At 43.5% G+C, this 142318-nt stretch overlaps 8 protein-coding genes across 15 annotated transcripts; 2 read left to right on the forward strand and 6 right to left on the reverse strand.

Annotated features, from left to right (window-relative positions):
- Nucleotides 1–17417: 17417 nt before the first annotated feature.
- LOC115199900 (desumoylating isopeptidase 1) lies at nt 17418–23492 on the reverse strand. The gene is made up of 6 exons (XM_029762438.1): nt 23151–23492; nt 19615–19636; nt 19392–19461; nt 19060–19169; nt 18792–18914; nt 17418–18688 (listed from the first exon to the last, which is right to left on the reverse strand). The coding sequence occupies exons 1-6, from the start codon at nt 23242–23244 to the stop codon at nt 18601–18603; spliced, it is 507 nt and encodes a 168-aa protein (XP_029618298.1). The 5' UTR covers nt 23245–23492; the 3' UTR covers nt 17418–18600.
- Nucleotides 23493–32411: 8919 nt separating this feature from the next.
- Nucleotides 32412–48918, forward strand: LOC115199908 (chromobox protein homolog 8-like). 5 transcript variants are annotated; one of them, XM_029762450.1, is made up of 6 exons: nt 32412–32781; nt 33851–33894; nt 36796–36861; nt 36952–37018; nt 46559–46877; nt 47002–48918. In XM_029762450.1, exons 1-6 carry the CDS (start codon nt 32713–32715, stop codon nt 47637–47639), a joined length of 1203 nt encoding a protein of 400 aa, XP_029618310.1. In that variant the 5' UTR covers nt 32412–32712; the 3' UTR covers nt 47640–48918. The 5 variants fall into 5 exon arrangements, with proteins under 5 accessions (XP_029618310.1, XP_029618318.1, XP_029618326.1 ...); XM_029762458.1 differs by having other exon boundaries at nt 46559–46859; XM_029762466.1 differs by having other exon boundaries at nt 46577–46877.
- A 159-nt stretch (nt 48919–49077) lies between these two features.
- On the reverse strand, nt 49078–79732 carry LOC115199931 (histone acetyltransferase p300). Its single transcript, XM_029762493.1, has 29 exons — nt 76190–79732; nt 72320–72909; nt 70779–70955; nt 69942–70227; nt 69529–69642; nt 69134–69358; nt 68832–68934; nt 68225–68359; nt 67891–68008; nt 67553–67736; nt 65126–65203; nt 64908–64993; nt 64586–64738; nt 63983–64477; nt 63474–63704; nt 63119–63311; nt 62710–62828; nt 59999–60238; nt 59739–59827; nt 58074–58154; nt 57475–57531; nt 57088–57165; nt 56738–56805; nt 55082–55232; nt 54579–54839; nt 54227–54392; nt 53927–54094; nt 53514–53678; nt 49078–53425 (listed from the first exon to the last, which is right to left on the reverse strand). Exons 1-29 carry the CDS (start codon nt 76281–76283, stop codon nt 50219–50221), a joined length of 8112 nt encoding a protein of 2703 aa, XP_029618353.1. The 5' UTR covers nt 76284–79732; the 3' UTR covers nt 49078–50218.
- A 308-nt stretch (nt 79733–80040) lies between these two features.
- LOC115199940 (xaa-Pro aminopeptidase 3-like) lies at nt 80041–87278 on the reverse strand. 2 transcript variants are annotated; one of them, XM_029762515.1, is made up of 10 exons: nt 86946–87278; nt 86346–86430; nt 85691–86098; nt 85280–85464; nt 85142–85204; nt 84906–85019; nt 84634–84719; nt 84341–84524; nt 81068–81188; nt 80041–80661 (listed from the first exon to the last, which is right to left on the reverse strand). In XM_029762515.1, exons 2-10 carry the CDS (start codon nt 86404–86406, stop codon nt 80495–80497), a joined length of 1389 nt encoding a protein of 462 aa, XP_029618375.1. In that variant the 5' UTR covers nt 86407–86430; nt 86946–87278; the 3' UTR covers nt 80041–80494. The 2 variants fall into 2 exon arrangements, with proteins under 2 accessions (XP_029618375.1, XP_029618366.1); XM_029762506.1 differs by having other exon boundaries at nt 86308–86430; nt 86946–87275.
- A 140-nt stretch (nt 87279–87418) lies between these two features.
- Nucleotides 87419–94075, forward strand: LOC115199950 (hsc70-interacting protein). Its single transcript, XM_029762525.1, has 13 exons — nt 87419–87556; nt 87868–88002; nt 88442–88490; nt 88582–88666; nt 90658–90731; nt 90965–91031; nt 91149–91233; nt 91333–91443; nt 92214–92316; nt 92424–92540; nt 92624–92675; nt 92898–93100; nt 93205–94075. Exons 2-13 carry the CDS (start codon nt 87893–87895, stop codon nt 93334–93336), a joined length of 1188 nt encoding a protein of 395 aa, XP_029618385.1. The 5' UTR covers nt 87419–87556; nt 87868–87892; the 3' UTR covers nt 93337–94075.
- A 17351-nt stretch (nt 94076–111426) lies between these two features.
- LOC115199956 (RING-box protein 1) lies at nt 111427–115329 on the reverse strand. Of its 2 annotated transcripts, none has more exons than XM_029762539.1 (5): nt 115197–115329; nt 114436–114514; nt 114289–114359; nt 111881–111966; nt 111427–111652 (listed from the first exon to the last, which is right to left on the reverse strand). In XM_029762539.1, exons 1-5 carry the CDS (start codon nt 115272–115274, stop codon nt 111640–111642), a joined length of 327 nt encoding a protein of 108 aa, XP_029618399.1. In that variant the 5' UTR covers nt 115275–115329; the 3' UTR covers nt 111427–111639. The 2 variants fall into 2 exon arrangements, with proteins under 2 accessions (XP_029618399.1, XP_029618409.1); XM_029762549.1 differs by having other exon boundaries at nt 115223–115323.
- Nucleotides 115330–122911: 7582 nt separating this feature from the next.
- LOC115203966 (chondroadherin-like protein) lies at nt 122912–129564 on the reverse strand. Its single transcript, XM_029769136.1, has 8 exons — nt 129508–129564; nt 128856–129032; nt 128466–128660; nt 127897–128198; nt 127264–127768; nt 126350–127036; nt 126022–126188; nt 122912–123976 (listed from the first exon to the last, which is right to left on the reverse strand). Exons 1-8 carry the CDS (start codon nt 129535–129537, stop codon nt 123670–123672), a joined length of 2370 nt encoding a protein of 789 aa, XP_029624996.1. The 5' UTR covers nt 129538–129564; the 3' UTR covers nt 122912–123669.
- A 2953-nt stretch (nt 129565–132517) lies between these two features.
- On the reverse strand, nt 132518–137821 carry LOC115199966 (ran GTPase-activating protein 1). 2 transcript variants are annotated; one of them, XM_029762561.1, is made up of 15 exons: nt 137694–137821; nt 136875–136994; nt 136340–136467; nt 135987–136046; nt 135716–135895; nt 135306–135440; nt 134898–135056; nt 134663–134776; nt 134424–134523; nt 134205–134289; nt 133854–134076; nt 133612–133717; nt 133391–133479; nt 133168–133289; nt 132518–132939 (listed from the first exon to the last, which is right to left on the reverse strand). In XM_029762561.1, exons 2-15 carry the CDS (start codon nt 136984–136986, stop codon nt 132858–132860), a joined length of 1695 nt encoding a protein of 564 aa, XP_029618421.1. In that variant the 5' UTR covers nt 136987–136994; nt 137694–137821; the 3' UTR covers nt 132518–132857. The 2 variants fall into 2 exon arrangements, with proteins under 2 accessions (XP_029618421.1, XP_029618429.1); XM_029762569.1 differs by having other exon boundaries at nt 133131–133289.
- Between the last annotated feature and the right edge of the window lie 4497 nt (nt 137822–142318).

The raw sequence follows: 142318 nt of genomic DNA on the forward strand, positions 1-142318 counted from the left end.
CACCCTGGCCACAGTGCTGATTTTCTAGTCTTTAGTGGCGCAAGCTTGGGCATAGCGAGTGAAGTGATCTGTCACTACGAGGATGTTACTGATGTTCTTCATGTCATTCTCCAGAGAGAGGAAGTCTATACACACCAACTCTAGGCGGACCATAGTGGTGATGTTCACTAAACCGGCTAATCTAGTGGGCAGTGTCTTCCACTGCACACGCCATGCACATTACTTGCAGTGAAACTCAATGTCTCTGGACCTGAAGGGCCAGTAGAACCAAGCATGGGCTAGATCAAGAGTCCTCTAATGTCCCATATCATTATGGACAGACTTCCTGACCACAGCTCTGAATTCTTTGGGGAGATCCAGCTGCTTTCTCTTGACCTGATTGGGGCCTCTAGGGCAGCGGTTCCCAAACTAGGGGTCGCGACCCAATGTGGAGTCACCTGATATGAAAATTGGGTCGTGGAGAATTTCCAAAAATCTTGAAAAATATATACAGTGCATTCAGAAAGTATTCATATCTACACACAATACCCCATTATGACAAAGTGAAAACAGTTAACATTTTTGCAAATGTATTAAAATCAAAAAACAGAAATACCATATTTACATAAGTATTCAGACCCTTTGCTATGAGACTCGAAATTGAGCTCAGGGTCATCCTGTTTCCATTGAGCATCCTTGAGATGTTTCTACAACACCTGTGGTAAATTCAATTGATTGGACATGATTTGGAAAGGCATACACCTGTCTATATAAGGTCCTACAGTTGACAGTGCATGTCAGAGCAAAAACCAAGCCATGAGGTAGAAGGAACTGACCACAGCGCTCCGAGACAGAATTGTGTCGAGGCACAGATCTGGAGAATGGTACCAAAACATTTCTGCAGCATTGAAGGTCCCCAAGAACACAGTGACATCCATCATTCTTAAATGGAAGAAGTTTGGAACCACCAAGACTATTTCTAGAGCTGGCTCCCTGGCCAAACTGAGCAACCGGGGGAGAAGGGCCTTGGTCAGGGAGGTGACCAACAACCCGATAGTCACTCTGACAGAGCTCTATAGTTCCTCTGTGGAGATGGGAGAACCTTCCAGAAGGACAACCATCTCTGCAGCACTCCACCAATCAGGCCTTTATGGTAGAGTGGCCAGACGGAAGCCACTCCTCAGTAAAAGGCATATGACAGCCCACTTGGAGTTTGCCAAAAGGCACCTAAAGCCTGAATGTCAAGCGTCATGTCTGGAGGAAACCTGGCACCATCCCTACGGTGAAGCATGGTGTTGGCAGCATCATGCTGTGGGGATGTTTTTCAGCGGCAGGGACTGGGAGACTAGTCAGGATCGAGGAAAAGATTAACGGAGAAAAGTACAGAGAGATCCTTGATGAAAACCTGCTCCAGAGTGCTCAGGACCTCAGACTGAGGCAAAGGTTCACCTTCCAACAGGACAACGACCCTAAGCACACAGCTAAGACAACGCAGGAGTGGCTTCGGGACAAGTCTCCGAATGTCCTTGAGTGGCCCAGCCAGAGCCCGGATTTGAACCTGATCGAGCATCTCTGGAGAGACGTGAACATTTCTGTGCAGCAATACTCCCCATCCAACCTGACAGAGCTTGAGAGGATCTGCAGTGAAGAGTGTGAGAAACTCCCCAAATACAGGTGTGCCAAGCTTGTAGCATCATACCCAAAAAGGCTTGAGGCTGTAATCACTGCCAAAGGTACTTCAACAAAGTACTGAGTAAAGGGTCTGAATACTTCTGTAAATGTGATATCAGTTTAATTTGTAATAAATTAGCAACAAAATTATGATGAGGGGGAAAAACAATTTAATCAATTTTAGAATAAGCCTGTAACGTAACAAAATGTGGAAACAGTCAAGGTGTCTGAATACTTTCCAAAGGCACTGTATATATCCACTGAACAAAAATATAAACGCAACATGCAACAGTTTCAAAGATTTTACAGAGTTACAGTTCATAAAAGGAAATCATCCAACTGAAATACAGTAAATGAATTATGCTCTAATGGATTGAGCAAGACTGAGAATACAGATATGCATCTGTTGGTCACAGATACTGTACCTTAAAAAAGGAAGGGCTTGGGCGTGGGTAAAAAAAACAGTCAGTATCTGGTGTGAGGAAGCTGAGGAGTGGGACAACATTCCACCAGCCGGATGAACTCCATGCAAAGGAGATGTGTCACGCTGCATGAGCTTCCTCATGCAGCACAACATCTCCTTCTAAATAGAGTTGATCCGGCTATTGTTATATGCACCTAATAAGTAGAAAATAAGCAACAAATAATGTCAGTTTATATAATGTTTTACAATTGGGCTATCAAATGTATCAAAGTAATGAAATGGGTTACCTTCTGTATTTGTAGAAATGATTATCCTGTGAACGCTGCTGCCGCTGACAGGGGAAGGTTGCTGGCTGGATACTCGCCAACATGTGGCCGATCGTTACATTCATAGGAATGCTCACAGCGAGGGCATGTCTGCATGATGCTGATGAGGGCCCCATTTGCTGGTCTTTTCTATGCTGCATGTTCGGCTGCAAGACAGAAAATCTCTCGAACAACTGCAGCAGGCAATCGTATGAGGTGATGTTGACTAGGAGGGCCTGTGACAGGGTGATATAATAAAGCCTTTCTCAAACCATGGTCTGTAGACTGGTGCTGGTCTGTGGCGGTATGCTTGCCGGTCCGCAGCATATTTGTCTTGAATATGATTGGGGAGTTTTTTGGTCCACGTCATAAATAAAGTATTTACATCGAATAAATACTTGCTGTAGGCCTACTTGCGCAATGCACTGAACTATGCATGCTGCAGTTAACAAATTGTGTTGCCATGACTAAGTATAGCTACACCAAACACACACACAAGCTAGCCCTGCTGAGCAGGCTGCACGCTCTCAGTCTCCCTGGATTTGTTTCAAATGACAGCTGCCTGCCAAAACTGCTCTGTGTGATATGTCAGACTTGCCTCAGCAATGATGCTATGAAGCCATTGAAAATACACAAAAATGTATAAACAAACCATCCACATCTCAAGGATAAACCAGATGGTTTTTCTTTACAAAAAAGAGATGACATACCAAACAAAAATGCTGCACAATAATTTCACAGACTATGAGAATTTACTGAAGGCTTCATACTCTCTCATATCATTTTCCAAGTGCCAGGCTCCTTTCACCATAGTTGAAAAACTGGTCATAGCCTCAGTCGTGGATACTTGCTGAGATGTTTGCAGCTACAACTACAAAGATCAGCATCATCACAATTTCTAATGACACGTAGAATGACACGTAGGATCCAGGATATGGCAGATGATATGAAATCACAGGTTTTAAAAAGAACTCGCACATCAAATTGATTTGCAATCCTATTAGATGAGACGACTGACCTTATAAATGCCCGCTTCTTGTATATATTCGATACATACAGTATATGAAGAATTTATTTGTTGCAAAGTGTTGCCTCAGAATACAACCGCAGGTGAAATCTTCTGTCTTCTGAACGAGTACATAACGGAGCATGGAACACGGTGGGACTATTGTATCTGGATCTGTACGGATGAGACTGCTGCTCAGCCTATCCATGCAGGGCTGCACACGTGTCATTTTCCAAACTCAGCTCAAACGATAAAATAGTAGATTTCATTGACAAAACAAAAACATTATTTAGCCATTATACACAATCACATTTCCTGTGCCATCAATAAAAACAATGTAACAACTGAATCTTTATAATTATTTCTATATACGTTGTTAAAAACATTAAATAGTACAAGATGTTTGACTCACCCAAGTGCGGCAGCGGTCTAAGGCACTGCATCTCAGTGCTAGAGGCGTCACTACAGACCCTGGTTTGATCCCAGGCTGTTGAATCGGGATTCCCATAGGGCGGTGCACAATTGGCCCAGTGTCGTCCGGGTTAGGGGATGGTTTGGTCGGGGTAGGACATTATTGTAAATAAGAGTTTGTTCTTAACTGGTGTGCCTGTCTCTTGGACACCAACACGTCAGAGGGATGGAGGAGAGGGACACTCAAGGTGTTTTCAGGTCATGTGATCGTGTACAATGACTAAATACAGCCCCTGAAGACAGCCCATCAAATAGACAGGCAAACAGAAAGCCCCTGAAGACAGCCCATCAAACATCCCCTGAAGACAGCCCATCAAATACACAGGCAAACAGATATCCCCTGAAGATAGCCCATCAAATAGACAGGCAATCAGACATCCACTGAAGACAGCCCATCAAATAGACAGGCAAACAGAAAGCCCCTGAAGACAGCCCATCAAACATCCCCTGAAGACAGCCCATCAAATACACAGGCAAACAGACATCCCCTGAAGATAGCCCATCAAATAGACAGGCAATCAGACATCCACTGAAGACAGCCCATCAAATAGACAGGCAAACAGACATCCACTGAAGACAGCCCATCAAATAGACAGGCAAACAGACATCCGCTGAAGACAGCCCATCAAATAGACAGGCAAACAGACATCCCCTAAAGACAGCCCATCAAATAGACAGGCAAACAGACATCCGCTGAAGACAGACCATCAAATAGACAGGCAAACAGACAGCCCCTGAAGACAGCCCATCAAATAGACAGGCAAACAGACAGTCCATCAAATAGACAGGCAAACAGACAGCCCATGAAGACAGCCCATCAAATAGACAGGCAAACAGACATCCACTGAAGACAGCCCATCAAATAGACAGGCAAACAGACATCCCATCAAATAGACAGGCAAACAGACAGGCAAACAGACATCCCATCAAATAGACAGGCGAACAGACATCCCCTGAAGACAGCCAATCAAATAGACAGGCAAACAGACAACCCATCAAATAGACTGGCAAACAGATATCCCCTGAAGACAGCCCATGAAGAAAGCATAGAGAGACACTGCCCATGAAGATGGCACATACAAACCATGAAGGCAGCCAAGAAAATACATCATTCATACATTTTGTGTAAAGAAAGAAATTAATGAAATCAGTCTTTTTTATAAAGAAAAAGCGATTGCCAACATTCTTTTACCAAAGCAGTCCCCAGAACAAGAAGGCCATGTCTTGCTGGTCCCTGACACAAAAAGTTAAAGAAAGGCTGATATAATAAATAGCCAAGTGGTAAATTGCATTTTGTTCTAAAGAAAGGACAACGCTTTTGGCTAATGCACAAATGACTCTGATTGGCTGAGAAATTAACCTAATATATTATCAAGCTGGGTATTTTTAATCCAACTTTTTACATAACACACTGTTATTGTTGATTGTTGTTGTTGATGAAGCTGTCTGTGTCATCAGGGCAGTAACTGAGGTCACTATCAGAAGCGTCATGATGGCGTGTCCTTTTCATGGGAGTCAAGGGAGACACTGGCAACAATTTAGGAGGTGTCACAAGGGTACTTGTGTCGCATGACACGGTTTTATTCTGAGGTCTTGCCTGACAAGCTGAGAAAGTAACAAGTGAACAGTGAATACAATTATTTTTTGAGGTCGGTAAACCATTGCAACCATATTGCTAGACATGTTATGACACCCACCTTTGCTCCTTCTGGTAGGTTCCGGCATCCGTTCATGACCAGGTGACCAGTTTGGCACCCAGCTGTGCACTTTCATCATCCCTCAATTATAAACATAGCTTGAGAAATAACATCACCTTGTTTGGAAGCTAATGCTATGCTTTACATATGTAGACTGACTGGCTCCAGATTGGATTAGATTCAGGCCGGTGACACCGTTACACTATGCAACCAACTTGTTTTGCTATGACACTGGGTTGGTTTGAGTTTGTTGCTGCTAGTTAATACACTGTTGTAGTCAGACGTGAGTTAGCTAGTACCACCATGCAAACTTGGATGTAACATAGGGGTAGACGTAACAGTTTCTCCCATTCTTCTCTGCATATCCTCTCAAGCTCTGTCAGGTTCGATGGGGAGCGTCGCTACACAGCTATTTTCAGGTCTCACCAGAGGTCTCTCTTCGATCAGGTTCAAGTCTTGGCTCTGGCTGGGCCACTCAAGGACGTTCAGAGACTTGTCCCGAAGCCACTCCTGCGTTGTCTTGGCTGTGTGCTTAGGGTCGTTATCCTGTTGGAAGGTGAACCTTCGCCCCAGTCTGAGGTCCTGACCACTCTGGAGCAGGTTTTCATCAAGGATCTCTGTACTTTGCTCTGTTCATCTTTCCCTCAATCCTGACTAGTCTCCCAGTCCCTGCCGTTGAAAAACATCCCCACAGCATGATGCTGCCACCACCATGCTTCACCGTAGGGATGGTGCCAGGTTTCCTCCAGACATGATGCTTGGCATTCAGGCCAAAGAGTTCAATCTTGGTTTCATCAGATCAGAGAATCTTGTTTCTCATGCTCTGAGAGTCCTTTGGGTGCCTTTTGGCAAGCTCCAAGCAGGCTGTCATTTGCCTTTCACTGAGGAGTAGCTTCCATCTGACCACTCTACCATAAAGGCCTGATTGGTGGAGTGTTGCAGAGATGGTTGTCCTTCTGGAAGGTTCTCCCATCTCCACAGAGGAACTCTGGAGCTCTGTCAGAGTGCCCTTCAGGTTCTTGGTCACCTTCCTGACCGAGGCCCTTCTCCCCCAATTGCTCAGTTTATGCCGGGCGGCCAGTTCTAGGAAAAGTCTTGGTGGTTCCAAACTTCTTCCATTTAAGAACGATGGATGCCACTATGTTCTTGGGGACCTTCAATGCTGCAGAAATGTTTTGGTACCCTTCCCCAGAACTGTGCCTCGACACAATCCTGTCTCTGAACTCTATGGACAATTCCTTCTACCTCATGGCTTGGTTTTTGCTCTGACATGCACTGTCAACTGTGGGACCTTATGTAGACAGGTGTGTGCCTTTCCAAATCATGTCCAATCAATTGAATTTACCACAGGTGGACTCCAATCAAGTTGTAGAAGCATCTCAAGGATGATCAATGGAAACAGGATGCAGCTGAGCTGAGCAAATTTCGAGTCTCAAAGCAAAATGTCTGAATACTTATGTAAATATGGTATTTCTGTTTTGTATTTTTTATAAATTAGCAAAAGAAAATCACTTTGTCATTATGGGCTATTGTGTGTAGATTGATGAGGGAAAACATTAATTAATCAACTTTAGAATAAGGCTGTAACGTAACAAGGGAAGGGATCTGAACACTTTCCGAATGCTCTGTACAAAACCATCAGTGTATGGTCTAGCTACCGGTATACTTACCACCGGGGACCATTGAACTCCAATCACCTAATTTGCATGACAGCATCCTTCGCCAGGGCATGCAAACCATAGCTGATGGCTGTGCATCCTGCTGGAGGTATGCATTGTATGGTCAAGGGCTTTTCAGTCTCAAACGTTTTTTATCCTTTGAAAGCATTGGTTGGGCTCCCGAGTGGCGCAGTGGCCTAAGGCACTGTGTCTCAGTGCAAGAGGTGTCACTATAGTACCTGGTTCAAATCCAGGCTGTATCACATCCAGCCATGATTGGGAGTTCCATAGGGCGGCGCACAATTGGCCCAGCGCTGTCAGGGTTTGGCCGGAGTAGGCCATCCTTGTAAATAATAATTTGTTCTTAACTGACTTGCCTAGTTAAATATATTATTTTTAAATGAAACAACGGAGCCCCATTCAATGAAGGGAAGCAAAGTGGGCAGAATGGCGATTAGCAGTAGGAGTCAATGTTCAGTCAGGAATCTTTAGACTGTGGCTTCACATTTCATCCAAAGGTGTTCAAGAAGACAACTGTACCATGTCAGATATAGAGTTAAAATGTATTCAATTTTGAGTTTGCATCCCAATATTTCACTTTACATACATCACGGAAGACTGAAATATAACGAAACCTTTTGGCATAGAAACAAAGGATTTTAGTCGTAAATTTTTTTATCTTAATGAATGATGAAATTTTGAAAAATATTAATAACATTCCACTCATGAGGTCAAAGAGGGCTCTTTTGGTCATTAACTGTAGGAAAAGGCTACAGTACTAGAAGTGGCTTTAGTGTAGATAAGTGTGTCTAATTAGGGAATAAGATCCAGTATAATGTGAATGTATGTCAGGGCTGAGATGTGAAATGGTATTTTAATAGAGATGAGCTGAGATGTTTGGTGGTTGGGAGTGGAGAAGGAAGGGTTGATGTTGTGGTGAGGCTGATGAGTGCGAGGCCATGCATTGCGATCTGTCTCTGGGACACTCTTCGCTCGGGGGCCCTCCCGTTCACTCAGAGCGCCCACAGAGCTCTGGGCACAGAGCAACAAAACCAGCCCATCGCCATCCATCCCTCCATATATCCATCCATTCCAGCACTGCTGCCGGGGCCCTGGAGAGCTAACGAGGGCCACACACAGCGGCTCAGGCTCCTATGAAAAGTGGAACAACTAACTCTGACTGACTGTCTCTTTTTTCTTCATCTCACCCTCTCTCTTTCTCCTGGTTTCGATTTCTCATTTATTCTCTCTCTCTCTCTCTCTCTCTCTCTTTCTCTCTCTCTCTCTCTCCCTCCCTCCCTGCCAACATGTTAGTGTTGACAACAGTAGTATCTTCAGTGGTAGTGACGTCCTGAAGTCAGAGCCATAGGCCCATTACTTATTCCTCGTCTCCTCTCTATCTATCGCTCTCTCTCTCTCTCTCTCTCTCTCTCTCACTCTCTTTTGCTCTCTGTTGTCACGTTTTGGCTCAAGGCTACTCATTTGGAGTAATCAAAATAGTTAAACATGTTGTATCATGGCAATACCCCTGCCTTGCTTTTCTAGTTCAGTTATTGACTGAAACGATATGTCATTCTCTCCCCCGGCCTTCTCATTCCTCTGTTTTGTTTCAGCACATACAAGCTATGATTATGAGCTAAATAATGGTGGAGATTAAATGTCTTGCTAATATCTTTTTTTAATTCACAGTTTATTTAAAATCCTGGATTCATTCAGATCTATGTCCTCTGCCAAAAGCCTTTCATCGAGTATAGAGAAACTCAACACCAGTAAAGCATCTCTAGTGCCTCAGAAACTTTTAACAATGTTTGACTATGGACAGCCTGCAGGTGTCCACTGACACACAGATAGTTAATAAATGTTTTGGTTGACTTTTTGCGCAGAGACTATGGGATTGCTTCCCCTCAATTTTAAGCTCCATGAAAATGCCCATTAAGCATTTCTGTCTCTCCCACTCAATCTGTTTTCTTCTCGTCTAGTTCCTCTTCCTTACCCCCATTCTCTCAGGTCACCTCAGTTAATGTCCTATTTACAGCGGGCATCTGTCAGCCTCCCTTTATGGGTCATGCCCCTCTCCCAAACTGAGATGCACCGCGCTGCTCCGCTACCCATCAGCCCATACAAATTCTGACCCGATGACCCTGCTGAGGACACACTCTGACCTGGCCACAGCTGGATCCGCCAGAAGTTGCCTTCTTCATCAGAAAGAACTACTCTGCAGATAAGTCCTTCAGGTCATAGAGAACTGCAGTCAACGAGTTCATCAACAATTCTTACAGATTTTCGGCGTGGTTAAACCCTGTAGCGCTGCACAGAGAAAGCAGGAATGGTATTGATACCACTATGGAGTGACTGTGTCGGATTCATATGTTTTTTAAAGTTGAGAGTGAGGGTGTTGAATTAATTAAATCATTTTCAGCTGTGGTGTTTCTTGTGTCTGAAAGCACAATGCTGTTGATTCAGAGGTCAGCAGCTGCCCTTGGGTTCCTGTGTCGCCGTCATGCAGGGAGAGAAAGACATGTCAGGAACCAGTTCTGCAACACAGTGTTGATACTCTTCACATTCAATGCAGGGGGAAACGTTTGAGCGACATTGAGGGAACTCTCATCATAAATCTGCCCAAAAACAGAACAAAGGGAAGGTTATTACAGATGCTCCCATTCGCTAAGTTGAGGACATGAATTGATGTCGGATCCACGATGTACTGTGTGCATCACTATATTCTGTGAACTGTGTGTCTCTCACAATCCATTAAACAAGGGTGAATGTAATCACTTCATAAAGTATGTCACTTCTCCCTCCATTCAAATTAAAGTAAGAGAGATGGGTCTCTCATTGCAATGGAAAGCGTGAACTTTAGTAACACTATAGCAATCATAAAGAGTGTTATGTGATTCTGGACTCCTTGTATCAAACTCAGATCCAATAGTCTTGAGATCGCTCCATTAAAGAGCCTCATCAGTGGCTCCCCCATTACAACTGCTCTCAGCTAGCGCCACCCAGTGGCAGCCAAGCATACTCATCGTATTATCTAAATGGCGTGTCATAGTGGAATTTTAAACAGCCATATTTAAACTAGCTGGTTCTCTAATAGAGTGGAGATCGGCGGTGTCCTTGAGTGCATGTCACAGAGTCACTTGTAAGGCAGCTCAGGAGGGACAGGAAAGCTGGTGTTTCACTAATGCTTGATGAAATGTGAATAAATAATTAAACACTGGGAAAAATCCAGAGTGCTGATGATGGAGCTCTTGGTTTCCCTCTTTCTGACCCAGGGCCCCATGGGTAATTAGAGCTGCCCTCTAAGCGGTGCCTCCAGTCCAGAGGCAAGTGGGACTTTGGGGACCAGAGCAGCTCCCTATAGGCGGACACATGGCATCTCTGTATGCACTATGCAGACCTCTCTTAATGGGTGGAATTAATGGGCCTTCGTTGCATTTCCTTCACTTAACTTGAAGGGGAAGCGGTGTGAGGGGGGGACTTTGAGAATGGAGGGGTTTTAGTAGTCTTGAAAACTCAAACCTAGGCAACACAGTGACTAGGGTCTGGTTTCAATGATGGACTCTTTTTGGATAGAGGAACTACGTCACTGCCTAAGCCGATATAGGGAAGAAATGTCCCGGGGACTCTCCCAACAAATCAAGAGGCAGACATGCCAATGTCCCAGGGACTCTCCCAACAAATCAAGAGGCAGACGTGCCAAAGTTTCCAAGCAAAACCTTTTTTGCTTTGCAGTGGTTTTAGTTAAGAATGTAGATGGGAAATAAATAGACTCATTAAAAATAACCTCCATGATCTCCATCTTCCTAGCTACTATTTTGTATTTTATTGACAGGAAAGAGTCCATCATTGAAACCAGACCCTAGTCACTGTATTGCCTAGGGTCGGGTTTTCAAGACTAGGGTTTTAGCCATGGCAACAAAGGGGAAATTCCACACACTAAGTTGTTCACATACACAAACAAACACAGGCTGGTGTGTCAATCCCATCACCATTAAGCATATCAAAACCTTCTGAATGTTAGTTCTGAGAGAGAGAGAGAGAGAGAGAGAGAGAGAGAGAGAGAGAGAGAGAGAGAGAGAGAGAGAGAGAGAGAGAGAGAGAGAGAGAGAGAGAGAGAGAGAGAGAGAGAGAGAGAGAGAGAGAGAGTGAGTGTTAGTCTGTGTTAGCTTTGTAATGTGTCTTGTGCAGGGGTTCCCAAACGTTTTCACCCAGGCCCCCTCCAGTATTGGGGAACGTTACTACAAAATCTATGGGCTAAAAAACGTTAGCTGACATGGGTTAGTTGATCTGGACATTTCTGACAAGTTATAAATACAGTGCCTTTGGAATGTATTTTCAGACCCCTTGACTTTTACAGTCTTATTCTAAAATGGATGACAATTTTTTTTCCTCAGCAATCTACACACAATAGTCCATAATGACAAAGGGAAAACAGGTTTTAGCAAAATACCATATTTACATAAGTATTCAGACCCTTTGCTATGAGACTCGAAATTGAGCTCAGGTGCATCCTGTTTCCATTGATCATCCTTGAGATGTTCCTACAACTTGATTGGAGTCCACCTGTGGTAAATTCAATTAATTGGACATGATTTGGAAAGGCACACACCTGTCTATATAAGGTCCCACAGTTGACAGGGCATGTTAGAGCAAAAACCAAGACATGAGGTAGAAGGAATTGTCCATAGAGCTCAGACAGGATTGTGTCGAGGCACAGATCTGGGGAAGGCTGCCAAAACATTTCTGCAGCATTGAAGGTCCCCAAGAACACAGTGGCATCCATCATTCTTAAATGGAAGAAGTTTGGAACCACCAAGACTCTTCCTAGAGCAGGCTGCCTGGCCAAACTGAGCAATCGGGGGAGAAGGGCCTTGGTCAGGGAGGTGACCAAGAACCCGATGGTCACTCTGACAGAGCTCTAGAGTTCCTCTGTAGAGATGGGAGAACCTTCCAGAAGGACAACCATCTCTGCAGCACTCCACCAATCAGGCCTTTATGGTAGAGTGGCCAGACAGAAGCCACTCCTCAGTAAAAGGCACATGACAGCCTTCTTGGAGTTTGCCAAAAGGCACCTAAAGGGCTCTCAGACCATGAGAAACAAGATTCTCTGGTCTGATGAAACCAAGATTGAACACTTTGGCCTGAATGCCAAGCGTCACATCTGAAGGAAATCTGGCACCATCCCTACGGTGAAGCATGGTTGTGGCAGCATTATGCTGTGGGGATGTTTTTCAGTGGCAGGACTAGGAGACTAGTCAGGATCGAGGGACAGATGAACAGAGCAAAGTACAGAGAGATACTTGATGAAAATCTGCTCCAGAATGCTCAGGACTTCAGACTGGGGCGAAGGTTCACCTTCCAACAGGACAATGACCCTAAGCACACAGCCAAAACAACGTAGGAATGGCTTCGGGACAAGTCTCTGAATGTCCTTGAGTGGCCCAGCCAGAGCCAAGACTTGAACCTGATCGAACATCTCTGGAGAGACGTGAAAATATCTGTGCGGCAGTGCTTCCCATCCAACCTGACAAAGCTGGAGAGGATCTGCAGAGAAGAATGGGAGAAACTCCCCAAATACAGGTGTGTTAAGCTTGTAGCGTCATACCCAAGAAGACTCGAGGCTGTAATCCCTGCCAAAGTTGCTTCAACAAAGTTCTGATTAAAGGGTCTGAATACTTATGTAAATGGGATGTTTCAATTTTTGCTTTGTCATTATGGGGTATTGTGGGTAGACTGATGAGGGGGGGGAAATGATTTTATCAATTTTAGAATAAGGCTGTAACGTAACAAAATGTGGAAAAGGTCAAGGGGTCTGAATACTTTCCAAATGCACTGTAGCTCTCTAAGGTATGCAATGACTGACATGACAAGAGGAAAACTGATGATACTCTACCCAATTTAGAAATTGCGCCTTGTGCAGTTGAAAGCCGGACTGAGTACCTTAAAAAATGTTATGGAACCATTGCCTTTCAGCTCTTTGGGACATGAACAGAGGCATCGACAGAGCTTTCCATGTGAAGTACCATGAGCCTTCCATTTTGTCGATATTGTATATAACCTCTCTGGACTCGGCATGTCATACAGAATAAAGCTCTGTGTTATTACGATAGCGGCCAAAGCGGATAGCTGTAGATCGATTTGCCCACTGGTGTTGGGTCGTTCCACGAAATGAGTATCTTTTTGTGTACCTTTTATTTTTTAAGTAGAAATTGTGCTCAAACATTTTAAAAGCCTTTTAATATAGACCACATGGAAACTTCAATAAATCTGATAGATTTTTTTATTTGAATAAAGACTAAAGTGCTAAAGTGCCAAAAGTCAGAATTTGAACATGTCCCTCTGTGTATCCTCTGACTTTTGGTAAGATTTTAACCCACATAACCCCAAGATTTCTCCATCATTGTAAAGACCTAGTTATTTTGTTGCTTTGACAAAGTCATTTCTGAAGAGTATTATTTATTTCTTATATTTATGTTTCCAATTTTTTGTAAAAAAAAGATATAATAATTTCCCTCATTTTAAGGTCAACCCTGTTGTTTAAATATGGTGAAACTATTCAAAGTCAACCCTCTTGCAGCGTAGCCTAGTGGTTAGAGTGTTGGATTAGTAACTGAAAAGTTGCAAGATCAAATCCCCGAGCTGACTAGGTACAAATCTGTCGTTCTGCCCCTGAACAAGGCAGTTAACCCACTGTTCCTAGGCCGTCATTGTAAATAAGAATGTGTTCTTAACTGACTTGCCTAGTTAAATAAAGGTTAAAAAAAAATACATGGTGAAACTATTTCTTTTTAAATCATTGTTTCTAAAGAAACATTGAACATCTAATAGTCAAGCAATAGTGTAAAAACAGGTTTTTGGGGAATTATTTTGTGTTTTGTGGTGGAAAACGAGCATAACACGACAACCCAGTTACCCATAGATAGACAGGCTAGAAATGTTTTCACAATGATTATTTTGTCAACTGCCCCTCCATGTTACACACAACAAGCTTCCATTACTCCTGTCACAAGAGGAATTATGTCTGATTTAAGATGAAATCACACACACAACACTGTTACGGTCAACCCTGTAACTTTATTTCACACTTAATAGGCACTTACTGTAGTATTTTATTTTAAACCTCTTGTGATGGTAAAAACAATGTTTTATTAAGTTGAGCATGTGCTCTTTATGACAAAAGGCACCTAATTGGTGGAACGACCCTGTGTACTGTAAGTGCAGATGGGGGAAAAAACAAGGCAATTTCCTGAATCCAGCTCATTTTGATGCAATGCTTTCCAATCGTGTCCTCAGAGCAGGATGTTGTCCAAGAAAAAAAGAGTAACAGCACAAATCTCAAAGTGCTAGTACATTTGTAGTGTGTGTGCTTGATCGCCTGTGTGCATACATTCGTGCATGGGTATATGTGCGAAATGTGCAGCGATCCATTAGCGTATTTATACTGGCAGGTAGTTGCCAGAGGGTAAAACGTTTATGATCTGATGAACAAAACTATTAAAGGCATTAGCAAGGTTGCACAGAGCTCCCAATATAGAGCATTCATTCACTCTCATATACACGCACACACACACACACACACACACACACACACGCACACACACACACACACACACACACACACACACACACACACAGACACACACACACACACACACACACACACAAACACACACACACATTCTCCAGATGGGACAACCCAAGGGCATTTCAGGAAATGGCTCAGTGATGGACCCACCAGAAGGAGGAGAGGACAAAGATGCTTATATTTATGTATGTATGCAGGTGCATGGGAGTTTAGAGTATCTGCCGTGACTCAGACTCTGAGGTCAGGCAGGTCTGTTTCTCATGGGATCTCCCATATGGTGACCCTGACAGCTGGGCGCTTCCTGAGGTGGAAAGTTAGAGAGAGGAAGTGGATAGTCAAGGTTCTTCCTATTTAAACAATTAGCATTTGTTATGTCATGATAAAAGCTACATTTCTTTGAGACTAAATTTAACTCTCACACATTGAGACAAACAAAGTGTAAATTGAATGTTGGATTTGAGAGGACACAAATGGTTAATAATAATAATGTATATGTATTTTATATAGTATGTTTCATTACATAAGGAATCTCAGTGTCGCTGAGGGGGAGGGGGGAACGGAAATCCCTGGATGTTGGAGAGAGGACGGAGTGATTGGCAGTCATGCAAACTGACACCTAAGATAGATGAAGAGATGTTTAAACAAGCTTGATTGGACAGTATAAACATTACATCAAACTAAATGTGATTGCTACATGGTGGAGCATTTGCGTGATGGGGTGCTTGAACTTGGCCAATTACAATTTGTATAAATTCAAAGTATTACAGGAAAGAGTGTCATGTACTCTGTACTATACTATAGTATTGTGCAACAGTGTAATTTTATCCGTTTTTGTTATCCTTCAATGTGAAATTCATAGCTGCAGGAACAAGCAGTATTTTAGTAGTGTGTGTGTGTGTGTGTGTGTGTGTGTGTGTGTGTGTGTGTGTGTGTGTGTGTGTGTGTGTGTGTGTGTGTGTGTGTGTGTGTGTGTGTGTGTGTGTGTGTGTGTGTGTGTTCGTGTGTGTGTGTGTGTGTGCATTCAATTAAAATCCTAACCTCTGGTTTGAGTTAATTAAACCTAAATGTATTAGGGCAATCTGCAAACTCAAATTACTTGACCTGAGGTTTTAATTATGAATCCTTATTTTGTATTAACTATTACCACACAGTGTCACACCTGCTCCCGCTCCCCCTCTCAGGTGCTCGAGGGCGCCAGGCTGCCCATCATTACGCACATCTGTCACCATCGTTACGCGCATCAGCCCTTCATTGAACTCACCTGTACTCCATCCATCACTATTCCTCAGTTTGATCCCCGTGTCAGCATTAATGTCGTTATGTTTCCCTTGTCCAGACGCTGTCCGTGTTTTGTTTCATGTCTATCATTTATTAAATATTCACTCCCTGTACTTGCTTCTTGTATCCCAGTGTCTGTCCTCACACGCAGAATATTAACTAGCAACACCTACATGTACTTATGCAAACGTAGCAGTCCAAGTCAAGTTCCTATTACAGTGGCTCCTCCTATAGGATAGAGTCATGACCAGAACTCCAACTCCAACCACTGTAGGTGGTGTTTACCTAGAGTTGCCTCTTTGTCACCACCTTCCATCCCTTTGGATACTCGTCCAAGACCCCTTTGAGTCACATTAAAGGAAATAAATAAAAAATGTCTGTCATATAACGGTTTGTCACTGGGGAGGGTGAGTGTGACTCAGAGTCTCTCTCACGGAGGTAGTGCCATGTTAACAACTTTGCCCTCCCCAACCTCTCCGACACCAGTCTAAGAAGTTGGTGTAGAGAGCAGAGATGGGGGGGATTGAGGTGAAGATAAATAGCCATAGCACCTCAAGGTAGCCTTCCCCAGAACAGCACCAAGCGTCATACCTGCTTTTGTGTTCCCAAAATGCAAACATGGTGTTATTTGTCTTGACAGGTCTGTCACCAAAGCACAGCCCAAGTGCTCTCTCTTCACATGCGCTTCAATTATTCATGGGTGTGTTGTGCGTCTTCAGCTCTTACAAGGATGGAGCAATGAGGTAATAAAACAAGGACTATTATATCATGACTTGTAGTTTCCCCAACAACATTTTCTACATATCATCCATATTCTGCATGAAAATAAAATCCATTAATGCTTTGTTATTCCACTGAACTGTGGATTTCTAGGTTCAGATAAATGCAGTCTTGTTGACAGCTGTACTTTTATATAAAGTTTTACTAACACTTAGAGACAGGTCCATGACAACTATTATGTTATGACACAAACATAACAAGCAAAAAGTATGACTGAAGACTTTGTCCTCTAACACACTGTGACAGTAGCTTCAGCAAATGATGCTTCAGTCAAGGTCACTGTAAGTACACTGAAGTTTGTTTGGACAATTTATCCTTCACTAGTGATATGGTTGGTCCTGCTGACAACAGCCATGTGAACTGCAACATCTAATCAACATCAAAACAGGAAGAAGTCAGTCTAAAATTGTGCTTCAGATAGAATATGGAGACCATTTATCTAATGAACTGTAGGTCCTTTGATGGATCAAAAACATGTTTCAAATCCAGCTTGAGGGACCAATACTTTGCATGCCTAACACTAGAAGAGTAACACAGACACTTTCACAGAACTGCGCACATAGTAACATTTGCAGTGAATGGCTTTATTTATAGATACAATTACAAAACAAGCAAACAATGTGCAAAAACAATAAATAACCATACATAACTAATATAGTATTCATAAATATCAACTGAAATGTATCATTACATTTAGCAGCCAGCAACTGATCCTGAAATAAATAAAACTACAAATAGGGATGAGGTGTACAATACATTTCATTGGTCAGGTTGATTGTTGAAGGTGGTTATGTGAGCAACATACCAAGGTGAAGGGCCTTGTCTCCTTCTCTAAAACATACAAGCATTGGTGGAGTCATTCTTTTTATGAAGAGATCGTGTCACCACGGCATTTGAGACATGCTATGCTGTAATTGCCTGTCTGATGCGATACCAGAACATATAGTTTACTGTACTGTTCTACTGAATGATGCTATAGTTAACCAGCGCTAGGAGTTGCAGTGAATACATGCATTTAATAAGAGGACTTTACACATGTTTCATGCCTAGTCTATTAAGTATAGATATGTGAAGAGTTACTGCTCCCACTGATGGCCCAATGAAAATTATACAATAATATGTATGATTTGACCCCAAACTTGACCCCAAAATTGTACAAACTTTTTCATAATAAATTACATTTCTGAGATTATTTCAAAAACATACAAGATACGCATGGTCTGTTTCTTCATCCAGAGAACTAATGTAGATTTTGTGCACTTCAGCATTTATATCACACTATCAGCAACATTAACACTAAGGTGAGAGAGGTGAAGGCATAGAGGTGTATATAGCACACACCATCTGGTGGAAGGTGGAGTAGTCCATTGGAAGTCAAGCTGAAACCCTGACTTGAGATACACGCCAACCTTCTTATAAATCATATTGATGATATTGGAGGATTTGAGAGAAAGTTAATGTTGTGCGACTTTCCCTCAGATCAGGATTATACCATTAGAAGCAATAAGGAAGGTCCGTAAACAAAAACCGAATCGACATTTTTTTAAATATACTAAAAAGGCGAGAGCATTGCTGGTGGGGAGTTACAAAACAATCATACTAAAAGCAAGCATACGCAGTACAAAAGCAGTGTGACTGACTAGACTCACTGAGATTCACCCTCTATGGTTTCGTCAATAACCCACCTCCGTTTTGAAAATGTAAATTAGAACATATCTAAATATTACTGTGTGCAGTTCAGGCAGTTTAGCTGTGGCGACCGTTGATGATGTTCCCCCCAGGAGGAGCGATGTGGATGGAGTCCAGTATAGGCCGAAGTATCTGACCAAAGGATCTAAATGGTTAGACAGAGGAACAGGCCAGAGGGTCAGAGAGGTACACAAGTCAGTAATGCATTACTAGTATCTGTCGCTCAGCTACTAAGTATGTAGACTCACGTGGAGAGCACTTCAGAGGGCAGGTCTATGATGTAAGAAGGGATCTTCCGGCCTGTTAAGAACTGGGCCACCTCATTAGTGAAGGTGTTACAGTTGTGCTCAAACAACCTATACTTGTCGCCTCTATGGCAGAATAAGAACAGAAAGAAATCTCAGGTCTGAATCAGCTATCACTGCTATGTTGTGTTCATGGCTGATGTGTCCACCAAGGTGGTGGTGTAGAGGTGAGTTACCCAAAAACAACACTTTTTTTGTGACACATACACACCTGTATGTGTTCTCTCCTAGCAAGGACAGGTAGTCCATGAAGATCTCCTCTGTCACCTCTGTTTCTCCCAATTGCACCACAGTGTCTGGGGAACCAAGCATTGTTCCACCCTTAAAACACATAAAGTCCATATTATCCAACAAAACACCAACCCCCAAAACTTCTCTGTATATCCAATGCGTTTAACTTCCCTCCTCTTTGAAGGTCATACCAATGTAGGCCGAGTCTTACTGTCAGCTAGTGCAAACCTATGATAAAGAGTAGAGGGCACACTGAAGTAGGTCTTAGAAAATATTAGGAGGATATTAGCCAATACATAATTTTAGGCTTACCGGTGAGCAACTGGAAATACCCACTCCTCCAAAGTAGAACTCGTCTCCATAAACCACAATGGCTGAGTGCCTGTGAGAATTGAAACACAAGACTGAGTGTACAGTAATGGACGGTTACAATATGGACATGAAAATAATCATTCAAAGAATTGCAGTGACAGTAAAGACAACATTGTGTGGATTAATTGTATTGTCACAAAATGATAGGTGGGAGAATTCTTACCAAATGCCATCAAGTTGTTTTCCTGTAACACATTAAAATATATATACAGTTGAAGTCAGAAGTTTACATACACCTTAACCAAACACATTTAAACTCAGTTTCACAATTCCTGACATTTAATCCTTGTAAAAATTCCCTGTCTTAGGTCAGTTAGGATCACCACTATTTTAAGAATGTGAAATGTCAGAATAATAGCAGAGAGATAGATTTATTTCAGATTTTATTTAATTCATCACATTCCCAGTGGGTCAGAAGTTTACATACACTCAATTAGTATTTGGTAGCATTGCCTTTAAATTGTTTGTAAATTTTGGCCCATTCCTCCTGACAAAGCTGGTGTAACTGAGTCAGGTTTGTAGGCCTCCTTGCGTGCACACGCTTTTTCAGTTCTGCCCAGAAATGTTCTATAGGATTGAGGTCAGGGCTTTGTGATGGACACTCCAACACCTTGACTTCGTTGTCCTTAAGCCATTTTGCCACAACTTTGGAAGTATGCTTGGGGTCATTGTCCATTTGGAAGACCCATTTGCAACCAAGCTTTAACTTCCTGACTGATGTCTTGAGATATTGCTTCAATATATCCACAATTTTCCTGCCTCATGATGCCATCTATTTTGTGAAGTGCACCAGTCCCTCCTGCAGCAAAGCACCCCCACAACATGATGCTGCCACCCCCGTGCTTCACGGTTGGGATGGTGTTCTTCAGCTTGCAACCCTCCCCCTTTTTCCTCCAAACTTAACGTTGGTCATTATGGCCAAACAGTTCTATTTTTGTTCCAGCAGACCAGAGGACATTTCTCCAAAAAGTACAATCTTTGTCCCCATGTGCAGTTGCAAACCGTAGTCTGGCTTTTTTAATGGAGGTTTTGGAGCAGTGGCTTCTTCCTTGCTGAGCGGCCTTTCAGGTTATGTCGATATACAGTGGGGGGAAAAAGTATTTGATCCCCTGCTGATTTTGTACATTTTCCCACTTACAAAGAAATGATCAGTCTATAATTTTAATGGTAGGTTTATTTGAACAGTGAGAGACAGAATAACAACAAAAAAATCCTGAAAAACATGTCAAAAATGTTAGAAAATGATTTGCATTTTAATGAGGGAAATAAGTATTTGACCCCTCTGCAAAACATGATTTAGTACTTGGTGGCAAAACCCTTGTTGGCAATCACAGAGGTCAGACGTTTCTTGTAGTTGGCCACCAGGTTTGCACACATCTCAGGAGGGATTTTGTCCCACTCCTCTTTGCAGATCTTCTCCAAGTCATTAAGGTTTCGAGGCTGACATTTGGCAACTCGAACCTTCAGCTCCCTCCACAGATTTTCTATGGGATTAAGGTCTGGAGACTGGCTAGGCCACTCCAGGACCTTAATGTGCTTCTTCTTGAGCCACTCCTTTGTTGCCTTGGCCGTGTGTTGAATACCCATCCACGACCCATTTTCAATGCCTTGGCTGAGGGAAGGAGGTTCTCACCCAAGATTTGACAGTACATGGCCCCGTCAAATGATGCAGTGAAGTTGTCCTGTCCCCTTAGCAGAAAAACACCCCCAAAGCATAATGTTTCCACCTCCATGTTTGACAGTGGAGATGGTGTTCTTGGGGTCATAGGCAGCATTCCTCCTCCTATAAACACGGTAAGTTGAGTTGATGCCAAAGAGCTCCATTTTGGTCTCATCTGACCACAACCCTTTCACCAGTTGTCCTCTGAATCATTCAGATGTTCATTGGAAAACTTTAGACAGGCATGTATATGTATTCTTGAGCAGTGGGACCTTGCGGGCGCTGCAGGATTTCAGTCCTTCACGGCATAGTGTGTTACCAATTGTTTTCTTGGTGACTATGGTCCCAGCTGCCTTGAGATCATTGACAAGATCCTCCCGTGTAGTTCTGGGCTGATTCCTCACCGTTCTCATGATCATTGCAACCCCACAAGGTGAGATCTTGCATGGAGCCCCAGGCCGAGGGATATTGACAGTTCTTTTGTGTTTCTTCCATTTGCGAATAATCGCACCAAATGTTGTCACCTTCTCACCAAGCTGCTTGGCGATGGTCTTGTAGCCCATTCCAGCCTTGTGTAGGTCTACAATCTTGTCCCTGACATCCTTGGAGAGCTCTTTGGTCTTGGCCATGGTGGAGAGTTTGGAATCTGATTAATTGATTGCTTCTGTGGACAGGTGTCTTTTTTACAGGTAACAAGCTGCGGTTAGGAGCACTCCCTTTAAGAGTGTGCTCCTAATCTCAGCTCGTTACCTGTATAAAAGACACCTGGGAGCCAGAAATCTTTCTGATTGAGAGGGGGTCAAATACTTATTTCCCTCATTAAAATGCAAATCAATTTATAACATTTTTGACATGCGTTTTTCTGGATATTTTTGTTGTTATTCTGTCTCTCACTGTTCAAATAAACCTACCATTAAAATTATAGACTGATCCTTTATCAGTGGGCAAACGTACAAAATCAGCAGGGGATCAAATACTTTTTTCCACCACTGTAGGACTCATTTTACTGTGGATATAGATACTTTTGTACCTGTCTCCTCCAGCATCTTCACAAGGTCCTTTGCTGTTGTTCTGGGATTGATTTGCACATTTTGCACCAAAGTACATTCATCTCTAGGAGACAGAACGTGTCTCCTTCCTGAGCGGTATGATGGCTGCGTGGTCCAATGGTGTTTATACTTGCGTACTATTGTTTGTACAGATGAACGTGGTACCGTCAGGCGTTTGGAAATTGCTCCCAAGGATCTTTATTGGAATTTCCCATGATGTCAAGCAAAGAGGCACTGAATTTAAAGGTAGGCCTTGAAATACATCCACAGGTACACCTCCAATTGACTCAAATGATGTCAGTTAGCCTATCAGAAACTTCTAAAGCCATGACATCATTTTCTGGAATTTTCCAAGCTGTTTATTAAAGGCACAGTCAACTTAGTGTATGTAAACTTCTGACCCACTGGAATTGTGATACAGTGAATTATATGTGAAATAATTGTTGGAAAAATGACTTGTGTCATGCACAAAGTAGATGTCCTAACCGACTTGCCAAAACTATAGTTTGTTAACAAGAAATGTGTGGAGTGGTTGAAAAACGAGTTTTAATGACTCCAACCTAAGTGTATGTAAACTTCCGACTTCAATTGTATGTGTGTGACCGAGGCTTGACGCTGCAGATTAGCTCGCACACACCTGTTTCACTCGTCTTGTGTGTAGCTAGCTAGCTAGCTAGCATTTTAGCTAACGTAAACGTTGCAATATTGTTGAGCTGAAATTCTGAAGAATAAGCCTTTGAATAGCTAGGCTATACTGTATAAACCAAGCTCAAACGTACTTCAATTGGCAGGTTGTAGCGAACTAGCTAGCAAGTTAATAACAAACAAAAAATGATGCATTGCAAGAGTAATGTTGGCCTACCCAGCTAGCTAGCCAACAACTGGATCAAAGGTTTGCCGACGTGCTCAATCAATCTCAACCGGCAGCTAGCTACTATAGCTACACGGCTTCACTATCTGGGGAAGTTGTCGAGACTGAGCTTCACTTACCTAACATGATGGGGCTGAGATTGCGAGCCATTCCTCTTGACAGGTCGTATATATACAGTTGTACACTGTATGTTGTTGTGTCATTTTTATCCATTACGTTAAACCCCAAATATATGTTTGTTAGCTAGCTACGCTAACAGTAACGTTAGCTATCTTGCCTTTCTACTGACTGCTGATTAGCTGGTTTTACAAGGTTGCTTGTCTACTGAAAAATGTCACGAGATTATATTATCAGCTAAATTACCTGAACGTGGTACCTATGACGTGAGATATTTGGATGTCTGATTACAATCTACAAGTACCCTGGCTGCCAGAGTCAGTGGTCCCCCATAAAATTGCAGATTGGCATCTCATGGGCATGGTAGTGCATCAGCGCCTCCATGCGTCCACATAACACTGTAGAGGTTCTGTGGTAGAATGTCTCTGTTATAAAAAAGCATTGCCATCTATAAAATCCTCAACTACAGCTCCTCGCATCTGAACATTATCAATAGTCTTTCTAGCCTATTAAATGGGATTCACCCAGTGTGGACTGGGGAGTAACCATTGCGCGAGACAGTCGCTCTCCACTGTCCAGGTGCTGAATTTCTGATTTCCTATTCCCGCCGCTGTCCATGGTGCTGATACTTATCTTGCTGCTTTTAGCCTGTTTGTTTACTTGAACAACATCGTACCTTTCTACACTCATGACAAAGTTCACGAAGTCTTAGCCCTATCTTCAAACACCATCAACATGTAAGACTTACCCCAACCAAAATCAAGGCAGCCTTTAGTAATGGGCTAGCTATTATGAGGTGAAAGTGCATCAGCATCTTCATGTGTCCACATAGTGCAAAGGTTAGTTGGGGGTGATGTGATTGTCCTCCACCAAGTCTAAAGCAAGTAAATATAATACACCCATATTTCTGTGTGTATTATTGTTGCACTTGAGTCTTCAAGCTTCAGATCCAAGGGCATAGTGATTGTAGTTTTGTGGCCATCAATCATGGAATTGGACAGCAAAACCAACATTGATTGCATTTAGAGACTTCACAAGGTTTGACAGGTGAGTTAAGGGTTCTAACAAGTGTCTCATATAAAACTATCTTTACATTTGTATACTTTTGGTTGGCATAACAAAACCCTCTACATATTCAGTTATGGATCCATCAGGAGCTTGTAGTTCACTCCCACTTTGTTCACCCACAGGTTTACTCACTAACTAAGTGTCTGAAGGTTGTTGTCACATACAGTGCCTATCATAAGTATTCACCCCCTTGAATTTCTTCACATTTTATTGTGTTACAAATTGGAATTAAAATGGATTTAATTGTAATTTGTTTGTCAACGATCTACACAAATACTCTAATGTCAAAGTGGAGAAAAATGCATTTATTTTATATTAATGAAAAATAAAACACTAATATACTGTATCTTGATTAGATAAGTATTCACCCCCTGAGTCAATACATGATAGAAACACCTCTGGCAGCGATCACAGCTGTGAGTTTTATTAGGTAAGTCTCTAAGTGCTTTGCACACCTTAATTGTGCAATATTTGCCCATTATTTTCTAAATTGTTCAAGCTCTGTCAAGGTGTTGGGGGTCATGGCTAGACAACAATTGTCAAGTGTTGCCATAGATTTTCAAACAGATTTAAGTCAAAACTGTAACTTGGCCACTGTCTTCTTGGTAAGCAACTCTAGTGTAGATTTGGCCTTGTGTTTTAGGTTATTGTCCTGTTGAAAGGTACATTACTCTCCCAGTGTCTGGTCTAAAGCAGACTAAAGCAACTCCCCAGTCTTTGCCAATGTCAAGCATACCCATACCATGATGCAGCCACTACCATGCTTGGAAATAAGGAGGCAGTTACTCAGTGATGTGCTGGATTTGCCACAAACATAAGGCTTTGCATTTAGGCCAAAATTGTATTCCTTTGCCCTACTTTAGCAATGCTTACAGGATGGATGTTTTGGAACATTTGTATTCTGTATATTTCTATTCTTTTCACTCTGTCATTTAGGTCATTATTGTGAAGTTACTACAATGTTGTTGATCCATCTTCAGTTTTCTCCCATCACAGCCATTGAACTCGGTAGCTGTTTTAAAATCCCCAATGGCCTCATGGTGACGTCCCTGATCAGTTTCCTTACTGTCCTGCAGCTCAGTTCAGAAGGACGACTGTATCTGGGTGGTTTAATATACACTGCTCAAAAAAATAAAGGGAACACTTAAACAACACAATGTAACTCCAAGTCAATCACACTTCTGTGAAATCAAACTGTCCACTTAGGAAGCAACACCGATTGACAATAAATTTCACATGCTGTTGTGCAAATGGAATAGACAACAGGTGGAAATTATAGGCAATTAGCAAGACACCCCCAATAAAGGAGTGGTTCTGCAGGTGGGGACCACAGACCACTTCTCAGTTCTTATGCTTCCTGGCTGATATTTTGGTCACTTTTGAATGCTGGCGGTGCTTTCACTCTAGTGGTAGCATGAGACGGAGTCTACAACCCACACAAGTGGCTCAGGTAGTGCAGCTCATCCAGGATGACACATCAGTGCGAGCTGTGGCAAGAAGGTTTGCTGTGTCTGTCAGCGTAGTGTCCAGAGCATGGAGGCGCTACCAGGAGACAGGCCAGTACATCAGCAGACGTGGAGGAGGCCGTAGGAGGGCAACAACCCAGCAGCAGGACCGCTACCTCCACGTTTGTGCAAGGAGGAGCAGGAGGAGCACTGCCAGAGCCCTGCAAAATGACCTCCAGCAGGCTACAAATGTGCATGTGTCTGCTCAAACGGTCAGAAACAGACTCCATGAGGGTGGTATGAGGGCCCGACGTCCACAGGTGGGGGTTGTGCTTACAGCCCAACACCGTGCAGGACGTTTGGCATTTGCCAGAGAACACCAAGATTGGCAAATTCGCCACTGGTGCCCTGTGCTCTTCACAGATGAAAGCAGGTTCACACTGAGCACATGTGACAGACGTGACAGAGTCTGGAGACGCTGTGGAGAACGTTCTGCTGCCTGCAACATCCTCCAGCATGACCGGTTTGGCGGTGGGTCAGTCATGGTGTGGGGTGGCATTTCTTTGGGGGGCCGCACAGCCCTCCATGTGCTCGCCAGAGGTAGCCTGACTGCCATTAGGTACCGAGATGAGATCCTCAGACCCCTTGTGAGACCATATGCTGGTGCAGTTGGCCCTGGGTTCCTTCTAATGCAAGACAACGCTAGACCTCATGTGGCTGGAGTGTGTCAGCTGTTCCTGCAAGAGGAAGGCATTGATGCTATGGACTGGCCCGCCCGTTCCCCAGACCTGAATCCAATTGAGCACATCTGGGACATCATGTCTCGCTCCATCTACCAACACCACGTTGCACCACAGACTGTCCAGGAGTTGGTGGATGCTTTAGTCCAGGTCTGGGAGGAGATCCCTCAGGAGACCATCCGCCACCTCATCAGGAGCATGCCCAGGCGTTGTAGGGAGGTCATACAGGCACGTGGAGGCCACACACACTACTGAGCCTCATTTTGACTTGTTTTAAGGACATTACATCAAAGTTGGATCAGCCTGTAGTGTGGTTTTCCACTTTAATTTTGAGTGTGACTCCAAATCCAGACCTCCATGGGTTGATAAATTGGATTTCCATTGATTATTTTTGTGTGATTTTGTTGCAGCACATTAAACTATGTAAAGAAAAAAGTATTTAATAAGATTATTTCTTTCATTCAGATCTAGGATGTGTTGTTTAAGTGTTCCCTTTATTTTTTGAGCAGTATATAATCCACAGCATGCTTAAAGAGATATTCAATGTCTGAAACCAGAAACCCAGCCTAAAACCCCAAACAGCAAGCAATGCAGATGTAGAAGCACAGTGACTAGGAAAAACTCCCTAGAAAGGCAGGAACCTAGGAAGAAACCTAGAGGAACCAGGCTCTGAGGAGTGGCCAGTCCTCTTCTAGCTGTGCGGGGTGGAGATTATAACAGTATATGGCCAAGATGTTCAAACGTTCATAGATGACCAGCAGGGTCAAATAATAATAATAATCACCGTGGTTGTAGAGGGTGCAACAGGTCAGCACCTCAGAGTTAGAGACAGCAGGTGCGGTAGAGATAGAGAGTTGAAAACAGCAGGTCTGGGACAAGTTAGCACGTCCGGTGAACAGGTCAGGGTTCCATAGCCACAGGCAGAACAGTTGAAACTGGAGCAGCAGCACGACCAGGTGGACTGGGGACAGTCTCTTAAGTGAATACTTATGATACCCACTGTAAAGGGCTCTACACAGTCTACGCAAACGGATCCGACCAAGGTCCGTTTGCATCGCGTTCCAAAAATGCAGACACATAAATGTACATAGACTACGTAGAGAGTGATGCAAACAGACTCCGTCAGCTCTGTTTGCCTGAACTGTTTAGACCACTTAAGGATTTGTAATGTAAATTTACTCACTCTTGAAAAGAGACTGTCCACAGCCAGCCCATAAGTCATATTGGAACCTGTGATTGAACATTGCTGTATATCAGTGTTATACTATATCACAAAAGTAATATTTATAGATTTTAATAGGGGTGCCAATATAGCTCTGTGTTTGTGTGTGCGCACACATTCGCTTGTGCTTGCATGAGTCATGCGTATGTATGTCCTGCCTGTTTTCATTTACATGTTCAGTCCCAGTAGAGCAATCAGTGCAACAATCAATGTATCATGTATTATCAATTTTGAAACGATAAAAACAGTAGTTTTGTTATACTCTAGCAAAGGTAAAAGGTTAAAGTAGAGGGGTTGATCTACCAACACCTCCTTTTGCTTTTCATTGGTCACCTTGGAAACAGTTACCATGACATCTGGAGATTGTCGATTATGCAAGAGACCCAGGTGCAGAGAGGAGGCTGTGGGAGGGGTATGTAGGCTTTTCAACAATGGGGCAAAGCCTGGGACAAAAGTGGATACAGCTTGGGGCTTCCCCAATAGAGATTCAAATCAAATCTAAAATCTAATTGTATTTGTCACCTGCTTCATAAACAGGTTTAGACTAACAGTGAAATGCTTACTTATTGGTCCTTTTCCAACAATGCAGAGTTAAAGATGAAAAATAAAATAACAAATAGAAATAGTGACACGAGGAATAAATATGCAGTGAATAATAAATAACAATATCGAGTAAATAATAACATGGCTATATACAGGGAGTACCGCTACCGAGTTGATGTGCAGGGGAACAAGGTAATTGAGGTAGCTATGTATTGTAGATATAGGTAGGGGTAAAGTGACTAGGCAACAGTATAGATAATACAGTTGTGTGTGTGTGTGTGTGTGTGTGTGTGTGTGTGTGTGTGTGTGTGTGTGTGTGTGTGTGTGTGTGTGTGTGTGTGTGTGTGTGGAGTCAGTATGCGTGTGTGGGCGTATGTAGTGTGTGTATGCTGGGGTGTCAGTGTATATGTGACTGTGTGGTCCAGTGTGTGTGCATAGTCAGTGCAAGAGAGTTGGTGTAAAAAATGGTCAATGCAGTACTCTGGTTATCCATTTGATTAGCTATTTATCAGTCTTGTTTAGCATTCTTATGGCTTGGGGTAGAAGCTGTTTAGGATCCTGCTGGTTCCAGACTTGGTGCACTGGTACCGCTTGCCATGCGGTAGCAGAGAGACCAGTCTATGGCTTGGGAATTTTTTTTTTTTAATTGGGCCTTCCTCTGACACCGCCTAGTATAGAGGTCCTAGATTGCAGGGAGCTTGGCCCCAGTGATGTACTGGGCCGTACTTACCACCTTCTGTAGCGCCTTGCGGTCGGCTGCCTTGCAGTTGCCGTAACAAGCGGTGATGCAGCCAGTCAAGATGCTTTCAAAGGTGCAGCTTGTTGAACTGCCTAGAAGGCCAGCATCCTGGAGTCGCCTCTTCACTGTTGACGTTGAGACTGGTGTTTTGCGGGTACTATTTAATGAAGCTACCAGTTGAGGACATGTGAGGCATCTGTTTCTCAAACTAGACACTCTAATGTACTTGTCCTCTTGCTCCGTTGTGCACCGGGGCCTCCCATTCCTCTTTCTATTCTGGTTAGGGCCAGTTTGCGCTGTTCTGTGAAGGGAGTATTACACAGCGTTGTACGAGATCTTCAGTTTCTTGGCAATTTCTTGCATGGAATAGCCTTCATTTCTCAGAACAAGAATAGACTGATGAGTTTCAGAAGAAAGTTCTTTGTTTCTGGCCATTTTGAGCAAATGTGCTTTTCTTTCAAAAACAAGGACATTTCTAAGTGACCCCAAACTTTTGAATGGTAGTGTTGCTGATATGGCTGACTTGCTTAAATAAATGTGGTTTCTACTGATAATTGAGATGTACAAACTATGGCATAAGGGAATGACGAGCGGATAAGAGGCAATCCGTAATTTCGATTAGGACAGTAATGAGCGAGTTAGGATGGACATAGTCAATATTATTATTTATTCAGCACTTTTGAAATGTACAGCGACAGAATTCAGAACATGGGCCGTTCTTACGGTATTACAAGTCAGGGAGCATATAAGCATATAAAAGGGGTATATACGCAGACAATGAAAGCTCTTACAATATTTGATGATGACAATTCTCTAAAACAGGCTATAGGCTACATGTGCACCACCAGGTCAGAACAGTAGGCTAAATTATGAGAGGAAAGGTGACCAAATTATTAGGATGAGATAACATCGTCTACTAACAGCTTACTACACAACATACACTTAGTATTACTTTCTTAGCTACAGTATACATATCCCTGGCATATTACATCATTTATGCAGGAGCATACAATAAAAAAATGTCTCACCTTGTTGTGCTGTGCTCACTTGAACAGGAAGGTGGCGCAGAAGTCCTTCGTGGGCAAATTTTGTCATCAAAGTCTGGCATTCTCTGGACTTATGGTGCTTTCAAGACAACTGGGAACTCGGAAAAAAAGCAAGGTCTAATCATGACGTTAGTGATCTTCAGGGTGGAGCTCTAGAAAGAGGCCCGAGTTCCCGACTTGGAATTCCGAGTTGGATGACGGTTCATAATGTATTTTCCCAGTCGGAGCTCGTTTTTTTCTGAGTTCCCTGTTGTCTTAAACTCACTGAAGTCTGAGATTTCCCAGTTCCGAGTTTCCAGTTGTTTTGAAAGCGGCAGAAGTCATGCTGGATTGACAGCATGGCCAATGTTGAATGTTTATCCATTTAAGCTTGGAAAAGAGACCCTTAAACCCAGACTTGGACCACACATCCACTCCACTAAATAGCATGCAATGCTTGCAGTTAGCCACTTCCAAACCACTCATTGTTGAATTTGCGATTTCCAACTTGTTGTGTAATGTTTATGTCCAATGGCCGATGAGCACCAATACGTTTTATCTATCATTTCTCTTCGTAATTTCTCTTCATATGACAAGGATTGAAAAGATTTGCCAGTAGATTGTCGACTTGATTCATGATGATGACTGCTAGCTTGCAAGCTAAGATTTTGAAATATGATGTACACATTATCAGTCTAATCTTAGCTACTGTAGATATAACGTGATTTGACGTAATTTTATCTGTGGCCAATGACCTTGAGACTTCTTGGAAGGGTACTTCTAATGTAACTCTATGGCAGCACCCAAGGGGCTTGAATTTTCGAGCTCTCCCTGTAGATTTTGCAGTGACGTAGTGGCCCATGAGTGACACAACACTAAGCCAATCACGGTACAACTAGAGAACATTACCAACCCCTACGCTCCGTATTTTCTGCTGGCTGCCCCACCACCACAGAAAGCACTGAGCTAGGCTGAAACACCTGCATTTTGGAGCTGCCTTATTCAAAAAAGCAAAAAAGAGACCATGTTTGTATGTGGCTTTATTAACTCAATTATAATATATATATATTTTTTTACATTGTTTGCAAACTGATATGTGACACATATTAATGCCAAAATAACATGCAAAACAGGCACACAAAAACAACTGGTGGGCCCGCCCGATATGGCGGGTCACCACTGTGTGTTGTACATGGAGAAATGAAATAAAAATTATATCAAATTACCCTACGATAAGAGTGTGGTTGGGGCAAGTCTGTGTAAGCAAATGATTTGTGTTATCAATGAAATTATTATTTAATGAGGCTCTACATATTTTGGTTGAAAAACATCATCCTATTTCCTTTAGAAACCATTGTCATTTTTCCAATCTTGTACTTATCTTGTTTGGTTTTTGGTTACATGTACTGTAGAAGAAATATGTCTTCTTTTAGCTATTTTAGAAGCCCCTTGCTGTGTAATTAATGGCCGGAGTGCCATATTTGGAACCATTTTTGCACACAGCTGGAGGTGTAGACATTCCCCAACCAAACTGCAGAAGGCTTTCATTTCCAATTATTTCCTGTCCATTCAACTGTTGCATAAAACTACACTGTCCCAGTCCCAGATTCTTGCAATATACTATAATTTCCTACCCATCACAGACACCTTCTGGATATCAGATCCCCAATTTTTTTAAAGAGATTTAAAGCACGTTCTCTGTTGGTTCAATGTTGAGATGAGCCTATGTTTCATGCCATCTGTTGTGTAGATCAAGTTACAGTTTATGCATCAATTTTATATGAATAGGGAAATAAAATAGGTACTAAAATTATGAAATGAGATGGTGCCTATCTTTCCTATTAATTCGGGATAGAGTACGTAGCTTGATAACAGATAGCCTAGCATCACATTGGACCTGGAATTATGTTGACATTAGATAATTCTCCTGGATATTTTAACAATATGGAAAACAGTCATGTGCCAAAAATAGGACAGATATTCCTCAATAGTATTTAAAAAAAAATTTAAAAAAAAAACATAAAATGCATTTAAGAGTTTATAATAATACACATATTCTTGAAATACTGTTTAGTAATAGTGAAAGACCCGGGCATGCCAAAGATGATCTATTATATTAACAAGATAGTCGAGTAGCCATTCTAACAATGGAAATGCATGTCCTCAAAGATGGAAGGCAGCGGGAGAAGGCGCGATCAGGTGGGACCATTCTAGCCAATGAGAGGGCAGATACGCGTGTGAACAAGAGGAGCAACTCCAATATAAAGTCGTTTTTTTTTCATTTGACGAAATAGCACGTGTGTCCACTTATATCAGTGCATTCGCAACAACCTAACCATTACGAAAGTTATATTATATCTAATAATCCTAAAGTAGCAAATTAGCAAAAACTACTCAATTCGTGGTCCTATTTTCGTGCTACAGATTTTGGGGGAAGTAAACCCTCTCGCTTAGCCTCTTCCTCTCTGTACATTATTGGGAGCTCGGTGCATCGTACCAGAGTCAGAGGGAGCGCGCTTGACTAAAGCACGCGCCAGGCAGTGATGTGTCGCAGATTTTTAAAACTCAGAAAGAGAACCTAAAATACTGCTCAACTATCTAATACGTGCATGTGAGAAAGTGATAAAGACTCCGAGAATAGAAAAGGCTTGTAGAGTAGGCAAAAAGCTTGTTTTAGCCGCTGCAGAGAGTTTGGGGGATTTGGGGGGGGGATTTTTCTTGGAAAGAACGAGAAACATTTCGCGTTCCCTGTTTTGAGCGTGCGACCAGCAGCCGAGGAGCGATGGAACTGTCATCTATAGGCGAACAAGTGTTTGCAGTTGAATCAATAATCAAGAAGAGAGTCAGAAAGGTAAGTAATGTAGCCGTGCTTCCGAATATAAATGTAGTCTACCTATCATTGGTGTCTTATGGTTTTAACAGCCAATGTACTACCTGTACTCTTATAGAGTCTATATCAGCCATTACACAAAAGTATTGCTACGCACTTTCCGTAGTTTACACAATACATTAATATTGTCATTCTGCTGTGTGAAAGCTGCTAATTCTAACACGCAAAAAGTTTAAAATATATATTTTTCTGCACAGAATGTTGCCTATAGGCTACATCATTTTCAATAAAGAGATCGTGGAATCTTTTCGTTTTCCTTGGTTTGTGTATGTTGTATGTTCTGGATATAGACTACTACCTCAAGTAGTAAAATATAAAAGGGGTGTGTTTACCAAAATTGGGTCTCCATCGTGGGGTGTCACTGGTGGGATTGTCCGCGCGGCCAACGTGTGTGAGCTACGCAGTTTATTTGTACGTTACGCCAACAGGAGGAGAACAGAGGACGGGATGATGGATTGGGGTATCTGGGTGAAAAAAAACTGCTGCGTAATGTTACACCTCGCATGATCCATTCAATATAGTCCTATTATGTTGTTGTAGTATGCTAATCACAATGACCCTATGTTTTTCTTTTGTATGGTATTATTCTTACTAGGCATTTACTTATGCTTTCATTTGGTAAAGTTGGTTTGAAAATGGAAGATTATAATACAGTAATGTTTCATTCTATGTATTGAGTATTCTATACACGCACACCATACAATTATATTTTCTCAATGGGGAGACCTTCGCTGTGCAGCACGTTGCGCAATACGAGTTGTTTACATGTGAAGTCCTACCTATTTCCATCGCATTTTGACGATTAAGACAATTATTTTACATAAAACCCATCCATGTGCGATCACATCATCACAATTGTAGAGTTCGAGGCCTTTACATTGATGTCATCTCGTACAATCGCCATTTGAAAATAAAATTACCCCAATGATCTCGACAGTCATCTTTTTGTGCTCCTTGAACTACCTTACAAAGAGTACTAATTGTGTTATTTGCTCTCTTGCTAAATGTGCCTTTCTCTTTTGCTTCTTAGGGTAATGTGGAATACTTATTGAAGTGGCAGGGATGGCCACCAAAGTAAGTACTCTTCTTATTAATTAGTGAATGCAATACAAATGTGTATGAGTCATGTATGTATGACGTGGGTACATATAGTGCCTTCAGAAATGATTTACACCCATTGACTTTTTCCATATTTTGTTGTGTTACAGCCTGAATTTAAAATTGATTAAATCTAGATTTGTTTGGTCACTGGCCTACACACAATACCCCATAATGTCAAAGTAGAATTATATTTTTTGAAATGTTTACAAATTAATTACAAATGAAAAGCAGAAATGTCTTGTCAATAAGTATTCAAACCTTTTGTTATGGTAAGCCTAAATAAGTTAAGGAGTAAACATTTGCTTAACAAGTCACATAATAAGTTGCTTGGACTCACTCTGTGTGCAATATTAGTGTTGAACATGATTTTTTTATGACTACCTCAGCTTTGTACCCCACACATACAATTATCTGTAAGGTCCCTCAGTTGAGCAGTGAATGTCAAACACACATTAAACCATAAAGACCAGGGAGGTTTTCCAATGCCTCGCCAAGAGGCCTATTGGTAGATGGGTAAAAAAAGTAGGTGTCCTTCCTAACTCAGTTGCTGGAGAGTAAGGAAACTGCTTGGGGATTTCACCATGATGCCAATGGTGACTTTAAAACATTTTAATGGCTGTGATAGGAGAAAACTAAGGATGGATCCACAACATTGTAGTTACTCCACAATACTAACCTAATTGACAGAGTGAAAAGAAGGAAGCCTGTACAGAATAAAAATATTCCAAAACATGCATCCTGTTTGCAACAAGGCACTAAAGTGATACTGCTAAAAATGTGGCAAAGCAATTCACTTTTTGTCCGGAATACAAAGTGTTATGTTTTGGGAAAATCCAATACAACACATTAATGAGTACCAGTCTCCATAATTTTCGAACAGGGTGGCTGCATCATGTTATGTGTATGCTTGTAATCGTTAAGGACTGGGGAGTTTTTCAGGATAAAAAAGAAACGGAATGGAGCTAAGCACATGCAAAATCCTAGAGGAAAACCTGGTTCAGTCTGCTTTCCACCAGACACTGGGAGATGAATTCACCTTTCAGCAAGACAATAACCTAAAACACAAGGCCAAATCTACACTGGAGTTGCTTACCAAGAAGACGGTGAGTGACAGAGTTACAGTTTTGACTTAAATCTATAGCAAGATCTGAAACTGGTTGTCTAGCAATGATCAACAACCAATTTGACAGAACTTGAAGAATTTTGAAAACAATAATGTGCAAATTTTGCACAATCCAGGTGTGGAAAGCTCTTAGAGACTTACCCAGAAAGAATCACAGCTGAAATGGCTGCAAAAGGTGATTCTAACATGTATTGACTCAGGGGGTTGAATACTTATGTAAATTAGATATTTCTGTATTTCATTTTCAATAAATTGGCTTTGTCATTGTGGGGTATTATGTGTAGATGGGGGAGAAAATATATTTAATCCATTTTGAATTCAGGCTGTAACACAACAAAATGTGGAATAAGTCAAGGGGTGTGAATACTTTCTGAAGGCACTGTAATGTTCCCTCTGCTTCTGATGTCTTAGTAAAAACCTCATATCATTGGTTAAAGTGCATCTTATATTTAACATCCCTAATTCCAATTTCCTTAATCAAGGAAGTACACTGACAGAACTGGCAACCACCGTACGCCATTTGGTGCATTTTCGTAATGTGAAGAGTCCGTCCAGATCCAGCGTTAATCCGATTCCGCACGCATCTAAAACTGAAGGGTACCCTTGTTTACCAACACTTTCAATAGAAATAGAGGGGTATACTACGACGCTAGCTAGATCTACTCAGGATTTTCTAAAGCTAGCTAGCTTCACTAAGCTTCACATTCCAGCTCAGGCTTCATCCATGTTACGACCATGCATTTAGATTCTTCAGCTGCTGCTAACTCCAGCCAGGTTTGTAACTGCGCTTGCATGTCGCACGTGGCTAGTCGAACGCAGAAATCTTCATTGATAAAATGCTGAAACAGCAATCCATCAGCAAGCCTGTGCCACATTTTAGGTTTCTGCTGAAATGAAAGAACTTATCCTGAAAATTCAGCAGGCGATGGTGTGAAATGGGTTATTAGAAGTGGTGTCTTTTATTACACAATTGTTAATGCTGTCTTTGTGTGCATGAGCACCTTTTCCCCCCACACCTATCGATAAAATTATTGTATTAAGTCATACGAAAATTGTACTGTGTGTGACGTTTCAAATTCTCTCTACACATTACTAAATGTGTAGTGAGATACTGTAGGGTATTTGAATATTATTAACATAATAAAATATTTAACCAGCCGTCTTAAATGGTTTCAGAGAATGAAGGGGATGATGACACGCTCTTTGCGAGAGGGAGGGAATCTGATTTGATTGGTTCTCAACTCTCAGCTCAAGCACTTCATTTAGTATAAAGTGAAGTTAGCCTGCCCCAGAGCAGGTTAGAGCTAAAGTATTCGTTGCCATATAAATTTACCTGGCTAAAAGGTGAGCCACCTTCGTGTCAACAGTTATCCAGAGTTGAACTCAGAATTGACCAAAGTTAGCTTGCTAACTCCTCTATCCCGCTTCGCAGTATACCCCTCAGGAGTCAAGACAAGTGGGGAAAACATAACAAATTCCAGAATGACTCACTTGCGCAATAGAGGTTGACATTTAAAAGTGTCTGGTGATTGATTTGGTGTATTTGTAATGATATCTATTGACAATTTACAATCTGCCAGGGTTTTAAAAGGTAAGGTATAACCGCTTGCAGTCTCTATACATAAATTCATTGAAAGTTCTCATATGATTCTATAACAACTCCTGTCATTGTACCTCCTTGCCTTATTCAAGGGGATCATACCATGATGATCCTGCATAAACAGTGCTTATAGAGTGTGATTGTTTTACAGGTACAGCACTTGGGAACCAGAGGACCACATACTGGACCCACGCCTGGTGCTGGCTTATGAAGAGAAGTGAGTAATACTGAGAGTGCTGTTAGTATGAATACTGCATACTACTTCTGCTCCAGCCATTGCAATTTCATATTCTCTGTGTCTTATCAGGGAGGAGAAGGACCGAGCCCTGGCATACCGCAGGAAAGGACTCAGACCACGGAGACTCGTCTTGCGGGTACAGTGCTTACCTTTCTCCTTGTTCAGAACATCCACTTTCTTAATCCATTTCTATGTCCCTTACATTAACATAGCAATTACACAAATGACAAAACTTAACTTAATATACTATTATCTTAAGCCTGCGTCACACGAAGCAATTTATGTGTCATCTCAAGCAACTTTGCTGATACATGAAGCAATTCAAACGCAATTGAAATTGCATGCAACGTCCAATCTTATCATACATCACATCATGGTTGCATAAATGATTTGATAATCCAAATGTTTGCTAATTGTAACAACATCGATATACAGTGCATTCGGAAAGTATTCAGATCCCTTGACTTTGTCAACATTTTGTTACGTTACAGCCTTATTCTAAAATGGATTAAATAAAAACATTTCCTAATCAATCTACACACATCCCCCATAATGACAAAGCGAAAGCAGGTTTTTAGAAATGTTTCAAATTTATTAAAAATAAAAAACAGATACCTTATTTACCTAATTCAGAACCTTTCCTATGAGACTAGACATTTTGCTCAGGTGCATCCTGTTTCCATTGATCATCTGTGAGATGTTTCTACAACTTGATTGGAGTGCACTTGTGGTAAATTCAATTGATTGGATATGATTTGGAAAGGCACACACTTGTCTATATTAGTTCCCACAGTTGGCAGTGCATGTCAGAGAAAAAAAACAAGCCATGAGGTTGAAGGAATTGTCCGTAGAGCTCCGAGACAGGATTGTGTCGAGGCACAGTTCTGGGGAAGGGTACACAAAAAAATGTCTGCAGCATTGAAGGTCCCCAAGAACACAGTGGCTTCCATTATTCTTAAATGGAAGAAGTTTGGAACCACCAAGACTCTTCCTAGAGCTGGCCACCTGGCCAAACTGAGCAATTGGGGGAGAAGGGCCTTGGTCAGGGAGGTGACCAAGAAGCCGATGGTCACTCTGACAGAGATCTAGAGTTCCTCTGTGGAGATGGGAGAACCATCCAGAAGGACAACTATCTCTGCAGCACTCCACCAATCAGGCCTTTATGGTAGAGTGGCCGGACGGAAGCCACTCCTCAGAAAATAGCTGTGCTGCGATGCTCCCCATCCAACCTGACAGAGCTTGAGGGGATCTGCAGAGAAGAATGGGAGAAACTCCTCTAATGCAGGTGTGCCAAGCTTGTAGCGTTTACCCAAGAAGACTCGAGGCTGTAATCGCTGCCAAAGGTGCTTTAACAAAGTACTGAGTAAAGGGTCTGAATACTTATGTAGATGTGATATTTCCAAAAACCAGTTTTTGCTTTGCCATTATGGTGTATTGTGTGTAGATTGATGAGGAAAAAAAACAATTTCATCAATTTTAGAATAACGCTGTAACATAACAAAATGTGGAAAAAGTCAAGAGGTCTGAATACTTTCTGTATTTACTGTATATTTACAGCCCTCTTTTCCCCAATAAAACAAAATGTGCAGTGTTGATTCAAAGTCTCTGAGGTGACCAGGACATGAGTGTGTCCTAACAGGGTGAGGAGACAAAGTAGCCAGTGGTGGTTGTAGTTCTGGGGCCTGACCAGCTTGCACAATATCCTTCCTGTATGACTGGCAGGGTATTGGGGCTGTGGGGGGGATCAGTTTCCATTTCTACAGTTCAGTATAGGCAGTCAGCAAATGCAGCTTGCATGCCAATGAGACCCATTGACTAACTGGACATAGCACAGCTCCAGACACATATACATTTGATCCATGGGCATTGATGGACAGGTGGTGGGTTGCAGAGGAAGTGGAGCTGATTAAGCATGGTGCACAAAGACCACTATCTCAGTCAATCCCCAGCCCCCATAAACGATCACATACAGCAAGTTTTACCAACCAGGGGTGCTTCTTGTTTGCCATAAATGGCATATTTCCTTTATAGGTACAGTTGAAGTCGGAAGTTTACATTAAAACTCGTTTTTCAACCACTCCACACATTTCTTGTTAACAAACTATAGTTTTGGCAAGTCGGTTAGGACATCTACTTTGTGCATGACACAAGTAATTTTTCCAACAATTGTTTAGAGACAGATTATTTCACTTGTAATTCACTGTATCACAATTCCAGTGGGTCAGAAGTTTACATACACTAAGTTGACTGTGCCTTTAAACAGCTTGGAAAATTCCCGAAAATGATGTCATGGCTTTAGAAGCTTCTGATAGGCTAATTGACATCATTTGAGTCAATTGGAGGTGTGCCTGTGGATGTATTTCAAGGCCTACCTTCAAACTCAGTGCCTCTTTGCTTGACATCATGGGAAAATCAAAAGAAATCAGCCAAGACCTCAGACGAAAAAAATTGTAGACTTCCAAAGGTCTGGTTCATCCTTGGGAACATTTTCCAAACGCCTGAAGGTACCACGTTCATCTGTACAAACAATAGTACGCAAGTATAAACACCATGGGACCACATAGCTGTCATACCGCTCAGGAAGGAGACACATTCTGTCTCCTAGAGATGAATGTACTTTGGTGCGAAAAGTGCAAATCAATCCCAGAACAACAGCAAAGGACCTTGTGAAGATGCTAGAGGAAACGGGTACAAAGGTATCTATATCCACAGTAAAACGAGTCTTATATCGACATAACCTGAAAGGCCGCTCAGCAATGAAGAAGCCACTGCTCCAAAACCGCCATAAAAAAGCCAGACTACGGTTTGCAACTGCACATGGGGACAAAGATCGTACTTTTTGGAGAAATGTCCTCTGGTCTGATGAAACAAAATATAGAAGTGTTTGGCCATAATGACCATCGTTATGTTTGGAGGAAAAATTGGGAGTCTTGCAAGCCGAAGAACACCATCCCAACCGTGAAGCACGGGGGTGGCAGCATCATGTTGTGGGGGTGCTTTGCTGCAGGAGGGACTGGTGCCCATCACAAAATAGACGACATCATGAGGAAGGAAAATTATGTGGATATATTGAAGCAACATCTCAAGACATCAGTCAGGAAGTTAAAGCTTGGTCGCAAATGGGTCCCCTCGACAATAGGTCTGCACCTAGATTCAACTGGCCTGGAATGTGCACTGCTGACAGTGAGCGCAGATGTGTGTGCCCACAGATGTGTCCGTGATGCAACTTGGTGCATGGCCAGTGAGCGGACTTCGTCCTGGCGATTGACGTACGCGATCGAGGTTGAGTTGTCAGAATGAATCAGAACGTGATTCGTTCCGACAATGAATTTTGCCTCTATCCTGGGGGCAAAATGTAATAGAGCCAGCCGTATCGCTTCCAGCTCCAAAACATCTATATGAAGATTTGTGTTCTTCCCACTGACCGTTCGTTTTGCGTCCGTCGTAAACTGCCCCCCATCCCTTCAGGGAGCTGTCGGTCTTTATGACAACCTGCAAGACTACTGGACCCAGCTGGACCCCAGCTGAGAGTATCCTTGGGCTTTGCCAGAAGGATAGGCTGTGGCGACATTGCCACGTAATGGTTATCATTCGATAACGGTCTCAGTTCGGATGAATGTGTTGGCTTATAAACCATTGTTGGATAGGTCTCATGCGTAATAAGCCAAGTGGTAAGACTGCTGATGCCACAACCATCAGCCCCTGTAAAACCATAACCTGGTGAGCCCTGACAGTACGGCTCCGGTGGAGTGGGCGTGCTGCAGTCAGAATGCACCTCTGTCTGGTGACTATTAGACCTGAGCGCATAGAGTTCAGTTCCAAGCCTAAGAAGCTTGTCTGTTGACGAAGAGTGAGACAACTCTTTTCACAGTTTATCAGGAAACCCAGATTGTGGATATGATTTATCACTATCCTGGTGTGTGTCTCGACCAATTCTCTCGACTTCGCTATTATAAGACAGTCATCTAGATAGACAGGATACGGATATTGTGCTGTCTGACTACTTTGAATAGACGGCGGTGTGTTAACATGCGAAAAGGTAGGTTTTGTAATGATTTGTTCAACACCCTCAAATCTAAGATCAGTCTCATGCCACTGTCTTTCTTTGGCACTCTAAAATATATCTGATAATGACCTGTATTTTTTGTCTGCTTCCATAACTGGGCGAATAGCTCCTTTTCCTACAAGGGAGGTTATTTCCTGTTCTAGAATAGGGGCCACTTGAGCTTAAACTGTTGTGGGCATGACACCAGCAAACTGCAACACGTAACCCTTCCAAATTGTATTCAGTACCCAAGGGGGAGGTGCACATGCGTGTTTCCATACACTCAGTCTGCTGGACAGGTCTGCTCTTTCTATTAGAGAGAGTAGGGCTGTCGTTTGATTTGGAATAGCTAACTGGGCTACAGGCAGAGGCTGTTGTGCAGTTTGGCGATTTATATTTTTGACTGTTTAGCCAAGTCACAGGCAGGGGCTGCTGCATGACTGGAATTAAACTGTGTGTCTCAGTGAAACCTAACTGTCCCAGCCTTATGTTTTGCCTTGTGCTTATGGAATCTTTGTCTAAGGCCATGACGCTCATAAGAACGAGTGGACAGGAGAATGGGTGGGAGACACAGGAGTGTGTACACTTAGTGTGCGCTGAAGGGATGTGTGGAAGTGTGTGTCTTGTCTGACCATATACCGGGCGGCTTTTGCTGGCAGTGGGCAATGTGTAGCTAGTCTTCTCTTTCGTGTTGCTACCAGGCGTGGAGCAGGATTCTCTGACTGTAGGATACAACACAAAGTCCCTCACAGGAAGGCTCTCAGGCCCTTAGCGGTCTCTTCACTCTGTACGCCTGGGCAATGTGCTGTTGATGAGGGCGGAAAGGATTGCGATTCCAGCCTCCTCACACCAGCGTGGGACACCTCAGGCGACTGAGTGGGTCTGTCCTGGGCCCGGGAAGCACTCGCAGAGCAATGGCGAGCCTCCCCTGTCTTGGCAATGCTAGTTGGGATGGGGCAGGGAAAGGAGCTGGTTAAGTGTGCCTTGAATTCTAAATAAATCACAGACAGTGTCACCAGCAAAGCACCATCACACCACCTTCTCCATGCTTCACAGTGGGCACCACACATGCGGAGATCATCCATTCACCTACTCTGCGTCTCACAAAGTCACAGCGGTTGGAACAAAAAATCTCAAATTTGGACTCATCAGGCCAAAGGACAGATTTCCACCGGTCTAATGTCCATTGCTAGTGTTTCTTGACCCAAGCTAGTCTCTTCTTCTTATTGGTGTCCTTTAGTAGTGGTTTCTTTGCAGCAATTCACCGATGAAGGCCTGATTCATGCAGTCTCTTCTGAACAGTTGATGTTGAGATGTGTCTGTTATTTGAAACATTTATTTGGGCTGCAATCTGAGGTGCAGTTAACTCTAGTGAACGTATCCTCTGCAACAGGGATAACTCTGGGTCTTCCTTTCCTGTGGCGGTCCTCATGAGAGCCAGTTTCATCATAGCGCTTGATGGTTTTTGCAATTGCACTTTAAGAAACTTTCAAAGTTCTTGAAATAATGATGGAATGTCATTTCTGCTTGCTTATTTGAGCTGTTCTTGACATAAAATGGACTTGGTCTTTTAGCAAATAGGGCTATCTTATATATATCACCCCTATCTTGTCACAGCACAAATGATTGGAAATAAATTCCATAAATTAACTTTTAACAAGGCACACCTGTTAATTGAAATGCATGAAGCTGGTTGAGAGAATGCCCAGAGTGTGCAAAGCTGTCATCAAGGCAGAAGGTGGCTACTTTGAAGAATCTCAAATATAAAATATATTTTAATTTGTTTAACACTTTTTTTGTTTACTATATGATTCTATATGAGTAGGTGTGTCCAAACTTTTGACTGGTACTGTATGTTCTTCGCCGCTTGGTCGAAGTTGTAGGCCGACTGAAATTGAGCAGTTTAGACGAAAAATAAGTATAGATTAATTTACAGATGATAAGAATGGTGGCTTTGATAAACAGTAGTTGCTGAATAAAGCAAGAGTGACACTCTTTGGCAGGGCAGTGCGTATTATACCCTCTGGGGAGGGACCAATCACTGCCTGCAGTGGCCAAGACGGGACTTGGGTGGTTTCATAGTTAAAAATGATTCAGTGGTGCTGTCTTACTACTTATAGCATAGTAAGAACTCGATTTCAAGATTTAAGTAAAACTCAAACTGTTTTAAAGTCACCATTGGCCTCATGGTGAAATCCCTGAGTGGTTTCCTTCCTCTTCGGCAACTGAGTTAGGAAGGATTACTCTATATTTGTAGTGACTCGGTGTGTTGATACACCATCCACGATCTTTACACATTTACCAATAGGTGCCCTTCTTTGCGAGGCATTGGAAAACCTCAATGGTCTTTGTGGTTGAATCTGTGTTTGAAATTGGATTTGGAGTCAAATGTCCTAATGTTTTTTTTTTGTATGTAGGGCAGACAATTGTCTGCTCATATTCCAAATTTTAGCAATATCAGAGCTTGCAATATTAGGTTAAATGAGCTTATGTGGCCCAGCACCCCTCCAGCCAGGCATTATTCTGTCCTGTTTGAGTTTAGGGGGTGTCCCAATATCTATAAATGTAACTACTTTTGCAGTGAAATATTTTTACACAACCATCCATTTCTTATACAGTGCCTTCAAATAGTATTAAGATCCTTTGACTTTTTCCACATTTTGTTACGTTCTAGCCTTTTTCTAAAATTGATTAAATCATTTTTTTCCCTCATCAATCTCATCAACACACGTTACCCCATAATGACAAAGCAAAAATCGTTTTTTAGACATTTTTTCTAATAAAAAAATTGTATTCAGACCCTGTACTCAGTACATTTGGCAGCGATTACAGCCTTGAGTCTTCTTGGATATGACACTACAAGCTTGTCACACCTGTATTTCTGGTTCACCAACTACTTCTCAGACAGAGTTCAGTATGTTAAATCGGAGGGCCTGTTGTCCGGACCTCTGGCAGTCTCTATGGGGGTGCCACAGTGTTCAATTCTCAGACTGACTCTTTTCTCTGTATACATCAATGATGTCGCTCTTACTGCTGGTGATTCTCTGATCCACCTCTATGCAGACGACACCATTCTGTATACTTTTGGCCCTTCTTTGGACACTGTGTTAACAAACCTCCAGACGAGCTTCAATGCCATACAACTCTCCTTCTGTGGCCTCCAACTGCTCTTAAATGCAAGTAAAACTAAATGCATGCTCTTCAACCGATCGCTGCCAGCACCTGCCCGCCCGTCTAGCATCTCTACTCTGGACGGATCTGACTGAGAATATGTGGACAACTACAAATACCTAGGTGTCTGGTTAGACTGTAAAGTCTCCTTCCAGACTCACATCAAGCATCTACAATCCAAAATTAAATCTAGAATCGGCTTCCTATTTCGCAAACAAAGCATCCTTCACTCATGCTGCCAAACATACCCTCGTAAAACTGACTATCCTACCGATCCTTGACTTCGCATTTACAAAATAGCCTCCAACACTCTACTCAGCAAATTGGATGCAGTCTATCACAGTGCCATCCGTTTTGTCACCAAAGCTTTATATACTACCCACCACTGTGACCTGTATGCTCTCGTTAGCTGGCCCTCGCTTCATATTCGTCGCCAAACCCACTGGCTCCAGGTCATCTATAAGTCTTTGCTAGGTAAAGCCCCGCCTTATCTCAGCTCACTGGTCACCATAGCAGCACCCACCCGTAGCACACGCTCCAGCAGGTGTATTTCACTGGTCACCCCCAAAGCCAACTCTTCCTTTGGCTGCCTTTCCATTCAGTTCTCTGCTGCCAATGACTGGAACGAATTGCAAAAATCACTGAAGCTGGAGGCTCATATCCTCCTCACTAACTTTAAGAATCAGCTGTCAGAGCAGCTTACAGATCATTGCACCTGTACATAGCCCATCTGTAAATATCCCACCCAACTACCTCATCCCCATAGTTTTTTTTTTTTGCTCCTTTGCACCCCAGTATCTCTACTTGCACATTCATCTTCTACTCATCTATCACTCCAGTGTTTAATTGCTAAATTGTAATTATTTTGCCACTATGGCCTATTTATTGCCTTACCTCACTAATCTTACTTCATTTGCTCACACTGTATATAGACTTGTTTATTCCATGTGTAACTCTGTATTGTTTGTGTCGCACTGCTTTGCTTTATCTTGGCCAGGTCGCAGTTGTAAATGAGAACTTGTTCTCAACTGGCCTATCTGGTTAAATAAAGGTTAAATAAAATAAAATAATTGGGCGAGTTTCTCCCATTCTTCTCTGCAGATCCTCTCAAGCTCTGTCAGGTTGGATAGGGAGCGTCGCTACACAGCTATTTTCAGGTCTCTCCAGAGATGTTCGATCGGGTTCAAGTCCGGGCTCTGGCTGAGACATTGAGACTTGTCCCGAAGCCAATACTGGGTTGTTTTGGCTGTGTGCTTTAGGTCGTTGTCCTGTTGGAAGATGAACCTTCGCCCAAGTCTGAGGTCCTGACCGCTCTGTTTTCATCGTGCCAGGTGTTGTCCAGACGTGATGCTTGGCATTCAGGCCAAAGAGTTCAATCTTGGTTTCATCAGACCAGAGAATCTTGTTTCCCATGGTCTAAGAGTCTTTTGGCAAACTTCAAGTGGGCTGTCATGTGCCTTTTACTGAGGATGGTTGTCCTTCCGAAAGGTTCTCCCATCTCCACAGAGTAACTCTAGAGCTCTGTCAGAGTAACCATCGGCTTCTTGGTCACCTTTCTGACCAAGGACCTTCTCCCCCGATTGCTGTTTGCCCGGGTGGCCAGCTCTAGAAAGAGTCTTGGTGGTTCTAAACTTCTTCCATCCACTGTTCTTGGGGACCTTCAATTTTGGTACCCTTCCCCAGATCTGTTCCTCGACACAACCCTGTCTCAGAACTCTACGGACAATTCCTTCGACCTCATGGCTTGGTTTTTGCTCTGACATGCACTGTCAACTGTGGGACCTTTATATAGACAGGTGTGTGCCTTTCCAAATCATGTCCAATCAATTGAATTTACCACAGGTGGACTCTAATGACGTTGTAAAAACACCTCAAGGACGATCAATGGAAACAGGATGCACCTGAGCTCAATTTCGAGTCTGATAGCAATGGGTCTGAATACTTATGTAAATAAGGTATTTGTTTATTTTTAATACATTTGCAAACATTTCTAAAAACCTTTTTTCGCTTTGTCATTATTGGGTATTATGTGTAGATTGCTGAGGATTTGTTTTCTTTAATCCATTTTAGAATAAGGCTGTAACAAAATGTGGAAGAAGTCAAGGGGTCTGAATACTTATCGACGGCACTGTATGGGAGACCTTAGAGATATGGAAAAACATGGTTGTGCTTTGTTATACCTCGGGTAGCGGTATCTCAAAGACTAAAGCCCTTTTTGAAGATTGGCTATTAGTGTACTGGGTCCGAACGGAACGACATGACCACTCATGTAAACATTTTTCAGCGCCCTGATTGGACATTGCATACAGTCAGTTGTGTGACATAGGATTGATTTCTATCTCTTGCGTTGCAACTAAGTTGCAGGCAATTTTTGTGGTGACACACTGAGCATCACTGATGCCACTTTGTTTCAATCAACAGAAATTGCGTCCAGATTGCTACGTGTAACATCGGCTTTAGTCTTCTCTTCTCCTACAGAATATCTATGCCATGGACCTCCGTAGTGCACACAAAGTCCCAGATACCCCTCGTCTGCGCCTCTCCCTTACCCGCTCCATGGGCTCCGAGCTGGACCAGGGCAGTCTGCCATACAGGGCGGGGGAGGGAGGGAGTGTCTACCGCCGCCTGGCAAGACGCAAGAACAAGCCGAGGGTGTCCAAACCTGTGTCTGACAACAATTCCCTTCAACCACTGACCCGCATACAGGACCCCATGGAGCATGAATGGCAAGGCGCAGAGGAGAGACCGGAATCAGACACACGTGAAAACAGTCTATTCAGTTTGTTTTCTATCAAACATTTAATTAAATATTTGATCATCTATTTTTTTATCTCGGTTTGAAGGTCAGGATTGGTCCTATTTGTGGTATATTGATCTCATTTCCTGTCTCTTTCTCTCTTAAGGGCATAGCCGGTCAGAGTGCAGCTCTCCCATGATGGAGCAGGAGGTGGAGTCGTCGACTGACAGAGTGGAGAGTTGTGGTTCCGCACTGGGCTCTGGAGATGAGACATTGGGGGGTGGGGGCTTGTTGAGGGTGACAGGGGCAGGGTACAGGTCAGAGGGTGGGACCTCTGAAACTGGACAGGAACAAATGGATAGGACTGACCAATCAGAGAGCTGTGTTTCTGCAGAGGGACCAAAATACCTTAACATTAGCAATAGGTTAGTGAACAGTGCCACAGAAGTGGAATTGGGGACAGATACTTTGATTGACAAGGTAGAAAGGTTAGGCACAGCTAATGTTATTGACAGGGTAGAGATGGGGACACATATTCTGATTGACGGGGATAGCACTTCAATGGTGGATGTTGGAGATGAAACCGTGGCTGATGGTTCAGTGGTCTGTACCGATGTTGAGGTTGCAGAGGAAGTGGTGGATAATGACACAAAACAGCAAGGTGAAGAGGTTGTGACACAGTGTCCAGACAGTAGTGGCGCAGAAGTGAATCCTGGCAAAGTGATTGTGACCAATGTGACTATCAACTCTTTGACCGTAACTTTCAAAGAGGCCTTGGCAGCTGAAGGGTTTTTTAAGGGCTGAAGGACAGAGTTCTGAGAGAGGATTAGAGAACATGTGAGGTTATACATGAAATGCAGCCCATATGTTGAATTTACCACTTAGGAACATGTTTAGATAAACAACCACAATATCATGTGTCATTATAGATGTTTACAAAGCCTCTGAGAGTAAATTGATACCAATTACTAGGGTTTTGGTGAGGTATTGTACCTTAGAGAATTGGGTGGTAATTGTCACATTGTGTTTGGTTCTGGAAAGATTAGTAAGAGATGAGGAAAGATGGATGAGGGAGAGAGCAGTTGACTCCTGAATGTCATATTTATAACATTACTACTTCTCCAACATCTCTTATTCCAGGAGGCTCATTTCGGTGGCTCTTTTTTCTAACGCTTTTGTATTAAGTCGTCTGTCTTCCTCAGTATTAACAGTAAGTTCTGCATGTCCCGTATGTCATGCACACCCTTGTCCTCCATTCGATTTTTTTTTGTTTGATTTCTATAACAAAGAAATAGAAAGGAGATGGAATGCCTGGAGGGATAGACGTTTAAGCATTTCAAGGTGAAGGCTGGCTGCGTTGAAGTATTGTTTCCTTTATTTTACTTCTCAAATTAAAAGAGCCTACCTGATTCTATTTTTGTATTACCATTTGATAGTCCACCCCTCGCTAAGCCTTTGTGCATTTCTAAAGAGGGGATATCAGTTTACACCACTCATTCCTAAATGTGTTTTAGGTCTCATTTCAGTTACTCCTTTTTCTAACGCATTTGTATAAAGTCAACTGTCTTCCTCAGTATTTACAGTAAGTTCTGCATGTCCTGTCAATCACGCACAGCCTTGTCCTTCATTACATTCAATGTTTATTTCTATGACAAAAATAGAAAGGAAAGAAGGAATTCCTGGAAGGATAGAAGTTCGGCATTTCAAGATGAAGGCTGGCTACGTTAAAGTATTGTTTTTACTTCCAGGTTAAAAAAAAGGCATATTCTTGTATTACCAATTGATAGTCCACCCCTCTCACTAAGCCTTTGTGCATGTCTAAAGAGGAAATCAGTTTACACCATTGTTGCAGTAGGAAATGTGAAAACGTTCTCGGTTGTATTTATCGCATGTCACATGTAAAAGCTAAATTAAATGTCACGTGTTGAAAAGTGTATCTTTGGTCACAATGACATGTCAAATGTCTTCTCTATACCATATGCCTAGAAAAATATAGTGTAAAATCTACGTGTTTGAGATTCATATAACAGGATGGATATTACCTCAACATTTTAGCATGGAATAAAACATGTTAGCAGTAACAGAAGTGTCCTCGCTGGTCCATTTTAGTAGCTGTTTTGGAAATGCATTTGCAGCAACTTGTGCCTCCTTTTATCACCACTAAGGGTCAGTCTCCTCAGGGAACCATGTATTTAGGTCGATCCCCCCACCCCCCAAAATAAAAACCACTCATTTGACTAGCTACAAGCAAAAATATTCAGCACATTTTATTATAAAAAAAAACAGTATTTGAGTCCACAGTTCTTTGTACAGTAAAAAATATTAAATTAAACTCTCAAAGTTCTGAGCAGAAAGATAAATTGGGGTTGGGAGGGACAGCAATTATTCTGGGGCAGGAGAAGGGGACCAGTGCATTGGGCTCAAGTCCAGAGGGAAAAGTAAGGGTGAGGTAGAGAGCGACTGGTCACGTCTCTCCCCTTCCTCAGTTCTATGCAGCACAGTTCATTTGGATCCATTCCCTCTGTTTTACAAGAACAGTAATGTCCTATACACTGGCAGACCCCCCCCCAATACCTCATGTACTCTAAACTTTACAGGCATATAGGTATGTGCCCCCCCACCTCCAATACTGTCTTACAGGAGTGCTCACACATTCGAGGGTGAGGGAGGGCGTGTGTGTTCAGTGAGAGGGCTGGCCCTTCCAGTATTGATGTCCAATGGTTAGGCATTTCAAATGTAGTCGCCATTGGCCACTGAAACTTGCAGCAGGCCCTCAACCACAAACTCATTTTATTCCAGATTGAAAGCCCAACCCAGACATCAGTGAAATGAAATAACCCACCCCCATTTCAATAACAAAAATATATTCTATGTGAATTGTAGCAGTCTTAGGGTATATGCCAACAAACCGCCAAAAAACAAAAATAAATAAAGTAAACCCAAACTTTTAAAAAGAAAGATATGCATGATGTTTGGATTTATAATAATATTAATCCAAATCACTCTGCTAAACTGATAAGACTGATTTATGGAGAAATTACAATAAGTCCATTGCATTAAATTATTTGCGCTTACATTTTTCAAAATTTTTAAAATCTTAAACATTTCTTAAAAAGGCAAATACTCCCAAACCCCAAAAATATTACCTGCGTCGTATTCTCTAAGGGAGATACCATCCCCCTATTTGTACACAATTGGCAAAAAATATATTAACAGCAATAACTTACCATTCATTTATTAATCGACGTGTTGATTTATAGTTGCATCTCCCATAGGAAGTTCACTTCAATGTATTTTTTATTGAAAACATTAAATAATATTAATAGTAAAAAAAGAAAAGAAAGGCTAACTGTCCCAGGTGCAGTCCCGAAAGCACGGCGAGGCTACATGTCTAAAGTGTTATGATTAATGTTCTGCCCAAGGTCCTGGCTGTTCCCAGACAGCATGTCAGGTCCTCCAGGCCCATGGAGACCACCCATCCCACTGAGTTGAGACAGCATGGCATTCTGGTCTGGCCCAAACTGGTCCATTGAGTTCTGCTGCTGAGGCGGCTGTTGAGAGGGGACCACCATACCAGGGTGGTGCTGGGTTAGCTGGCCTGGGTGCGGGGAGCCTGTCTGGGTCTGTGGGGAGATATGATGAGGGGAAGGCTGGGGCTGCATGCGCGGGGAGGGGCTAGAGTGTGATGGCTGGGACTGGGGTCGCGGGGAGGGCTGGGGCGAGCGCACTTGGTTGCTGAGGGACGTGGACAGCGTCTGGCCCTGCAGGTGAGGGGACTGGGCCATCTGCTGCTGGGGGCTCATGGGGCTGCTGTGCTGGGCCGGAGAGCCCCCACCCAGGTGCTGCTGCTGTTGAAGCAGCCTCTGGTGCAGTGCCTGCTGGAGCAGAGCCTGGGAGGACTGCGGCTGGGGGGTGCCCTGCGGGGGCTGCTGTGGGGGGCCGCCTACTCCAGTACCCGGACCCCCCTCAGCCCCCTGGTGGCCCGACATGGCATTCTGGTGTTGTTGTTGCTGCATCTGGAGTTGGTGCTGATGCTGGAGCCTCTGCTGGAGCACTGCAGCAGCTTGCTGCTGGGCCACCGTGCTGGGGTAACCCTGCTGCTGCTGCCCTGGCTGGGCTCCAGGCTGCTGCTGCAGTCCAGACTGGCCCTGACCAGGCTGCTGGGGGGCCATGCCCGGCTGGCCCATGTAGCCCTGCTGTTGGAACTGGGTATGGTTCCCAATCTGTTGCTGCTGCTGCTGCTGTTGCTGCTGCTGTTGTTGTTGTTGTAGTTGGAGATGCCTCCTCATAAGGAGCTCTCTGAACTGGGGGTTTATGTTGGCCATGTTAGGTGCCTGCTGGCCTGGCATCCCTCCTTGCTGATGCTGCTGCTGTTGATGCTGCTGAAGTGCTGCCACCTGTTGCTGCTGCAAACTACTAAGCATAGGACGCTGCTGCTGCGGTTGTTGCTGCTGCTGCTGTTGTAGCTGCTGTACTTGCTGTAGCTGGGTCATGGTGGGCATGTTGACTCCCTGACCCATGTGCATACCTGGCTGACTAGCCACAGCATTCACATTGACCTGTTGGCCACCCATACCTCCTGGAACTCTGCCTGGACCTGGCCCGCCAGGGGCTCCCGGGGGTCCTGGGCCCCCCTTATACTTGGAGGCTCTCTGCTTGATAAAGGCAGCCATTAGCTGAGGGTTTGAGCGGAGGATGTTGAGCACCTGTTGTTGCTGCTCGGGTGAGCTGGGGGAGCGAAGGGTACGCAGCAGTTCCTGAAGGGCAGCCTGCGGGAGGTTCCCACCCCCAGCTGCACCACCTTGCTGCACCATACCAATCAACCCACCAGGTCCCTGAGCCTGCTGCCGCTGTTGCATTTGCTGCGGTTGTTGCTGCTGAGGCGCCACCATGCCTGGATGTCCCATCATGGCTTGTCTCTGCTGGGGTGGCATTCCCTGGCCAGCCCACTGTTGCTGGGGGTTCTGAAGCGGGGGACCAACCCTCTGCTGCTGCACCTGTGGAGGCAGCTGACCCTGGGGATTAGGCTGCTGGGGCTGCATGGGGCCAGGGCCCACCATCATACCTGGAGGACCCTGCTGCTGCTGCTGCTGTTGTTGTTGCTGCTCCATGTGAGCCCTGGCAGCAGCCTGAGCTGCCTGAGCATGGGGAGGCAGCCCCTGGGCCCCCACCATGCCCACCCCAGGGTGGGCCATGCCCATCTGACCCTGGGGCTGTTGGTGGTGAGGGTGCGGAGGCATCATGCCAGCTGCCTGCGCCGCCTGCCTCTGCAGGGCCATCTTCCTTTGGGCGTCTGCCACTTGTTGAATCTTCATGGCGATCTCCACAGCTGCTGGAGGAGGCCCTGAAGGAGGTTGCTGCTGCTGCTGGGGCATAGAAGGCTGGCCAGGGTTGGGCTGCTGTTGAGGTGGTTGCTGCTGCGGTGGTGTGGCTGGTCCCAGGCCCGGTTTGCCTTGGGACTGAGGGTGCGGTGAGGAGCCTGGAGGCCTATTGGTGTAAGGGGGCAGGCTGTTGGGGTGTTGCTGGAGCTGTTGGGGGTTTGAGGCCTGGGACTGCTGCTGGACCTGAGGAACCATCTGCTGTTGCTGGGGGGAGTTCATCATCCCCCCTCCAGGCATTTGCTGGAACTGGTGGTGAAGCTGGTGGTGCTGCTGAGGCATCCCACCTTGCTGCTGCTGCAAAGTTCCTCCACCACCCATCCCTGGCTGGGGCCCAGGAGGCATGTTGGGCTGGGTGGGTGTCTGTGGTGTTGGGGGCTGGGTGCCTCCTGATGTGGGTGTACTGGGGGCTGTGGTGCCATTGTTACCTGGTGATGGCAGCCCCCCAGGAGGTCCTCCACCGCAGGCAGGCTGACCCACCCTCTGCATGCTGGCCATCCTTCTCCGAAGCATCTGAGCCTGCTGGAGGCGGTGCTGGAGTTGCTGCTGGCGGAGCTTGTGCTTGATGTTGAGGCAGAAGGGTACGGGGCACTTGTTCTCCTGGCAGTGCTTGGCGTGGTAGCAGCACAGGGCGATGAGTTGCTTGCAAATGGGGCAGCCACCGTTGGTCTTGCGCTTGCATCCCTTGGTGTGCTGTACCACACGCTTCATCTTCTGGCAGGACGGCAGGGAGCAGTTGGCATTGCGGCATTGGCAGGCATGGACCAGGGACTGGATGCAGCGCTGAATGCTGAGGCGGCGGGAGTCCCCGGGGCTCTGAGTGGCAGCGGCCGCGGCGTTGTTGCTCTCGTCGTCCAGGCCCAGGCCCAGCTTCTCCATCTTGTGTTCATGGCCCTTAGTGTTATAGCAGGTGATACACAGGTCGTAGTCCTCGCAGACGGTGCAGTGGAAGCGTGTCTCCACGCTTGCCTTGCACTCGTTGCAGGTGTAGACGAAGCGGTCCTGGCTTTGATTGTGTAGCTCCACCAGCATGCACATGGAGCTCCACTTGGCTCTCCTCAGGGAGGAGAACTCCAGGTGCTTGTCCCGGGCCAGCGTCAGGAAGGCGTCACGCCCATCCATCAGGTCGCAGGCCATTAGGGGGTCCGGGTCCGTGATGGGGGGCAGGGAGTTGGCAGTGGGGCCGGCAATGAGACGGATCACAAAGAACACCTGCAGGAGGCAGATAAAGGATGAGCACTGGGACTGAGAGTATGTGTGTGTGTGGCTTTATTTAGAAGATGGCGACAGCATCAAATACCTCCTTGTGTTTCTCCATACAAGCGTAGAGCTTCTGGGAGAGGTCATTGGACACACTGGGCATCCCTGGTTTCTTCTTATTGGCTCGGATCAGGCTGCTGTTCTTGTTCTTGCTCGTCTTCTTACTGTTCTTCTTTTTGGCATTCTTGCTGTCACTTTTCGGGGCCTGTGTGTGGAGAAAACCAGATTAGAATCGACCAATACATTCCATTAAAGCACTGAATCTGAAGCAGCCTCGAAATTGACCCAATTAGCAATGGTTCAGTATCTATCCTCGAAGCAATACTTTTTAACAACAGCTACTCCTATCATGTTATTATTGAGGACCAACAACCAATATCCCACACCCCAGATCCTGTAACATATCCACAAAAACACTCCTCTCTCCTGTTGTATTGAAGTCCTTACACTCACATCTACGCTCTCGCTGGAGGTGCTGTTCTCCTCCCTCTTCCTCTCCTCCTCCTCCTGCTCCAGCTCCTTGATGCTCTCCTCCAGCACATTGGGCCAGAAGTCCCCCTCAAAGTATGGTAGCTCGTTGGCACTGGTGAGACGGTCCTCTGTGGCCTGCTTGAAGACGTCCTGAAACAGAGCATGAATAAGATATGTCAAAGGGGGGGCTCCATGCATACAATTACCTCATAGAAGAAAGCAGTTGGATTTGCCTGGCACAGCCTGTGCAATGTCTGACAAAACAAAAATGATTGTAGTCACCTTGTAGTCATGCACAATGCGCTCAGCTACGGCCTTGTCCAGCATCTTCTTGTACCACTCCTGTAGGCGCTTGGGCTTGGGGATCTTCTGGTCCACAGGATGACAGTGGAAGATGTAGTCGTCCCCTTCACTTGGGGGACAAGCCCAGATGTGCCCTGTTGTAAACCTGCCATGGGAGAGGAAGGGTTGAAGAATCAGACCAGCAAAGTAGAATGAAATCGGCAACAGACCCTTTAGACATTTAGTACATATCATTACACTATGTTTAGAGTGATGAGGTCAAGTCGTGTTCTCAGGAATCTATACCCACTAATAGGTTGAGCTTAGTAAAAAAAAGGGCCTTGTCTCTTACCCCAACTTCTTGACGTACTCCAGGTACCCTATGAGTATCTCATGGTAGACGCCTGTGCGGAGGTGTCGAGGTTGGAAGAAGTGCACGCTGTCCAGGTAAGAGATATACACACGTCTCTGGTTGGGCGGAGGGCTGTCTGAACCGTACTCCTGCACATGCATGCCGAAGAAGCAGACGTCAGCCCCGTCTATGTCCTCGAACGCAAACAGCGCCTTCGTCCTGTAGGGAAAGGACTCGGACATCTCCCCGGTGTCCACAAACCTGTATCAGTTAAAAGGAGAGCGTAAGTAGACACACCCACACAAACACTGTATAGGCGCTGTCCCACGAGAACAGATAACATTAGGATAAGTCTCAACTCTAGTCCACAAATGGGACTAATTGAAAGCCCACATGAACCTTGAGTCCATTGACACTAGGATCAATTTGACATCTTCCTTGGTAGTCTGTATTTGACTCCATATTAAAGAATCACTACCCCACTGTGCCCTCAAGACTCTCACCTGGACTTCATGCCTGGCTTGACCTCCACCACCTTGTCGGAGACATGGACCACACGGATAGTGACATCACCAGACTCTGGATGGTTCTGCCGCCTGAGGTAGTCATTCACTCGCCCCTCTAGGAAGCTGCCCAACTTAGTTTGGGGGAGCCCTGTGAAAATTAAGTATGGAAATAGAAGAGAATGTGAGAGGGTGGGAGAAATAGAGGAGGAACGATGGAGGACAGAAGGAAGAGAGGAAATGGGTGATAGCAATTAGCGGAAAGGTTACATGGTTTCAGTAAAAGCCAACCCAGTCTGGGGGGGGGGGGGTGTTATGTCTGTTTAGTATCTCAGCAGAGAACTTCACTGGTGATATTAAAGACGGAAGAACCACTGGGCTCTAATCTTGACAGTTAAAAAAAAAAAGTTTATAAAAAGGGCAAGTCAGAAGCATAAATTCAACCACTGACTGCTTCTACTGTGTTTCAGAGTACTCTGGAGTCAGTCTGAGGCACTTTGTCAATCAATGTCTAAAATGCCCTGATAGTGTTGTCAATTTGGCAACTAACAGCATATCTGAGACTTGGACTAATCCTCTGCTCTGAACACTCAATAAATCAGAAGAGATGACAAGGTGTAAACTGGATCTGACACCATATAAGGACATTTCCCCCTCTTCCATTTAAGACATATTTCATTGAGATCGTTGTATGAGTCTAGGCCAGTTGGTCCTATTAATGCGCACTCCCGCTCGCCTAACTGTGGCTCCCTAAAAACTCTGCCTTCATTGAGGGTGTGGAGAATGGGATGGGGGAGGTAAGAATTTCCACACGTGGAAGGATTGTAGGCACGCAAAAACTGGACAACTGTCAAAAAGTTGGGGAAAAAGCGTGAGTATCGATGCCATCGCAAACTGATTTTTTTTAACCCAAAATATGATTTCAACTAGATTTCGGGACAGTGGACACCCACTGAGGAAAAAAAGATTTGTGAAAGGACATAAATAAGGCTCCAACAAGATAAAAAAAAGAAAAGTCCATGACTGCCTCAGTGACCCACAAACCTTAAAAACAGCAAACTATAAACCGAGAACCCCTAAATAACCATGTTTTTGCCATGGCCTTCAGTGTGTACAGGCTTGGGATAAGAGTGAACTCGAACCACAAAGCTGCAGCAGACTGGCAGCGGCAACTAGTGTCTGAGGACTGGCTTCTGAAATAAAAAAATAGGGTTGGTTACATATAACATTTTCATTGGGGAGGGAGGGAGATACAAAAGGGTTGGGTCATGGAAAAAGGTAGAATGTGTGTTAACTGGAACACTCGTCCTCTCGAGTAGTGTATCAGGGCGTAGGGAATTAAACCAGACTGCCTCAGAGGAAAGAAGAAAATTATTTGGAAAACACAGTGCATCAAATCATAAATTTAAACAAAGATTTGAAGGGGGAAAAAGTCAATTGTGTGTTTGCTCTTCACATGAAAGTATGGTGTTATACTTGTGGGATGTGCGTTTAGGGAATGAGTATGTGTCAGTGACAGCACCAGAGGAGAAGAGGGATAAAGAGAACACCGAAAAGAAACAGCTGAGTGACTGGAGAGGGTAGGGGAGACAGACTGACACCCCGATGAAGATGACGGTAGATGAGCGCCCCCCGTTTGTCACTTACTCCACTTACTTCTGGCCGCGTATTTGTTCTCTTTCCGCGTCTTATTGGCCTTCTTAAGGCAGCTGTCACATACAAAGCTGTGGAGAGGAAAAGGAGCACGCTTTCTTTCATTACTTCAAATACATCATACATGCATTTGTTATTAATCATATCTCAGTGGCCTTCAGCTTCACTTCTTTGCCCTACTGTGTAAGTTGGCAGCAATGAATGATGTAAGGTATTGCTGAGGGTCATGATGGCAAACACAACCACAGTAAGATTGAACCTGGAACTGCACCTTGGAATAAAATGGGCAGTTTCACAGTTCTAACAGTTGCATTAACATAAGATGTACAGAATGTGTACGCAAGTTGGCTCACCCTGCTGGCCATATGGTGTCATTATGCAGGACACAGATTTGGTGCATTTTACGCCCGCAGTCGGTACATTCCACAAGCCTACAGAAAAGAGAGAGGTGGACAGAGAGAGTCACGGGTTATTGATACCATGTGTCACACACGGAAAGTCATTATTTTCTCAACAGGAGTTTCAACTAGCAGAACATTTCAAACACAAAAGCCTTGACGATAACCTAAACAGGCCCTGGAGTAACTGACTAAAACACAGTAAAGATTAAATATTACAGTTAACAAATATTTCACAGTATCTAAAGTTTATGCAAATGTACCACATGGAAAACATATGGTTTGAGACCAAGTACAGACCAAATGTAAAGGGGGGAAAAAAAAAAAAAAAAGAGTTGGTACCATTCTGGGTCGAGCGTGTCATTCTTCTTCCTCTGAAACTGATCTTTGCTGATGGACCTGTGAAGAGGAGGGAGAGAGGCCCAGGAGTGTGGGAGGTAAGAACAGACTCAATCCAATCACTGGGCCAGAAATGCAACGTACTATATTACAGCCATAAAGAAAAGTCACAAGCAATAAGAGCAGGCTCTGGCTGTATACAGGCTAGGATTCAGCCATTTTGAAAACATCATCTAACACTTCTGGAACATTAGGAGCCCTCAGTATGTTGGGGTTTAGCTGAGAAGAGGCAGAAATCAAGTAAAAGGATGGAGACGGCAGTTGAGGTGAACTGCTGCCTTAAGAGGTAGAGGAGAGAGAAATACATTTTATTTTTAAAAAGTTGACTATTTCACTAAGGGAGAGACTGAGAAGGTATTCAGTGATGGGGAGAAAGAGAAGTCCCATTGAAGAGATGAAACATTTCTCAATCGCATTGATAGAGTATGTATAAATCAAAGGAACCAAACAATATTTACATGTCATCAAAATGAGCAATAGAAGAACCATGTCAGTATTAACATGGTGGGGGTTTTAGGAGGGGTGGGGAGGCTGGTACTCACGTCTGAGGCTGAGAAGGATCATCCCCCAGGGACACGCACTCGCCCTGGATTTCGTTGAAACACTTCTCACAGAAGTGGTACCTGTCAGCAAGAAGCCCAAATTGTGGTGAACTACACCGTTCGCCAACCGCACAGCCAATCACAGAGAAGGCACGAGGAAGCAGTCACCAATCAGGGCAGGGCAGGCCAGGAGAAGAGCAGAGGGCAAGGTCGTCGCCAGGTAGCAGCCAATCATGATGCAGGGTTTTTGTGTGGGCAGGTGTTTTGATTTTGCAGTTACATTTTGGAGTGGATGATTGGTCACACCAAAGCAGGCCAATGCAGACATCACAAGCGTTAAAAAAGGAGGGAGAGAAGGGAAGAGATGGGGGAAGGGAGGGCAAAATGAATATTAAAAAAGCGTGAAATAAATCGTTACAGGTCAGACGAGGACGATGGAGGGATGAATAGGATGGGAAGAGTGAGGGACGTGGAAAACATAACATCCAACGAGGACAGAGATCCAATGCAAAGCACAGATTAGTGTCACAGACAGTCAGTTGACAAAAACATCATTAAAGGGATACTCCGAGATTTTGGGAGTGAGGCCCTTTATCTACTTCCCCAGAGTCCGATGAACTCGTGGATATTTTTATGACTCAGTGCGGTTTTAAGGAAGTTAACTAGCGCAATTGCTAACTAGCGTTAGCGCAATGACTGGAAGACTATGGGTAATTGTGCTAATGCTAGTTAGCATTACCTCATGAAACTACCTCCAACTTCCTTCATACTGGACAAACATAAAATGGTATCCACAAGTTCATCTGCAAAAATCCCAATGTATCCCTTTAAGTTAACACAGTAACAAAAAGTGGGTGGGGGCTCAAAAAACAGAGTGGATGAGGAAAAGCAAGTGGTAGTGCAACAGCGACCCATCATCCCTTTGCTCCATTTATAAAGAGGGTCCCTTTCTTGTGTTGGAGAGGAATTATCATACATGTAGCGAGTTTGTTAATACCATGTTGCCCTAACGTAACTACACTATAGTGATTGTCTTGACGGTGAAATTACTCAAGCCAATCATCTCCACAGCTTTGTTCAATGAAATGTTCTGCAGATCAAAGTGTTCACTGCAGCTGTGCAGCAATATCACCCTGAGTCTTATTTGAAGTACTGTGTCCAAAAGGAATTATCTATCCATTATCAGTTTGATTCAATTACTTACCTGTAATTGATCAATACATTTCTCTATGCATTCTAAGTAGACTAGTGGAAAAGTATAGATTTCAAAATAATCTCAAGACAGGGAACCCACTTTGTAAATGTCAAAAGTGAAAATTAAATTGGTGAAGGATGAAGATGAAAATGGTGGCAGGGTGTAACCATTTAAAGCCAAATTAAAACTTAACTCATCTGTGATTGAACAATGCTATATTGCAGAGAATATCAGCATGCACAATAACATCACAATAAAACAATCGCTCAAGATGTGTGAAATGTAGATTAATATAAAATATGCAGAAAACATGACGTGTGTGTGTGTGTGTGTGTGTGTGTGTGTGTGTGTGTGTGTGTGTGTGTGTGTGTGTGTGTGTGAGAGAGAGAGAACCCTTGAGGGTATGAATGACCCTGCTCCTTTCAGTGTCTGAGTATGTGAGTTTGTTTGTGCTTCTGTCCGCCCCTTACCTGTTCTGGTAGCTAAAATAAGCAGCGTCGCGCGGGATGGTGCATAATTGTTTCCCATAGCAGCATAGAGTTTGGGGGGAAAACTCAAGCTGCAAACATAAGAGAGGACATAGTCTATGTACTGAAAAATACTTATCCAGGAAGCCAATTATTTTGTACGATAGTATGTTTAACACGCAGTGGTAAGGAGAGAAGGTAAAAGCTGTGCTGTCTTCAATGACTGATGTTCCACACATCCATTTACACACACTTCCACTCACCTTCCTCCCGCAGCAGTAGCCCAGGCCCTGCATGACAGGGTCGATTTCGGCTTCGAACACCTCGGCCAGCTTGGAGCAGTACTTGTAGACGCGGGACGTCTTGCGGTTGTACAGCCAGGCGTTGTTAAACATGAGCCAGATGTCATCCACGTATTGCCAGGGCTCCTGGTACTGTCCGGTGTCCAGCTTGCGCTTTATCGTCGACAGGTCTATGGGGTTCTTTACAATGTCAAAGTAGTCCTGGAGGGGACCAAGTCCAGGTGTCAGCGAGGGTACGGTTCAGCCCGGAAAGGAGGGTGGGGGAAAAGGGATTGGTGTGGTAATCGATGTGGGGGGGGGGGGGGGGGGGGTAGAGAAGACCATGGTCGTCGTCGTCGTCGTCGTCATCATCATCATCATCATCATCATCATCATCATCATCATCATCATCATCATCATCATCATCATCATCATCGTAATTGTTGAAGTAGCAGAAGTTGTGGTGGACATCCAGGTGGAACCAGAGCAGGGGAGAGAAGAGGGTGCAGGGGACAATGTTGACGGCTGCAGAGAGGTTCACTTGCAGACAGAGAGACATGACAGCTTCTCCCCTTCACCACTCAAACTTTGCACCATTTCTACATTAATGGGGGAACAGGCCAAGGAAGGACACTGGGGTGGCCAGGCTTGTCCCCTCCCATTCTGCCCAAATTCAAACTTCTCAAATCAAGGCTAGATTAGTACTCTAAAGGCAGACCAACTTTTACATCCAACAGCTATCAGAAATGACAGGAAAAGAACCCATTGTGCACTTTAAATTTGTGTTTGTTTTTCAAGCAGTCAGACGGTTCCAGTGCAACCGCTTTCTCCTCTACAGACTCTCCTGAAGGAGAGCATTTTCAGGGCATGAGTCAGGGTACAAAGCTGAGGTGAACAGAGCAGTAACAACAGTCAGGCGGTAACAACACACGCTGGTAAACTGGCAGCATGGAGGTTGGCAACACGGCACAGTCAAAGCCAAGAGCACTGAGACAAAGGGGCAAAGCCAAGGATCTCTCTCCGTCTCCAGGGAAACACAAACAGGAAATGAGACCCTTCACTTTGACAAACAGAGGACACAACAGCCTGTGATGCATGAACACATGGCACATAGTATGCTGCATTCCATTCATCTGAGCTCAATTACAACAACTATGAGTGCTGTTTCTATGAGTGTATTGGAAAATGAGGTGTGATAATCCCATTGTGGATAGATAAATCTTTGCACTCATAAAAGTGTGGTATTGCTGGTTATTTGAGCAGTTCCTGAGCCTGGTTGAGTGTCCATGTTGAATACCCAGGTGGTGTTCTGAGGTCAGGTGCATCACTGAGGCTATTGAGGGTTACTAAGGAGAAGTGTGCCAATGACCTATGAGAATGGAGTAAGTGTGCCCTAGCACTGCTTGAGGAGAGTTAAACCTTTGGTGAGGACCATACGATATCAAGTCCCCATCAGGCTGCATTTACAGTCAGCCTATAGTTCTGATCTTTTTCTACTAATTGGTCTTTTGACCGATCAGATCCTCTGCCAATAATTGTGCAAAAAGATCAGAATTGGGCTGCCTGTGTACATGCAGCCTCAATGGCGTACAAACTATTACTGTAATTAGCGCCAGACATCATTGCCTGGGTATCTCTTCAATGGTGTTCAATAGGAGGTCTGAGATACTTGATTTGCTAGCTATTAGCATTATCTGAGACACACTACTGCTGCATACAGGCATTGGCACAACTCTTCACATAACTCACAATCAACAATACTGATTACTGGCGAGGAACTGTCTAGAAAGCTTGAACGATGAATAGGCATATGTGGGAGATTTTTTTTTAATGCTAAATCATATCCAAATTAGAATTGTAAAAGCATAAAAAATGCAATTAAAAGAAAGCAGTTTAAAGAAAGTAATAGGCTATGAACATTTTTGGCTAGTAAATTTCCCCTTTAGGGCATGTTACTTTAAATGCAGAACAGTGATGTGCCACTGATAAAATGGCAGCTTATTTTAGGCCTTTTGAAGTCTGATGAAAGGCAGAAACACAAGCCGCCATTAACAAGGCCCAGGGGTCTAACATTCATGGCCAGGGCCAAACCACCTCTCAAATGTTGATCTTAATCAAAACTGACCGGTAGAAACCAATCCCAAAATATTTTTGTTAAATTCTAACAGACAGAAAGGTTTACATTTGCATCTCTTAAAATGTTACTGACAGACTTATTGATTTCTGTTGACTTGGTTTACAAGCAAAACAAGTTTTTCAAAAATGTACATTTTTTTTGTGGTGTAAGAGAAGTAAGCATGAGCTGACACACACACACACACACACACAGACAGATACACACACGCACCTACCCAAGAACCTACAGTAAAAACCAACTGACCTACGTTTGATGTATAGTATACTCTACCTGAGCAGAGACATAACACTCAAATTCAGGATTGAGACAGCTTTCTCTCACTAACACACACAGTATCGCTACAACTCCCCTAGCCAACAGTCACTCCCTCATCCCACTCTTTCACACATGTGGCAGTGGTAAGGATGAAGAGAGGGATGAAAGAAAAAGGAAAATGAAAAAGGAATGAGAGAAAAATGAACTAAAAAGAACGGTAAGAACGTTTTTAGAGGGAAGCAAAATGGAAGCCAGCGCAGTCCCTTACCAGGTTAGTTTTGTTACTAGTTCGAATACGTACGGGTATTCCCAGTAACTGGGGGTCCACCGGTTGGCGGAAGGGCAGAGACTCAGGGTCTTGGCGGTACAAGGCCTCCAGGGTGGGCATCAGAGCCTGACGCAGCTCCTCAGGCTTAAAGACTGGGGTAGTGGAAAGAGGAGGAGAGAGGGAGCGACAGAGGAGAGGAAGTGGGGATATAGGCAGTGCAAGTAGTGGAAAAGGAGGAGCAAGAAAGATTGGAAAAATAGTTTTTGATTAGGCTGTTCACAGCTGAATACACACTTAGCTTCAAAGATTCATAGCCTAGATCTATACACCATGTCTGACTTAGGTCCGAAACAAATGTTGAGGAATGCTTGCATATGAAGATAAGGACAGGTAGATTACTCCTATGAAGAAGAGAGGAAAGAGTAAGGGGTGGGGGTCTTACTTTTCCTCTTATTCTGAGCGCTGGCGGGGGAGCTGTGCGTGCCCGATGCCCCCGACCTCTCCTCTTCGTCTTTGGGCTCAGTCTTCACCTCTGGCTTCCTGTCTCTGTCCTCCATCTTCGGTGTTGCTGCCGATGACGACGTGTCCATAGGCTCGCCCTTGCATCCGTCGCCTGAAGGCTTCTCCTTCTTAATCTGAGAGGGAACATCACGTTCAATATCCTATACACATTTCCAGACATCATCCTGAATGTAATAAAATCTGTTAGCTGTGTGTAAAATAATCTTCACCACGCCGGCTAGCTAGCACTGTCTTTTGCTTTTGGACCCCTGCCTTACAAAAACTGGAAGCCTCACCTCAGGTTTCTCCTCTGACTTGATGTCTGCCTGTCCCTTGCCCATCTTCCCAGAGGCCTTCCCCTCTCCCTGGTCCTCGGCATCCTCATCGTCCTGTTGTTTCACCTCCATCTTGGGCTCAGCTGGGGCGGGGGCGTCCGACGAGGTCAGCTGGGAGCTAGGGTCCACGCTGCTCACCGAGGCCGGAGTGGAAGCCTGGCCATCTGCCGTCAGAGAAGACTTCTGAGACAGCTGGGAGGACAGAGAGAGAAAAGTTAACGGAAAGGAAATGAATAACAGAACCAGCCAAAAAAGATAGTGAAAAGAGTGAACAGCCAAATACGTAGACCAACAAGGAACGGAGGGCAAGAGAATGACTAAGGTGTCTGTCCAGGCAACGAGGGAAATCTCAGAGACGTGACGTATGGAGGTATAGCCAGAGATCAGGGATCAGCTTAGAAATCCAAAGAACAGCACTTCTGACAACCATGAGGAGTTGAGTTAGTGAGACTACGGGGAAAACTACTCACTGGAGTTTGCGGAAGCTGGGTTGGCACATGGGCATTCTGGGTAGGCACAGACTGAGCCTGCCCTGTCTGGAGGCCTCCAGAAGCTCCACCACCGTTTGTCTGCTGCTGGAGCTGACTGGGCTTCTCCGAGTTCATTCCTTGCCCCATTGGCTGTGACGACGCTAGCTGCTGCTGTGGGAGCGGAGCGGCAACCTGGGGCGGGTTGGGCGTGTGAGGCTGGGGGGTTTGCGAGCCTGGCTGACCAGGCGGCGTCTGATGAGGGGTTGGCGTGAGGCTGCGTGCCGGGGAGGGGGAGTTCTGTCGGATGGGGGGGCAGTGCGGGTGTGAGTTGGGCTGAGAGGAGTTGGAGTTAGGCAGTTGCAGGTTGGAAGGAGGGCCCCCACCTACACTGCCTGGCCCCATAGAGCCCTGGGAGGGCCCTGATCCTGCCACTGAGCCTGGCTGGGCTGCAGGGCTGCTGACCGGGAGCGAGGGCGGCGTGGGCATCTGGGCCTGCTGGAAAACACCATGGAGGAGATGGTTAGAGTCTATACCCAACATCAACTATAACAACTACTTTACTGTCACCCTTTACTTATAGCATTGGTTCCAGTATCTATTTACCTGTGTCACGCCTCCTTGTAGCCCTGGATGGTTCATGCCGACTGTGCCAGCCCCGAGGCCAGGACTGGACCCAGGGAACTGACCAGGAGGGAGGTACTGGTTCTGGAGCTGGGCCACGTTGGGCTGCCCCATCCGCGTTTGCCCCATACCCATCTGAGTGAGACCGAACAAGATAAATTATTCAATTTTGTTCTAATGAGACCATGGTTATTTTCTATAGTCACTGTGATTGGAATGTTGAAATATAATCAATTTCTATCAATATAGAATGCAGTTCTTTCCAACTTCATTTGGACATTGTTAATGAGAGACGGTGACTAACCTGATTTAGAGGTCCACCAAGTGGGAGGGGAGGCGTTGACCTCTGACCTAATGACTGCATACCCATTTGTCCAAACTGATTCATCCCTTAGACAGACGAGAGAGAGAGCAAACCAGTAACACACATTAGCCACCATTATATGTCCACCCTTCAGACTGGTTCGGGTTGTGCCAAGCAGCAAACTGAGCTGAGCATGCATGACTGTAGGAACAACTTACCTGCAGGGTTCTGCATCCTGTTCACCATCTGATTGGGTCCGGTGGGTCGAATCATGGAGGGGTCAGCATGAGAACCATCTGAGAGTGAAGAGAAACACATTCATTAGCTTTGCATCTATGGCTACAGTAACCAGGTTTCCATCCAATCATTTCATGCGGATGAACTACCTGACGGCCTAATAGAAACAGGAAATGTGTCGGTAAAATGTCCTCATGTCCAAAAACAAAATACGCTAGACAACAAGGGTGGATAACTGATTATGCGACAATTGCGGCAGAAATATTGATATAATAATAACTGGAGGTCGACCGATTATGATTCTTCAACGACGATACCAATTATTGGAGGACCAAAAAAAAGCAGTTGCCGATTTTTATTTATTATATAAAAAATAATGACAATTACAACAATACGGAATGAACAATGTACACTATTTTAACTTAATATAATACATAAATAAAATCTATTTAGTCTCAAATAAATGAAACATGCTCAATTTGGTTTAAATAATGCAAAAACAGTGTTGGAGAAGAAAGTAAAAGTGCAATATGTGCCTTGTAAAAAAGCTAATGTTTAAGTTCCTTGCTCAGAACATATGAAAGCTGGTGGCTCAATATTCCCAGTAAAGAAATATTAGGTTGCAGTCATTATAGGAATTATGATGCGTCAACTCTCTCTCTCTCTATACCATATGTATTTCATATACCTTTGACTATTGGATGTTCTTATAGGCACTTTAGTATTGCCAGCCTAATCTCAGGAGTTGATAGGCATAAACAGCGCTGTGATCAAGCATTGCTAAGAGCTGCTGGCAAACGCAGTAAAGTTTGAATGAACGCTTGCGAGCCTGTTGCTGCCTTCCACCACTTAGTCAGACTGCTCTATCAAATCATAGACTTAATTATAATATAATAAACACAAATACGAGCCTTAGGTCATTAATATGGTCAAATCCAGAAACTATCATTCCCGAAAACAAAACGTTTCTTTCAGTGAAATACGGAACAATTCCGTATTTTATCAAACGGGGGGCAACCCTAAGTCTAAATATTGCTGTTACATTGCACAACCTTCAATGTTATGTCATAATTATGTAAAATTCTGGCAAATTAGTTCGCAACGAGCCAGACGGCCCAAACTGTTGCATATACCCTGACTCTGCGTGCAATGAACGCAAGAGAAGTGACACAATTTCCCTAGTTAATATTGCCTGGTAACATGAATTTCTTTTAACTAAATATGCAGGTTTAAAAAAAATTATATACTTCTGTGTATTAATTTTAAGAAAGGCAAAATAAGTTTATGGTTAGGGACATTTGTGCAATGATTGTGGTTTTTTCGCGAATGCGCTTTTGTTAAATCATCACCTGTTTGATGAAGTTGAAGTAGGCTGTGATTCAATGATAAATAACAGGCACCGCATTGTTTATATGCAACGCAGGACAAGCTAGTTAACCTAGTAATATCATCAACCATGTGTAGTCAACTAGTGATTATGTGAAGATTGATTATTTTTTATAAGATAAGTTTAATGCTAGCTAGCAACTTACATTGGCTCCTTGCTGCTCTTGCGTAACAAGTGGTCAGCCTGCAACACAGGTTCCTCGTGGAACGCAATGTAATCGGCGTCCAAAAATGCAGATTACCAATTGTTATGAAAACTTGAAATCGTCCCTAATTAAATCGCCATGCCGATTAATCGGTCAACCTCTAATAATAACCATCATATCGAAGTAAACCACCACGGCGTGGAAAAGCATGAAGAGTTCATAGGCAGATTCAACTATGACGAACTTCAGATGGTGGTGCACGGTGATCATGCAAATGTCACCCAAAAAATTGATGGTAGGCCATTATTTGAATGTTATTGGCATGAGGATTAGTGCTTGGTTGCCAATGATCAAATAAAAGGATCTTGTACTTATTCATATAACCCACCCTGTCCACTTTACCAGCACACTTGTCTAAATAACAGTTTGTGACAAAACCATCAGTAGAGTTGAAAATGTGACTGAAACACATTGAACTTCTGTTATTAGGTACAGTACCTGAGAATTAACCACTCTGTCATTACACACGCATCAAATTGTATTTGTCACATGCGCCGAATACAACGGCTGTATACAGTGAAATGATTGTACAAGCCCTTCCCAACGATGCAGAGTTAAAAAACAAACAAAAAAGTTTTAAAAAACAAACAAGAGGAATAAAATAAGTTTGATGGACACACACCTCTGCTGGGAGAATGCCAATTTAGTTTTTATGCAGATTTTTGAATAGTCTTGAAAATCTGTAGACCACTGGATGGAAATCGAGCTATTGAAGTAAATAGAGCCACGCAACTGGGATCAAGCAGTGCTAATCACACCTCTGTTGAAAGAGAGTAGCTATGTTGTCAAATGTGTGTGTTTAAAGTGTCTACTCACTGGACGGCGGTCCGGGGGCCAGAGGGGACTGGCCCATGCCAAGGGGTCCCTGTGGCAGGCCTGAGGGGGGCATGCCGGGTTGCGTAGGCATCATGCCCTGCTTCTGTAACCGCGTCCGCCGCTTCTCTTCCAGTTCCTTCTGGATTTTATAGATCTTCTCAGCCAGGAGGTGGTAGTACTCCGCCTGGTAGTGATATAAGAAATTCAATAAATGTATATACACCCTCTAGTCCGCCATTATTTGTTGTCAGTTATTGAATACAGTGATTTAATTAAACTTTCTGGTATACTACTGTAATAGCAGTCTTCACCCACAACATTGAGGAGTCAGTTCTCACCCTGCTGTTGGCCGACTCGTACATGTCCCCCTCTACTTTACGAGCGTAAGCCACCAGGTTCTCCATCCGCCGGTCCTTCAGCGCAGCCGGGTCCGGGGTGGGGAAGATGGCCTGCACACTGCTCACCCAGCAGACGGATAAAGAGATACAGAGAGATAAGCCAAAAGACACTGACAGCCTGCAATGAACCATAATTGTGTAGTGTGGGTGCAGTCCAGAGTCACATATACAGAGTACTCGTCTAATAGCAACAGCAGAAGAACACTTTTTCGTTAAAACTGCAATGGCCTACGTGTCCCCCTCTGTGACTCTGGTGCAGTCAGGGCAGACTCACAGCTTGTGGACGAGGTGGTTGCGCAGGTCCTGGGTGATGTCCTCGTGCCAGTTCTTCCTCATGCCTGCGGTTGAGGGAGGGGTCGCCATGGGCATGGCGCCCAGGCTGCCCACCCCGCTGCCGTCATTCATCAAACTGAGAGATGAAGAGAGGGACAGAAACGACAAGCTGGAAGCTATAATTTTGCTCAAGGTAGTCAATGAAGTAACTTTGTGAACTTGTGAGTGTGTTGCTGTGGAGAAAAATGTTTTGAGTCTTTAGAGCTGGGAGGACCATAAAAATCAGTATTGAATTCCAAGGATAGTGAGATCTTACCTCGATTAACCTGTACCCCCGCACATTGACTCAGTACCGGTACCCCCTGTATATAGCCTCCACATTGACTCAGTACCGGTACCCCCTGTATATAGCCCCATTATTGTTATGTACATTTCTTGTTACTTTTTGATTGATTAGATTTTTATTTAAATGAATCTATTTCTTGAACTGCATTGTTGGTTAAGGGCTTGTAAGTAAGCATTTCACAGTAAGGTGAAACCTGCTGCATTCGGCACAAGTGGCAAATAAAATTTGATTTCAGGGGGAGGATATGAGTGTGTTGTTGTACCTTTGCACATTCATATTGTTGTGCAGCATGGCGTCTGGTAGCAGGTTGGACTGATTGGGGGGCTGCACCCCCACCCCTCCATTCATCCCCATGGGGTTCCCTCCTACAGGGGCAGATAAAGAGAGGACAGGTTCAAAGCAGTTCCTTTCCTCTGAATCACAACCATTCACTTTAAAAACGTTCTACTGCTCAATCAATGACTAAACTAAGAAGTTTGCGACACTGCCTGTGGTTGTTGTTCATTTTTCTAGATTCTTCCTCCTCTTCACCAACACTGTTTTGACGAGTCCATGCCCACTCACCCATGGCGTTTAGCGACCTCATGCCAGGCTGGTTGGGCAGGTTGGACTGAGGCGGTTGCTGGGGCATCTGGTTGCCCTGGTAGGTAAGGCCCAGGGCAGCATAGGCCCTCTCAATGGAGCTGGGGTCGATCTGGCTGGGCGGTGTGAGGTTAGGGGTGCTGGGCTGACCCCCTGGCACTGCCCCTAATGAGTTGCCCAGGCCAACTCCAGCACTGCTTAGTAGAGCTGTGGAGATGGAGGGAGTGGAGAGGGGAAAAAAAGTGAGGGAGAGATAATCAAATTGCCATGAACGATGACGGGAACCGATTTTGAACAAGTAGCCATCTTGGTTCAAACACACGTAGTACATCACAATGCAGAGGACGGACACATAGCTCAATACAAACCACACTCACACTGCTGGTTCCTTTTGTCTCCAGCGTTCTTGAGCGGCAGGCAGACAGGACAGTCGTGCCGAGTGCAGTTCTTCCAGTGAGAGATGATCTGTCGCGACGAGGCACAGTGTGCCACTGAAGGGAAGAGAGAGAAAGAAGGAGAAAGTGAGACAACTGACAGCGCAACACAATGACAGCATCCCAGTAGAGACCTAATGTCAGCAGTAAGGCGGGAAATCTAACTGTAAAAACAAGGGAAACCCCAGAGCAGGCCTGATTGTTGAAAAGCAACCTACAGAAACATGAATTCAATAAAGCTCAAACCAAGAGGAAGGATCCATCTCAATAGTCTAAAGTGGCTTCCTTTACTTCCTCTAGGAGAGAGTGGAACCACTTCAGAATATTATCAAACCAAAAATAGCAGTACAACTCACCCTGGCAGGACTTGCCAGCCTGGCAGTGGGTCATGTGGTTGAGGACGTTCTTCATGGTGCGGCAGTGGGGCAGGCTGCACTGGCGCACCTCCCCGTTGGCCTGCTCCCGCCGCTGGCACTTGTGGGCGTGGAGCAGGAGCACCAGCTGCTGCTGAATCAGCTTGCGCTTCTCCGGGTCGGCCGTGGGGGGCGCTGCCCCCGGACCTGTTGCCACAGTACCAAGGCCAGCCTGGGCCCCGCCTCCAACCACCGACACTGGCCCTACCGCCGAGGCCTGCTGTGAGGCCTGATGACACAGAGCAAAAAGAGAGTGAGTTAACCAGAGGGGATAGGGGGATGTAGAAGGAAGATGGCTGGGATAGAGGGGCTGTATGGAGGATTAAAGGGGGGGGCTTTAAAAAAGGAGATCAAAGTTGACAAGGTGGGATGGGCCGAACTAAGAGCAGTGGGTTGTGAGTTGATTACCACTTAAGTCCAGAGGGTCTTTAATCTAGTATTTCAGTAGGACTGACGATACCAGTATCGCAATGTTTTTTCCATGGCAAAAATGAAAACACGAAGCAGACCAAACTCTTTAGTTCTTTAAAAACCTGCTGTATGTAAAATATTGTGTGCTAAAGCTTGGAAAATAAATACATGTGACTCTGGATGACAACATAATGATGTTTGTTTCCAACACTAGGGCTGTTTTCCTAAAGAAGTTAAATCCACTTTGTGTTTTTTTCCCTTGCCGCGATACTAACAAGTATCACAATACTGGTATTGTCCCGGCCCTTTATTTTTCACTAAAATAAGACAAACAGAAAAAGACAAAACACTGAAGGAGCATGCCCTCACCATCCCAGCCATGCCCTGTATAGGCGGTGTCTTCTTGTCCAGGTTGAACTGGGCCAGGCTGTTTGCCAGACCAGCCTTGTTCTGGTGCTGTGGGCCCAGCCCAGCACCACCCAGACCCTGGCCTGCTGACTGACCGTACGGACCACCATAGGGGCCCGCATTAGCCATCATATTCATCTGAGAGAGAGAGACAGGGGGGGCAGAGGAAGAGATGGGGAGAAATGAAGGGAATGTTAGGTGAGTGAGATCTAGTTTACACTCATGTTCCTGGTTTTCTTTATTGCCCAAAAATACATAAATTGGCAGATTTTTTTTGAGCATATTAAATGACACTAATGAAGCTTCATTAACTTTAAAATCACTAGCAACCTGAGATAAGTTGTTGACAGATAATGTTAGAGTTCAATCACTGGACCATTAGGCATTACACTGCTTTGAGCAGTAGTCAGTCTGGTCTTATTCACGGAGTTTGTTAACAAAGCATTAATGCTGACATATTTACAAAAACATAATTCAACAAAGAGCTTGAATTTTCCAAGCATTTTCACAGAAACACCAAGCTCTGCTGAAGACAATAGTGATCTAGGGGTGACAATGACAGAACAGCTGCTTGCTAAGGGGGAGAAAAACCAAATCAGCTCTTACTCCAGCAGCTTTCATCATCTGTTAACCTTTATCCTTACAAAATATCATCAGCCTAAAGGAATGGAATCAACCACTTCCAACAAAAGACAGATACGGCCAACAGATAAATAAGCTGGTCACTGCTCAGCTGGGTCCCATCAGGATCGTTTTGGATGGAACTTTACAGCTGTAAGTCTGCACCCTTCTTACTCCCCGCTGTTTTAGACACCTTATGGAAACGCATGTAGACACTGCCCAACTGACAATGAACATCTATACTCTTAGCTGCCCAAACACTAAGAGAACATGCACTGATGGTTTCTGCTTTTAGCGTCAGCCAGTCTACAGCTCTGGAGGTCTTAAGCAAAGCAACATCAGCCTGAACATGACAGCATCCACTCCACCCAGCGATCCCCAGCCCACATGAAAACAGCTCTGACAACTGATTGGATTGTCATATTTACAGCACCAACAAACAAGCATTTAAACTGAAAAGCACAGACATACTGATCCAATTATTTTCATAGCAATGTGAAGTGTGTATTTAAAATTTGCCTATGGCAACATGATAGCTGGGATACACAATAACAGGGTAAAGGTTGATGAATCTGCTCTGCTGCCGTCAGACATACTTGATCAGTTCCGAAAGCGGCACTTCACGGTTCACACACTAAATACTCTTCTCGATTCTGGTCAATTGATGTTCATTCAGAGCAATCTTGAAACCATCTAATGACATATTAAACATTGCATCTCACTGTTGTCTGGTGTCAAGACAGCTAGTATAGCCAGATGTACTGAACACCAAGACCAGCACAGAGCAAAAGTGCAGTAACTCAATATGTGTAAAAGAGGATCCTGCTCCTGTAGACATTTATGAACACAAGTCCATCTACAAAACAATTAACAGGTCTTACCTTGTTCAGTGCTCCAGGTTGCTGTGGCCTCATCCCAGCCTGACCCCCTGACCCCATTTGCTGCCCCCCCTGCTGCTGCAGGGTTTCTGCCAGCAGGTTACTGTTGCTTCCCATGCCCGGGTTGACCTGGTAACCCATTCGGGGCGAGCCATTCATCACCTGGCCTCCCATCATGCCCTGGGGCGTGGACCCTTGCTGCTGTCCATTGCCCTTCTGGGCCCCCATCATGGCCCTGTTCAGTCCACCCACCATGCCCGCCTGTTGCATCATGCCAGCCTGCTGGGGTGAGGGGTGCTGCCCCTGGGGGCCCATACTCTGGGGCCCAGGGGAGGCATTCATGCTGCCCAGGAGTCCCATGGAGCCACCGGGGCTGTTGGTGGCTCCCTGTTGACTCGAGGGTGGCAGCGCTCCAGCCCGGAGAAGCTCCGAGAGCTGTTTGTGTTTGGCAGCAGCGTCCTGGCCTCCTCCCATTCCTCCTCCCAGGCTGGTGTGCAGCTGGCTGAGGTCCCCTCCGTTGACCAGGCCCAGCTCCGACGAGTTGATGAGCTCATCGGGGAGGTCGTGCTCCAGGTCAAAGAGTGAACCAAAATCTGGGAGGGGGTAAGAGGAGGAAAGAGAGGGCAGGGTAAGTGGGATATCCTGAGGTGTACATTGAGAGCAGTAGCAAATAAATGCACTTGTGCCCCTTGACATTGCAAGCTCACTAACAAAGCTCTAACCTCCTTCAAATGTATGTGCAGCAATAATTCATTCTGGAAAGATAAATAATTCCATCTAAAAAGAAACAACTAAATGAATCCCTCCTCTTTCTGGACCCTAACGGCGTCTGCATACTACGTTCCGTTTGCTCCAAGCAAAACTTGGCTAGGCGATGTGAACGTCTGTGCCTCGCATACTGACATAAAAGACCTTTGCTTAAAAGACCTTTGCCAGTATACACTTCCTCAAAATGGTCTGAATTAATTTAAGATAACTCAAGAAATCTATAATTCACTTTGATGTTTTTGCCGAGGTGGTCTTAGTCATGCAATTTTACATCTAACTAAGATGTTTGTTGCAGTATTTTGCAAGTGAAAAAACGTGCATGAAAACAAGTCGTCTCTCGTTGAATGACTTTATTGAAGAATCCGTACTGTTGACCAATCACCGACAAAGGGGCGTAGACTTCGGTTACCGGACTTCAGCTTGCCTCATGAAAAAATGTGGTGTGCAAACAGCCGAAACAACCCTTGCCGAACACAAAAACGTCACAAAATGTCATCATAATATATGCATAAACTGTTTCGGGTGGGAAGCATGCGGACGCCTTAAGTCAGTGCAGCGGCTGGCTGCAGCCTCCCACCAAAGAGCTTCCTCTCCTGGGCCAGTTTGTGGTTTGATGGGGTGCCAAACAGGTGGACAGGGTAGGGTCAGAGTGCGAAGCCACAGAAGTAAACACTGACTAAGTAGCAGGTGGATGTGTGTGTATAGAGGACATTTCTCTGCCTCTTCATAGAGAAATGGAAATGGCAAGTGCACAGACATACCTGCTAAGTTGCAAGATCTACTTGAATTGCCCCTGGCTGAGACACGTGCATTCACTTACAGTGCACGGTGGATATCAAACAAAGGCAAACTTTTATGTACTTTGACTATCATTTGGCAAACAAACACCTCTGGATATTGAACTTCGGAAACGGGGGGCAAGTGGTACATTTATGACACCAGGTTGAGGATGTGCTTGGCAGAGACTTGAAACGCCTATGGCGGCAGAAGCATCTCAGTCTCACCTCTTGCAATCTCTAGCTTAGAGCAGCAGTAGACTGCAGCCATCTTAGAGGGGGGGGGGAATCTTCCATGAAACACACAAGAGCTGATCCACTCAAACATACATCCTCAGTCAAGCTCGAGTCTCTTTTAGAGAAACAGGTGGGTGTGTTAATATTTCTACACTGTCCCCCAAGTTGCAGTGACTATAGCACAGGGAACACAAATTGTTCTTCTGCACAGCATGGATACAACATCCGTACATGTAGTTTTCAAGACAGAGGAGCTACATACAGACGTTGAACCCCGTCAGTCTCATAAACAAGAAAGAGAACCTTCTCAATTTACCTCCTATATCCCCTGACTCTTACTAAAATGAAGATCTAAGCTAATACACCCCCCACCATGACCAATGAAACATGGTAAGTTGTGTACACTTGTGTCTGGGGGATGAGAACAGTAGCTACCTCTAAAGCAGTGATTTTGCAAATGCTTGGTTGTGCAAATGCTACTGTGAGCTACACCTGGTCCACAAGATGCCCCAGACTCCCACCACAATGAGGTAACAGACAGCAGAGGTTTACTGGACTGACTTCTCTGACATCCACCATTTTCACAGCCCAACCGATTGAGCCTTCACAGGGTGAAAAGTCTTGTTTTGAGGAAAGGAGGGGGGTTGCATGTTGCATTTGCTCTTCCCTTCCAAACATAATCAACTTTTCACCAGAGTGGTTTGTTAAACCTGTGCAGAGCCTTTCTTAGAATTCCAGTACTGACTCGCTTGGTACAACAGAACTTGGATGACACTTAAATCAGAGCTGTATGTTAAGAGAGAACATGCTTGTACAAGGCATATGCTTCAAGTGAAATGGGACTTGGTTGTGCTAGTACAGTACAGATTATGATCTTTTGCCGAATTGTAGCCATAGTGCTCCAAAAAAAGTTAGACAATAACATGGAGAAACAAACAAAATGGTGAATCATGGGTGCCAACTACCAGCTAATTTAGCCTACCCATTGAATAAATATGAATTGCATGCGTCAGTGAGTGGGGTCTGCACAATTAGGAAATCTGATCTGTTTTTCAATCTAGCCTATAATAATTTAAGCTTGACATTTAACTTTTACCTTGTTATCAAAGGAGTTAACATTGTAGCAGTCCTGCAAATTAGGGACAAAAAAAAACGACGAAAGGACTCAATGGAAGGAATAACGTCCAACACCACCTTATACTACAGTCCAAACAATTCAGACTTTAAAACAAAGGGTATGAACAAGCTAGACACATGCACACAAACGCATAAAATAACGTCACCCTGCTACATTGTAGCGACAAAAGGCACTATAACTTTCGTCTGATCACGAGCAACTTGACTCGCGCTAGCAAGCGTAGCCACTAGACAACAATGCAGCGGTACACAACACACACAGAAGTGGTGATGGCTCGGTCACAACGCTAACTAACTGCCGTAAGTATAACAACACCATGTTACAGCGAAGTTGTCTGAACAGGTTCAAATAAATGAACCCCTACACCAATCCAATACTGAAAATGTACATGGTGTCACCTTTCCTCCTTATATTTCTGATAAGCTAGCTATGCCACCTTACCTAAGATTGATAAGAGCTAACGTTCAGTTAGCTACCCAAACATCAAAAGCATGCATCTTTATTGCATGCAACGCTCAAGTTAAATATCTAACGTTAGCTAACTAGCTGGCTATTCATAAATGGTAGCAATCTTCAGCTAGTTAAATTATGGTAACTTTAGCTAGCTAAGTTGGCTAACTACTGTAAGTACCTAATACATTCCAATACTGTGAGTTCACAACTTGCTATCCGTGGACTATCCCATTGTTTCAAGCGGCAGATAACTTCAAACTTTCACTTCAGACCATAACACTGGGAGGGCAATTAGCCAGTCAACTTTACTTTGACCAGTTGGGTAACAAGCAAACCTTTACTACTACCACCTAATTGGTAGCTAATGTTGGCATCACAACTTTGCTGATGATGGATGTGGCTCATTCATGGGAACTTAGTAAAACAAGCTGGTTAACTTGCTAGGTAATATAACATCCCTGAACAGCTAGGCAGGACTGTTATAGCATTTAAAATGTTTACCGTTTCCATCACTGGCGGAGACTGAGAGAGCAGGGGATGACAGTTTAGGCCTCTTGGCTGAAGGCGGGCCGGACTCTAGAACATTATCGGCCATATTTTTTCACGAATTAAAAAATAGCTATATATTCACAAAGGATTGGCTTATTCCCTTGTTTGCGTCCGAGTTCTTTCAAACTTCCCTTCTGTAAATGTTTGTGATTCTTCCCCCACCGTTTAGGGAGGGAAGGAGGCAATTGCGATACACTCTTCCTCCTTTCAGGGTTCCAACTCTCGATCTATGCTTAGCCGTCGCTATCAATCCCCCTCCTCTGTCGGAGATTTTGTTCCTTTATAGATTTCTCCGAGTTTAGGAGGAGGGAAGGTGGAGTCGATGTAAAAGACAAGCAAGTAGGACTTCGACAATCTCATTTAGCCTCTTTGGCGTCGGAAAAATTGTCCCAAGACCTGTCCTCCATAGCAGCATCAAGTCTTTTCCGCCATAGTCGCCGGCGAAATCGAGTGTTAAATTCTAGAGCACTCTGCTGAGGGGTCGTGTCCAGGGAAGCAAAATGGGAAACGCGATAAACACAAGCAAACCGTACCCCAGTGGTAGCTACCTTTGGGGGCCTCGTCTCATGCAACAGTTATGAGGGACCCGAAAACGGATAAATCTTCCACTTTGTCTGAATTGCCATTGCAGTCAATGCAATTTGATCCCAACATTACCACAAAGTAATGAGTTGTCAATTAATACAATTATGGCGTTAGGTCCTTAGTCTAATAAAAAAAACACAGATGGATGTGTCCGACAGTGACAGAATATCAAAATCATCCCCATACGTAAATTGGGATCGTCAAGAACTTGATAGGCTTATCTATATTTCGGGCTATGAAACCGGGATACCCAGTCCCAATGAGTGATAGTGGTTTAAGATGCATTTAAAGCATTGGTTAAAAACCTCAAATTCAACACTGAAAACAATTCGCATTGTCTTTTAGATAAATACAATTGTATAGGGGTGCAATTCAGATCTGAAAAAAATAATACAGTGAAGCTGACTGATCAAGTTCCGTTCTCCAATAGGATAGGCTGTACAACACCTATGGGCTCCTATTCGATAAATTAATTCGATGCACTTAATACATTTCCCTTAGCATCTACTTGTAGTCTACATCGTGTCATTATTTTGTTAGTTTGTCAATGCACGGCACTGAATTGGGAAAAATAACGGACACTGAATGCACATTTGGATGTTGCACCCCTTTGCCAATTACATGCAATGAGGTTAAATTGAAGCAATACAATTTTGAGCAATTAGTTTGTCCTGAAAAATAATTTAGGCTAAATTCTGAGATTTGATGTTGCAAAAATCGTTTGAGTTATAGCCCAGAATGTGCCAATTAATGTCTTATCAGATTGATTCAATTAGTCCTAGTTTTATTTTGCAGAGGACGTTTGGTTTACTTGCCCAAGTGTTTGAGATTTAAAGCTTACCCAAGAAAGGTCTTCAAAGGTAATCATATAACCTACTGCAATAAGATCACCATTGATTAGAAAGATGAAATTTGTTCATAAATATTGCAAGAAATCATCGGTCACTGCGTATGCTGATTTAGGTTGCAATGCAAGTGAAGAAAAAATTCCCGATCAAGAACAAGAGAATACAGCGATGAGCGAAAATCTGATAAAGCGAGGGGGGTCGCTACAATATTATGGCTATTTTAGAAAAGTGTCAAGCTTCGTCCATAAGATAATGATAGCAACACCCCCAAACATATTTGTGGTCCACAAAATCCTTTGAGTCTTTGTGGTGGTAAATGCCCCCCCTTCACGATTATCCTAATTTATATTTTCCTTTAAACCTGCCTTTTACCCCCCATCAAATACCCAAAATACATTTATCGGTATATTTGTCTATGCGGGCATTTTTTTCATCTGTGGCGATGGGTAAATTATGATTTTTTTTTTCGTGTTCTATTTTTTCTTTCGCTCGCAGGTTTTTTTCTTCGTTAAATATATTGCCTTCTTCCGCCTCTCCGCTCCGTAAAAACACCCCTTCCTTGGATTTTCAGAGAATATCCTTTTTTCACTCCCTCATTCTTCTTCTGCCTTATCCTTTGTTTTTACTTTCTTCGCTCTTTTCGCACCGACACGACATCCCCACTCTTTCACCGGCGGGTCTCGGAGTCGCTATTATCGGCGCTGAAGTCGCTTTCTTTCTCGGTATCTCCTGCCTCTTTCGGTCTGTCCGCACAAACAAAATGGCGGCTTGTTGTTTCTACTCCTCTGATACGGGGGAGGGTTGAGGTACAGCAACATTAGGCGTGAAGGGGGTTGGTACTCGGGATTGCCCGGAAAATCCTTTCGTATTTTTTCGGAGTGGCAATACTAGTGCTATCATCTGTAGGGGGCAGTCGTGTTCCACCAACATATCAGAATATATTTAAGAGGGCGCTTCGCTTCTATCGATACAAATACGATTATCATTGCGGCAAAACGATGCTCATATAGGCTATATCAGGTGTCTCATTTACATAGATTTATGACCAACTGTTACAAATAATAGAACTGAATATTATGTTAACAGCATTTTCAATTAGACATGACTATGTATAAAAACTATAACACACACACAAATATAAATTTTGTCTTCATCAATAAACACTCATATCTCAAATCCCAATATTCCTAATAAATGAGACTATTCTTGCACAATAGAGCCATTATCTAATGCTCTCCTATCCTGCAAGGAACCAGTGAAATGTATTAGTTTGTGAGAACAGACATTTTTACAATAGAAAATACAATGAAAACATTATTCCTCATGGATCTAAATGTGGTAATCATGCAGTCCTCCAGAAACCCATAGAAATAATTGGGAAAACAAGTGATGCTAGTAAATATATGGTAGTGGATGTACCACAGCCTGTAGTAAATGTTTGCTGCCAGTCAAAAGATACCCTGTGTTAAAAAGGTGGATTTTGTGGTGTTCATTGCCAGTTATAAACTGCGGCTCAACTCTCAAAGTCTAAGAAACTGGAGATTGTGGCGGCAGCAGAAATGTTTTTGGGATTTAAGGATTTTATACTGAACAAAAATATCAACGCAACATGCAACCATTTCAAAGATTTCACTGAGTTACGGTTCATAGAAGGAAATCAGTCAATTGAAAATTGAATTAGGCCCTAATCTATGGATTTCACATGACTAGGCAGGGGCACACCCATAGGTAGGCATAAGCCCACCCACTTGGGAGCCAGGCCCACCCAATGGAGAGCCAGACCCAGCCCATCAGAATGAGTTTTCCCCCACAAAAGGGCTTTATTACAGACAGAAATACACCCTCCCCCTTCTTAGACAATCCCCCAGTGAGAAGCCAGATGTGGACGTCCTGGGCTGGCATTGTTAAACATGGTCTGCGGTTGTGAGGCCGGTCGGATGTACTGCCAGATTCACTAAAATGATGTCGGAGGCGGCTTATGGTAGAGAAATTAACAGTAAATTCTCTGGCAACACCTCTGTTTGGGCATTCCTGCAGTCAGCATGCCAATTGTTGTATGTGTCGAATTGCTATGCTTTATCTTGGCCAGGTCACAGTTGCAAATGAGAACTTGTTCTCAACTAGCCTACCTGGTTAAATAAAGGTGAAATAAAATAGTGTTGTGTGACAAAACTGCACATTATAGAGTGAGTGGCCTTTTATTGTCCCCAGCACAAAGTGCACCAGTTTAATGATCATGCTGTTTAATCAGCTTCTTGATATGCCACACCTGTCAGGTGGATTGATTATCTTTGCAAAGGAGAAACGCTCACTAACAGATGTAAACACATTTGTGCACAAAATTTGAGAGCAATAAGCTTTTTGCATCTATGGAAAATGTCAAGGATATTTTATTTCAGCTCATAAAACATGGGACCAACACTTTACATGTTGCGTTTTATATTTTTGTTTAGTATACATCTGATGCACTTAGAAGGGGTATTGACGCCGGAAGACAGCCCGCCCTCCCAGGCTCCCCCCTGAGCCTGTGTAGGGATCAGATTAGTTTATTTTGATTTTATTTTTGGTAGTTTGTTCGTTTTTTGTTGGTAGTTACGCTTTTTGGGGAAACCCTGTTTCCATCCCGCACAGTAGGTGGCGGGATGCACATTAAATTGTGCAATCGCCAATATACCGAAGAAGAACCCACTGAAATGTGACCCGTCACTCTTGAGAGGGATGAACACTCAGTCTTGCTCACACTCAGCATTTTGAGGAGTGTATACGGTCACACTCCAGTTGGGAGCAAGGTATATACCCTCCCCATGTCTAGTCTCTCTCAGCCCTAACTCTGTGCACAGGCTCTTTCAACATCAGCAATGGTTTTGGGTGTGTCAGAGGACAGGATCAAGGGGTTTATCTCGTCTTGAATCACAACGTCGTCCTCTATTCTCACCCCAAGTCCACGGAATCGCTCTGGAACCTGGTCATCGTCCTCACATATGTAAAGCCCTGAAAGAGAGAGATGGACTGGAGTGTAGTCACTTGATGCATTCATGCACACACATGCATTAAACACTGGAACAGTAGTGCTTCAGTGTTTGTATAGGAATCTCTGGCTGTTTCACTGGGAAGGCTGGGTTTACACTACACAAAACATTCTCCTTAGCAAAACATAAATTATGCTTGTGTAAAGTTACATTCTACCATGTAAACTATGTGGAGCCCACCGTGCGTGCGGTGAGTGGTGCAGTAATAAACTGTTGCCTCTACGGCAGAATACCCCTAGTAGAGTGTTAATCCAGCCTGAAAAGTGCACAGTTTTTCAAAGTTTGTCAACCAGTTGAATATGCCTAATATGAAGAACTGAACTGTGTGAGTGAGAGAGAGATTGTACCCAGGCTCGTGGATACAGTACCTGGCTCTATTGTGATTGCCATTCCAGGCTGGAGGGGCTGAGAGCGGGAAAGCTCAGGGGTATCGTGCACATCCATGCCCAGGTAGTGACCAACATGGTGGGGGCAGTAGCGCCGCGCCGCCTGGAAGCAGCAATACAGGTCACCGAATCAACAAAGTACACTGCATGCTCAAGCTCTGCACTCAATGTTCCAATATCTCACGTAAAACTCATTCTATGTGGTGATAAAGTTGCTTTCCATTACAAAGCTAGGTTTATCTATGGTCAAGTTTCAGTTTGAGAAATGTAAGTTCATTTATTACTGCTGGTATTCATCTACTTTTATCTATCAATGACATCTAATATTTGTATTTCAGGAGGGAAGGACAAGTGTTGGTCACATAAGTACAAATAAAAATGTATCTACCATAATTACCACAGCTAGACTATTGCTTTCTTATTCAATGAGCATATCTGCTAAATAAACCTGCTCAACTGGACAACATTTGGATTGTAGTTCACTATTAATCTCAATATTGAGGCATTTGCTAGTCAGGATTGTTAGCAAATATTTCAGTAATTGATTACACTTCAATTCGCAATCCAAAACTTTTGAAAGAGCACAGCTGCTCAATGAAATGTATATTAAACTTTGGTTTGGCCTGATTTCTTTCTCTCGACCCCCCCCCCCCTCCCCCTCCGAGTTGAATTGCTACAGGAAAGTGATGCCTCAATTATAGGTAGTACACAGGGATATTGTGCTTTACGAAGGGTGTAATTAGGTCACTACTTTACAGTTTAAATGGGCCAGAAGACGTTATGGTCATTTCCTGACCACAGACCATTGGAGAGAGCAAAGTAAACACAAAATATCCAAAGTTCCAGGATTCTTTGCCCAGAAAATATTTTAACTGTGACTGATAGGGGCCCTTCTTTCAGTTCTGTGTCTGCCTTTCATTTTGACATATATTTGTCACATACACCAGATAGGTGCAGTGAAATGTGTTGTTTTACAGGGTCAGCCATAGTAGTACAGCACCCCAGGAGTAAATTAGGGTTAAGTACCTTGCTCAAGGGCACAGTCAGATTTTTCACCATGTCGTCTCTAAATGTAAATGTCTCATGTAGGTATTTGAACCAGCGACATTTCAGTTACTGGCCTAACGCTCTGATCGCTAGGCTAACTGCCATCATGGGTAGGCCTAACACTTTATAATAACGGTCAGTAATAAACCATTTACAAGGCATTTAAACAGTTTGCTCACCATTTATTAATCATTACTCCAACATTAGTACATCACACTACTACAACAGTGTGATTGTTTTGGAATAAAATGTTCAATATATTTCCTTAAACATCCTGTGTTGTGTTCTTTTAACATTGACATGTTCTAAGCCAGGTTTTCCCAAACTAGGGGTTGCAACCCCATGTGTGGTCACCTGATTTGTAGTGGGATCGCGAGAGAATTTGCATTTAGTTCATAGAACTGGGGTTACATCAGTAACCCCCGGTAGCCGCTAAATGCAGTTGTAATGAACAGAGCGGTTTCTGTTTTCTTACTACAACCGAGTGGACAAGATTAGGCACTAAATCAGACTTGGGGTGATGTTCTTTTCTACACAGAAGATCATACAACATTATTGCCTGATAATCTTCTGAATTTCCCAATACCTTTGATGCATTTCAGTCATTTCAAACCATACCGATTGAAATACTGTCAAAAATACTGTCAGAGTGATTTGTAATAGACTGTCATAGCCACATTTAAAAAAAAGTTAACAGCCGTTGATTACATCAATTTTTTATTTACATGGTGGGGTCACTATTTATTTATTTTTTATCAAAATGGGGTCCCAGGCCAAAAAAGTTTGAGAACCCCTATTCTAGGCCATTTTGAGACCATCTGGTACTGCTAGAATACCTAACATGGCAATGGCATGTCCATCTTTTGGTGAGAAATTACACTGGTCACTCTAAACATTTATAAAGAACTATAAATCGAGAAAGCAAACCGATATCAATCGCTCCGGTGCCATTGCTGAAAGCTCCTCCACCACACACACCGGTCTTGCTGAATGCCTTCTCTCCTACCCAGCCTCCCAACACAAGCAGGTGTGATACCTAGGCTACTCCTGTGGCGTGCTGCAATCCTTGGCCCCCACCTTTCGGTCTTCTCACAACTACCACCCAGGCCTGATTTATTGTGCAACCTCATAAGCCTAATATTTTAAAATCGGAGTCTTAGAAAACGTATGGCTATTTCTCACGACCGTTAAGCTACAAACGAACATGTTGCTATTGTCTACCCTAGACTCTTACACTGAGGATGATGGATTTAGGGACCGATGCCCCATAAACACGGAGATTTTAGTGTTTTTACCATGTTGCATCCTGGGAGAAATGATACGCTTGTCTGGGTATTGCACCAGAGAACTTTACACATTCGACATGGAAGAAACTGCACGCTTGCATTTACATGTCTAGATTGTTCTGTCGGTAATTAACCATGTCTCTGGACTGTACGCATTTTGAAATCAGTGGTGTTAAAGACTGATTCTAGTACTGTCTGAATCAAAATGTAAAATCCGATCTAGACTTGCCATTATTTTTGCTGCTTTTTAAAATGTTTATTTAACTGGTCAAGTCAGTTAAGAACAAATTCTTACTTAAAATGACGGCCTACCCCGGCTAAACCTTAACCCGGACGACGCTGGCCCAATTGTGCGCCACCCTATGGTACTCCCAATCACAGCCAGTTGTGATACAGCCGGAAATCGAACCAGGGTCTGTAGTGACACCTCTTGCACTGAGATGCAGTGCCTTAGACCGCTGCGCCACTCGGGAGCCCTTTTACTGTCAGGAAATGTGCAATCTAACTCAGGTCCTGACATTTCTTACCCATCTGAATTAAAAAGGTCAATGGTCTGAAGTTTCTGCACATAAATGTAAGAATTTAGGATAAAGGACCTAAATGGTTTATTACTGAACGTTATTAGTATTAAAGTGTTTGTTATCCAATAGGGTTTTTGATACACAGCATTAACCTCTAATACCCTTTCCTAGCCATTGAGTCTACGTGGTCCCCTTAAGCCACAAAATATAACCTATTACTTTCAATTAAATATTACTATTAAAACATGAGTAAATAAGTGATATCATTTACGTTGATGCTAAACACCCTTCAGTTACCTACGCATGCATTTGATACCATTATCAGTTAACCTGGACCTGGAGTTATTTTCTCCAACCGTGGAACTACTTGGAGCAGAAGGACACAGCGACACTGAGCGTACCTTAAGTGCATCAGCATCACTGGTAGAGCTCTTCACGATGCCCAGCTGTCTGAGTTGGCGTCCCAGCAGAGCCAACATGGTGCTATAGATGTGGTCCAGACTGACTCCTGGGGAGCACAGAGACAGACAGCCCTTCTGCACCTCCAACACCCCCTCATACAACTCTGCCTGGGCAGGGCTGAACCTGGGCTCACCATGCAAGAGAGAGGTAGAAAATGAGACTTCATTAAAAGGAGGGAGAGAGGAGAGAAGGAGCGAACATCCAAAATGGTATCTCTGTTGATGCAACTTACTTTCCGTTCACTGGCCAGGTACGGGTAATATCACTGACATAACAAAAGTATTCACACCCTCCATCAAGTAGCACCATCTCCCCATTCTGAGAGAGAGAAAGAAAAGACAAGGAATTGGGCACAGTCTTGTTTGTCTGGACACAGACAGAGAGTTACTGGTATAGATGTAGTATGTACCATCGTGTCAATGCTGGGGTGTTAATAATTCTAAATCTTCTGACCTCAGAATTCTGGGCCCACATTCAGCAGCAACATTGCATATGTCCCTTCACCTTGACAATCTGGTTGTTGTTTATGTAATGAAGTGTATTGGCTCGGTTTCCACCAGCAACCACAGGAGGATAGGCCAAGAAATTGGCTCCATGGGCACGGCACTCAAAATCAAACTGGGATTGAGAAAGAGATTCACATTAACATGTCATCATTATCGTTGCTACCATAGGTGTTAAACCATATTTTCAATGACAACACACCATAATTATAAAGTGTCTAAAGACCTGTAACTCACCTTAGCATACAGTAGAGCTTCATCAATGTCCCCTTGAGACATACCCATAGTCTTCTTGAATGCCTGAAAGAGGGGATGCAGAGGGTTTACGCGAACAGTTGAGAGTGCTTCACTCATGGTGTGTGTGAGGTGACTCACCTGTGCTGTTATGCGACCAGCCTCCTTCATGAGAGCCACCTCGGCTGGGCTCTTGAGGGCCCTGAGGGAGTGTGTAAGGGGTCTGAGAGAGCGCACCATGGGCCCCCCTTCCAGCAGGGGCCGAACATGGGTCTGGTGGAGCCCAGGGTGGCAGGGCTTGGAGCCATCATACCACACAGTGCTACCTGAGAGAGAGGGAACAATCAGAGTAAAATTGTTAGTGATATAGTTTGTCAATTTTTTTTTTTTTTACATCACTTTGAAGTGGTTCAAACAGTTGCATTTGTTCGGAATGAAAATGTGATCCACAATTTGGAGCTACGTTCCTCAGGCTTCTAATCTTTCATCCAAAGAGTAACATTTACTCTAAAATATGTATGTTCCAATGACTTTCCCTAGTTACCCCCCTACCTTTAAGGCTTTTGAGTACAAGTCCCAACTCTTCTGTGCAGTGGACCCTCTCGACCCCCGTCAACGCTGCCGCCCCGTCCTTCCCTGACCTGGGCCCGTCCCACAGCTCCCTGGCCGGGTCCCTGCGGGGTACAAAGAGGATGGCTTGGTCCGGGCGGCCGGTACCACACAGAACCAGGGCGCTGTCTGGTTCAAGGATGCCTGTGAGGTAGAGGAAGTCCTGGTTCTGGTGGAAGGGGTAGGGGATGTCATTGGTCATGTAGCAGATTGGGTGGGACAGGACAATGACGAGGTGTTTGTTGGACGAAGCAGTGGGTCCCAGCCGATCTGCCTGAACCTCGATGAGAGAGGCCAGTCTTTGCCGACGGAGATCAAACTCTGTTTGGGTTAAGCCAGGGGTCACCTCACCTGTGACAGAGAGCAGGAAGGGAAAGAAGAAGTTATAAACCCACCATTCAAAACTCCCTGAAGCGACTGCACTGTACTACACAACAGTATTCATACCCATAGTTTGTGGTTGTGAATAAGATAACAATGAGCTTTGATATCGGGTAAATTCTGTAGAGTAACTGATTGGCAGAAATGGGACATAGCTGTATGCCCATGAGTAAATTCACCATTTTTTATGAAGTGTGGATGAGTGAAGGGGCTTAGCTGGCCGAGGTATCTTGGTGGAACCTTCCGCGGTTTCCACCCTCCTGGTTTAACGGAGACATTCCGGCATGAGCACCACAGATGACCTGCAGAGAGGTTACCAATGAGGGAAAAGTTTGCTAATAAATTCACAGTTCTTTTTCACCTAGGTCTTACAGAATCTTCCACAATCAGTTGGCCATAGAAATCTACATGATATAAGATTTATACATGACATTATAAGTTGATCCTATAATAACAGTATGACATATCATTGGGGAATAACATACATTATGCCTTCCATCTTGCTGAGGCAAGCATTTGTGTTATACAAACATACAATGTGAAATTAGCTTGCATAAATCATAGGGGAGATCTCAATTGCATACTCCACGCGTCCTCTTTTAAAACCCATTGGATGAGAAAGCAAGAGGTCCCTCCCCTCGGACCTTCTCCTCCAATAGAATTTGAGAAAAGGACGCCAAGGGTACACAATTGTGATCTTGACCCTAACTACAGTAGTTAGATAAGCTCATTTGTCTGGACAGTGGCCAGATATAAAAACGACCTTCTACCATTGTAATAAATGTAAATACAAATAACCAAGTATTTCACCACTCACCTTGATTCCAAAACTTTGAGTGTGACACCCACTGGGTAGCGGATCTGGTCAAAATGTTAGGTGAGGGCAACATTGTTGCAAGTCGGTCAGACTATCAGCGACAGTTAACTCCCATCATAATGATGTCCACAAGTAGTGGCGCTAAATTGTATTGAGGTATACGCAATTACATAAAATATAAATACTTTAACAGACTAAAAATCAAAATGAAACTATATAAAACGACTACCTCTTCATACGACAGCCAACATGTAGGAATTTGTGACTGTATCATGACGATAAATGCGTCTGTCTGTCTACCGTGCTTGTGAGGTGACAAGTTTCAGCCTCCCCTGTAAGACAATCGTTACCATTGGTGGAAGTACAATATTAGTTTTTTTTGATTGGATCGCAATTATATGACCTCTTTTGTTTGCGACTTGATCCATTCACGCAGGACCTCATCGCTTGTTTTGTTTGTCATATGTTTCTATCTAATTAATGCCTGCGTTAAAAACATCTACGGAACAACATACACCATCGACTAGTAATTTAAAGCGATTGTTGTGGCGGCTTGGTTGCACCCCTCTACTCGAAGCTACCCGTCGTTGAAGAGCTGTCTGGTCATACAGGTAGCTAATCTAACCCTCATATACTGTGTTTTATTGGAAATAATTAGCCTTTCTGGTTTGTTTTCCCTGATTTTATCATGCATTCAAATAATCCCCACGGCATGACTAACTCGACAGAATTCCAGAATATTCTATCCTCACAATCCATGCGACATTTCTGCACGTGCCCTAGGACAAACTGTTTGAGATAAAGGAGTTAACTAGTTTACTAATAATAGTAAATGAGGCTGTGCAGCACATGTGTATGCTATCAATGCTCATACTTAGTTAGCAGTTTCATTTTTACTTCCTCGCACTTTCTTGTTGTGTAGCGTGTGCTGGACCTGTGAAGTGAGAATGGACCCGCGGAAAGTGCATGAGTTGAAGGCCTTCGTGAAGTTGTGCGACGAAAATCCCTCCATATTGCACCTTCCCGAGCTCGGCTTCCTCCGGGCCTGGTTGCAAGGGTCAGTTGATAATCCTTCTGTTTATCGCACAGCGTCAAGCGTGCAGTTGCTCTTTATCGTCAAAAGTAGCGGGCCACTATCTGTTAGGAGTCGGATCAACCCATGTTCAAAACCCGGTTTATTCCCCGGATATCAATAGTATTAGAGTTAAATGAATGAATGAAGTCATTGTTAATGCAATTTCGTGTGATTTTTGTTGTTGGCAATTCCCCAACTACCCTGAACGGGAATACCGCAGTCACACCCACTCACTGCTGCTAAATATCAGGCATATTTCTCTCTGTCTGATATGTCAGTACAAAATACTTTTAATTGAATAAAAAATTGGAATTCCTACTGTACTAAGTAATACACCAACATGTACTGGCAGCAGTTGGCAAAATCGAAAGGCTCATATTGGAGCGAATTAAAATGTGAAAAAATGTAATCTATTTTTCAGAATGGGAGCTACAATTCCACAAGCCCCCCAAAATGACTCTTCATGCAAGGTATAAGTATGACTTGTTTCATATATCCATCCAGTTGCTATATTTGACAGCCTACCAGTACAGTTCAGCCAATAAAACTAATGAATTTCAGGGTGGGTGTCCATGTGCTGGAGCTCCTCCCCCTGCCTCTGCTCCTGAGCCCCATGCCCCCTCTGAGAGTGAGGAGAGTGAACTAGGTATGTCCATGGCAGCTTTCTCACACCTGGCCCACACATTTTCCCACAGTCACCAATTGAGTTCGTAATGAAAATGGGTACACATGCCAAAGGGTTATTGTCCTCTGAAAAGGAAATTCTTTTTTTAGACACACCATACCAATAAATCATCACCCAGACATTTACAGTTCCATTCCATCTAATACATTCACTGTGATAACAGTGAAGACCGCAGATCAACAAACAATATGTTGCATGACCACACAGTTTGTAACGCTGCCTTATAAACTGATTGCCAAGCTCTTGAGCAGTGCTTATACAACCAGTGGCAATTATAGCATGGAAATCTTGGTGGGTCAGAAAAAAAATTGCACCACTAAACGATAAATTAATTGCACTATAACGGTGACAAACGGTGCCCACAAACTGTTAAGGCCTACATAAAGCTGTCCCTACAGCAGTCCCAACACCTTAACACTGCTACACTTGGCTATCAGTGGAGCCTTGTCTGGCAGCGAAACAGTTCATTCAGCCTCATTTACTGCCTTTAAAAAAAATAAAAAATAAAAACATAGGACTGACTTGCTTAAACAAATGTGGTTTCTACTGACAATTGAGATGTACAAACTATAGCATAAGGGGACGACAAGCGGATAAGAGGTAATCTGTAATTTCGAGTAAGACATTAATAAGCGAACCAGGACGGATGTAGTGAATAACTATTTGTTCTGCATTTTTGAAATGTTCAGCGACAGAATTCAGAACATGGGCTGTTCTTAGTGTTTTCCCTGTACACCAAATCAGAACCGTAGTATAAATAAAGGGGGCATATAAGCACACAATGAAAGCTCTTACAATGTTCAATGATGACATTTCTCAAAAACAGGTTATAGGCTACATGTGCACCACCGAGTCAGAACAGTAACTTTAGGTGAAAGAGGTGAAAATAGACCAAATTATTAGGGTGAGGCACATGGGCTACTAACAGCTTACTACACAACGTATACTTAGTATTACTTTCTTAGCTACTGTATACATATCCCTGGCATATTACATAATTTATGCAGCAGCATATAAGACATTTTTGGACTTGTGATGTGCTCACTTGAACAGGAAGGTGGCGCGGTGGTCCTTCGCAGGAAAATGCTGTCATCAAAAAAAGACGGAGACTGGATTTACATTTCCGAGTTGGATTTGGATGACCGTTCAAAACTTTTATTCCCGACTTCCCAGTTGCAATTCTTGCAGTTAGGCACTGTCAGAAATTCCTTCCAAACCACTCATTGTTGAATTTGCGATTTCCAACTTGTTGTGTAAGGTTTATGGCCGATGAGCACCGATACGTTTTATCTATTAAATTTAGGTAACATTTTAAAAAATATATACATTTAACTATAATTTCTCCATTATTTAGGATTAAAAAGGATTTGTCAGTAGATTGATGACTGCTAGCTAAGATTTTGAAAGTTAGATGTTGTCATGATCAGTCCAATCAAAGCTACTGTACATAACGTGATTTGACGTCATTTTATCTGTGGCTAATGACCTTGAGCCTTCTTGGAAGGGCACTACTAATGACATTCTATGGCAGGAGCCAAAGGGCTTGAATTTTCAATGTCTACCCTTACTACTTGGTTGTGACTTATTGTCCCTGTGAGTGACAGAACACTGAGCCAATCACAGCGCAACGCTCCTATTTTCTGCTGGCTTGCCCCACCGCCACAGAAAGCACTGAGCTAGGCTGAAAGCGGTTTTATTAACTCAATTATATTTATTTTCCATTGTTTACAAACTGATATGTGACTCGTATTAATGCCAAAATAACATGCAAAACAGGCAAGCCCACAAAAAAATGTGGGGCTCAAAACAGGTGGGGCTCTGTCCCACCTGTCCTGAATGACAGGTTGCCACTATATACAACATACAATAACGGAATTAGAGGCGCAAGCTTTCAGTGTCTCTCATATCTGCTAAAATTCTGAAATCCTTGATGGATCCCCTTGCTTCTTCAGAGATTGACCAAGACGGGGTGATTGAGCCAGACACAGACGAACCTCAGGAGATGGGAGACTTAGAAAATCTGGAGGTGAGAATATTTACTCTACTGAAGACAAATCCGTTATTAATATAACTTAAGGATGGGAGAGTGCATGAAGGGCTTTTCATTTGGGGAGTTTCTGCAGATGAGAACTAATGACAAATGCATCTAGTGAGCATGCAAGCCCTTAAAAAGACTGCTTGAAATTTCCCAGCCAAAGCAGAAGACCACATGGCATCTCATATGTCTTGCAGATAAATAGTGTGTTCTTGTTCCTTTAGGTGACAGAGGAAATGATGGACCAAGCCAACGAGAAGAAGATGGAAGCTATCGAAGCGTTAGGAGAAGGTGCGTTGGTTGTTCTAAGGTTCTTGCATTGACATTGCACTGACCTTGTAGTAAATCGGGAAGACATTTTAATGACCAGTGGTTATAATTATCACTTTTTGGTGCTGTCAAATACAGGTGACTTGCAGAAAGCCCTGGACCTCTTCACTGAAGCCATCAAACTCAATCCACGGGTAGCTATCATGTATGCCAAGAGGGCTAGGTGAGTCCCACGGCTAGACTTAACAATGCCATACCACATGATGTGCTCTAGTACATGATCACGTAGTATTCATACAGACTGACGTATGTTCTTTGCCAGCGTCTACATCCAGATGCAGAAACCCAATGCAGCTAAGCGGGACTGCGACAGAGCCATTGACATCAACCCAGATTCTGCACAGCCCTACAAGTGGAGGGGGAAAGCTCACAAGTATGCTGCTAGATAGGCTGCATATTCAAACTCATCAGACACAATGCAGTTGTATATGATTTATAAGTAATACAATATAGGGGGGTGCCGAGTAGTCGGACAAAATGAGTATCGTAAGGGATATGGACAATTTTCGGGATACGATTGTGATCGGAGTATTTTTTTTATTATCCGTGATCGGAAAAAATACATTTTTGTGTCAGCACACATCTTTCTCAAGTTAGTCAGTCATGTGCAAGGTTCTACATGGTCTAAATAGCTCAACTGGCTGTCTGTCTAAAGAAAAGGGCTGGCTGTACGTTGATCATGCTGCTCTGATTGGATAGAGTGAAGCTGTATTTCTCTGTCCACTCACATCATAATTTCACCAGATCAGTTTTTCTTGCATATTTTTCGGTCTGATCATTTAGATTGCTGCTGCCTGCAACTATGATAAATCACATGGCGAGGACGTTTGCTATCAATGTGCATAATATCTAACATGCGAGGCATGGGTAGGGGGGGAAAAATATGAAACGCTGATGGGCATTCTGACTGTGTCAGCAAACTTGGCTGCCTGCTGCAAGTTGAGGACACAGACACACACCTCTGCACGCTGCTCCTAATCTACAGCTTTATTTTGCAGTGAATGTGCAAGGAGGTATTTTGTCAACATCTAATAATTCTGTAGTTAAATGTAAATAATTTACAGATACGATTATGAGTATGGCCATTTTGGCACACCCCTAATACAATACTTTGATTGAGTCTCTTTCCTCTTCGTTTGTCAGGTTGCTGGGGCACTGGGAGGAGGCAGCAAAGGACCTGGCCACTGCCTGCAAACTGGACTACGACGAGGACGCCAGCGCCATGCTGAAAGAGGTCCAGCCCAAGGTACCCAGCCACTAACTTGTCTTTTTGAAACCAGCGCAGTTTCAAGGTTGTCTGGTCAATCAGTGTGTTCTGGTCTGACTTTCAACTCATGCTCTTTCTCTACTAAGGCTAACAAAATCATTGAGCACCGGCGCAAGTATGAGCGCAAGAGGGAGGAGCGAGAAATCAAGGACAGGAAGGAGAGGGTAAAGAAAGCGAGGGAAGAGCATGAGAAAGCTCAGAGGGTGAGTGTTTGGTGCAAGAACAGAGAGAAGAATAATTTCAAAATAGTGTCTCAACGTAAACATTTTTTTTAAACTCTGCATAGGAGGAGGAGGCTAGACAAGCAGCAGGAGGAGGTGGCTTCCCAGGTTTCCCAGGTAAGAGAGGGAATATGGGTTCATGAAATGTCTTGACGATAAGTTGATTAGCTCAATCAGGTTTGTTAGTGCAGGGCTTGAACAAAAGCCTGTAATCCCTGGCCCTGTAATTCTCCATTACCTGGGCTGGTGACCACTGCTTTACATTATCTGACCATCACCCAAGGGTCCATTGGAGCCCTGTAGTCGCATTAATCCTGGGTTCCTTGTCTCATGCTGTAGGTGCTGGCGGTTTCCCAGGGGGTGCTGGCGGTTTCCCAGGGGGTGCTGGCGGTTTCCCAGGGGGTGCTGGCGGTTTCCCAGGGGGGGCTGGCGGTTTCCCAGGGGGGGCTGGCGGTTTCCCAGGGGGGGCTGGAGGCTCTCCTTTCGGCATGCCTGGTCTGGGAGAGCTCTTTAACGACCCGGAGGTGCTCAACGCCATGAAGGTACGACCCTCCTTAAATTGAAGTGTTTGCAGTTTTACAGTTAGCCCTTGGATTCCATGTCAGTATCCATATCTAATCCCATCTCTCTTGCGTGTTTTCTTAAGGACCCTGAGGTGATGGCAGCTTTCCAGGATGTGGCTCAGAACCCAGCTAACATCGCCAAGTACCAGGGTAACCCCAAGGTCATGGCCCTCATCACCAAGCTGAGTGCCAAGTTCGGGAGCCCTTCGCCCTAGAGGAGTGGTGAAGGAAAAAAAGAGGGGAGCGGGAAGAAGAACGAGTGGTGGGAGAGTAGCAAATGGATGTTGTCGGTAGAGCTGAAAAGCTTATTTGAGATTATTCCACTGTGTATGGATCAAATGGGTAATGTTGATGGGTAAAGAGGAGACTAGAGGCATGCATCAAGTTTTACACTAGACAAGGGTTTGTGGAGGGGGGGTCAACAGCAACTCTTATACTGTATGTTCTTAAATGGAGCCCACCTATTTGGGGCTGTTAGCTCTTAGTGGTTACTCAAGCCAACTCATGGACACTGATGGGAACACTACTGGTTAATGATGGGGAATCAAAACAGCCTGTCAGAGCCTTCTCATTCAGAATTCCCATTGACTCCTCTTCCCACCCACCCCATCCCTTGTTGTTTTTTACCTGAATCTGGAATAGTCAAACAGGACTCACACATTAGACACCAGCTCAGAGGAACATTTTAGAGACATTATTATATGGAGTTGTCATCTTCGGTGTTCTCTACTGAGCCAATCAAAACTATGGCTATTTGTTTTCCATCAGGAGTGGATGTGGTAAAGCTATTTCCCTCAGTTTTTTTGTTTTACTCACTTTCACTGTAACGTACATTTTTTTAAATGTCAGACTCTCCTTCCAAATGCAAAAAACAAGTAATATTACTCTTTTGTTTGATTTTGAAACTGTAATGGAAATATCAATTCAAATCAATAAATATTTGGTTGTTGCAAATTATTTTGTCATGGTTGTTTTTAATCAGATGAGTTGGTTATTAAAATGTAAGTTCCCATTATTCCCCATGGTGAACACAGATCATGGCATTAGGAAAATGTTGTTACATTTCACCAGTTCTGAATGCCCTTGGTGCATTTGTCAATTCATTCCCAATTTATCATTAATCTACTTGTCAAGAGGCACAAGGGTGTACATTTTTGGCTACAATCAGAATGCCTCATATCACATTTATTTGTATATATCCACCAGTGGAGGATGGCCATAGTAGTAGCTGGAATGGAGTAGATGAAATGTAATTTGTGGATAGTGTTTCATTCCATTCCAGCCATTACTATGAACCGTCCTCCCTTCCCTGAATCGCGTTGGTTCCCATTTCAGTCATGCATTTGGTCACGTGGGTCAAACAAACACCCTAACGTGTTGGTTGACAGAGCCTCCCACAATGCAGGCGATGGCTGCAGAATGAAGTTGTTGAAGAGCAACTGCAACTGCAGAAACTACTGTATATAATGATGAGATCTCCGCCCCAACAAACATGTAGGCAGGCGCAAGTCAAACAATTGTTATCTCCATAATGCTTCGAAAGGCAGTGGCAATCACTGGGCGCGTTCGTCATTGCAGACGATTTTAAAAGGCCTGCGTGACTGACTAATTTACAAATCACCTTGCATCATAACTATTTAATATTGTTTGTAGATAAGTCAGTCGGTCACAATTCACCCATGATAGATCACAGTTGTGATGCTCTATAACATGTTCCCATCCCGTTTTTTGTTTAAAAAGATGAAGAAAAGACCGCTCTGATGGAAACGTTTCGGTATAATTGTAAAAATGCTACCGATAAATTGTTAGTATGACATGGTGGATCTTGTTTTGAAAATGGCGATTGAAACGCCTTTATGCGCAAATATAGATATAAAAACCATCAAAGTCAATTTAGAAACACGATGATACGGTGTGTGGTCCTCCCACTACGACTCCAGAACCCACGCAGTTTATTAGGATAAAATGAAATAATTTATGATGAACTTCAAAGGGTGATGAAAGTGCACGGTGATATTAATGCTCCTTTCCAATAAATATTGAGGTTCTGATTCTGGTGAGATGATGATCGATGCTTGACTGCTGTTTACTAAATAAAATATTATCGCTCTTATCCATAATAGTCAAATTATGTAGGCTATTAGCTACATAATGTATTTATCCTTTCCCGGTGAGTCATAGTGGGAGGACCCCACAACATGTCATCACGAAGTTTCATGAAGTTGACTTCATGAATATTTGTACATAACAGCATTTCCACCGACATTTCTCGCACAATTAATTTTACCAACAGAAAAAGATCCCACCTTGTCTAGCATATTTTTTTGTCGACATTTAGACAGTTTAACGTGACATTTTCAGTTTCCATCAGGCCTGTCATTAGATTTTACTCACATAAAAAAAAGTTGTAAGGAAACCTGGTTACTGTGGCTCAGTTGTGGGCCCATGTGGCTCAGTTGGTAGAGCATGGTGTTTGCAACGCCAGGGTTGTGGGTTCGAGTCCCACGAGGGACCAGTACGAAAAAAAATATATGTATGAATTCACTACTGTAAGTCGCTCTGGACAAGAGCGTCTGCTAAATGACTAAAATGTAAAAATGTACTGGTGGGAAAATGCGCATATTTTCTTTATGCTGGTTTTAGAATATAAACATGAATATCTGTAACCAATTGGATGGAAACCTAGCTACTGACTAATTGGACCTTGTGGCCTCCAGCCTGTATCACAGGTGATCTCTCTGCCCGGCCTGCTCATTTTCACTGGCGATTTGTCTTCCTGCTGTGGATTACCATCTTGTGTCACGTGGGACCAGTGTCTAAAGCCTGTCGCATGATTCCCAGTCGAAACAGTTCTCAAAAAAAATAAAACGACATTTTGTGTCGTTAATGTTCGTTTTGCAGTTTTTTTGTAGGCTGTTCGTGCACACACCTTTTTGTTTGTTGTTGAGGCAAATCGAAGTTCGGTAGCTGAAATCTACCCGCTTCCTCGGTGATTGGTCAACAGTACTACTCCGAGTAGGAGTGCGAACGCAGTCACTTTTCACCCGGTTTAAACTACTCCTACGTTCCCTTTTTAAACTACTCCGAGTAGGAAAAGTGATTGCATTCGTTTTGGAACGGGTTTGCCTCCTGGCCGTGAGCCAGGTGCCCGCTCTGGCTGACAGCAAAATCGTCTCAAAACAAAAGTGGCATAATTAAGCACATGGAGTGATGAGTATGATTCTGTGTTTTACATTTAAAAAAAAAACCGCTTTATCTGCCATCCCAATGAAAAGTAGTTTGAAAATGCAAAATGTATTTTATGTAAAAGAGATGTATGTTTCTGGAAGATGCACCATGCGGCCTTGTTGACAATATGACCGAGCGGGCGCAGATTACTGTTTGATTTAAAAAGTGCCTACTCCCTCCCTTTTTCCGCCACAATGACGTGACAGGCCATTGCCCTGTTCAACCTGGGTCAGAGTAATAGAACTCCCTCAGTGGGAAATATGTACAGGATTCTTTAATGAAGTGTTTGTCATTCATTCAATGAGAAGAGTCGTTTTCGTGCACATGTTTCCATTTGAGAAATACTGCACCAAACATCTTAGTTAGATGTACAATTTCGCGTCTCAGACCTCGTCGGCAAAAACATTACAACGAATTACAGATTTCTTGATTTAGTTTAGATTAACTATTTTGAGGAAGCAATGTTGTTGCTATGTCATCGCAAGAGGGACACAGTAATATTGCCACCTAATTTTTTTTTTTTTAAAGGACTGCCTTTTGAAAAGCAACGAATCCCTTTGAAAACGGCCTATGTTGCATCGAGTTGAGTCAGAAACAGTTATTCTAGTGTCCAAATTGACTACAACGTGTAAATAAAATACATTTGGTAATAAAGTCAGTCTCATCTAAAAACGGATTTTGGAACATCTGTGCGTCACAACGGATAAATGAAGGTTGGGTTTTGATTTGAAGATGTTCATTTGGCCACTAACATGGCGTGAACAGCTGCAGTGATTGCTCTCTATCCAATAGTATAGATCAGGGTTTCCCAGACTCTGTCTCCGGGGCTCTAAGGGGTGCACGTTTTGTATTTTGCCCTAGCATTACACAGGGAGTATACGAGGCACAGATGTTGTCTTCGCGTAGCCGAGTTATACTAAACTTTGCAAAAAAAGAAACGTCTTTTCACTGTCAACTGCGTTTATTTTCAGCAAACTTAACATGTGTAAATATTTGTATGAACATAACAAGATTCAACAACTGAGACATAAACTGAACAAGTTCCACAGAAGTGACTAACAGAAATGGAATAATGTGTCCCTGAACAAAGGGGGAGGGGTCAAAATCAAAAGTAACAGTCAGTATCTGTCAGTGTCAGTATCTGGTCACCTGCTGAATTAAGTACTGCAGTGCATCTCTTCCTCATGGACTGCACCAGATTTGCCAGTTCTTGCTGTGAGATGTTACCCCACTCTTCCACCAAGACACCTGCAAGTTCCAAGACATTTCTCGGGGGAATGGCCCTAGCCCTCACCCTCCAATCCAACAGGTCCCAGATGTGCTCAATGGGATTGAGATCCGGGCTCTTCGCTGGCCATGGCAGAACACTGACATTCCTGTCTTGCAGGAAATCACGCACAGAACGGTCAATCAATCAAATTTATTTATAAAGCCCTTCTTACATCAGCTGATATCACAAAGTGCTGTACAGAAACCTAGCCTAAAACCCCAAACAGCAAGCAATGCAGGTGTAGAAGCACGGTGGCTAGGAAAAACTCCATAGAAAGGCCAGAACCTAGGAAGAAACCTAGAGAGGAACCAGGCTAGGAGGGGTGGCCAGTCCTCTTCTGGCTGTGCCGGGTGGAGATTATAACAGAACATGGCCAAGATGTTCAAATGTTCATAGATGACCAGCAGGGTCAAATAATAATAAGCAAGGTGGTTGAAGAGGGTGCAACAGGTCAGCACCTCAAGAATAAATGTCAGTTGGCTTTTCATAGCCGATCATTCAGAGTATCTCTACCGCTCATGCTGTCTCTAGAGAGTTGAAAACAGCAGGTCTGGGACAGATAGCACGTCCGGTAAACAGGTCAGGGTTCCATAGCTGCAGGCAGAACAGTTGAAACTGGAGCAGCAGCACGACCAGGTGGACTGGGGACAGCAAGGAGTCATCAGACCAGGTAGTCCTGAGGCATGGTCCTAGGGCTCAGGTCCTCTGAGAGAGAGAAAGAGAGAAAGAAAAAGAGAGAGAGAATTAGAGAGAGCATATTTAATTTCACACAGGACACCGGGTAAGACAGGAGAAATACTCCAGATATAACAGACTGACCCTAGCCCCCTGGCACATAAACTATTGCAGCATAAATACCGGAGGCTGAGACAGGAGGGGTCATTGACTCGTGGCATTGTCATGCTGGAGGGTCATGTCCGAATGAGCCTGCAGGAAGGGTACCACATGAGGGAGGAGGATATCTTCCCTGTAACGTACAGCATTGACATTGCCTGCAATGACAACAAGCTTAGGCCGATGATGCTGTGACACACCGACCCAGACCATGACAGACCCTCCACCTCCAAATCGATCCCGCTTGGTGTAACGCTCATTCCTTCGACGATAAACGCAAATCCGACCATCACCCCTGGTGAGACAAAACAGTGACTCGTCAAAGAGCACTTTTTGCCAGTCCTGTCTGGTCAAGCGACGGTGGGTTTGTGCTTATTGGCGATGTTGTTGACGGTGATGTCTGGTGAGGACCTGCCTTACAACAGGCCTACAAGCCCTCAGTCCAGCCTCTCTCAGCCTATTGCGGACAGTCTGAGCACTGATGGAGGGATTATGCATTCCTGGTGTAACTCGGGCAGTTGTTGTTGCCATCCAGTATCTGTCCCGCAGGTGTGATGTTCGGATGTACCGATCCTGTGCAGGTGTTGTTACACGTGGTCTGCCACTGCGAGGACGATCAGCTGTCTGTCCTGTCTCCCTGTAGTGCTGTCTTAGGCACCTCACAGTACGGATATTGCAATTTATTGCCCTGGCCACATCTGCAGTCCTCATGCCTCATTGCAGCATGCCTAAGGCACATTCACGCAGATGAGCAGGGACCCTGGGTATCTTTCTTTTAGTGTTTTTCAGAGTCAGTAGAAAGGCCTCTTTAGTGTCCTAAGTTTTCATAACTGTGACCTTAATTGCCTACCTTCTGTAAGCTGTTAGTGTCTTAACGACCATTCCACAGGTGCAAGTTCATTAATTGTTTATGGTTCTTTGAACAAGCATGGGAAACAGTGTTTAAACCCTTTACAATGAAGATCTGTGAAGTTATTTGGATTTTTAAGAATTATCTTTGAAAGACAGGGTCCTGAAAAAGGGCAGTTTCTTTTTTTACTGAGTTTAGGAGCAAACCGAACCTAGTATGCGGGGCAACTTTAGTATTCTCCACTGGTCTCACAAGACCGAGGTAAAGTTGGTTTTATATTCACACATTCGGACATTCAACAGACATTCACCAAAAGCCATTTCAAATGTAAAAATCAATAACTAATTCACCGTTTGTCACAGAATCATCAAGCTAGATATAATTTATTCTATAAATGTCTAGCATACTTTTACAACCTTTGTTTCGAGGACAAATTCCAGCTTTGATTTAATAGAAATACATAAAATCTATAAATGCTATTTAAAGCTGTATAAATCAATAACTAATTCAGTGTTTGTTACATAAACATCAAACTCGGTATGATTTATTATATAAATGTCTAGCATACTTTTATAACTTTTGTTTTGAGTAAAAAGTCTAGTTTTGATTTGATAGAGGGCATGTAGTCCATCTAGAGGGTGTGTGGTCAAAGTTCTAATGAGTCTGTTATACCCTATTAGAAGGGGCTTGGCTGAATATTCTGCATCGTCAGTCATATTAAATTAGATTTCAGGAAAACACTATGTGATGAAGGGGTCAGGTCTGACAAACAAAGAAGACAGGTGGATGGATCAAGAGGACCAAGATAACCAAGGGGATCAACATGGACATTCCACAGGAAAACCTGGCTCCCTGTAGAGGAAAGGCTGTGCAACCACTGCACAACAGCAGAACCTGAGACGGAGCTGCATTTCCTGACAAAATGTCAAAAATATAAAACAATTAGAGAGTGTCATTTCCCCAAATTTGAAACCCTTATTCAAGGTTTCAAATATCTCTCTGATGAGGATAGGCTACCCATCCTGTTGGGGGAGGATGCAGAGAGCTGTGGGTTGGCAGCGCACTACATTGCTGCCTGCCATAAGTTGAGGGACAGTGTCTGACAGACCAATAAACCTGCACATGTCCTCAACTGTATGATTATTGTTATTGTTGAATGTATGGTTATATTGACCGTTGGTTATTGTTGTTACTGTTGTCCCGTTGACAATTTTTGATTCTCATTTTTATTTATTTTTATATTGTAAATATCCAAAGTAAGCTTTGGCAATTTGTACATTGTTACGTCATGCCAATAAAGCGAATTGAATTGAATTGAATTGACATTCCACAGTGGAGATAACAAAAACTAAGAGTGAATCATAACATATATATATATAGTATGTATATATATCAGCATGGGTATTGAAAGATACCAGAGGGTGGATAAAAAAAAAAGCACTAAAATAAGAAGTAGATGGTACATGTTTGGTTTTTGGGCTAAATGTATACATTATGATTTGCCTCTGAACTGTATGTGAACACCTCTGCAATCTACTGGCACTAACCATTAAAAACTAGGACTTCAACCAAGCTGTCCCTATGCTATTTGCTCTCTTAAACTGCTAGTACAAAGTCTACATGAAAATTTGGTTTTTCACAAAAGATCATGAATTATTTTTATCAACTGGTCCAAATCAGCTCTACATAATTCAGCAGGGAGGTGTGCAACTACCACACATTATACCAGTGTAGAAACTACGTCACCTACATAGCTATTACCAATTCACATTCCTTGCAGAAATAACTATTTGCAAACCTTGTAAAACATCCAGAAAGACAGTGGTCTTAGAATGGTATTTATACTTTAAAATACATATTTTATGTGAATGGATGTGGATGAAAGAATTCTGTCAGTGTTTTAATGTCCTAGTTGAATATTTATTTATTTACCTCCAACTCTATATATCCAAGTGAGCCTATGAGGACCTTGGGGATCAGATTTACAATTATACCCATTGATCTAACGTATAACAGACAGACACTGCTCAAAATGAGTTGTTTGTGATATCTACACTCAGTTGCCACTTTATTAGGTTCATCACCCTAATCACAAAAATGAATTGCTCCTACACACACCAAGTCCAGTGGTCTTGGCTTGCTAGACAATAAAGCATGCAGAGAAGTATTCCGGTATTCTGTTACTGTTTGAACTTTTGAATGTACAAAATGACAGCACAGTCTGTAATGGTCTTTTGTAACTCAGAAAAGTTCCAAAACTGTTTTTTAAATAACTCCAACACTCAACTTGTACTGACTGTAGTAAACTCCAACTGGACTTAAAAACTTGAACAGTCTATCTCCTTTCCCAGTTTAATCAACAGTTTTCAATTCACGCTGTTTCCAGATGCAAAGGGGTTTGTACCTAATAAAGTGACCACTGTATCTATAGCCTTTCCAGAATGTGTTCTGGGAATAACAGGGGTATTAAACATTTGGCTGTAAGTGTTGAACAGTTGAATCTATTACCTCAGGAAAAAATGCCTGAAAAAGGAAATACTGATACTGGGAAATACATTTTGGGAGGATTAATGTACTTTGATGTAGGTTTGATATACCTACTGTAGTTATTGTAATTCATGTTCCATATATGTCTAAAGCCAACATGGTGATCTCATGGAACCTTGCTGTTTTTATGTCTTAGCCATTAGGGGAGGTGTTTTTTTATTCTGCATTAGGCTAACAGGAAATACAGAAAAAAGGAGGGAAATTCTCAGACTTACAGTAGCTTACAACAAGGTTGACTAGGTGTTTTTAAGGTAAACTTCTGGCTTCAATGGGTCGTGTAAAGCAGAAAAACGGTCTTTGGGGAACCCTTTGCTACAGGGTGTGGGAAGGGGGCAAAGCACAGACAGTGAGATAACTATGTAGTATGCAACTGTGAGGGACAGATTTTGTCTTTGAAGCACAACCTTTAGAACTATGGGTTCCAGAAAGCGTCGTTAAATGTGTCAACAACGCATAAAAATGTGGTCCTCTTTTTTTTTTACAGTCTTCAATGCGAATGAAGACTGCTCAATGTGTGCTTTGCATCATCCAGAGAAAAAGGATGGTCATCTGACCAACTGGGTTTGTCATGGTGTGATATAATAGTAGGCTATGAAAACTCATGTAGTTTCATCCTTCAAGACATTTAGAAGTATGAAACTTTGTCTTGAAACTTTTGTAGCAGGGTTATCCTTGTGTTATTGCTAGGGTTGCACATTTTGGAGAATATTCAGAGGTGGAAACTTTCTGTGGGAATTAACGGGAATATATGGGAATTAACAGAAATATATGCAAATTAATATTAATACCACTTAAATGTAGATGTCTTTTGCATTGGATATATTTACCATATCATATGGAGACAGAAACAAACATTTTACCTTATCATAAATAGACAATTGCAATTGATTAAATCCTTCCAATAGAAATAAAAAAAACAATTTAGTTACGGATTGAAGTTTAATTAAATGAGTTGACTCTTCACATGGGATGATTTCACTGAAAAACAAAAGAGAAGGGAATATTGAATGATCCCAATGATCCATCGCATCTCCCAAAAACGTTGTCAATATACATCTGTAAAATGATAGTCTAAAAACTAAAGCTTTGGTTGTCTTCCTCTCAGGCGTCCATGTCTTCTCCCTGGACATCCTCAATATCCACCTCTTGAACATTTCTTTTATTTCACCTTTATTTAACCAGGTAGACTAGTTGAGAACAAGTTCTCATTTACAACTGCGACCTGGCCAAGATAAAGCAAAGCAGTTTGACACATACAACACAGAGTTACACATGGAATAAATAAACATACAGTCAATAATAAAGTAGAAAAGGTCTATATACAGTGTGTGCAAATGAGGTAAGATAAGGGAGTTAAGGCAATAAATAGGGCAATAAATAGTCCATGGTGGCGAAGTAATTACAATATAGCAATTAAACACTGGAATGGTAGATGTGCAGAAGATGAATGTGCAAGTAGAGATACTGGGGTGCAAAGGAGAAAGATAAATAAATAAATACAGTATGGGGATGAGGTAGTTGGATGGGCTATTTACAGATGGGCTATGTACAGGTGCAGTGATCTGTGAGCTGCTCTGACAGCTGGTGCTTAAAGCTAGCGAGGGAGATATGTGTCTCCAGCTTCAGTGATTTTTGCAGTTCGTTCCAGTCATTGGCAGCAGAGAACTGGAAGGAAAGGCAGCCAAAGGAGGAATTGACTTTGGGGGTGACCAGTGAGCTATACCTGCTGGAGCGCGTGCTGAGGGTGGGTGCTGCTATGGTGACCAGTGAGCTGAGATAAGGCGGGGCTTTACCTGGCAAAGACATCATACTGAGGCCTCATCTTCATTGTCACTTTCCAACCTTGTTGAGGATGGCTCGGTCAGGCTCAAAAAGCCTCAAATTTGCCTGGATGGCCACCAATTTTTCAACCCTTGTATTGGTCAGCTTGTTGCGTGCTTTGGTGTGTGTGTTCCCAAACAAGGACCAGTTGCACTCTGAGGTGGCTGATGTTGGTGGGATTTGGAGGATGATGGAGGCAACAGGGGAAAGAGCCTCAGATCCAAAGTCCCTTCCACCAGATGGCTGCTGAGCTAGGTTGGCACAACTGCCATATTGCATCTCCATCCCAAAGCCCTTGCTTGGAAGTGTACTTGGCCAGACTGCCAAGAACCTTGCCCTCATCTAGGCCAAGGTGGTGAGACATGGTAGTGATGACACCATAGGCCTTGTTGATCTCTGCACCAGACAAGATGCTCTTGCCAGCATACTTGGTGTCTAACATGTACACTGCGGCGTGTATGGGCTTCTGGCAGAAGTCTTCACGCTTTTTGATGTATTTCAGAACTGCAGTTTCCTCTGCTTGGAGCAACAGTGAAGTGGGCAGTGAAATACTGCAGAGTCTGCACATCAGACAGGATGGCATTGTCTCCTCAATCCGTGCAAAGGCTACTGCTATAGGTTTCAGGAGTTTCAGGCTGCTTACCACTCTCTCCCAAAATACATCATCCGGAGGATCCTCTTAATGGGGCTGTCCATATCGGCAGAGTGTGATATGGCCATTTCTTGGAGACTCCTTCCCCTCCAGGAGACTGTCAAACATGATGACAACACCGCCCCTACGGTTGTTGCTGGGCAGCTTCAATGTGGTGCTCTTATTCTTCTCACTTTGTTTGTGAGGTAGATTGCTGCTATAACTTGATGACCCTTCACATACCTAACAATTTCATTGTCTGTCTTGTAGTGTATCCATTGTTTTCAGTGCCATGATGTCCTTGAGGAGCAGATTCAATGCATGAGCAGCACAGCCAATGGGTGTGATGTGAGGGTAGGACTTCTCCACTTTAGACCAAGCAGCCTTCATGCTTGCAGCATTGTCTGTCACCAGTGCAAATACCTTCTGTGGTCCAAGGTCATTGATGCCTGTCTTCAGCTCATCTGCAATGTAGAGACTGGTGTGTGTTGTCCCTGGTGTTTGTGCTCTTGTAGAATACTGGTTGAGGGGTGGAGATTGTAATTAATTATTCCTTGCCCACGAACATTCGATCACCCATCAGAGATGATTGCAATACAGTCTGCTTTCTCTATGATTTGCTTGACCTTCACTTGAACTCTGTTGAACTCTGCATCCAGCAAATTAGTAGATAAAGCATGTCTGGTTGGAGAGGTGTATGCTGGGCGAAGAACATTCAGAAATCTCTTCCAATACACATTGCCTGTGAGCATCAGAGGTGAACCAGCCGCATACACAGCTCAAGCAAGACATTCATCAGCATTTCTCTGACTACGTTCCTCCATTGAGTCAAAAAAACGTCTGATTCCAGGAGGACCATGAGCCGTTACTATCGATAAGGTGTCTGATTCATCATTTTCACCTCGAATAGAAGTAGAGGGACTTTTGTCAGAGGTTGCTTGTTGTGAGCGCTGAGGGAACTTTATGCACTTGGCCAGATGATTCTGCATCTTTGTTGCATTCTTCACATATGATTTGGCACAGTATTTGCAAATGTACACAGCTTTTCCTTCTACATTAGCTGCAGTGAAATGTCTCCACACATCAGATAGTGCCCATGGCATTTTCCTGTGAAGATCAGAAAAAAAGGAGTACATTTAAAAAAAAATACAATTCCATGTACAGATAAATAGTTAAGCAGTTAGATTAAATAACTTCTTTGTAAATAAATGTTTTAAAATGAAATATGTATGGAAACAGGTGAATTAACACTCCTCAGTTAGCAGGCTCAAGCAAGCTCAACCCCACATGGTAGCAAAAGCTAACTAGCAGAAACTGTTAACAAGTTAGAAATGATTTAAACACACTTTGCTGTAGGCTACTATTTACTAGTTAACAAAAAAATCATGTATGTCATATAAAATATATTCACCCCACCTAGTATTGTTATCAAAACTTACCAGAAAGCATGTAGTGCTTGGCTCAGACAGTGTAGTAGTCTGGGCTCAATAGCATCTCATTAGTGTGCAAGATCTTGAGAATCATCTGTACATGTGATGGAAGAATGCACTGTGCATGCAGAGGGTTGCAATTCCATTAAATTGGGGATGGTTTAACCAAAATATACCACAAGACCTGGAATTGCCTTATGTGTATCCCACAAAAAAAGGTTCACTGTTATAAGCAAACTTTTGTGATGAATTTAAGCAAAATTCCCGGGCTTAACTTCCCATGGAACATTTCCGGCCCCTTTGCAACCCTAGTTATTGCTCTAATGTTCTCTTATCATTACTATATTTCATTATTCTACTATGAGAGATACTAGATACATACTATGGCAGAAATTCACTGTAATAGGTACACACAGCTGTCAGAAAACACAGAAAATTTAACTTTTTTCAATGTGTCAATCACTCTCGAGTCATCTGGGACCCACGGGCTAAGCCCAAGGGACTACTAGGAGGGCACTTGAACATTCGTAGTGTCATTCCAAAAAGTGATCAAATTCAACATCTACTCACAGACTCCAACCTTGACTTCCTCTGCCTCTCAGAGACATGGCTCCATAAAAACTCTCCATGTGCTGCTTTGATTGTGCCTGGCTACAATGTTTTCAGGAGAGACAGGATTGAAGGAAGAGGAGGGGGTCTGATGATTTACATTAAAGAACATATCCAATGTAAACAAATTGAGTGGTCATGTGATAATGAACTAGAATGTATTGGCCTGGACGTTACACTGTCTCCCCAAATGTCTTTTACCCTTATTGGAATGTATAGACCACCTTCCACCAAAAGTGTGTTTTTTGATCAGTTTAATAACATGCTTAGGGAATGTGATTTTGGGAAGGAGGTCATCTTAATGGGAGATTTTAATATTAATTATGAAGACAAGGCTTGTAGGAAAACCCTCAAACGGATCACTAATACCTTTGACCTTACACAGCTCGTTAAAGGGCCAACCAGGGTGACTTGTTGCTCTAAAACACAGATTGATTTGGTGTTCAGTAATAAACCAGAGAGAGTGACTAAATCATTCAATATGGTTACTGGGCTGTCTGATCATAATTTGACACTTATAGCCAGAAAGTTGTCTAAGAGCAGGTTTAACCTCTCTACTGTTAGAAAGCCGGATCAACTAAGAATACCTAAGAGAGAATTAAACTATTTTGAAAACGCAATTAATGGAATTAACTGGAATGATCTCTTGTCCTATACAGACGTGGAAGCTGATAGTGAGGTTTTTCTATCCACAATCCAGGCTACAATAAATGGTTTCCTAAAGAAAATCAAATCCAAACCTGGCCAAAAGAGCACTCTTCCTTGGCTAAATGGAGAAATTTGGAAATTGATGAAAGAACAAGATTATGCTCTAAAAACAGCCCTAAAATCCAAATTAGAGCATGACAGACGTAGGTTTACCATGTTGAGAAATAAGGTGATGAAAGAAATCAGACAGGCCAAGGCAAACTTTTTTATTAACATAATTGGTGAGGCAAAGGGAAATTCAAAATTGATCTGGGAGAATCTAAAAAAGTTAACAGGGAAAGACCATAGTAACACTGCAAAAAGACTAGAAATCATGGTGAATAACAATCTAACACAGGATGCAGTCGAAATAGCAATAGCCTTCAATTCCTACTTTATTGACTCTGTCAAGGTACTGACACAGAACCCCTCCACTGGTTTATTGGGCTCAGTGTAAGTGAATGACGCTCAACCTGTCTTCATCATAAGGGAGGTTTCTGAGTCAAAGGTGAACAATGTGATTAGCTCACTAAAGAACTCTAAATCCAAAGATGTGTTTGGGCTGGACTCTACCTTTCTTAAAAACTACAAAGAGTCACTCATTGGCCCCATTACTAAGGTCACCAACACATCTATTGGTCTGGGGGTGTTTCCAAGGGTATGGAAGTCAGCCATAATAACGGCCATCTTTAAATCGGGCGACCCTGCTGACGTGAGTAACTACAGGCCCATTAGTATACTACCTGTAGTGTCGAAGGTTGTTGAAAAGTGTGTAGCAGAACAACTGATTTCCCACCTCAACAACAGCCCCTTCACATTACACTCCATGCAGTTTGGCTTCAGAGCGAAACACTCCACAGAAACGGCCAACTGCTTTCTTCTGGAAAATGTGAAGTCCAAGATGGACAAAGGGGGCGTTGTTGGGGCTGTGTTTCTGGACCTAAGGAAGGCTTTCGATACTGTTAACCATGAGATTCTCATCACAAAATTGTCCAAGTTCAACTTTTCCCCCGATGCCTTGAGATGGATGAAATCATACCTTGAAGGCAGAACTCAGTGCGTCAGAGTGAGCAATGAGCTGTCGCCCACTCTTAGCTATGATGTGGGCGTGCCCCAAGGGTCAATACTGGGGCCCCTCTTGTTCAGCCTGTACATTAATGATCTGCCTTCCGTCTGCACTGGGTCTGAAGTTCAAATGTATGCAGATGATACAGTGATATATGTGCATGCAAAGAGCAAACAACAAGCTGCACAAGAACTCACTACTGTAATGGTCCAGGTTACAAAGTGGCTCAGTGACTCGTGTTTGCATCTCAATGTGAAAAAAACTGTTTGCATGTTCTTCACAAAGAGGGCAACAGATGCTACTGAGCCAGATGTCTATGTGTCAGGGGAGAAGCTCCAGGTGGTATCTGATTTTAAGTACCTTGGAATCATACTTGATTCCAACCTCTCTTTTAAAAAGCATGTGAAAAAGGTAATTCAAATAACCAAATTCAACCTAGCTAATTTCCGATTTATACTAAATTGTTTGACCACAGAGGTAGCAAGACTGTACTTCAAATCGATGATACTCCCCCACTTAACATACTGCTTGACTAGTTGGACCCAAGCTTGCTATACAACATTAAAACCTATTCAGTCTGTCTACAAACAGGCTCTCAAAGTGCTCGATAGGAAGCCCAATAGCCATCATCACTGTTACATCCTCAGAAAGCATGAGCTCCTGAGTTGGGAAAATCTGGTGCATTACACCGACGCATGTCTTGTATTCAAGATCCTAAATGGCCTGGCTCCCCCTCCACTCAGTATTTTTGTTAAACCCTCCACTCAGTATTTTTGTTAAACAGAAAATCCAAACATATGGCAGCAGATCCACAAGGTCTGCCATGAGAGGTGACTGTATAGTTCCCTTAAGGAAAAGCACCTTTAGTAAATCCGCTTTCTCTGTGAGAGCGTCCCATGTCTGGAATACACTGCCATCAGACACACATAACTGCACCACATATCACACTTTCACAAAATGCATGAAGACATGGCTAAAGGTCAATCAGATTTGTGAACATAATCCCTAGCTGTGTTTTGCCGCTTTCCATGTTGTCTGTTGTCTGTAGCTTGTGAGGTGTGGAAACACTTTGTTTTTATGGATTTTGTCGTGTTGCTTTTTGTTCTATGTTGCTCTGTCTGTATGCTACATCTTGCTTGTCCTATGTTGCTCTGTCTGTATGCTATGTCTTGCTTGTCCTATGTTACTCTGCATGTGCGCACTGTTCTATGATTGTCTATATTGTAATTGTTTTTAATAACCTGCCCAGGGACTGGGGTTGAAAATTAGCCGGCTGGCTAAAACCGGCACTTTTACTGAAACGTTGATTAATGTGCACTGTCCCTGTAAAAATAAAATAAACTCAAACTCATCTGGCACAAGTGACGATAAAACTGATTTGGATGTCAAAGACTGCCATTATTGTAATTTTTGATATTACAACATTGATGTGTGATACCTTTTTTACCAACACATACGTTTTTTGCAAATGTATGTCTTTATTACTATATGATTTATATTGCCTGAATACTCAACGATGATTAACACCACAGTTGTGTGTGCTGCTATCAGGGTTGTGGTCAAATGTATATAATTTAAAGTCAATTTGGCAATTGAACAAAGGAACATTTTCAAATTGAATGTGATTTAACTCTAAAGCATCTAACAGAATTTGGGTATTCCAGAACTGTACTTTACATGTAAATAAACATAACCCTGTTTAATGTTTTTAATGCTGCAGATAGAATGCTCTGTGTGCCAGAGATGGTACCATTCAGCTTGTCTAGGGCTGACAAAGGTCTTCAACAAAGCCAAAATAGAAAATGATTGGAAGGGGCCTCTTTGCTGTTAAATTAGAGATGTATAAATAAATTACTGTTGTGCCTTGTAACTACTTTAAAATGTGGAACTGTTGCACTAAAAATGCAAACATTGATTTGGCATAAAATTTAAGATTGTAAATATTTCACAACTTTATGTAAATATTGTCTAACATCATATAGAACAAATTACACTTGAAATTAACATTTCTTTAAAGTTATTGCAAATAAATGCATATTTTCACTTTTTTCTGAGACAATCACTGAGTTAGATTTCTTCATCTTTAAATGCAATATGAGATTTTATGTATTTCTATCAAATCTGGAATTTCTACTCAAAGCAAAGTTTAAGTACGCTAGACATTTATAGACTAAATCATATCTAGCTTGATGATTCTGTGACAAAAGGTGAATTAGTTATTGATTTTACATTTTTAAATGGCTTTTGGCAAATGTCTGTTGAATGTCAATGTATTTCTATCAAGTCAAAACTGGAATTTCTACTCAAAACAAAAAAGTTGTAAAAGTATGCTGGACATTTATAGAATAAATCATATCTAGCTTGATGATAATGTGACAAACAGTGAATTAGTTATTGATTTTTACATTCTTAAATGGCTTTTGGCAAATGTCTGTTGAATGTCCGAATATAAAACCAACTTTACCTCGGTCTCACAAGGTCAACATCCGCCGGTGACTATTAGTGACCAATAGTGGGTCAGCTCCTCACACAATGCATGCTGGCTCCATGGAATATCCTCTTCAAAATTGCCTCCTGCAATAAATGCCTCCATTTTGGGGACGAGAGGTTCTGGAAAGGTCTACCCTCCATCCAGTCCGATAACAAACCACACCGACCACTTCTGTAGTCTCAGCAGCCAAAGTATAATCAATGTGGCATTATGACTGTCATTCATACTAGAGAATCATAGCAAATAGAAAATGGGACTGCAAGCTAGTGCTGGATGTGGTAATTTGTGTTAAAGTGGCAATATGTAACTTTTTGGGTGGCCTGACCAAATTCAAAGAAATGTGAGTTATAGATGTTTTATTCTACTTGAAAGCAAGTCTAAGAAGCTGTAGATATGTTCCATGTACGCTGTTTCTATGCTTCCCGTTCTTAAGTTTTGTGTCTTACATTCGATTTTGTACACTAGCTTCACACAGCTGAAACAATTTTTGCTTATGGAAAATATTTCACAGCGATTTACTAACTTGTTTATTCACTAACTGAAATTAGGCGAACTATTAGGGTTTTAGCAACCAGGAAATGCGGAGCGATTTTCTGCATTGTGCAACTTTAAGATATGAAGCATTTCATCTTAGAAAAATGTTTAGTTAATTTGGTCTTTCAGCCAATGATCTGTAACTTCCAACACAAAAAAAAATAAAAAAATTCTAATCATTACAAAAATCCCTTAAATGAACCTATTTAACTTGGCAAGTCAGTTAAGAACAAATTCTTATTTACAATGATGGCCTACATGGTATTTCTAAAATTGTATTTCCATGTCTAGTCCTCAATTCCAAATCGAGGCAGTTACACAGAACATTGTTTATTTATAATTTACAACATTGCAAATTCAACTTAAAAAATATTGTTTTCCAGCGAGCCTAAAACAATGAAATGTGGATGTCCTCAGTATTTGCAATGTACTCAAAGTGTAGTCTATCATACGAAGAAGGAGAAAGCAACAGAAAGCATGAAACTTGCAGAAGCCCAAGTAATGGTTCAGAGTCTTGCACCTAGTGTCCATATCTGTAAGAGAGGGAAAGGGAGTGTTAGTTATTAACTGTTTGACATACACAGCTCATCTACAATGAGGCAGTGGAATAATGCATTAGCACCAGTAACATGGACACATGGCTGTTGTTTTTAATCAGCTATCAAAAGGCAAGCACACTGCAGCTCTGATTGACAGCAGTTTAGCTAGGACCATGGAGTAGTGTTTTGAATAAGTGTTATGAATAAAATGATGACACTCACTTCTGAAACTCCCACTCCCTGTTGTCTAGGGGGCACACCTGCCTGGTTTTCAACCAACGGGAGATACAGTGGAAATGGAATGCATGCTGGGAGAGAAGATATTATTCACATAACAGCAAACCAAGACAATAGCTGTGTTTGAATACACATACTGTATACTACATACTTAATGAGTATATACACTATTAGTTCCTTTTAGTACACTAAACAAACGGTATTCTTTCAGTTGAGCGTACTCGTGCTTCGCCCGTCTACCCGGAAGTTGATGCTGTTGCTATGCAACCTCTCGCTAGCTTGTTAGCATAACAAATGACTAGCTTGACATTTGACAATTTCATGTGTGTTCGTGAATTCAATCTGGAGTGCCAGAGTGCGCTCTGGGTGTTCGTAAATCCAGAGCGTTGTCAGATTGTCCGCTCATAAATTCAGAGCGTTTCACTCTCGGAACATGTCACTGGACACTCCGGCAGAGGAATAGGGTTGATCCGAGCATTCTGACCTCGCAACGGCAGTCAAGCACACAAGCTGATTGGCAAACGGTGGCTAGCTTATGAGCCATTTCCAGACACAAATGAGAGAACACGTCACTGACCATGTTACTCGCCATAGCAGAGCTGGTTAGGCTGTTTTCATGTTATCCAGAGTGTTGGTGACTAAATGTGCTGCTGGCAACAATTTAATTACGCTTTTCTTTCTCTGACGTTTACTGACACCGGCCTTATATTCACCGGGTGTTGAGCGTTCGTAAATTCATCAGTTATTCTACGCTCTGGCACACTCAGAGTGCTCTGAAATAGGAGAAGATAGCCAGAATTAACAATGTCCATTGAGAACGCACAACGACTATAACACTTAGCTAAGAATTACGTGAATAATCACGTCAATAAACATTGTGCAGTTCGTTAGATTATAGTTAATATACTGCCTGGCAAGATCGATGTATTAGTAGCCAACTAACGTTAGGTAACTAGTTAACATACCATTACATGGTGCTGTAATGCTATGCTGTGCCTAAGGATAGTGTAGCTAACAAATTGTCAGCCAACATTTTTTATTTCAACATTATTTAACCAGGTAGGCCAGTTGAGAACAAGTTCTAATTTACAACTGCGACCTGCCAAGATAAAGCAAAGCAGTGCAACAAAAAAACAACAGAGTTACAAATGGGATAAACAAAAGTACAGTCAATAACAATAGAAAAAAATCTATATACAGTGTGTGCAAATGGAGTAAGGAGGTAAGGCAATAATTAGGCCATAGTAGCGAAGTAATTACAATTGAGCAAATTAACACTGGAGTGATAGATGTGCGAGTAAAAATACTGTTGTGCAAAAGAACAAAGAAAGTAAATAAAAACAATATGGGGATGAGGTAGGTAGTTGGATGGGCTAATTACGGATGGGCTATTTACAGATGGGCTGTGTACAGATGCAGCGATCGGTGAGCTGCTCAGATAGCTGATGCTTAAAGTTAGTGAGTGAGATATAAAAGTCTCCAACTTCAGCGATTTTTGCAATTCGTTCCAGTCATTGGCAGCAGAGAACTGGAAGGAAAGGCAGCCAAAGGAGGTGTTGGCTTGGGGATGACCCGTGAGATATACCTGCTGGAGCACGTGCTACAGGTGGGTGTTGTTATCGTGATCAGTGAGCTGAGATAAGGTGTGGCTTTACCTAGCAAAGACTTACAGATGACCTGGAGCCAGTGGGTCTGGCGACGAATATGTAGTGACGGCCAGCCGACGAGAGCATACAGGTCTCAGTGGTGGGTGGTATATGGGGCTTTGGTGACAAAACGGATGGCACTGTGATAGACTGCATCCAGTTTGCTGAGTAGAGTGTTGGAGGCTATTTTGTAAATGGCATCACCGAAGTCGAGGATAGTCAGTTTTACGAGGGTATGTTTGGCAGCGTGAGTGAAGGAGGCTTTGTTGCAAAATAGGAACATGTAACGTAACTTATTTGAAAAGTCATGACTTTATTACATTGCTCAACATTTGTAATAATAATTTTCCTGCCAATTTCTTCAAATCTGAAAACGCTGTGAAGCCACGCCCATTTTCTGAAGAATTGCCTTATGGGCCAAAAAAGCACAGAAAGAGTGTCCACTGCTTGTATACTTTGTATTTTTGCAAATGTAGTACGACATCCAGGAATTATATCCATACTATGACCAATAAGTATACTACATACTCAATTTATGTCACAAATAGTATGGTTAGTGGGTTAGTATGAGTATTCAAACACAGCTCAAAATATACATTAAAAAATGCTATACTTTTAGGGTAGTTCAATATAATGCAGATTAGTTTAGATCATGCTGCGGTTCTTTCAATACTCTCACACTGAACTTTACAATCTAACTGATCAGGATGTATGCAAAATATACAAAAGCAAATAAGTCTGACTCACATTGCAGACTCCCCAGGCTACGGTGCACTCCTCTGATGTGGCAGAGGCCTGGTTAGCCTGGCACTCTATGCCTATGGAGGACAAGAGAAATGTGTAACACACACCTTTATTAACCCAGTTGTCAAATACTGTTAATGGCATACTCACAGAGATCCATAATGTGATTCCTACAGATGGCACAGTTGTCCACCACAATGTCCCAGGCCCAAAGTGCCACTGCATTCCACTGTAAAGAAGAAGAGTCATATGAAATTATGATCATATCACTGGCAGTTAGTATTTGCTTGATACTGATGTTGTTTCAAATATGTATTAAAAAAGGAGCCTATTGTTATTCACAATTTATTCATGTTAATCTGGTGTCAGGAGACATTTAGTCATCCAAATCACTATTGCATTTGATCAGACAAGTTAGGTCTATTTCACTATCCACATTGATCACAAACAAGGCCAGGGTGAAAATGTTAGTGTTTGATATATCATTTTTCACTCATTCAGCGTCAATACATAGACAACCTCACAAGTGCAACTGGGCCCTGACATTTTAGCAAGCTAACAAGGAAGTTAACGTTAGCCAGTTGAGCAAATTAGCTAGTCATTGATTTCGTATAATGCCAATGCATCTAAAGCTGAACCTAGTAGTGGTTGGCTAGCTACTATTACCACAAACAGTGAGATTAGTTAACTGATTAGGTAGCGATCAGCCCTACAAGTGAAACGCAAACTCACTCCCCAAAACTAGATACAGCCAAACAGGGACTCCGTCTAGTTGCAGCTAGCTCGCGAGCTAGCAAGTTATGCTATCTAATCGCGCGAAGATTGTACCCAAACCCGTATTAAGCCTATGATAACATCGAACCTTACAGTATGTCTAAAATTTAGCTATGATTTATTTTTAAAAGAAATACCTTCTTCACTTCAAAACGTTTCTTACTTGCTCCACTATTCGTGGCGCTTGGGGTATCAACATCCATCGCTGCCGCCATGTTGACTATCGAACTTTCGTGTGAACAGAGATATTAGAGAAAGGAGGAGATAGACATCCCATTGTGATATGAATAGAATGACGTAACACCCCACCCAGCAGAATGTCGACCAGTCGTGCTGACGTTATCATGCTGCGTCACACAGTTGCTAAATTAATCGTCACGCAATCTCTTCTCAAAAACGGGGTACAATGTCGCGTTCAAAACAACCTTGGAACTCGGAAAAAAACGAGCTCGACTCGAAAAATCCAACTCGGAATTCCAACTCGGGAACCTTTCTAGAGCTACGAATTTCCGACCTGAAGATCCTGACGCCATGATTTGGCTTCGTATTTTTCCAAGTTCCAGTTGTTTTGAACATGGCATGGGGAACTCGGAAAAATACGAGGTCAAATCATGTCAGAGAACTTCAGGTCGGAAAGTTGGAGCTCTAGAAAGAGGCCCGAGTGGAAGTTGGATTACCATTGAAATAGATTTTTCCCAGTCTGAGTTTGTTTTTCCGAGTTCCCAATTGCTTTAAACGCACTGAATTCTGAGATTACCGAGTTCCAATTGTTTTGAACGGGGCAAGAGCCCCGAGTTCCCGAGTTGGAATGCCTCGTTCAAAACAACTGGGAACTGGAAACATCTGACTTGCGACTTCAGTGCGTTCAAGACAACTGGGAACTCGGAAAAAAGAACTCCAACTATGGAAAATAATTCTGAACGGTCATCCAACTCGGGATTCCAAGAGAAATGGTCGCCTCGCTTCAGGTCCTTAGAAAACTATGCAGTTATTTGTTTTTTTATGCACTGTTTCTTACATTGTTAGCCCAGAAAATCTCAGGTGTTATTACACACAGCCGGGAAGAACTATTGGATATAAAAGGGATGTCAATTTATCATCATTACGACCAGGAATACGTCTTTCCCGAAGCAGATCCTTTGTTCAGACCTCCATTCTGGACATGCGATCTTATCCCAGAGGCAGACCCAAAACAACGCAGTCGCCGCAGGAGAGGCAGACGGAGAGGCCTACTGGTCAGACTCAGAAGGCCTACTGGTCAGACTCGCCAATGTCCAATCTCTAGATAACAAGGTGAATGAAATTAGGGCACGAGTTGCCTTCCAGAGAGACATCAGAGATTGTAACATTCTCTGTTTCACGGAAACATGGCTCACTCGGGATATGTTGTCAGAGTCAGTACAGGCACCCGGTTTCTTCATGCAATCGCGCCGACAGAAACAAACATCTCTCTGGTAAGAAGAAGGGCGGGGGTGTATGCCTTATGAATAACGACTCATGGTGTAATCACAACAACATACAGGAACTCAATTCCTTTTGTTCACCTGACTTAGAATTACTTACAATCAAATGCCGACCGCATTATCTTCCAAGAGAATTCTCTTCGATTATAGTCACAGCCGTGTATATCCCCCCCAAGCAGATACCACGTCGGCCCTGAAAGAACCTCACTGGACTGTTTGTAAACTGGAAACCATACATCTTGAGGCTGCATTTATGGTAGCTGGGGATTTTAACAAAGCAAACCTAAGATCAATACTCGCAAAATTATATCAGCATAACGAATGTGGACACGAGCTGGCAGAATTCTGGATCATTGCTACTCGAACTTCCGCGCCTTGCCTTTGGTAAATCTGACCATGAATCCATTTTGTTGCTCCCAGCCTATAGACAGACACTAAAACAGGAAACGCCCGTGCTCAGGTCAATACAACGCTGGTCTGACCAATCTGATTCCACGCTTCAAGATTGCTTCGATCACGTGGACTGGGATAGGTTCCAGATAGCCTCAGACAACAACATTGATGTATACGCTGACTCGGTGAGCGAGTTTATTAGCAAGTGCATCGGAGATGTCGTACCCGCTGTGACTATTAAAACCTTCCCTAACCAGAAACCGTGGATTAATGGCAGGATTCGTGAAAAACTGAAAGCGCAAAACACAGCTTTCAATCATGGCAAGGCGACCGGAAACATGACCGAATACAAACAGTGCAGCTATTCCCTCCGCAAGGCAATCAAACAAGCAAAGCATCAGTAAAGAGACAAAGTAGAGTTGTAATTCAACGGCTCAAACACTAGACGTATGTGGCAGGTGTAACCGATGTGAAATGGCTAGCTAGTTAGCGGTGGTGCGCGCTAATAGCGTTTCAACCGGTGACGTCACTCGGTCTGCGACCTTAAGTAGTTGTTCCCCTTGCGCTGCAAGGGCCGCGGCTTTTGTGGCACGATGGGTAACGATGCTTCATGGGGTGTCAGTTGTTGATGTGCGCAGAGGGTCCCTAGTTCGAGCCCAGGTGGGGCGAGGAGAGGGACGGAAGCTATACTGTTACATTGATCCTGTTGACCCGGATCACTGGTTGCTGCGGAAAAAGGAGGAGGTCAAAAGGGGGGTGAGTGTAACCGATGTGAAATGGCTAGCTAGTTAGCGGTGGTGCGCGCTAATAGCGTTTCAATCGGTGACGTCACTCGCTCTGCGACCTTAAGTAGTTGTTCCCCTTGCGCTGCAAGGGCCGCGGCTTTTGTGGCGCGATGGGTAACGATGCTTCGTGGGTGTCAGTTGTTGATGTGCGCAGAGGGTCCCTGGTTCGAGGCGAGGAGAGGGACGGAAGTTATACTGTTACACAGGGTCTACAGTCAATCACGGATTACAAAAGAAAACCAGCCCAGTTGCGGAAATCGACATCTTACTCCCAGACAAATTAAACAACTTCTTTGCCCACTTTTAGAACAATACAGTGCCACTGACACGGCCCGCTGCCAAAGCCTATGGGCTCTCCTCCGTGGCAAACGTGAGTAAGACATTTAAATCTGTTAACCGATGCTTGGCTGCTGGCCCAGACGGCATCCCTAGCCGCGTCCTCAGAGCGTGCACAGACCAGCTGGCTGGTGTGTTGACGGACATATTCAACCAATCCCTATCCCAGTCTGTTGTCCCCAGATGCTTCAACATGGCCACCATTGTTCCAGTTCCCAAGAAAGCTAAGGTAACTGAACTAAATGACCATCGCCCCATTGCACTCACTTCTGTCATCATGAAGTGCTTTGAGAGACTAGTCAAGGATCATATCACCTCCACCCTACCTGATACCCTAGACCCACTCCAATTTGCTTACCGCCCCAATAGGTCCACTGACGATGCAATCGCCATCACACTGCACACTTCCCTATCCCATCTGGACAAGAGGAGTACCAGACCCTGGGTCTCGACCACGCCCTGTGCAACTGGGTCCTGGAATTTCTGACGGGTCGCCCCCAGGTGGTGAAGATAGGAAACAACTTCTCCACCACGCTGATCCTCAACACTGGGGCCCCACAAGGGTGCGTTCTCAGCCCTCTCCTGTACTCCCTGTTCACTCATGACTGCGTGGCCATACACGCCTCCAAATCAATCATCAAGTTTGCAGACGACACTACAGTGGTAGGCTTGATTACCAACAACGACGAGACGGCCTACAGGGAGGAGGTGAGGGCCCTCGGAGTGTGGTGTCAGGAAAATAACCTCTCACTCAACGTCAACAAAACAAAGGAGATGATCGTGGACTACAGGAAACAGCAGAGGGAGCACCCCCCCATCCACATCGACGGGACAGTAGTGGAGAAGGTGGAAAGTTTTAAGTTCCTCGGTGTACACATCACGGACAAACTGAAATGGTCCACCCACACAGACTGCGTGGTGAAGAAGGCGCAACAGCGCCTCTTCAACCTCAGGAGGCTGAAGAAATTTGGCTTGTCACCTAAAACACTCACAAACTTTTACAGATGCACAATCGAGAGCATCCTGTCGGGCTGTATCACCGCCTGGTACGGTAATTGCACTGCCCCCAACCGCAAGGCTCCCCAGAAGGTGGTGCGGTCTTGCACAACGCATCACCGGGGGCAAACTATCAGCCCTCCAGGACACCTACACCACCCGATGTCACAGGAAGGCCAAAAAGATGATAAAGGACAACAACCACCCGAGCCACTGCCTGTTCACCCCGCTATCATCCAGAAGGCGAGGTCAGTATAGGTGCATCAAAGCTGGGACCGATAGACTGAAAAATAGCTTCTATCTCAAGGCCATCAGACTCTCAAACAGCCATCAGTAACATAGAGAGGCTGCTGCCTTCATACAGACTAAAATGTCTGACCACTTAAATAAATTGACTTAATAAAGGTATCACTAGTCACTTTAAATAACGCCACTTTAATAATGTTTACATTTCCTACATTACTCATCTTATATGTATATACTATATTCTATACCATCTACTGCATCTTGCCTATGCCGCAAGCCATCGCTCATCCATATATTTATAAGTACATATTCTATTCAACCCTTTGTTAGATTACTTGTTAGATATTACTGCATAGTCGGAACAAGAAGCACAAGCATTTCGCTACACTCGCATTAACATCTGCTAACCATGTGTATGTGGCCAATAAAAATTTGATTTGATTTGAGGAAACTCAGGCATCTTTCTAGAGCTCCGACAGTACGACGTGGAAATCACTGACGTCGTGATTTGTCCAAGGTTTTTTCCCCCAGAGTTTCCAGTTGTCTTAAAAGCACCAAGAGTTGAGAAACCTGCCTATTTTCCTCGAAAGTACATAATGTCACGATTCCAAAGCTATATGATATTACAGAGAACAAGTGAATAATCTCACATCTCGGAAAATATTTGTAATGTTGTACTTCTTGTTGACGAAATTCATGCTAATGTTTTCTTTTTTTTAGCTTTCGCCCAATTAGCGTCTATTCACTTCTTGAAGGAGAACTCTCCTTGTCCAAGAATCGCCCAGAATGCACCATGCAAACCATTGACGACATTTCAACTAGATAATTCAGCCACAATGTCATAATTGATTATATCGTAAAAAGTCATGAAAACAAAAAATCGTTTTTTGGTCTTAATTCAAAATTTGGATGATGGCCAAATTTTGGGTGATGACCAAATTAACAGTGAAATGCAGATATAGATCTGTAATTCTCATTTGAAAGCAAATCTAAGAAGCGGTAGATCATCAGATAGAACAATGAGCCAGATATTTCACCGGATGTACAAATGTGAAGCAACCGGTTGGCATTTTCTCATAGATTCAACATTTGATCTCAATACAGTTTTTTGTTTACAAAACTAGAATATGTTACAAACAGAGTGGACTAAGTTTTGTAGACTTTAACTTTGCCAAAGTAAAAAAAAAAAATGGTGTTCTTCAGATGGAGTGCAAAGGCGTATTGAGTTATTGCACACATGTACTTCAAAGAGTAGGCGTTCCTTAACGGAAATATGCAAAAACATGCAAAAAAATGCTAATAGGATCTCACTAGCTCGTTCTTGGCTTTGCCCATCATGTTGCTATTTCTGCCCTCTATGATTAATTTGCTACCATTGGAAACGACCAGCAGTCGTCTATCTTGAGTAGATCTGTTCTATGTGTGTTATTTCTATGCTTCCCATTCATAAGTTTTGTTTTTGCATCTTTTACTTTTGTACACCAGCTTCAAACAGCTGAAAATACTATATTTGAATTTTAGAAACCAATAAATTGCGGGGCGATTTATTTTCTTATTGCACCTTTAAGAAGATACATTTTAGAAATAGGTGGGGTTTAAAATCAAATCAAATGTTATTTGTCACATGCGCTGAATACAACAGGTATTACCTGTACCTTACAGTGAAATGCTTACTTACAAGCCCTTAACCAACAATGTTTTAAGAAGTTAAGAAAAAAAGTGTTCAGTAAAAAACAGAAAATAAAAGTAACAAATAATTAAACAGCAGCAGTAAAATAACAATAGCGAGGCTATATACAGGGGGTACCGGTACAGAGTCAATGTGCAGGGGCACCGGTTAGTCGAGGTAATTGAGGTAATATGTACATATAGGTAGAGTTAAAGTGACTATGCATAGATAATAACCAGAGTTGCAGCAGCTTAAAAGAGGGGTCTGGGTAGCCCTTTGATTAGCTGTTAAGGAGCATTATGGCTTGGGGGTTGAAGCTGTTAAGAAGCCTTTTGGACCTAGACTTTTGGACCTAGACGGTACCGGCGCTCCGGTACCGCTTGCCGTGCATTAGCAGAGAAAACAGTCCATGACTAGGGTGGCTGTAGTCTTTGACAATTTTTAGGGCTTCCTCTGAAACCGCCTGGTATAGAGATCCTGGATGGCACGAAGCTTGGCCCCAGTGATGTACTGGGCCCGCACGCACTACCCTCTGTAGTGCCTTGCGGTCGGAGGCCGAGCAGTTGCCATACCAGGCAGTGATGCAACCAGTCAGGATGCTCTCGATGGTGCGGCTGTAGAACCTTTTGAGGATCTGAGGACCCATACCGAATCTTTTCAGTCTCCTGAGGGGGAATAGGCTTTGTCGTGCCCTCTTCACGACTCTTGGTGTGTTTGTACCATGATAGTTTGTTGGTGATGTGGACACCAAGGAACTTGAAGCTCTCAACCTGCTACACTGCAGTCTTGTCGATTGAGAATTGGGGCGTGCTCGGTCCTCCTTTTCCTGTAGTCCACAATCATCTCCTTTGTCTTGATCACGTTGAGGGAGAGGTTGTTGTCCCAGCACCACACGGCCAGGTCTCTGACCTCCTCCCAATAGGAGGACTTTGTGTCTGTGGTAACTACTGATGACGCATGGGCAATGTACACAATGGGCATTAATAGTGGTGCTTTCAAGGCAACTAGGAACTCAGGAAAAAAACGAGGTAAAATCATGACAGTGATTTTCAGGTAAGAAAGTCAAAAAAATATTTTTTTATTTAACTAGGCAAGTCAGTTAAGAACAAATTCTTATTTACAATGACATCCTACCCCAGCCAAACCCAGACGATGCTGGGCCAATTGTGCGCCGCCCTATGGGACTCCCAATCACGGCTGGATGTGATACAGCCTGGTTCTAGAAAGATGCCAGTTTCTGACTTGGAATTCCGAATTGGATGACCGTTCAAAACAATTTTCCCAGTTGGATCTCGTTTTTCTCCCAAGTTCCCAGTTGTCTTAAATGCACTTAAGTCGGAAGTAGGAGATTTCCGAGTTCCCAGTTGTTTTGAACGCAGCATACAATTCCAATGGACTTTCCCATCTCGTCAAAAGTATCTCTTAACAGTGACCAAGGTTCTGTCCATGCAGGCCCACTCTATGAGAAGATTAGGATCAGCAAAAGAGCAGAGAAGGTAAAAAGTCAGGTTCTACCAAGATTTGATTCAGATTGCTGGATTCAGAGTGCTGGAGTCCAGAGTGCTAACCCTTACACCATAGGCCTGTTCTGGCACCTGGTGGCAGTTGATGAGCTCTGCAAACAGAGATAGTGCCAGTGCAAATAGAGATTGTGCCAGATGATATTTTACAGTCTAAATGTAAAATGCAACAAACTACAACAGCCATAGACTGTAAAAATGGACAGAGGCAACTGCACACAAGATACCAAGCACTAATGAGATTGCACCTGGGATACCTTTACCACAAGACAGTACCACTGACTGGCACATACATGTATTGCATGGAGCCGCATTACATAAAATACTTTGCTGGCGTACTTACCCAGAATTGTTATGTAGAGGATCAGATAAAGCATGCAATAGACCAATCCTTGCACACCTCTGTCAGGAACATGAAAATCAAACAAAACTGTTAGACACTGATTTAGTGTTGTAGGAGATTTAATGAGCAAGAAGCCAATGTGCATGGATTTACATGCATCTAAGGGTTATGTAACAGCTGAAAATGCAGCAACCTTATGTTACATATATTCAGCCTTGTTCTCCATTTGCACAAAGGGTATATATAAAATGTATATGAAACATAACATTGTATGTGTAATAGAAAAGTTGGTCGAACTAGAACAGAAAAATCTTATTGCATCAAGTGACACTTGGTGGATATATATGGTACTGCAAATAGGGCTTTGGGTCTCTTAAATCCCGACTCTTCCGAAACCCTGGCTTCATAAGATTCTAAAATAGACTGGAAATTAATCAGAAAATGAACTGTTGCTTTTTGTTCTATGTTGCTCTGTCTGTATGCTACATCTTGCTTGTCCTGTGTTGCTCTGTCTGTATGCTATGTCTTGCTTGTCCTATGTTGCTCTGCGCGTGCTCACTGCTCAATGATTGTCTATATTGTGATTGTTTTTAATAACTTGCCCAGGGACTGGGGTTGAAAATTAGCCGGCTGGCTAAAACCGGCACTTTTACTGAAACGTTGATTAATGTGCACTGTCCCTGTAAAAATAAAATAAACTCAAACTCAAACTTGCAGACTCACAAATAAAATTTAAAAAACACATTTCTGCATGCTCAAATTACATTCAGTGAGGTGAGATGAAATAGCACTTGTCCGTTTGGTGCATATAGAGTTCTGTCCAAGCAGTAGACTTACAGCCATTTACATCACTGATTTCCTACTTTTTATTAGTCTTCTTGATTTTTTTGGATGTTGGTGCCTTAGGGTTCTTCAGATGCTTGGCTTTGGGCTTGGTTGGCATGGGTTTAGCCTTTCCTGGCTTGGCTTTTGCCATGGTCACCTTGAGGAGAGTGAGTTTGGGTTTTATTGATTTTGTGTCCTTGAATCCTTTGAGGGTCTTGCCAGGAGAAGCACTCTCCCCTGGACAGCTCTTAAAGACATGGACATCCCTCACACTTTGGCCCCGGAACTCAGGAGGGTGACCACAGGTGGCTGTCATCTTTAGACTCACATTCTCCATCCACCTGAGCAGAGAGAGAGGACGCAAATGAGTTAGAGCCTGACGGTTAGCAGAGTTAAATCATTTGTGTGTACCTCTCCCTGACCCAGTCTGTAATACCTACATGTTTCAAGCAGACAACTATAGTCCCTATGCCAAAGAACGCAAAGGTAACCTGTCTAAATTACCATCGTCCTGTAGCACTCTTGCTTTGAAAAGCTGGTCATGGTTCACATAAACACCATCATCCCAGACACCCTGGACCTGGTCATGGTTCACATCAACACCATCATCCCAGACACCCTGGACCTGGTCATGGTCATGGTTCACATCAACACCATCATCCCAGACACCCTGGACCTGGTCATGGTCATGGTTCACATCAACACCATCATCCCAGACACCCTGGACCTGGTCATGGTCATGGTTCACATCAACACCATCATCCCAGACACCCTGGACCAACTCTAATTCACATACTGCCCCAACAGATCCACAGATGACGCAATCTCTATTGCACTCCACACTTCCGTCTCCCACCTGGACAAGAGGAACACCTATGTGAGAATGCTGTTGATCAACTACAGCTCAGCGTTCAACACCATAGTGCCCTCAAAGCTCATAACTAAGCTCAGGACCCTGGGACTGAACACCTCCCTCTGCAACTGGATACCTGATGGGCCGCCCCCAGTTGGTGAGGATAGGCAACAACACATCCGACACACTGACCCTCAACACAGGGGGTCCTCAGGGGTGAGTGCTTAGTCCCCTCTTGTACTCCCTATTCACCCATGACTGCGTGACTGCGCACGACTCCAACACCATCATTAAGTTTGCTGACGACACAACGGTGGTTGGCCTGATCACCGACGACGATGAGACAGCCTATAAGGAGGAGGTCAGAGACCTGGCAGTGTGGTGCCAGGATAACAACCTCTCCCTCAATGTGAGCAAGACAAAGGAGCTGGTCATGGACTACAAGAAAAGGAGGGCCGAGCACACACCCATCCACATTGACCGGGCTGTAGTGGAGTGGGTTGAGAGCTTCAAGTTCCTCGGTGTCCACATCACTAAGGAATTAACATGGTCCACTCACACCAACACAGTTGTGACGAAGGGACGACCATGCCTCTTCCCCCTCAGGAGGATGAAAAGATGTGGCATGGACCCTCAGATCCTCAAAAGGTTCTAAAGCTGCACCATTGAGAGCATCTTGACTGGCTGCATCATCGCTTGCTATGGCAACTGCTTGGAATCCGACTGCAAGGCACCACATTTTTTTTATTTATCAGACATTTTAAAATGTAGATGTTCCAAAGGCATGCATCAGCCGCTTATATGCAGCTTGTGTGAATGGAGGCCTGGAGATGCTAAACGTGTTTATGTTAATTAACGGTCAATTACAGTGAGAGCGACAGTCTTTTGCTTGACAATAACCGGCTGACAACCCCCAAGCCATAAGACTGCTAAACAAGACTGCTAAATAGCTAATGAAATCGTTACCCGGATTACCTGCATTTACCCTGTTTTGCACCAACTCTCTTGAACTGACTCTATGGACACACATTGTACTCTACCTACACACTCACACATAGTTACACGCACATAACACGCACACACATCACTCTCACATGTGGACCCCAGGAAGATTAGCTAGCGTTACAGCGTTAGCTAATGGGGATCCTAATAAAAAATAAAAAATGACCACATACGCTGCTGCTACTACCCCTACCTATATGTACATAGCTACCTCAATTACCTCATATCACTGCACATCGACTCGGTACTGGTTCTCCCTGTATATAGCCATGTTACTTTTACTCGTTATTGTTATTTGTTAGTCACTGTGTATTTTCTCTTCGTGTCACTATTTCTATTTAAAAATATAGATATTTTTAACTTAACTCTGCAATGTTGGAGAAGGACCCGTAAGTAAGCATTTCACTGTTAATCTACACCTGTTGTTTACGAAGCATGTGACAAATAAAATGTTGATTTAATTTATGTGCATGACTCCCTTGCACAGCAGCATCCACAAACTGGTCATTCACTAAGCAGTGGACTACTGACCTGCGGAGTGGCAGCAGGGTGCAATCACATAGCAGGGGGTTGTGGGCCAGGTTGATGACCTCCAGCCCAGTGAGTGGGCTCAGGTCAGGCAGCTCCTCCAGCTGGTTCCCCCCAAGAGACAGAGTGGTCAGCCCAGAGCCTAGCCCCGCCAGGGAGTCTCTGGACATCTATGGAGGGAATAGAAGCAACCACTCAGAAAGTGAATTCTTCATAGACATTAATGGGCAGTTTTTCATTGATAACTTGAAATGGTATTGACCCCAATTCTGCAGATAGAGATCATTTTTCAACGTAAACCTGGCAAAATACATCTCTTTATCTATCTTACCTTCTCCAGACCCATGTCATCCATATACAGCTGCTTCAGGCTCTTGGACACAGGAAGGAACGCCTTTGGTCCGACCCAGCGAATGGAATTTCCAGAAAGGTAGAGCTCGGTCAAACTGGAGGCCTTGGACAGCCCGTCGGTAGGCACCTCAGCAAGCTGATTGGACCCCAGGTGAAGAGTATCTAGGTGGGCGGAGTTGAGAGCGCCGGGGGCTATAGTGGCTATGGTGTTATTGGTCAGGTAGAGTCCTCTCAGCTTGGGGACTGAGGAGAGCTGGCCTGCCCACTCCAGCTTACCGATAGTGTTCCGCTCCAGGTGGAGCACAAGCAGGCTGGGCAGGGGGGCCAGGGCAGCTCCAGGGAACATGGCCAGCTGGTTCCCTTCTAGGTGGAGGTAGGTGAGCTCAGGGGCCCCAGTGAAAGTCTCTGAGCCCAGGGAGGTGAGGTCATTGTCAGACAGGTAGAGGTAGACCAGTCCCTTCATGCTCCGGAAGGCACTGCCTTCGATCTCACGGACCTTGCAGTGCTCCAGATGCAGAGAGACCACTTGGTCTGTGCCGGGGAAACTGTTGCTAGGGATGTAATGGAAGTGATTGCTGCGCAGGTCCAGGAGCTGGGTATTAGAGGGGAAGCCGTAGGGGACTTTGGTGTGACCACGATTCTCACATGTGGCATGCTGAGCCTTCACCTAAGCAGGGGACAGAGAGAGGGAGATGGGTTCAGAGGGACATTTCCAAACAAGAATTGGAGAGCAGTTTTTATATGGATGACTGAATTATCAGTCCAATTTTTCTCTGAGTATGATGGCAAGTGTGCTGTCATGGTAGCAAGTTTGAACATTATTTGTGGCACAACATTGCACCATCGCTCAGCCCCCCATACACTATCTCAGTATTAACAACAAGAGCAACTCACAGCGCAGTCACAGTTATCCGGACACTTGCTCTTCTTCTTAGGCTTGGCTGTGGGCAGTGCACGCTCCCTGCTCTCCTCCTGCTCTTCAAACTCCTCCTTTATCATGTCTTCCCTGCTCCGGCAGCGCAGCTCCATAGGCCCCACTGCCTCCAGGGGCTCGTCAGAGAGGTGAGGGGGACCCGCGCAGACCCCCATCAACTTCACCTTCCCTTTCTTGGCCCACTCCTTCAGGGGCCTCAGGTAGCAGTTACAGTGGATAGGGTTTCCTGTTAGGTTGAGGCGGGCTAGCTCCATGGGGCCAGAGAGGGGCTCCAGGTAGCGCAGCTGGTTGTGGCTGAGGTCCAGGTGGGAAAGGAGGGGGGCCTGGGACATGGCTGTGTCTGAGAGGTCCTGGAGGGACATGTGGTCCAGGTAGAGGTGGGTGAGCTTTGGCATGGAGACAGTATCCTCACCCAGGTAGGTCATGGGGTTGTAGCTCAGGTCCAGGCGGGTGACTTGAGCCAGTCTTAAATAAAGGAGAGAAAATGGACAGAGCATGAAAAGGTCAAGTGTCGTCAAGCTTAAATACTATTGGACCAGGACACCATTGCACAATAGTGTCAGACAACTGCACAGAAAATGTAAGTTTCCCACCGGGTCATAGTCTGTGTGGGGAAGAACTGCAGCTCATTGTGGTCGAGGCTGAGGCGTGTGAGGGTGAAGAGGCCAGCGAAGGCCTCCATGGCCAGGTTGTTGAGGGAGTTGCGACTGAGACGCAGCCACTTGATGTTGTGCAGGCCCTGGAAGGCCATGTTGGGGATGTACACCAGCTGGTTATGTGTGAGGGACAGCATGTTGAGGAAGCCCAGCTGAGTGAAGGACCCTGGCTGGATCTCCTCAACACGGTTATGGTCCAACGTCAGCTGCTTTAGGGATGACAGGCCGTCAAAAGACTCCTGTTGGATGGGGAGAGAGGGAGAGTTAGGAAACAGGCATGATGCATGTGACATTAAACGGCTCAGAAAAGTTGGTGGATGGGAGTATGGCCTTTGTGCAAGAAGTGACAGCTTTGTGTACAACATAACTTGCACCCGAAAGGTACCATGTAGGTATCATTGTTACTAGAAGATTCTATGTCAATCTAATCTGGTGCTTCCCTCACCAAAACTGACATTTATTTGTTTACCCCATGTCCCCGGTGACTGTGCCAGCCGCTACCTCACCTGGTAAAGAATCTCGATGTTGTTGTTGGCCAGGTTGAGGGAGACCAGGCGGCCCAGGGTGCGGAAGGCCCCCTCACGCACCGCCCTGATGTTACACCGCTGCAGGGTGAGGTGCGTGAGGTGCGGGATGTGCAGGAACGCATGGGTCGGTAGCACCTGGATATCGTTTTTACTCAGGTCCAGTTTCACTGTAATCTGAGGGAAAGGAAATAGGAATGAGAAATAGAAAAAGTAGGGGAGGTTTAAATATGGAAAAGGAAAAAATTAAATGCGTGGGTGGATGAATAGCAAAATACAGCACTGCATGCATGCCACAAATGAAGGTTTAAACCATATCATCTAACTTGTAAAACATCCATCATTGATCATTTTGATTCATTGGCATCTCACCTCATCTATCGTGGGGGGAACCTGAGTCAGATTCTTGCCGATACAGGCCATTGTGAGTTTGGAGTTGTCGCAGATGCAGAACCTTGGGCACTTTCCCGCTTGAGCTGGTAAAAGTATGACCAAGAGCATCAAAACCGCAACCAGCCACCTAGAGAGGCAATCCGCAAAGGAACACATCTGTGGGGGTTTTGGGAAAAAGACAAACACAAACGGGATTTGACTGTAGGCCTAACGTAATGATAGTTATGCATATTACGCACGAACGGCTCTCAAAGACTATTTCTCACCCAATTTTTTACAGTCTCACAACTTTGAATAGGTATTGTAAATACAGTGAAAATAGTACAATAGACTACTTCTTATAGCGACAATGGAACAAAAATATTCAAAGACATGGAGAATCCCGTCTCCAACTTGGAAACCTTTACGCACCGATAGGCTTTCCCTCGGGACTAAAAAAAAAACCCTTTTCCAATGCCAGGAGGATTGTATGTATTTATTTAACGCATATTTAAAGACTTAAACGTTTAGTTATTGAATCTAAAAATACAAATCTGGTTGTTATTCAGCAGCATTCCATAACATTTGCTATTTGATAAATATTGTAACCTTTTAGAATGTTCCTATTGTACATTTAAGATTATAAACATACCTTTATGGTTGAATTTGTCAAATTTGGCATCCAATGCTTTTAGTATGTAGCCTTCCCAAATAGCTTTATAAAGTTTCCCACTCAAGGAAAAGTGTAGGTCTGTATATAATTTTTCCACTGTGGAGGAGCTGCGCGCAACGGAGAATATGAGCGCCAAGGGGTTCACGTACATACTAGACTTCTACATTGCTAGAATGACTGAGCACTTGCAACAGTGAGGGGTCTCACAAACACTGCTTTGATAAATTCTTTCGTCGTGACTCCCGGACCCTGCGAAACCTAACCTCAAATGAACACCTTGGCAATACATTTTCTAACAGATTAGAGGTCGAAGGTAGCCAACTGTCCCACTGGGCATAGACGTCAATTCAATGTATATTCCAAGTTGGTTAAACAACATTGATTCAACCAGTGTGCGTGTCCTACATAAAAGGAAATTAGAAAATGAATTTAACGCCAAACCTGCCAGGCTTATTCCTAAGTATGTGAATTACTCTATAAATTGACAGCTTTTTTATGTGTAGCTTTTAAAACCAGAGTTCAATTAACAGTAGTCTGCTTCCACAACCTGGTCTCTGAGCATTTCTTATTATTCTGTATGTAAATCAGACACTCCATTTGGTATGATATGTTACACTTTGTGTGGTATGTATTCATTTGTGGATGTCATCACCAATTTTGTATGATATGTTATACAAATTACAATTCGTATTATATGTTATGAATTTGCAAAACGTACAAGATGTAACAAATTTGCCAAATGTATGATATGTTACGAATTCTAGCTAGGTGGCTAACATTAGCTAGCTTGCCAACATTAGCTAGGCTAGGGTTTAAGTTCAGGAGTTAGGTTAAAGGGTTAAGATCAGTGGAAGGGTTAGCTAAAATGGTTAAGGTTAGGGGAAGGGTTAGTTTAAAGGATAAGCTAACATTCTAAGTAGTTGCTAAGTAGTTACAAAGTAGCTAAAGAGTAGTAAGTAGTTGAAGTTGCTAATTAGCTAAAATTGTCCGCAATGATTTTCAAAACCTTTGGGTTGCTAGACGTTCGCGATATACGCCCACCCATCCACCCACACCCAGACCAATCACCCTACTTTAGTTTTTGTAACCATACCAAACGTTAACATATAATACTACGTTTAGTGTTCCGGATTTACATTTACTATGTTACGTCTAGTCTATGAGACCAGGCTGGCTACCAATCTCACATCCAGTAAGCTACCCACTACCCTAAGGTCACTGGAGTGCAAACTCACTGAATAAAATATATTTCTTAAACACAGCAAGCTAATGGAAAACAAATCAATAAAATTTAAGTGAATGTGTATTTCCATGTAGTTAAACTATAAATGGCTGTATCCCATGGCACCTAAAAAGCCCCTTCAAAAAAAGTTCTGACAGGCACTCACAGAAGGGCTGTTTTTCTATGCTTGAGAAGAGGCAGCCCACTGTCCCCAAGAATGGGTCTGGTGAAAGCATGGCTCTAACCTTCACTAGCTTAAAAAGTGTAGAGCAGCTTGCCATTGAATTGGTTAATGCAATTAACAAAGATCAAAGTCTGATGTGGGGTACTCATTTAATATTAGAAATACTGTATGAGTTGGTTATGGATATGTAGTATATCTATGACCTTTTCAGCGCATTCAACTGAATTAATGTCCAACAAACAGTGTATTCATTCAAAAGCACATCCCAGGCCTAATCTCTTTCCCAGATGAAGTGGCAGGTCCCCATACAAGTGGATCAAGTACAACAGTGTGCTGCTTCCTTGAATAGTTGGCTTGCTCTATGCATTTTAGCGCCAATTATCCCTTTTCTGAGAATATTTCCAGTAAAAATGAAGGTCGAACAGAAGGCGTTGTGTGCATCTTGCTCAGTATTAGCCACAGGAGCATTATACACTGAACACAATTATAAACACAACATGTAGTGTTGGTCCCATGTTTCATGAGCTGCAATACAATATCCCAGAAATGTTCCATACTCACAAAAAGCATATTTCTCTCAAATGTTGTTCACAAATGTGTTTACATCCCTGTTAGTGGTTATTTTATCCTTTGTCAAGATAATCTATCCACCTGACAAGTGTGGTAGATCAAGAAGCTGATTTAAAAGCATGATCATTACACAATGACAATAAAAGACCACTCTAAAATGTGCAGTTTTGCCACACAACACAATGCCACAGATGTCTCAAGTTTTGATGGAGCATGCAATTGGCATGCTGTCTGTAGGAATGTCCACCAGAGCTGTTGTCAGAGAATCTTAGGTTAATTTCTCTAAGATAAGCCACCTCTAACGTCATTTTAGAGAATTTGGCAGTATGTCCAACCGGCCTCCCAACCGCAGAACACGTGCAACCACACCAGCCCAGGACTTCCACATCCGGCTTCTTCACCTGCGGGATCGCCAGGAAGGGCGGGGGGTGCTGAGGAGTATTTCTGTCCGTAATAAAGCCCTATTGTGCGGAAAAACTCATTCTGATTGGCAGGGCCTGGCTCCCAAGTGGGTGTGCCTATGCCCTCCCAGGCCCACCCATGGCTGTGCCCCTGCCCAGTCATGTGTTATCCACAGATTAAGGCCTAATTAATTTATTTATATTTACTGATTTCCTTATAAGAACTGTAACTAAGAAAAATCCTTGAAATTGTTGCATGTGGCGTTTATATTTTTATTCAGTGTAGGTTTCAACATTTGGGAGGAGAAAGAACCTAAGAACCTGATCAATAGTTTCTTCCCACTGTAAAAAGTCAACATGGTTGGACTAGATCCTTATTCAGGGCAGTGCTTGCTAAATTGTCAAATTGAAATATTCCCAGGCCATTCAGTATATGGAGACACCCAAAAAGTCTGTTTAGTAGCTGCAACAAAGAAATCAACACATTTATTCAGTTCTTCCCTTTTGATTGAAATCATAATCACATTTCCACAGCAGTCCATATCACACATTTATATTTTATATCCGTTTAACCTATATATATATATATATATATATATATATATATATATATTTTTTTTTAAATATAAAACCATTATTTACTGGGTAAATATGGACAGAGAACCTGTGCTTAAGATCACATTTCAGTCCTTTCACTGTGGGTGAGGCAGGATACACCATTCATCTCCCAAATGTTTGTGTGTGTAATATTTCAAAATCGGTCCATCCATAAAATAATGTACGTCCATAAGATGATGGGCAAGGCTCCAGCTGTGAGTCTTCTGAGTTGGCGAAATAGAGTGCAGAGCAACAGTTAAGTCCTTGTTGTGTGCGCAAAAGGGCCCCTTATGTCTAGGGGTGGGAATTGTTCTGTTCATAAATCCGTGAGACTGTTTGTGCGGTCCGGTGTGACTCAGTTTTCAGGCCTGACCTGCTCCAGCGTGGACTTGAGGATGTTCCTGGCGCTGCTGCACGACTCAAGGGCCTGGATGTGTCTGAAAGTCACAAATATACAGTTACACACCTGCAATGATGGACAGGTTCACCTTACATCTTTACTGTTTTTAAATGCAGCAGCCTGACAACATAGGAACATGGGTACATTGTGCAATTTGGAGCATGTTGGCAATATCCTTAGGGAACTTTGTGCCAATGTGGTGTGTTAATCTGCAGTCGGAGAGGGTACCTGAGAGCTATGCTGCCACCATCACTCATGCCCTTACCGGGACATGAAGGCCTCCAGCACGGCGATGTGGTCCTGGGGGAAGTAGTCCTGACGCACAACGTACTCCAGGGCCTGCAAATGACCAGGTACCACACGTACCGGCTTCACCTTGTCCTCACTCTGAATGAGACAGAGAGAGGGGGAGACACGAGGGCTACAATAATACAAGGCGGAAGAAAACCAGGAGTTTTTCTACAAATTCATAGAACGTGTGTGCATACCTTGAGGAGTCCCAGCATTACTAACAGCGATGATACAAAGTTGTAACCTTGGAAGGAGGGGCTTGCGAAGGCTTTCCTGAGAATTGCATCTGCAGAACAAAGAGGACATATACTTAACATGCGGTCATACAGATGAACGAAAAAAGTTGCATATCCATAGACTCAGTCATCTGGCCCCATGTCTTCAGTAAGTACTCAGAAATAAGATAAGTGGCCCTTACCAATACTGTCTAGGACAGCACTCTTAACATCTTCATCTTCCTCATTGTACACAGAGGAGATTTTCAGGAAAGCCTCCGCTGTCTTACCAGCATCAGCCACATCTACCTGGAAAGAGAAGAACAAAAGGTTAAACACGTCACCATCAACCTGTTTCAGCCTACTGACACACACTGTATGTCACCTCAGGTTTCCACTAAGTAGTTTGCTGTATAAGGTACTCATGACAGGGTGTGTTAACCACCTGCTGTTCGAAGAGCAGGGCCCTCTTGGTGCCCAGTTTGAGCAGCTTGTCGGGGGATGGGAAGCAGAGGAAGGAGGCGGCATCTGGGGGTCGGGGCACTGACGGAGGGGAGGAAACCTGATTCACACTGCTGTCTTCTTCCTCCACATCATCATCCTCCTCATAGTCATCCTCTTCCTCCTCATCATCCTCATCATCATCCTCCGGCTCCCCTTCATCGTCGCTGCAGGGCGAGACAAAGATTACACAAAAATATTTTCTCATGGCGGCTTGTGATAAAAGACAGGATGGTTGAGGTCCAGTGTGGGTAAGTCTAAAAGTATAAACTAATTTAATATATCAATCCAGTACCTGAGTGATCCCAGCAGGTCTCCCATGTTCAGGCCATCCATTACCTCTCTGAGAGCATCACAGCCCTCTTCCCCCAGGCAGTTACCTGGCAGTACCAACACAAACACACAACAAAGTCACACATGAACTCTACAGATCCTACAAAAACACTACCAGCCAATGCAACATTTTCAATCCAGTTTTCATGTGTTCTAAGTCAAGTGCGTATCCAACATGTACCATTTAGGTCTAGTTTCTCCAGTGTGGCTTTGCCCTCGACTGATTGTGCCACCAGCAGTGCAGCTTCTCCTGTGATCTCCCCGAATGACAGATTCAGCTCCTGACAAAGAGGTAAAAAAAAATATGGGTATGAGTCAGGTGCTGCCACAGCAGAGGGAAGTGTATGAACACACATTAATTAACAATCAAGTGCAGTAGATGTTCCTGCAGCCAAGGGTGGGACCAGTGCTACCCTGTACCTTGAGGATGGGAAGGCCCTCAGTAACTGCCTCGGCGATGGCTATAGCACCCTCGGAACGCACCAGACAGTCTCCAAAGTTTATCACCTGGACACTTCGCAAATGTTTCAGAGCCTGAAGGGGGCACAAAACACGCAGTGTCAGTCATAGTATGGCAAGTGCATTTGAGCATACATCAACTTCATGAGTTTCATTGTCATACGGCCTTCGTACACAAGGCAAACCACTACTGTACCTGTGCCATGGCGATAGCTCCTTTCTTAGTGAAGGTGTTGTCGTTGAGGTTGAGGACCCGGAGTTGGGGGTTGTGTTGCATGGCAGTGGCCAGAGCAGTCACTCCAGGGTGGTTGATCCCATTCTGGGGCACGTGCACCTCCTCCAGACTACCCATCAGCTGAGGTCATACAGTAGCATCAGACAGAGATAGCTATATAGACAGTATATGGCTTGTCACTGTCAGTACAGTTTAATCATTAACTCAGTGGAATTACGTTGGAGTGTTCGAGGAGCTTTATCCATGCTGCTGCCAGTACTAATGCTAAAGAGCTCCATGTGAACCACTGTGGTGACTAACTGCACATACTCTACAAGTCCAGATTGTCAGAAATTCTGATATGTTCAGCTCAGGAGCCAGTGTCTGTACCTGGAAGGCCTGGGCGAGGGCAGTGGCCCCATCGTTCTCCAGACGGTTTCTGCCTGCGATGAACACCTTCAGCCCGAGGGGGGTGCCCTGTGCACTGGACTGCTTATAGCACTCCGTCAACGCTGCAGCTAAGATCTGAGGAGAACGCACATACAGAGCACAGTGAAAAAACTACGTTGGAAAAAGTTAGGATTGTCATGATAGATATTAAATCATGATATCACTTCTCAAATGACAGCACTATTCAACCTTAACACAAGCTATATATTTGATACGAGAAGTTAAATTAGCTTTAGATCTTCTCTTAAATTATACTGACTACATTACAACTAGCAGGGGGCAACTTCATGTTGTTGAGTCTGCTCAATAACACAATGCAGCTCCTATCAAACTGGAGACATTCTGCCCACCTTGCCTCCACCAATGCCCATGCCGCAGTTGTTGAGCCTCAGTTCCTGCAGTGTGTGACAGGCAGTGCTCTTGAGCAACTTCTCGATGCCCTTCACCCCGTCTGGTCCAAAGGCGTTGTCACTGAGGTCCAGCACAGTCAGTCTGGCGCCTGCTGTCATCAGGGCCGCACCCAGGGAGTTCTGAATAGGGGAGATGAAGGCTGAGTTTACAATCCCAGACCATCTTTCATCTATCAAAGGTAGCAAGTATTTAAAAAAAAATAAGTCTCACCAGGGCTGGAGGGATCTCAGAACGCAGTCGCCCAGTAAACATGTCACTCCAGTAACAGTACTGAGGGAGAGAGGGTTATATAAAGGGTTAGCTAAAGTATTGTCTAGCTTGCCATACATACATACATACATACATACATACATACATACATACATACATACATACATACATACATACATACATACATACATACAAGCAAGATAGAACAGAGCCAACAGTGGGTACCTCATCAAAATCAACATATGAGATCATCCATCTCTCTCCGTGTGGCACTCAGTGGAATACCTGTCCTCTGTACCACGAACAATGCAATCAAAACACACCTCATCTCATAATCACTCCGTGACTGGTACCTTAAATTCACTCTTTGTCTCCAGGGCTTTAGCGATGGCCTGTGCTGCCTCCACTCCATAAGTGTTCCCCTCCAGCCTGAGCGCTTGCAACCCCTTGAACTCCTGGATCTCTTTCACCATCTCTTCCACTGGAAAGAAGGAGACAGAGGGAAAGATTGAAGACACAGACCATGATTGTTTGAAGAACAATACATTGGGCTCCCGAGTTTAGCAGCGGTCTAAGGCACTGCATCTCAGTGCAATAGTCACTACAGTCCCTGGTTCGAATCCAGGCTGTATCACACCCGGCTGTGACTGGGAGTCCCATAGGGCGGCGCACAATTGGCCCAGCGTCGTCCGGGTTTGGCCGTCATTGTAAATGAGATTTCTTTCTTAATTGACTTGCCTAGTTAAATAAAAGGTTACATTTTTTGTTTTTAAATACAACAAAAAAACATTTGGCATTGGACACCACCTTGTACTTGAACAACCTATTGGATGACAATTGGAGGAGCATAAACATAATGAGTCAATGGTCAATGGTTGGAATTCTTACCAGATTGTGCATTGTCGAATTTGCGTCCTTGGCCTTTATAACTCAACTCTCCCTCAGTCACCTGAGTTTTGGCCAGAGAGTCGGCCAACTGGGCAACAGCATCCGTCGCCATCAGGACACCTGAGGAACATACTAACTTGTGAACAAGAACATGCACTACTTACTTAAGGAACACATACTATATTATCAATTACCACCTAGTAGAGTACCCGCCAAAGACCTAGCGTTACCAAACACACATGCAGTTTGAAGTGATGTTATAAACATTATTCATAGTTAGCTAACTAGTTAGTTAACTTTAGCTAATATACACAGGAAGTGGAAAGTTGCTATGTCTGTAAACGTTGCTAGCTTGCTATCATTGTGCTACTCTCTGGAATAAGTGGAAACCCTTGCTAACTAATGTTAGCCAAGTAGCAAGATATGTTTAGTGTTTTAACTATCTGGTAACGAGTTATAAACACTTGGCATACACCATCTCATGCCAGGATAGTTGATGCTAACTAGCTAGGTGGAAAAAGCTGAACATGGTTGATCATTTCCAATGGTGTGATAAAGCTGGAAATGTTCCACAAGAATACAGCCATCAAAGCAAGTTACTTAACGTTGTTCTGACTTGGCAAAATCATAACATGCTAGCTAGCTAGCTTAGCAAGTTAGGAAGAGCAGGGCATGCCCTGCTACGGCCATCGACCATCGACCAACTTGATCTGATAAATATGGCACCTCCCCTCACGTGTGACCTTACTAACGTTTCCCTGAATACATTTGCAAGCGAAAATGTCTCTGAAGAAGTACGAAACGTGTACCAATGCTTACAAAATGCAAATTTCTGCGTATAACTAGTTGTTTCCAGAACAGCGCTGTCTGTCCCACAAGCTGTCTCCCGCTCGGTTCTGACGTTTAAACACTTCGAGGACCATGGCTGACGCGAGACACACGGGTCTTGTAGTTCCAGGCAGTTTCGTTGGCTCATCTTCTTCTATTATCATGGCGGTCCGCAAACAAACGTTTAAGTGCATGCCGCCACCTACTGTGTTGGAATGTACGATCAATCATGATCTGCCCAATTCTGTACTACCATGAAAAATAACAGAAAATAACAAATAAATCCCTATTCCCTACTAACTTATACCACCCCCTCCCCCCCCAAAAAACTCCCCAACCCCCTACCCCATTAAACTTGATCTATATCATGCTGAAACACTCCACCCTTAGGATTGTTCAGCATGTCAACAACCATTTCAACAGTAACATCTGTTACACCCAATATCTCTTTTGCCGTCTCCACAATGACCTTCAACCTTGCATTTCTGCTTCCCACAACCTGAGTAGCATTGATAACCTTACCAATAAAAGCTATGAAGTCTACTTTATTCATTATCAAAGTGTCCTTTGACACTGCACATTCATGCCAGGACCAGCAGAAACCCCACCCCCTGACATTAGGTCTAGCCATGGAAGCTCCATCATTCCACACTGTAGCTCCACCAATCTGTCTTACAGATTCTGCATACGATACATCATGACTGCTTCTATATCTCTGAGCCTCTCTAGCCTCTCTCTGCACCTGGCATCCACCAAATGCTGCGCTATGTTCCCCCCACAATTATAACACATACCTTTAACATTGCTCCCACATTCACCATAATCATGTTCCCCTCCACACTTGGAATATATTTTCCTTCCTTTACATTCTACAGCTACATGTCCCATTCTTTGGCATTTAAACGCCGCAATTGTGATGGGACAAATAACTCTGACATTTAAACTAAGGAATCCTATCCATACTTTTCCAGACAAAACCTTATCAAACCTCAGCAGCACTGATAAGCTTTCACTTCTGATCAACCTTTTGTCCTCAATCACTCCTTTCACATTTTCTTTAATATAATCTATGAACATTGATATTGGGACCCCAGTGATGCCTCCCCTCAACTTAGCTTAAGCACCTGGGACATGGCTTTTCATTTTATTCTCATTAAGCTTTTCTATTTTCAGAATCTTCTCTTGCTGAGCCTGGCTACCACAAAATATGACAATCTACTATTTTCAATGAACCAAGCTAATTTGACTTCTTTCTCTATGGCATAAATTAGTCGGATAGGGTGTAAATGAGGCCTGTGGTCTCATCAAACACCATCTCCACTTTCCACTCCAACACAAAGTTACTCTTGCTTCCTACCTTGGCAGTCTTTATGCTTTCTTTACCAAATGCTCCACTGCTTTCTGTATCATGATCTCTCTTCTTCCTATATCTTTCCACTACCGACCATTCCGGCCCTACTCCTCCATACCATCAGAACGGTCATCCATATTGTTCGCATTCCAGCACAGCTGTTGCTTCACCAATCTTCTCTCCATTTCGTCTGCACTACTCGCTGCCATCGCTCTCAACAATCAAAATAGTCTCTTTGGCTAATCTCATCTAAACCTTTATTTTATGTCAAAAAGCAAAAACTCTTTAAAAAAACTGTGATACTGAACAGTGTAGCTATATTTACAGATTTATTTGATCAGATTCTCTGAGATATCAGTGCTTGGGAGAACTCCAGTAGCCCAAAGGCCGACTGATGGCGATATTCAAGTCATAAACCACGTTTCCATCTACAGTTTTTATGTGAGTAATTTTATTTGTATTTCTTTTATTTCACCTTTATTTAACCAGGAAGGCTAGCTGAGAACAAGTTCTCATTTACAACTGCGACCTGGCCAAGATAAAGCAAAGCAGTGCGTCACAAACAACAACACATAGTTACACATGGAATAAACAAACATACAGTCAATAATACAATAGAAAAAGTCTATATACAGTGTGTGCAAATGAGGTAGGATAAGGGAGGTAAGGCAACAAATAGGCCATAGTGGCGGAATAATTACAATATAGCAATTAAACACTGGAGTGATAGATGTGCAGAAGATGAATGCGCAAGTAGAGATACTGGGGTGCAAAGGAGCAAAATAAATTACAGTATGGGGATGAGGTAGTTGAATGGGCTATTTACAGATGGGCTATGTACAGGTGCAGTGATCTGTGAGCTGCTCTGACAGCTGGTGCTTAAAGTTAGTGAGGGAGATATGAGTCTCCAGCTTCAGTGATTTTTGCAGTTTGTTCCAGTCATTGGCAGCAGAGAACTGGAAGGAAAGGCGGCCAAAGGAGGAATTGGCTTTGAGGGTCAAAAGTGAAATATACCTGCTGGAGCGTATGATACGGGTGAGTGCCGCTATGGTGACCAGTGAGCTGAGATAACGCGGGGCTTTACCTAGCAAAGACTTATAGATGACCTGGAGCCAGTGGGTTTGGCAATGAATATGTAGCGAGGGCCAGCCAACGAGAGCATACAGGTCGCAGTGGTGGGTAGTATATGGGGCTTTGGTGACAACACGGATGGCAATGTGATAGACTGCATCCAGTTTGTTGAGTAGAGTGTTGGAGGCTATTTTGTAAATGACATCGCCGAAGTCAAGGATCGGTAGGATAGTCAGTTTTACGAAGGTATGTTTGGCAGCATGAGTGAAGGATGCTTTGTTGCGAAATAGGAAGCCGATTCTAGATTTAATTTTGGATTGGAGATGCTTAATGTGAGTCTGGAAGGAGAGTTTACAGTCTAACCAGACACCTAGGTATTTGTAGTTGTCCACATATTCTAAGTCAGAACCGTCCAGAGTAGTGATGCTGGACGGGCGGGCAGGTGTGGGCAGCGATCGGTTGAAGAGCATGCATTTAGTTTTACTTGCATTTAAGAGCAGTTGGAGGCCACGGAAGGAGAGTTGTATGGCATTGAGGCTCGTCTGGAGGTTAGTTAACACAGTGTCCATAGAAGGGCCAGAAGTATACAGAATGGTGTCGTCTGCGTAGAGGTGGATCAGAAAATCACCAGCAGTAAGAGCGACATCATTGATGTATACAGAGAAGAGAGTCGGCCCGAGATTTTAACCATGTGGCACCCCCATAGAGACTGCCAGAGGTCTGGACAACAGGCTCTACGATTTGAGGCTCACACTGAACAGGCTCACACTGAACTCTATCAGAGAAGGCTATTAAGTCTGCCGATAAGAATGCGGTGATTGACAGAGTCAAAAGCCTTGGCCAGGTCGACGAATACAACTGCACGGTATTGTCTCTTATCAATGGCGGTTATGATATCGTTTAGGACCTTGAGCGTGGCTGAGGTGCACCCATGACCAGCTCGGAAACCAGATTGCATAGCGGAGAAGGTACGGTGGGATTCGAAATAGTCGGTGATCTGTTTGTTAACTTGGCTTTCGAAGATTTTAGAAAGGCAGGGCAGGATGGAAGAGGGGATGACCGCGGCAGCTTTCCAATCTTTGGGGATCTCAGACAATAGGAAAGAGAGGTTGAACAGGCTAGTAATAGGGGCTAGTAAAGTCATAATTATAAAATAAAATCCCGAAAGCTACGATGAAACAGAAAGTTTCGGTACAATTTTATAAATGCCAACAAATAATTTGTTCATTCGACATGGTGGGATCCTTTTGTGTTGGTAAAATTAATAATGCGAGAAATGGTGGTGGAAACCAGTGGAGGCTGGTAGGAGGAGCTATAGGAGGACAGAGTCAAACGTGTGGTTTCCATATGTCAGATGTGTTTGATACCGTTCCATGAAATCCATTCCAGCAATTACAATGAGCCTGCCCTCCTATAGCTCATACCACCAGCCTCCTCTGGTGGAAACGCATTTATGGGCAAATTTATTGATATATAACTCTTTTATGTCCCGCCTACCATGTGGGGTGACTGGCAATAGTGTTGGACAATCACCAGTCAGCACCACATTCATGTTCTGTGTAACTTTAATTTTGGGGCAGTTGACTTGACGTATGGCCACAGCATAAAACCCAGATTGTTCTGAGCTAAAGTTAGTCAGTCCTTAAATGCGTTTGTTGTTTGTGTACAATAAACATCAGGGAAAGAAGGTTTGTTAGGGTCTTTCCACCTACGTCCTCCACATTAGCTGTATAGTACATTATTAGCTAGTTAGATTCACAGTGCTAACCAAGTTAGCTAGTCTACTGAGGTGATTGAGCATTAGCTAATGTTAGCTCACAATCAGTAAATATTTCAAAACACAACACTGGTGTCAGAAGTTATTTTTGTTGAAATTTGTGTTATTTTTGTGAGCCATCCAATCTTTTCTGTGGACTTACAGACATTTTTGTGTGCTTTTGGGCATTCTCACTGATTGTGACATTGCTAGCTAGCTTGTTAGCTAGATTCAGTTGCTGGATTCAGGTCTCACCTCCTTCTCCGTGTGCTGCAAACCAAATATTTTTATAATGTTCTATCTGTGTGCAAGCCCTGAACGTGTTGCTATGGCAACCCAGAGGCAACTAGAACTGTGAAAACAAGACCCTGCACTGCAGAGGCACAGCCAGGCCTATTTTTGTTCAGATAATTATTTTTTCCTCTTCTGGATTTTTTG

Source organism: Salmo trutta, chromosome 1, assembly GCF_901001165.1.
Source record: "Salmo trutta chromosome 1, fSalTru1.1, whole genome shotgun sequence".
NCBI classification, from domain to species: Eukaryota; Metazoa; Chordata; class Actinopteri; order Salmoniformes; family Salmonidae; genus Salmo; species Salmo trutta.

Coding starts and splice junctions, on each gene's coding strand:
- LOC115203966 (XM_029769136.1), bottom strand. CDS start 129,537: ATGCCAAATTTGACAAATTCAACCATAAAG. Junction 127,769..127,896: donor CCCACACAGACTATGACCCG/GTGGGAAACTTA, acceptor CCTTTATTTAAG/ACTGGCTCAAGTCACCCGCC. Junction 123,977..126,021: donor ACCCTGCTGCCACTCCGCAG/GTCAGTAGTCCA, acceptor CTCTCTGCTCAG/GTGGATGGAGAATGTGAGTC.
- LOC115199966 (XM_029762561.1), bottom strand. CDS start 136,986: ATGGCGACGGATGCTGTTGCCCAGTTGGCCGACTCTCTGGCCAAAACT. Junction 135,896..135,986: donor CTGAGATCCCTCCAGCCCTG/GTGAGACTTATT, acceptor TCCCCTATTCAG/AACTCCCTGGGTGCGGCCCT. Junction 135,057..135,305: donor CCCTCGCCCAGGCCTTCCAG/GTACAGACACTG, acceptor GTATGACCTCAG/CTGATGGGTAGTCTGGAGGA.
- LOC115199908 (XM_029762450.1), top strand. CDS start 32,713: ATGGAACTGTCATCTATAGGCGAACAAGTGTTTGCAGTTGAATCAATA. Junction 32,782..33,850: donor TCAAGAAGAGAGTCAGAAAG/GTAAGTAATGTA, acceptor TTTGCTTCTTAG/GGTAATGTGGAATACTTATT. Junction 36,862..36,951: donor GTGCTGGCTTATGAAGAGAA/GTGAGTAATACT, acceptor GTGTCTTATCAG/GGAGGAGAAGGACCGAGCCC.
- LOC115199900 (XM_029762438.1), bottom strand. CDS start 23,244: ATGGATAAAAATGACACAACAACATACAGTGTACAACTGTATATATAC. Junction 19,637..23,150: donor TCTCAGCCCCATCATGTTAG/GTAAGTGAAGCT, acceptor AATGTGTTACAG/GAAAACAACTTGATGGCATT. Junction 19,170..19,391: donor GTATTTCCAGTTGCTCACCG/GTAAGCCTAAAA, acceptor ATGTGTTTTAAG/GGTGGAACAATGCTTGGTTC.
- LOC115199940 (XM_029762506.1), bottom strand. CDS start 87,018: ATGTTGCCCTCACCTAACATTTTGACCAGATCCGCTACCCAGTGGGTG. Junction 86,431..86,945: donor CTCAAAGTTTTGGAATCAAG/GTGAGTGGTGAA, acceptor ACCTCTCTGCAG/GTCATCTGTGGTGCTCATGC. Junction 84,525..84,633: donor ACCTGGCCAGTGAACGGAAA/GTAAGTTGCATC, acceptor TGGTGAGCCCAG/GTTCAGCCCTGCCCAGGCAG.
- LOC115199931 (XM_029762493.1), bottom strand. CDS start 76,283: ATGGCCGATAATGTTCTAGAGTCCGGCCCGCCTTCAGCCAAGAGGCCT. Junction 63,705..63,982: donor CCCAGCTTCCGCAAACTCCA/GTGAGTAGTTTT, acceptor CTGTCCTCCCAG/CTGTCTCAGAAGTCTTCTCT. Junction 58,155..59,738: donor TATTTTAGCTACCAGAACAG/GTAAGGGGCGGA, acceptor TCTTGCTGACAG/GTACCACTTCTGTGAGAAGT.
- LOC115199956 (XM_029762539.1), bottom strand. CDS start 115,274: ATGGCGGCAGCGATGGATGTTGATACCCCAAGCGCCACGAATAGTGGA. Junction 114,515..115,196: donor AACGTTTTGAAGTGAAGAAG/GTATTTCTTTTA, acceptor TCTTCTTTACAG/TGGAATGCAGTGGCACTTTG. Junction 114,360..114,435: donor GAATCACATTATGGATCTCT/GTGAGTATGCCA, acceptor TGTCCTCCATAG/GCATAGAGTGCCAGGCTAAC.
- LOC115199950 (XM_029762525.1), top strand. CDS start 87,893: ATGGACCCGCGGAAAGTGCATGAGTTGAAGGCCTTCGTGAAGTTGTGC. Junction 92,317..92,423: donor TGAAAGAGGTCCAGCCCAAG/GTACCCAGCCAC, acceptor TTCTCTACTAAG/GCTAACAAAATCATTGAGCA. Junction 93,101..93,204: donor AGGTGCTCAACGCCATGAAG/GTACGACCCTCC, acceptor TGTTTTCTTAAG/GACCCTGAGGTGATGGCAGC.